General features: G+C 38.2%; 1 protein-coding gene across 1 annotated transcript; it reads left to right on the top strand.

Moving 5' to 3' along the window:
- The first annotated feature begins 57,269 nt into the window (after positions 1–57,269).
- ETNK1 (ethanolamine kinase 1) lies at positions 57,270–112,032 on the top strand. The gene is made up of 8 exons (XM_002687736.6): positions 57,270–57,687; positions 70,973–71,232; positions 82,734–82,874; positions 87,792–87,934; positions 96,739–96,822; positions 98,627–98,787; positions 105,955–106,028; positions 106,341–112,032. Exons 1-8 carry the CDS (start codon positions 57,532–57,534, stop codon positions 106,411–106,413), a joined length of 1,092 nt encoding a protein of 363 aa, XP_002687782.2. The 5' UTR covers positions 57,270–57,531; the 3' UTR covers positions 106,414–112,032.
- Positions 112,033–144,179: the final 32,147 nt, after the last annotated feature.

Here is a 144,179-nt window from a genome sequence, read left to right as displayed (position 1 = left end):
GAAGAATTGATGCTTTTGAACTGTGGTGTTGGAGAAGACTCTTGAGAGTCCCTTGGACTGCAAGGAGATCCAACCAGTCCATATTGAAGGAGATCAGCCCTGGGATTTCTTTGGAAGGAATGATGCTAAAGCTGAAACTCCAGTACTTTGGCTACCTCATGCGAAGAGTTGACTCATTGGAAAAGACTCTGATGCTGGGAGGGATTGGGGGCAGGAGGAGAAGGGGACGACAGAGGATGAGATGGCTGGATGGCATCACTGACTCAATGGACATGAGTCTGAGTGAACTCCAGGAGTTGGTGATGGACAGGGAGGCCTGGTGTGCTGCGATTCATGGGGTCGCAAAGAGTCGGACGCGACTGAGTGACTGAACTGAACTAAACTGAACTGAATGCATGAAAGTGAAAAGTCAAAGTGAAGTCGCTCGACCGTGTCCAACTCTTAGCGACCCCATGGACTGCAGCCTACCAGGCTCCTCCATCCATGGGATTTTCCAGGCAAGAGTACTGGAGTGGGGTGCCATTGCCTAATTCTATAATCCATCGCAATTTGGTAATGATCACCCCCTTTGAGAATCTGCATACTAACATTACATCATGAAGCTAGAGGATAACAAAGATTTATGACAAAAGGAAAATAGGAATAAATAAATTGCCATGTGGCCCTGACTCATGTTGAAATCATATTCAGAGGTAACAAGCCCAGCCCAGCCACATTCAATTCATTATTGTCATAAATAAAAATGTCCTGTCTCAGGCACATAGGTCACGTCTAAGCATGTGTCTTACTATGTAAGAAACTTAGAAACACCTGTTAAACCTCAAATTACTTAATAATTTCACTTCCTCTTGCTTTGATGCTTCATTTGTTTCCCTGCACAAAGCAGATTTCTCGTAGTTGTCAAGGCAACCACCGCCTCCATCTGTATTCATGGGGTATTTAGGAAAAAGTCCACTTCTTGCCTGTTTAATTTTTATCTTTTTTTCTGGCTAGGAATACAAATTTAGCTGAATTGTAAACTTAATAGCCATGACACATGATTTTAGTATGACCATCAGTTCAGTTCAGTTCAGTCGCTCAGTCATGTCTGACTCTTTGCGACCCCATGAACCGCAGCACGCCAGGCCTCCCTGTCCAACACCAACTCTCAGAGTCCACCCAAACCCATGTCCATTGTGTCGGTGATGCCATCCAACCATCTGATCCTCTGTTGTCCCCTTCTCCTCCTGCCCTCAATCTTTCCCAGCATCAGGGTCTTTTCAAATGAGTCAGCTCTTCGCATCAGGTGGCCAAAGCATTGGAGTTCCAACTTCAACATCAGGCCCTCCAATGAACACCTAGGACTGGTTGGATCTCCTTGCAGTCCAAGGGACTCTCAAGAGTCTTCTCCAACACCACAGTTCAAAAGCATCAATTCTTCGGTGCTCAGCTTGCTTTATAGTCCAACTCTCACATCCATACATGATTACTGGAAAAACCATAGCCTTGACTAGACGAACCTTTGTTGGCAAAGTAATGTCTCTGCTTTTGAATATGCTATCTAGGTTGGTCATAACTTTCCTTCCAAGGAGGAAGCGTCTTTTAATTTCATGGCTGCAATCACCATCTGCAGTGATTTTGGAGCTCAGAAAAATAAAGTCTGACACTGTTTCCCCATCTATTTGCCATGAAGTGATGGGACTGGATGCCATGATCTTAGTTTTCTGAATGTTGAGCTTTCAGCCAACTTTTTCACTCTCCTCTTTCACTTTCATCAATAGGCTCTTTAGTTCTTCTTCACTCTGCCATAAGGGTGGTGTCATCTGCATATCTGAGGTTATTGATATTTCTCCCAGCAATCTTGATTCTAGCTTGTGCTTCTTCCAGCCCAGTGTTTCTCATGATGTACTCTGTATATAAGTTAAATAAGCATGGTGACAATATACAGCCTTGATGTACTCCTTTTCCTACTTGGGACTAGTCTGCTGTTCCATGTGCAGTTCTAACTGTTGCTTCCTGACCTGCATATAGGTTTCTCCAGAGGCAGGACAGGTGGTCTGGTATTCCCATGTCTTTCAGAATTTTCCACAGTTTATTGTGATCCACACAGTCAAAGGCTTTGGCATAGTCAATAAAGCAGAAATAGATGTTTTTCTGGAACTCTCTTGCTTTTTCCATGATCCAGCAGATGTTGGCAATTTGATCTCTGGTTCCTCTGCCTTTTCTAAAACCAGCTTGAACATCAGGAATTCACGGTTCACGTATTGCTGAAGCCTGACTTGGAGAATTTTGAGCATTACTTTACTAGCGTGTGAGATGAGTGCAATTGTGCGGTACTTTGAGCATTCTTTGGCATTGCCTTTCTTTGGGATTGGAATGAAAACTGACCTTTTCCTGGCCTGTGGCCACTGCTGAGTTTTCCAAATTTGCTGGCATATTGAGTGCAATACTTTCACAGCATCATCTTTCAGGATTTGAAAGAGCTCAACTGGAATTCCATCACCTCCATTAGCTTTATTTGTAGTGATGCTTCCTAAGGCCCACTTGACTTCACATTCCAGGATGTCCGGCTCTAGGTGAGTGTGAGTGATCACACCATTGTGATTATCTGGGTTGTGAAGATCTTTTTTGTAGAGTTCTTCTGTGTATTCTTGCCACCTCTTCTTAATATCTTCCTCTTCTGTTAGGTCCATACCATTTCTGTCTTTTATTGAGCCCATCTTTGCATGAAACGTTCCCTTGGTATCTCTAATTTTCTTGAAGAGATCTCTAGTCTTTAGATTGGTTCCAAATAGGGAAAGGAGTACATCGAGGCTGTATATTATCACCCTGCTTATTTAACTTATAAACAGAGTACATCATGAGAAACGCTGGGCTGGGTGAAGCACAAGCTGGAATCAAGATTGCCAGGAGATATATCAGTAACTTTAGATATGCAGATGACACCAGCTTATGGCAGAAAGCAAAGAGGAACTAAGAACCTCTCAATGAAAGTGAAAGAGGAAAGCAAAAAAGCTGCCTTAAAACTCAACATTCAGAAAACTAAGATCATGGCATCTGGGCCTATCACTTCATGGCAAATAGATCAGGAAACAATAGAAACAGTGAGAGATTTTATTGGCGGGGGGGGGGGGGGGAGGCTCCAAAATCACTGCAGATGGTGACTGCAGCCATGAAATTAAAAGATACTTGTTCCTTGGAAACTTTCTCTGTCCCTTTTCACTTTAATAAAACTCTGCTATACAAAACTCTTGAGTGATTAAGCCTGGTGTCTGGCCCCACAGCTAAATCTTCTTCAGAGATCATGAATCCAACACCATTCACCATAAGCTATCATCTTGGGGGCTCCTCCAGGATCTTCAGGACAAGGTAAGAACACTCAAGAGCTCTAGCCTCTCTGCTCTCTCAGTGTAAACATTTTCTGCTCTACTTCACTAACTCTATGGTGTGCTTGTGTGAATGAATGATATGCCCTGTATGAAGCAAGTGATGAGCCCTGCTCTGTGGTTTTGCAGTGCCTTGTAATGACTGAAGGCAGTCCCCAAAAGGGGAACCTTGGCTGGGGTTTATACCTACCTGCCAATGCCAAGAGACACTCAACGTCCCTGTGAAGAGAATGGCCAGAAATGGGCGAAGTGTGTAGACCAAACTTTCTTTTCTAGGTCAACTTTTCCTGGTCCCTTTGGCTACTTCATGATTACATGGGGAATTAGAACTACTAACCTAATCTGTCAGATTATAGACTTTCAAGGGACTTGTGATCCATGCTGTTGCTGTGTACTTTTACTTAGACCCCATGTATGGAAGCATTTAGGCTTGCTAGGAGCTAAAAGTTACAGGAGCATGTTTGGGAAGGAAGTGGAACTCTAGCTTCAGCAACGTCTCTCTTGGTTGCCTGCCTCAGGGGCCAATGACCTGAAAGCGAATCTTTGTCATGGCTGTGCCTCTGATCTATGTGGATAGAAGCACTGCTGAAGATCGTGAGGTTTTTGAGGACACAGATCAGGAATTGCAGGATCTGGTTAGATTGCAAGTGCAATGGGCCTCTTCCTTTGGTCGTGCTAGCTCTTAGAAGACCAGAGAAAGCTCTCCAGTGGCTTCTGTTTCAACTCCTTAGATATTCTTTTTGTGGAATCTGTGGACAAGAACTGGAAGGATTGGCCCTAATAGCTTGAGGACAAAAACCACTTTTTCCTCGCTGGCCGACCCTTTTGCTCTCACATATGCTGGCATGGTGACACTCAGAAGGGACATCTTGGTTGTTTTTCATCCCTTTATGACTCACCATTTCTACTGCAGTCAGGACTGTACTCAGGAATGTGCACAGGCAGAGGGAAGATGGATGCTTCCCCTAGTCATCTTAGCTTGGGAAACATTACAAAAGACTACTCTGATCCACTCTGGGTGGCATCAGAGGAGGAGAAGAAATCAAACAAAGGTCTTGGTGGTAAGGAACAAAGTCAATCTGGGATGCCATCAGGTCTACCCCTGGTGCATCTCCACCCCACATCTGTGGTAGAACCAGGGGGGATGAATAAGGTACCTGCATCCATAAGGGACAGACTAAGTCTGACCAGGGAAGGAAAGCTTCAGTGGAAAGTCTGTCTACACCCCCATCTAGAGTGGAGAGGGACGCCTCTGGTGGAAAGAAACCACAGCTGTGGATGCACTTTTTTCCCTCTTACAGATGGGAGCTAGCAGTTCTTTTATAATTTTTTTTTTTTTTAAAGGAACAAGTTTGACCCAAAGTTTAAAAAAGACACACCTGATCTTCTTCTGTGATACTGAATGTCACAGTATCCTTTAGAAGATGTGGAATGCTAGCCTGTTGAAGTGTCTCTTAATTACAATACTGTTTTATAACTAGACCAGTTCCGTAGAAAACAAGAGAAATGGGTAGAAGTACCATATATGCTGCTCTTTATTTCTCTGCGGGACATGCCAGACTTCTGTCCTAAAGGTGCAGATTTGGGTGTGAAACCTTTGGCTCCCTGCTGTCCTCTTACTTTGCCCCTGTATCTGAGGCTCCCAACTGAACAGGCTGAGAAGGCTGAACAGGGCACCCTTCCAGGAGGGGTTGCCTCAGTCTTGGTAAAAATTCAAACAGTCCCAATTGTGGTTGAACTATTTAGAGGATCCAAAAGGTACACAGAAGGCTTTACAGAACTAACTTTACTTTATAATGTTACTTGGAGAGATGTAACGCATGTCTTTATTGGGACAGACACTGACTCCTGACTCAAAAACTTGAGTTTTGGGGAAATCAATTACTTTTGGAGATAAATGGCTTGAACGTGAGATAAGGGGAAAGAGGGAACACGAAATAGCCCTCCTTCCTACTGGGAGCCAAGTGGTTCCAATAACAGAGTTGCTTTGCCAGATGTATACTTGAGGGACTTAAGCAAGTGCACACTAAGATTTTAAACTATATTAAGTTGGCTGACATAGAACGAGGAGAGAAGAAAACTCCTGGTAAATTCCTCGATAGACTACAGAAGTCTCTCCACAAGTTTACTGATGTTCATTCCAAAAGTTCAGAGGAGGAGTAATATTAAACAATAGATTTCTCACTCAGTCGGCTCCAGATATCCGCCATAAGTTATGAAAATAGGCTTTTGGACCAAATCAGTCTTTAGAAAAACTGTTACAGATGGCTCAGACAGATATTATGGTAGAGAATATGAGGAGGAAAATAGGAAAAAAAAAATCAGGCAAAAGACTGAAGCACCAACAATGGCTGTTAAACCTGCTCTGAAACAGCCTGAGAAAAATACCCAGAGGGACCCAGGTGAAAAGGGATGGACTTGTTATTACTGTGGAAAGAAAGGGCATCTCAAGCAGGAATGCCCTCAGGCATCTAAGCTGCCCCCAGCTCCATGTCCGGTCTGCAAAGGACCATACTGGAGAAGAGACTGCCCTCTGAGGTGTAGGCCCCAGGGGTCAGACTCTCAAGACAATCAGGACCGAAGATGCCTGGGGGTCCCCACACAAGCCCCCATCCTAATAATACCCGAGGAACCCCGGGTATTAATAACTTTGGGGGGCCAATCAGTCGATTCCTTTTGGACCACAAGGAAACTTTCTCTGTGCTCACTGAAGCCCCGGTCCACTTTTCTCCCAGTCCACTACTGTAATGGGACTGTCAGGACGAGCCAAAGGCTATTATTTCAGTCATCCTTTAAGCTGCAATTGGGACTCTGTGCTGTTTTCTCATGAGTTTCTGATCTTGCCAGAGTTTCACTCACCCCTTCTAGCAAAGGATATACTGAACAAGGTCCAGGCCTCTGTTTTCATGAATATAGAGCTTACTCTTTCTCTCATTAATTGAACAAAATGTAAATTCTAGAGTGTAGACTGATGGGAAAACTATGAGTTGAGCACAAAATACTGTTCCTGTCATTATCAAGCTCAATGACCCTGACCTATTTTCACATCAAAAGCAGTATCCACTAAAGCCCAAGGTTAATTGAATGGGCAAAATCTTACTGTACTAACTTCTCATGATGTAAGTGGGCTCTTAAACTCTGAAGTTCAGAGCAACAGTGCTCTACCTTTAAAGGTGCTGTAACTCGAGGGGTGTCAAAAACTTGAGGAACAGAATATCACTTACCGTGTTCTTAGAGACCCCAATGTCAGAAAAACTGAAAAGGCTAATGACATTATTAAGAGACATCTGTGTAAGCTAACTCAGGAAACACAAGACAGTTGGTTTAAAGCTTGACCCATAGTTTTAATGAGGGCTTAACTGCCCCTAAGAAGAAGGGATTATCTCAATGACAGTTTTTGTGCACAGATATTGTCATAGATCCTGAAGCCTTAGAATTAACTATGTGACTCAGCTTTCAGCTTTTCAGCCTCCTCATCAATTGAAGGCTTCCCAGGGTGGGTTTCTCCACTTCCAAGAAAGGACTTTCCTCAACTGTGCGATGACATCTAACAATCCTAAGATAAACTGATGTAACTATGGACATAATGTGACTCTTAATTTTGATTATATTTTAACTTGGTTTAATGACTATTTTGCTTCACATAAGAACTTCAGGTCCTCCTTTTTGCCTGGCCAGGCACTGATTGGGACTGGATCCCTCAGTCATGCTGGCTTGCTCTAAAATGGACCTACTGTATACGTGGCTCTTACCTATGGGTGTGGCTTCCCCCTGGCTGGACAGGGAGATGCACCCTAGGTGCAGCTTTTACTCATGGCTTCATATTTTCAGAGTTTCCAGAGAAGCCTGCTAATCTGCCACACCTTAAAACTCATTGGGCAAGGTCTGTATTTCACTGGTATGATTATCTCTCTGGGAACTATAGATGTTATACTACAAGTTGATGTTCTGACTAACTTTACTCAACAGGCTTTACAAGATTCTCAAAAAGCTACTTCAGCCCTTCAGTTCAGTTCAGTTGCTCAGTCGTGTCCGACTCTTTGTGACCCCATTAACTACAGCACCCCAGGCCTCCCTGTCCATCACCAACTCCTGGAGTTCACTCAAACTCATGTCTATCGAGCAGGGATGCCATCCAGGCATCTCATCCTCTGACGTCCCCTTTCCCTCCTGCCCCCAATCCTTTCCAGCATCAGAGTCTTTTCCAATGAGTCAACTCTTCGCATGAGATGGCCAAAGTACTGGAGTTTCAGCTTTAGCATCATTCCTTCCAAAGAACACCCAGGACTGATCTCCTTCAGAATGGACTGGTTGGATCTCCTTGCAGTCCAGGGGACTCTCAAGAGTCTTCTCCAACACCACAGTTCAAAAGCATCAATTCTTCAGCACTCAGCTTTCTTCACAGTCCAACTCTAACTCCATACATGACTACTGGAAAAACCATAGCCTTGACTAGACAGACCTTTGTTGGCAAAGTAATGTTTCTGCTTTTGAATATGCTATCTAGGTTGATCATAACTTTCCTTCCAAGGAGTAAGCGTCTTCTAATTTCATGGCTGCAGTCACCATCTGCAGTGATTTTGGAGCCCAAAAAAATAAAGTCTGACACTGTTTCCACTGTTTCCCCATCTATTTCCCATGAAGTGATGGGACCAGATGCCATGATCTTCGTTTTCTGAATGTTGAGCTTTAAGCCAACTTTTTCACTCTCCTCTTTCACTTTCATCAAGAGGTTTTTTAGTTCCTCTTCACTTTCTGCCATAAGGGTGGTGACATCTGCATATCTGAGGTTACTGATATTTCGCCCAGCAATCTTGATTCCAGTTTGTGCTTCTTCCAGCCCAGCATTTCTCATGATGTACTCTGCATAGAAGTTAAATAAGCAGGGTGACAATATACAGCCTTGAAGTACTCCTTTTCCTATTTGGAACCAGTCTGTTGTTCCATGTCCAGTTCTAACTGTTGCTTCCGGACCTGCATACAGGTTTCTCAAGAGGTGTAGGTCAGGTGGTCTGCTATTCCCATCTCTTTCAGAATTTTCCACAGTTTATTGTGATCCATACAGTCAAAGGCTTTGGCATAAGCAATAAAGCAGAAATAGATGTTTTTCTGGAACGCTCTTGCTTTTTCCATGATCCAGTGGGTGTTGGCAATTCCATCTCTGGTTCCTCTGCCTTTTCTAAAACTAGCTTGAACATCTGGAAGTTCATGGTTCATGTATTGCTGAAGCCTGACTTGGAGAATTTTGAGCATTACTTCACTAGCGTGTGAGATGAGTGCAATTGTGCGGTACTTTGAGCATTCTTTGGCATTGCCTTTCTTTGGGATTGGAATGAAAACTGACCTTTTCCAGTCCTGTGGCCACTGCTGAGTTTTCCAAATTTGCTGGCATATTGAGTGTAGCACTTTCACAGCATCATCTTTCAGGATTTGGAATAGCCCCACTGGAATTCCATCACCTCCACTAGCTTTGTTTGTAGTGATGCTTTCTAAGGCCCACTTGACTTCACATTCCAGGATGTCTGGCTCTAGGTCAGTGATCACACCTTCATGATTATCTGGGTCGTGAAGATTTTTTTTGTACAGTTCTTCTGTGTATTCTTGCCACCTCTTCTTAATATCTTCTGCTTCTGTTAGGTCCATACCATTTCTGTCCTTTATTGAGCCCATCTTTGCATGAAATATTCCCTTAGTATCTCTAATTTTCTTGAAGAGATCTCTAGTCTTTCCCATTCTGTTGTTTTCCTCTATTTCTTTGCATTGATTGCTGAAGAAGGCTTTCTTATCTCTTCTTGCTATTCTTTGGAACTCTGCATTCAGATGCTTATATCTTTCCTTTTCTCCTTTGCTTTTCACTTCTCTTCTTTTCACAGCTATTTGAAAGGCCTCCCCAGACAGCCATTTTGCTTTTTTGCATTTGGACCATTTTAAAGTCTTTACTGAATTTTTTACAATATTGCTTCTATTTTATGTTTTGATTTTCTGACCAAGAGGCACATGGGATTACATCTCCCTGACCAGGGATCGAACTGGCACCCTCTGTGTTGGAAGGTAAAGTCTCAACCACTGGACCACCAGGGAAGTCATTTTAGCCCTTAATGCTGAACAAATACAAATTAGAAAGGTGATTTTACAAATCAGATTGGCCTTAGATACTCTAACGGCTGCACAAGGAGGAACTTGTGCTATTATTCATACCCAATGTTGTACATATATACCAGATATGAGTACTAATGTTACTCACTTTATTAAACACATGAACAACATTTTCAGGCTATGGATTCTCCTGAAGCTTCAGTCACCTCACTTTGGGAAATGTTAACTAGCTCCTCATGGTGAAAAACTATCCTAATTGTAATTATTCTAATTGTTCTGTTTTTACTTTTTGCTCCCTGCATCTGTAACTGTAACTGGATTTGTTTCTAACCGTCTGAAAGCTTTTAGGTTACAAATGGTTGTTCGAGCTCCTATGAGTGCCACAACTTCCTCCAACTATTACCTGGGGCCCCTCGATCAGAGACCCTCAGTATGAGAGTTAGGAGAATATGATGCCTTAATAGTTTAGGGACAATGCCTCTCAACAGCAGGAAGTAGTTATGGAATGAAAATGATGCCCCTTTCCCTTGGCAACATAATTCTGAAAGAAAAGGGGAGAAAGAGAGAGTCAATTCCTAGGCAGGTTGATAAGAAGTCCAGGATTCCCGAGAAGGAGAAAGGGACCTGGGGCTCTCGAAGAGGAGATAGGGGTCTGGAATTCTCAAGGAGGAGGAAAGGACAAGCTTTTTCTCCTACATTCCTTAGTAAGGATTATGTAAAAACAATGTATCCTGCTTGAGGACAGTTTCTCCTTGAAAACCTTCTGACTAATCCTGTTAACTTAAAATGTATATTATGGGAGTGGGCCTGGTAAGATCTTTACAACCTTGAGGCATTCTTTTGATTTATTGTAATAACCAATTAAAAAAGTATATAACTCCCTTGCTTAGACTAGCGAGGGGGCACTCTCCATCCCCCTTCTGATGTCTATGTCAGAAGCTTTCTCTGTCCCTTTTCACTTTAATAAAACTCTGCTATAAAAAAAAAAAAGAGACATTACTTTGCCAACTAAAGTCCATCTAGTCAAAGCTATGGTTTTTCCAGTAGTCATGTATGGATATGAGAGTTGGACCATAAAGAAAGCTGAGCACTGAAGAATTGATGCTTTTGAACTGTGGTGTTGGAGAAGACTCTTGAGGAGATCCAACCAGTCCATCCTAATGGAGATCAGTCCTAAATATTCATTGGAAGGACTGATGCTGAAGCTGAAGCTCCAATATTTTGGCCACCTGACATGAAGAACTCACTCACTGAAAAAGACCTTGATCCTGGGAAAGATTGAAGGCAAGAGGAGAAGGGGACAACAGAGGGTGAGATGGTTGGATGGCATCACAGATGGTTGATGGTCATCAGTTTGAGCAAACTCTGGGAGTGATGATGGACAGGGAAGCCTGGCTTGCTGCAGTCCATGGGGTTGCAAAGAGTAAGACACGACTGAGCGACTGAACTGAACTGAACTGACGGTGACAGTCAAAGCTTCTTCCTGAATCTTCTGGGCCTTGATTGATTTCAGCTCAAAATAATCCACTTACCAAAGAGATATTTGGGAGTGACAAGTCTTGGTCCTAGCCCAGAAATGCAATGCAGTAAGGCAGGTACTATGAGGAAGGCAAGGTCAGGAAAAGGAGGCAACATTGAAGAGGAACACTGAACTCAGTTTGGGGGCATCAAAAAAAGGTTTTCTCAGCAAGTGTGCCCTATTGCTGCTTTAACAAATTGCCACACAAATGTTAGTAACTTAGTACCTTAATACCTTAAAGCAGCACGCATTTGTACAACATGGTAACTATAGTTAATAACACAGTATTGCATATTTGATAATTGTTTAGAAAGTAGATCTCGGGCTTACTGGAGTTTTAGTGGTAAAGAATCCACCTACCAATTCAGGAGATGCAAGACACATGGATTTGATCGCTGGGTTGGGAAGATCCCTGGAGAAGGAAATGGCAACCCGCTCCAGTATTCCTGTCTGGAAAATCCTGCCGGGGTCCAGCCCCAGCTGATCCAGGGTATTCGAAGGAGAGACGGCGTCGGCAAGGATCAGGAAACAACTGCTTAATTAAACGTTAATTAAGGATATAAAGAGTAATAGAATGAGGATAGCTCAGTGAGGAAATTCAGTGGAGAAAAGAGGCTGAAATAAGGATAGCTCAGTAGGAAAATTCAGTGAAGAAAAGAGGCTGAATAAAATTCCAAAGCAGGGAATTAATGTCACCTATGAAGGCCGCAGGCGTCCTCCCGTTCTCCCGAAGGAGAGGAGATACTAAGGCCTCCCCGGTCAGATCTTAGAAGCCCAGGCAAAATTAGTAGGCTTGACGAGCTTCCCCGCCTCAGAGGAAAAATTCAGCCAGAAGGTGAAAGAAAGAACGACATGGGGAGACCAAATTTCAGTGAACAAAAAGGGGCGTACTTTATTTTCCAAAGTAGTTTTATACCTTAAGTTGTGCATAGAGGATAATGGGGGAAGGGGTGGAGTCATGCAAGGACAGCAGTTCCTGATCCTAATCGAAGCCAGGCTTTCAAATTTATCATATGCAAAAGTTCAGGTGATTTACATCATCTTCTGGCCAGGAGGCCTGTTAACATTTTAAGAAACTTATCTTTCTCTAAAGGTGATTATTCTAAAGTCAGGCACCAGCCTCCAAAAAGCATTGGATAGAGTTGCATTCCTATAGGGCAAAGGTGAGGTGGGCTCAATCAAGAAAAGAATTAACTCAAGTGTCCAAGGTTACAAACATTGAGGCTACTACTTACATTTCTATACACCCATTATATCAATCAATACACTGCCAAGGACACAGTAGGTAAGGGGTGTGGAGCCTTAGCAGCAAACATTGGCCCAATAAGTGAAAAACCCTTCACCAATACAATTTCTAATCAATCTTTTAACTACTCAAAAGAATCTGTGTTTAGACAGTTCAGAACATCTCCTGCCTCTCACAGTTGGGAGGCTCTGAACAATCACATGTGGCCGGAAAAACCTATTCAGGCAGGCTAGAGGACTTCCAAAGGAGTTTGTAGGTTGAAACACTGTCACACCCAGGAATTATTAACTGGAGCTGTAAGCTAACTCTTTTTTCAGAGAGGTAGTGGGGGACAGCCCCCCGTAAAGTCAGAGGTGTAGGTGAAAGCACAAAGCAGAAAGTATGCAGACTCTGGTTTTGGGGGTAGATGCTCGAGAATTTCCAGGGGGACTCCTGAGGCTCGATCCTGCCTTTGTGTATGCCAAGCCTCTTTCCTCATGACCTTTGTCATGGATGGAGCTCCTCACGCTGGCTCCCGGCAGTGATAGAATTCTAGTTGAGCTATTCCAGATCCTGAAAGATGATGCTGTGGAAAGTGCTGCACTCAATATGCAATATGCCGGCTCCCAGCAAAATCCCATGGACAGAAAGGCCTGGTGGGCTATAATCTATGGGGTGGCAAAGAGTCACATGTGACTGAGGATGCACAGAAGGTGGGAAAAGGATGAAGTGAGTGAAGCACTTGCTTTGTGAGTACCACTTAAGGAGGCCCCCAGAGACTTAGTAAATAAGATAAATGGTATTCAAAAATAAAAATGTAAAAAATCCATGATGAAAAACTTATGAAAATTTTAAATAAAGGCCAGGTTTTTAGGGAAATCATTAAAAAGATGTGATGAGAACCTAATGCAGAAGAGGAGCACTGGGTCTTAACACAGTTGGATGGATTAAGAAAAACAAAGAAAAGAGTTGTGGCAGGGAAGGGTTGATGATGTCTTTCAGTAGTACAGTATACTCAAGAGGAGGCAAATGTTTAGATGGGGGAGGTGGGAGAGTGCCTCAAGGAGAAAATCAAGTTCTATTTGGGCATGCTGAGTTTAAGAAGCCTGTGATATTTTCAACTGGAGAGCCAGTAGGCAACTTAAATATATGAATATAATGAAGCAAAAAAAAAAAAAAAAAAGTGACCCAGCTTTCCTTCTCCCTCACCTATTATCTTCTAAGTGTCTTTACTACTGTTTCTCTGCCAGACTGGTTCTTGGAAAGAAAAGAAAAGGATCTTAAAGGACCTAATTCCTTGGGATGTAAGAACAAAAGGTTGGTAGCTAATTTTTGGAAGGGAGATGGTTAGAGACTGTTTGGTGTATGTTAGAGCAATTGATAGATCTCCCCTCTGGTCCTGAACCATTTTCAAATCATTATACTTTCATCCTCACTGTTCCTATATGATTCATGTCATCAGCTATATCAACTTCTTTTTTTTTTTTTTTTTTTTTATCAACTTCCAACCTTTGTTAGTGCAGTCGCTTATCGACAACTTGGTCTTTCTTTCTTTCTCATCACAGACTTTGACCCCTGAATGAGAAACACACACTGTCATCATCTGAAAACATTTCACTCTAAAATCACACCACTCTAGGACTTTCATCTTCCTTCCAACTCTTCCCCTCGCTATTCCTATTACATCAGATCCTTGGGTTCATCAACACTTAATGGCCCTTGACCCACTTGTCTGGATGTCTATCAGCCCCTTTCTACCTCCACTTCCATTCCTATCCAGCTTACACTGCAGTGGCTCATAACTTCAGCCATTTTTCTGCCAATATTCTCAATTCCTGTGCTTTTCTTCCTGCTGTCATATCATGTGATAGACTTTAATTCTGTGAGGACCCTTACATACATAGGTGCTTGTTGTGTACTGCAGAAGTGCATCCTACAAATGGAAGGCAACCCCGGCTCTACTCAGAGTTCTGGGGTAGTTCTTCTTCAAGGGTGTAACTTTTTTCTGATCTGTCACATTGTCTAGTGTAGAGGCTCACAAGTTTTGGTCCCCACAGACCAAAGCCACTTGTTGCCTGTAAATATTTATGTGTAGAATTTAAAGCAGTTGGAAAAAAAGTCAAAAGAAGTATAATAATTTGTGATATATAAAAATAAATATATATAAACAGAAAAACTGTATTAAATTCAAATTTCAATTTCCATAAATAAAGTCTTATTGGAATACAGTGATTCTTTTTCATTTTTATATTGCCTATGACAGATTTCACACTACAAAAACAGAGCTGAATAACTGTGATGTCCTTATGACCCAAAACTCCTAAAATAGGTACTATCACGCTGTTTGCGGAAAAAGTTTACCTGTCGCTGGTCCAGCAGTTCTGCTGTCTGTCTTCTCTGTCCCAACAGCTGGGATGTTAAATATTTGTCAGAGAAAAAAATCCTTCAGTTACATCAACTGGTAAATTGGATGATATATTCATGATCTCTAACCCCACCTGGAAACATCACCTGCTTAGCCGTCTCATTTCTCTAGTCTGCTCTCTCTCTTCGCCTTTCACTTTTTCTACTCTTCTAAGCCTCCAAACATGTTACATCTTTATCTTAACAATGCCTCACTTCCAACTACTAGGTGAAAACAGAAGCCATCACATTGGCACCCCCTGAGTTTCCTGTTCCTGTACCTACAAATTTGCCTGTAGGTGCCCTCATCCTTCACTCACTGCCTCTTGTTTCAGGTTGAAGTGGGAACTTGTCACTCATTTATGGCAAATTCTTCAACCATTGCTTCAGATGTCATCACCTTCCTCAGCGTTCTAACACAAATGATTAGCCCTCCTCTCCCCTGAAGCTCCATGTCTATTGGGTCCTTATCATTAGCAATTTGACAATTCTGTATTAGTTGGCACATTTAACCTGACCCTCCTCCTTGAAACAATTTCTTCATTTGGCTTCCAGGACATCACATTTCTGGTTTCCTCCTTCCTCATGAGCTGGTCTTCTTCTGTCTCATTTTCTGATTCTGTCCCATGTTCCCAACTTCTAAACCAGTAGTTTAGTCAAATATTTTGGACTCCCTTTATACTCTTAGAAATTATTGAGAATCTCAAAGAGCTTTGGTTATGTGGCTTATATCTGTTGATATTTACTCCACTAAAAATTTAGCTTCCCTGGTGGCTCAGATGGTAAAGAATCTCCTGCAATGCCAGGAGACCCAGGTTTCATCCCTGGATCAGGAAGATCCCCTGGAGAAGGGAATTGCTATCCATTCCAGTATTCTTGCCTGGAGAATTCCATGGATAGAGGAGCCTGGCAGGCTACAGTCCTTAGTATCAAAAAGAGTCAGACATGACTGAATGACTAACACATGTAAAAACTCTACCCACTCATGTAAAAATAATAATTATAAGCTCATTACATGTTGACATAAATACTTAAAGTTGTTTTCATTAAAATTTTATTGATGTATAATTGACATAAAACATGTATTAGTTTCAAATGTACAATGTAATGATTTAATATTTGTACATATTGTAAAATGAGCACCACAGTATGACTGGTTACTAGGTATGTAACCTCACACACTTAACAAAAATTCTTTTCTTGTGAAGAGAACTTTTAAGATCCACTGTCTTAGCAACTTTGAAATATGCAATACCATTAACTATAGTTGCCGTGCTGTACATTACATCCCCATGACATTTATTTTAATGACTCATTTCACTAACTTCCATACCCTGCCTCTGGCAACCACCAATCTATTTTCTGTATCTATGACTCATTGTTTTTTTTTAATTCCACATACATGTGAAATTATATGGTATCTGTCTTTCTTTGTCTGACTTATTCCACTTAACATAATGCCCTCAAGGGCAATTCATGCTGGTGAGATCTCCTTTCTTATGGTTGAATCATATTTCTTTGTGTGTGTGAGTTTCTCTATATATAGGCACATCTTCACATCTTGATGATTCATTTGTCCATCAGTGGAACTTAGATAGTTTCCATGTCTTGGCTATTATAAATAATGTGGCAGTGAACATGGTGATAATATGGCCTTCAAGCTAATGTTTACATTTTCTTCAGATAAATACCCGGAAGTGGTGTTGCTGGATCACATCATACTGTTTCCCATAGTGACTTCACCAATTCATAATCCCATCAACAGTGGATCAGGGCTTCCCTGATAGCTCAGTTGGTAAAGAATCCACCTGCAATGCAGGAGACCCTGGTTCAATTCCTGGATCAGGAAGATCCTCTGGAGAAGGGATAGGCTACCCACTCCAGTATTCTTGGGCTTCCCTTGTGGCTCAGCTGGTAAAGAATCTGCCTGCAATTCGGGAGACCTGGGTTTGATCCCTGGGTTGGGAAGATCCCCTGGAGAAGGGAAAGGCTACCCACTCCAGTATTCTGGCCTGGAGACACGACTGAGCGACTTTCAACAGTGGATGAGGGTACTTTTTAGGAGAACAAACAAACAAAAACTTTATTCTTCAAAACAAATTAATGAGAAAACTGACATTGTTTTACAGTTTTGAAAATCTCTTTACTATCTAGTTTAGAGGTCCAGAAGTCCACAAATTATGGCCTACAGATCAAATTTAGCCCACTGCCTATTTTTGTAAATACAAATTTATTGGTACATAGCCATGCTTATTCACTTTCATACTGTTTATGGCAGTTTTCCCACTACAGTGAAGAATTGTATTTTTGTGAAAGAGACCGTATGGCCTGCAAATCCTAAAATATTAACTATCTGGACTTTTATAGAAAAAGTTTGCCTATTCCTGGTCAAATTGGTCTCATTTAATAGAAACAAGCTGGATTATGATTTCTGCTTCTTACTCAGTCTATTGGAATTATGTTGTTTTGGTTGAAGAGTTACCAAGTCTAAGCTCATACTGTTCACCACACAACAGGCCAATGAATTAGAGACTAGTTGTTGGGTCAAAGAATAGCGACTTTATTAAGAAAGCCAGAAAATTGAGGAGATGGTGAACTAGTGTTCCAAAGAACTATCTTACCTGACTTAGAATTCAAGCTTCTTTTATACCAAAAAAGCAGGGGATGTGACTGGTTGTTGCAAATTTCTTGGTGCCAGAATCTTTTGTTTTTGCAGTTGTCCTCATAAGGTTGATCACAATGTTCTTACAAACCTCCAGCAAGACAAATACTATTCTTTGTTCTGTGTCTTTTCATCTCTATATGGATGGAAAATTCTTATACCTTTAAAGGTCAGAACCTTGACAATGAACTATCCTGTATATTTCAGTCTATAAGCAACATTCTTTTACAAAAGGTGTAGAGTCAGCATAACCATGCTAAGTCACTTCAGTTGTGTCCAACTCTGTGTGATTCTGTAAGCCTCCAGGCTCCTCTGTCCATGGGATTCTCCAGGCCAGAATACTGGATTGTGTTGCTATGTTCTTCTCCAGGAGATCTTCCCCACCCAGTGATTGAACCCATGTCTCTTATGTCTCCTGCATTAGCAGGTAGATTCTTTGCCACTAGCACCGCCTGGGAACCCCCAGCATGACTAAGCACAGGCAACGAAGCACAAGGTTTAGAGCTCAAACAATAGGTTCAATATGGAGTCAGGTTTGTTCTTCTCTGTTACGTCATGAATTTATAAATCATTTAAATGCTCACAAGTACTAAATTTTAATCTGCAGCCTGAATCATTTTCCTACAGATTGGATGTGCATTGGTATTTCAAACTTAACCTTCTGAAATAGAATTCCTGATCTTACTGGTAAGTCTTCCCCTAAATTCCTATCTTCATTCTTCCCTATCTCATTAATTGTTCTCATCATATCAACTGTCTGAGGCAAAAAACCTTTGAGCCATCCTTGACTTCCCCTTTTCTTTTTTTTTGCCACACCATGCAGCAGATGGGGTCTTAGTTCCCCAACCAAGGATCTTAGTTCCCAAGGCAGGGATCAAACCTGTGCCCCCTGGATTGGAAGGGCAGTCTTAACCTCTGGACCATCAGGGAGGTTCTCCTTCCTCTTTCTTTTGTACCTCACATTTTTTAGCAAATTTTGTTTGTGGCTTCTGAAACCAGATTCTTATCATTTCTCACTTTATGTTTAACTACTATCTAAGTGGTTCAAACCATCATCACATCTCATGTATATTATTATTTCACCAACTTTCTAACTGGTCTTCCTGTTTCTTCCCTTAGCTACCCATGGTTGTCTAGGTTTTCTCAACACAGCAGCCAGAATAATTCCTATGAAGAATTACATTATGTCACTCTTTGACTCAGAAGCTTCTACTGACCTCTTGTATGTTTTAGCTTAGGCAATCTTAACAAAATGTTATAGACTGGGTGGCTTAAACAACATAAATTTATTTTTTCATGGTTCAGAAGACTAGAAGTCCAAGATCGCAGTGCCAATATAACTGGGTTCTGGTGAGAGCTCGTTGGTGACAGCTACCTCTCATTGTGTCCCCACATGTTGGAGAGAGAGTATGCATGCTCTCTGACTCCTCTTCTTACAAGGATACTAATTTTATTGGATCAGAACCCCACCCTTTTGCTCTCATTGATCTCAAGATTTTATAGCTCTGTAAAGTCCCTGTCTCCAATACAGTCACCAGAGGGATTCAGTTCAGTCGCTCAGTCGTGTCCGACTCTTTGTGACCCCATGAATCGCAGCACACCAGGCCTCCCTGTCCATCAACAACTCCCGGAGTTCACCCAGACTCACGTCCATCGAGTCAGTGATGCCATCCAGCCGATTAGGACTTAGCAATATATGAAATATATTAATACATTAAAGGGAAACGCAGCGCAATTTAATCCATAACGTGTGTTTAGTGAAAAATTAAGCACTGTGTTTCCATTTATTAAGAATATTGGTGATAGAAGTATTACTTGCACAATATATTTGCTACTATTTAAATCCACCATGGGGATAACAGTAATGGCTACTAAATGACTGCTAAAAATCCAGAAAAGAAAAATTAGTCGAAGAAGTGATATATACTTCAAAAGTAAGCACTTCTTTGAAAAAGACTATGCCCCAAAACCAAAAATTTAACGTGTGCAGTTGTAGAAAGCCTTAACATACCACATTGTGATGCATTGATCAAATGATGGTTTCAATTAATTTTACTCATTTTTTATTGAATGTTTTTTGCACTCATGAAAAGTGGAGCAAGGGCTGTTAATGTGTTGGGTCCATTAGCAGAACAAGTTGTTTGTAAATAGTTAAAATGGTGCCTGCTTTTATATCAGTGTTATCAGATCTTCAAATAAAAAATCAGTTCATTTCAGTAGTTTTTAATACAATTCATGGAATCAAAATTAAGTTTTTGAAAGGTCATTCTAAGGTAAAACATGTAACATTATTGTGAAGGTTACTGTAAATTTCATTTAAAGATATCAGCATTGAAACCTAATTTTTGCAAAGTTTATTCAAATACAAAATACTGATGAATCACAGTATTATGATAAAAACAATGATCTAACGAGAAATCTGGAACAAAAATTAGTTTTGATGCAACAATATTCATCAGTTCAGTTTTGCCACTCAGTCGTATCCAATTCTTTGTGACCCCACGGACTGTGGCACACCAGGCTTCCCTACCCATCACCAACTCCCAGAGCTTGTTCAAACTCATGTCTATCAAGTTGGTGATGCCATCCAGTCATCTCATCCTCTCTCATCCCCTTCTCCTCCTGCCTTCAGTCTTTCCCAGCATCAGGGTCTTTTCCAATGAGTCAGTTCTTTGGATCAGGTGGCCGAAGTATTGGAAGTTTAATATTCATAACTGTATGGAAATGTATACTTCACAAGAAGACCTAGAGATGTCAGATGAGTACATGAAAAGAGGTTCAACATCACTAATCACTCAGGAAATGCAAATTAAAACCATATGAGATTCCACTATATACTTGTAGTAGTCTGTGCTAGCCACCATAAGAGAATACCTCTGACTGGGTGACTTAACTGACAGAAATTCATCTTCTCACAGTTCTAGAGGCTGGAAGTCAGAGATCAAGGTGTTGGCAGGGTAAGTTCCTGGCTTGTAGATTGCTGCCATATTGCTGTGTCCTCATTTGGCCTTTTTCCCGTGCTTGTGTACCTCTGGTGTCTCTTCCTCTTCTTATAAGGACACCAGTCCTGTTGAATTAAGCCTCCACTCTATAACTTCATTTAGCTTTAAAGACTCTGTCTCCAAATACAGTTATACTCAGAGGTTAGGGTTTCAACATAGAATTGGGGGAGGACACAATTCAATCCATAATATTAGAAACATTAATATTTTTAATGATAGTACCAAATGCTGGCTAGGATGCAGAACAACTGGGACTATCATACATTGCTCGTGGGAATTCAATTTGTGCAGCCATTGTAGAAACATGTTGATAGATTTTTGTAAACTGAAACATGCATTTTGGGGGGCCTGAATCACACAATTTGCAGGATCTTAGTTCCCCGACCAGGGATCAAGCCTGTATCCTCTGCTTTGGGAGTTCAGAGTCCCAACCATCAGACCACCAGGGAATTCCCAAAATATACCTTTAGCATACAGTATAGCAATTCCACTCTTAGGCGTTTACCCAGAAGAAATAAAACCTGAAGTCTATAGAAACACTTATACCTAAATATTTATAACCCTAAATTAGAAACAACCCATGTCCATCAGCTAGTGAATAAAAAAAAAAAAAAAAAATAGCCCACCCATAAAATCCAATATTACTTAGTAATAAAAGGAGATATTCTTGCTTATTCATTAACCACATTTGGATTGAATTCAGTTTTGTGCTATTATGCATAAAGTTGCTCATAATATTTAGGATCAAGTCTTTATGGAGACATATATTTTCATTCTCTAGGAATAAATATTGAAGAGTGGAATTTCTGGACTGTGTTTTAATTGTATGTTTAACTTTATAGGAAAGTGCCAAATTGCCAAATTGCTTTCCAGCATGGCTGCACAATTTGGATTTCCCTCAGCAGCCAGTTGCTTCATATTCTCCAACACTTGGCATTGTCAGTCTTTTAAATTTTAACCACTCTAGTGGATGGGGAGTGGTGTCTTATTATGGTTTTAATTTGTATTTCTGTAATTCCACATTGAACATTTTTTTAGTGCTCAGTTTTTTCTAGTGTAATTTTTTAAAAAGCAGTTTTAGGCTCACAGCCTTTCCTGGACTCTCAGCCTCCTTTCCTGAATCTCTTACATATTGAATCTCAGAGCCTCTGCCATAAGCTGACTTCTCTCTAAAATCTCTTCAGATCAAGCTCTTTTACTCTTAGGACTTCGGATACTGTCTAGATGATAATGATTTTATGGTGTTTAATGGTAATGACTATGAATATTTAATAAGCAGAATGTTTTATCTCTACTATTACATTATGATATTCCTAGAAACAAGAAGAATGATCACCTTGGAGTCCCCACACAGCCTAGCAAAAACTACGTAGACATCTGCTCAGACTGTGAATACTTTTGGATACTATCCCCTTCCTACTTCCAATATGTGACATTACACTCCATTATAAAAATACAATCGCAAATTTCCTGATGGTCCAGTCGTTAGGACTCAGCACTTTCACCACATGGCTTCAATCCCTGCTCGGGGGATTAAGATTCTGCAAGTCTCACAGTGTAACCAAATTAAATAAAATAACAACTGATCCAAGTAAATAACAAAACGTATGAGCCAAATAATTCTATGATCAGTAAAAGCTTTAAGACTAAAGAAGACTTCAGATGAGGCTGAACATTTCCATGAAAGCGCTAGGAGGTGATAGCTATTGAACATGGACTTAAAGGTACATACCTGTTCAGAACACGAAGAGGGGAAAGTTGTGTCTTCTAAGCACTGGGAAGCTGTGTGCTCAGGAATATGGAGCAGTGCTAAGTGCTGGGTGTGGTAGCGCCTCTTTCCTGAATTTTCAAGAACCTTTCACATCCACTTAGCTAAAGAACATAACTATCATGTTGGCAGAGTAAGCTGTAAGTTCTCTGCTTTATATATGATCTCTAGTGAAGTCACATTGCAGAAAAAAGGCAGAGCCAGGACCAAAACAATTCATCACTTGGGAGCATTTGTAGACACCGAAGTTCATATACTTAGATGGTTTCTTTCCAGCTCAAGATAGATCTTCTCTTGAAGATCTTGGATTTACTACAAAGGCAAATTATCTGCATAGATGAAAATGGGTTATATGGTGCAACAACACATAATTTACAGCAATATCCATTTTTATTCCTAAAATATTTTTCACATCTGTTGCAATTTGCTCATAGGAATGACCATTTCTAATTTAATTATTACAAGTGTCTTTCTAAGTTTTCTTCCATTCTGCTTGCATGTAATTGTGACTGTAAGGGTATATCTTACACTTCCTTTGTATTTGAGCAGGATAAAATTTCTAATTAATTTCTTCCATTGGTGCATGTGAAAGAGATGTAAAGTAATAGCACTGAATCAGCATACAAACAGCAGAACTTAAGAAGAGGGTCAAAGTGAATTCTGCAGTGTCATAAGATATGCTTAAGGAAGAAGATTTATTGGGGAAACAAAACTGAAAGTTTAGCAAATGGAGACGATAAATTTCAAGCTCCACAAATCCAAGATTCAACCCTTTCTGGAGCTCTTTCAATCCGTGAAAAATTGTAATCCTGGTAGGTAGAAGAAGCCACCAGCTGGTGGATAGCTGAGTTCAAAGGCAGCCCCTCCCCCTGAGAGACAGCTGCTTATTGTCTGGGAAACCTGCAGTAAATTCTCTAGGCCATTTTTGAACAAAGCTGCTCCTTAGAGAACAGTCCTCAAAAAAAAAGAAAAAGAAAAAGGAAAAAAATGTCTTTCTTAGCAGTTTACTATTGGAAATATTTAAACATTCAAACTAAGTTTTAGAAATGTAAATTTTAGCTATTAAACAAATAGAGGAACAAAGCAGGAGAATGCACACACATGGTAGCATTTATTCCTTTTCACCAAAAGCTGCACCTAACATTGATGAACCCTTAATCTACGTTATTTAAATGAGAATATTTGGGTGTCCTTGACAATGTCTTGGGAAAAGATTACTTGAGGTTATTAAATTAATGTTTGATTTATTAAAGTTATAAGTTAAAAAGCTCATTTCTTCTTAAGCTTTTAACTTCACTTATCAATCAAATTATTAATTTAAAATCTGAAAAGATTTAACAATTACTTTTAAGAGGCTTTTGATTAAAACTGTCTGATCAGCAAAACTTCCCAAGTATTTGAATAACTCCTAAATCTAGAAAATTAAATATGTAAATGTATTTATGTTGAATCTCAAGCTATTTTAAAAGTTATAATATTATTTATAAAACCTAATAACACTGTCTTATGTCTTTCAACTTAAAATTGCAAACATAAATTGACATAACTTTTTATATTGAAAAATGAGAATATCATGAGGATAATCTGTAAAATATTAAATATGTCAAGTACTTAAAGCACCAAACCATAAAACATTAAAATGGCAAATGGCTAATTCCCAAATCTACCATGAAAATATTAATACTGTAATTTTGGTTTCCTTCATCACTTTAATATGCATTTCTTAAATGGGATTCTTCTTTCTCAATGTGGAAGGCCCATAATTTATATATATATATATATGTGATGTTCTAGTAAACCTTAGTACACCTATCAGAATTGACCCATGGCCTATCGTTATTGCAAGATACTATGGATATCAAGGCTGTTGGGAATGGGGGTGGAGGGCACTAGAGAAATAGCCCAGTCTATCTTTGTTAGAAGCTACCAGTACGTACAAAAATATTCTGAAAATCGTTAACTAGCTAAGAGATTTTGAAACATTTACATTTTCTTTCAACCCCTAGCAGAATGCCTGAAACATGATAGGTTATTAGTAAATACTTGTTCAACCAATCAGTGCTTAAATTGTTTTATAAATATATACTCCTATTTTATTCTTCTTTTGTTGTTTAGTCGCTAAGTCATGTCTGACTGGCAGCCCCATGGACTGTAGCCTGCCAAGCTCCTCATTCCATGGGATTTTTCAGGCAAGGATACTGGACTGGGTTGCCATTTCCTTCTCCTTACTCTTCTTTGTGTGTGCTTAGTCACTCAATCCTGAGAAAGCAATAGCAACCCACTCCAGTACTCTTGCCTGGAAAATCCCATGGACGGAGGAGCCTGGTAGGCTGCAGTCCATGGGGTCACTGAGGGTTGGACACGATTGAGCGACTTCACTTTCACTTTTCACTTTCATGCATTGGAGAAGGAAATGGCAACTCACTCCAGTGTTCTTGCCTGGAGAATCCCAGGGATGGGGGAGCCTGGTGAGCTGCCGTCTATGGGGTCGCACAGAATTGGACACGACTGAAGCGACCTAGCAGCAGCAGCAGCAGCAGTCATTCAGTCGTGCCCTACTCTTTGTGACTCCATGGACTGTAGCCCTCCAGTCCATGGGGATTCTCCAGGCAAGAATAATGGAGTGAGTTGCATGCCCTCTTCCAGGGGATCTTCCCAACCCAGGGACTGAACCCAGGTCTCCTGATTTTTCTAGTAGTCATGTATGGATGTGAGAGTTGGACTATAAAGAAAACTGAATGCCAAAGAATTGATGCTTTTGAACTGTGGTGTTGGAGAAGACCACTCTTGAGAGTCTCTTGGACTGCAAGGAGATCAAACCAGTCCATCCTAAAGGATATCAGTCCTGAATATTCATTGGAAGGACTGATGCTGAAGCTGAAACTCCAACACTGTGGCCACCTAATGTGAAGAACTGACTCATTTGAAAAGACCCTGATGGTGGGAAAGATTGAAGGTGAGAGAAGAAGGGGACGACAGAGGATGAGATGGTTGGATGGCATCACCAACTCAATGGACATGAGTTTGAGTAAACTTTGGAAGTTGGTGATGGACAGGAGGCCTGGTGTACTGCAGTCCAGGGGGTCACCGGGAGTCGGACACGACTGAGAGACTGAACTGAACTGAACTCCTACATTGCAGGCAGATTCTTTACCATCTGAGCCACCAGATAATATTCTTACTCTTTAAGGTGTTATAGATTTGACAGCAGAATATTTAAATTTGTATTTTCCACTCTGATCTCAAATTCAACATATTTAAATCCCTAATTATCTGTTTCCATAAATGTGTTCCACCATCCCCCCCAAAATGGTCTCAAGCACCTTGTTTTAGTTATTTATTGTTGCATAACAAACCAGCCCAATAATTTAGTGGCTTTTAAAAACGATTATTTATTTGTTCATGATTCTGCAGTTTGAGCAGGGGTCAGTGGCATGGCTTATCTCTGTCTGATGTGGTGCTATCTGAAGTTGTGGAAAGTTGTGCATCTAAGAGCTAATGCATGGAAATGTCCAAGATCATTTCCTTCCTAAGTCTAAGGCCTTAGCAGGGAGTACAGGAAGCCGGAGTTTTTTCTTTGCAAGTCTATGGTCTCTCCACTATTCAAAAGTCTCCTGACCCAAGGATTGAACTCAGGTCTCCCGCATTGCAGGCAGATTCTTTACTATCTGAGTCACCAGGGAAGCCCTATTCAATGGTCTAGTCCAAGTTTATTTATACTACTGCTGGATCTCCAAAAGAAGAAACCTCTTAAGGCCTGTGTTTGAATGTTCTAGTGTAAAATCGAAGTACAAAAAACTGAATTACAATATTGAATTACAATATTCTGTAGTTTCAGGTATACAGCAAAGTGATTATATACACATATATGTTTTTTCGGGCTTCCCTTGTAGCTCAGCTGATAAAGAATCTGTCTGCAATGCAGGAGACCCGGGTTCTATTCCTGGGAAGGGAAGATCCCCTGGAGAAAGGATACTGCCTACTTCAATATTCTTGGGCTTCCCTGGTGGCTCAAACAATAAAGAATCCACTTGTAATGCAGGAGACCTGGGTTCGATCCCTGGGTTGGGAAGATCCCCTGAAGGTGGGTATGGCAACCACTCCAGTATTCTTGCCTGGAGAATCCCATAGACAGAGGAGCCTGGCAGGCTACAGTCCATGGAGTCACAAACAGTTGGACATGACTGAGCGACTAAGCACAACACAGAAACCTTGGTACTAAAATTAATTGTGAGTGAACTCTGGGAGTTGGTGATGGACAGGGAGGCCTGGCATGCTGCGATTCATGGGGTCGCAAAGAGTTGGACACGACTGAGCGACTGATGTGATCTGATCTGATAGGAAAATAACATCATAGACAAACCTCAGTTGTGAATGTAGAGCCAAAGATCATATATAAAATGTGCTTCGAATCTAGTAACTGAAAAAAGTTATGACCAAATAAGGTTTATTCCATGAATATAAGCATGGTCCAAAGGCAGAAAATCTATAACAATTTATCATGTTAACATTTTTTTCATGTTCAAATGTTTATACTAAAGAGATTCTCACATATGTCATCATGTAAAAGTTTTTCACAGTGACTTTTTTTGGTGTAATTTCCCCCCAAATTGGAGATTATAATTTTAATGCTTTTCCATAAGAAAATATGTATGTAAACAAATCGTATGCTATTCACTCTGGAATCCAATGCAGCAATTAAAATGAATTCATTACATATATCTGCATGCAACAATCTTAAATGCAAGTATCCCTCACTTTCCAAATGTTTGCTTTATGTCACTTCCCCTTCTATCAAAGACCTACACTAGTGTGTGTTTTTGTTAACCAAATGAAATCTGGTTAGCAAATCTGAGAGCTTGTGTGCTTAGGAAAATGGCAAAAAGTAAAATAGCCTTCAGCATTGTTTTTGCAGAATTCCCTGATAGCTCAGTGGTAAAGAATCCACCTGGAGAAACAAGAGATGGCAGGTTCAATCCCTGGATTGGGAAGGAGGAAATGACCACCCACTCCAGTACCCTTGCTTGGAAATTTCCATGGACCCCTGGTGAGCTAAAGTCGACAATGACCACATTTGTTTTTCAGCCCATGATTATAGAGGCCGTGTGTGCCAGAGAGAGAGGCAACACCTGGGATTTACACTCAAGCCGCCATAGCTTTGAATTCCAAGCACCTGTGCTTTATCTCGACTTATTTAGCAGGATCTGTGCTTTATCTCGACATCCTTTTAGCAGGATGTGCCCTAAAGGATGGAGAAGGAAATGGCACCACACTCCAGTACTCTTGCCTGGAAAATCCCATGGACAGAGGAGCCTGGTAGGCTGCAGTCCATGGGGTTGCTAGAGTTGGACACAACTGAACGACTTAGCTTTCACTTTTCACTTTCATGCATTGGAGAAGGAAATGGCAACCCACTCCAGTGTTCTTGCCTGGAGAATCCCAGGGACGGTGGAGCCTGGTGGGCTGCCGTCTATGGGGTCATACAGAGTCGGACACAACTGAAGCAACTTAGCAGCAGCAGCAGCCCTAAAGGAAATTGTTTCTTTGCTCTCCACAACTTTGGCTTAGGAAAATACCATAGGAATGCTCCATGAACTTTCAGATTGCAGGAGAAACCTGTGAATAATTTTTAATATAAAAAGCAGTTTGCCGTTTGCAGCAACATGGTGGGCCTAGAGATTGTCATGCTTAGTGAATTAAGTCAGACAGAGAAGAACCAATATTATATGATATCGCTTATATGTAGAATAAAAAAAAATCATACTAATGAACCTATTTACAGAACAGAAATAGAGTCACGGATGTAGAGAACAAACTTATGATTACCAAGGGGTGTGAGGTGAGATAAATTGGAACATGGGATTGACATATACACACCGCTACATATATGATAGATAAGTAATAAAAATCTATTGAGTAGCACAGGGAATTCTACCAATACTCTGTAATGACATATGGGAATAGAATATGAAAAAGAGTGGATATATTGGGGCAGTCAGAAAGTTCATTTGGATTTTTCTTTATGATGTTAAGAAAAAAAACTGAAGGAACTTTTTAGCCAATTCAATATGTATATGCATAACAGATCCACTTTGCTCTACAGCAGAAACTAACGCAATGTTGTAAATCAACCATAGTCTCATAAAAATTAACTTTATAAAAGCAGTTTGCAAGGGGATGAGTGAGTGCTCAGTCCTGTCTGACTCTTTGTGACCCTAGGGACTGCAGCCCACCAGACTTCTCTGTCCTTGAAATTTTCCAGGCAGCGGGATCTTTCTGACCCAGGGATTGAACCCCCATCTCTTGCATCTCCTGCTTTGGCAGACAGGTTCTTTGCTAGCTGAGCCATCAGGGAAGCTCACATATAGTGTAACATTTGTAAACATACAGAATAATACTACATAGTATATAGTGAATATAAATAATACATACGCTAAAAATATAAAAACATGCATGAGAATATACATATCAACTTCAGGATAGCTGTTCTTCTGGGGAAAGAGAAAAGAAAACGAGGTAAGAGGGATTCTACTCAGTAATTTTTTATTTCACAGGAAAAATGAATGCTCATATTTGCTAAATCTCACTTATATGAATATGGCTATCTGTAATATTGTTGTTACTACTCTTCCATATGTCCTCATTTCATTTTTAAAAAGTTAGACCTATTTGCTTGATGTGACTGAAATAAAATGCTTGATTATAGAAAGGGCAATAATGACTCCTTCTGTGACCATAAAGCCACAGTTAATTATATAGTAATTCTAATATTGACATACGATTTCAGTTTGTATGGAACTGCACTCTATTTTAGGACTCCCTCCTTTGTTTCATTCATTACCATATCAAAAGGGTCTGTCTTCAGAGTTTGTATCCTTGGGAACCCTCCTGGTTGCTAGGTAAACCAGTAACAGCCCCAAGATTCACATTCAGTTGTCCATGACGGTTACTAAGCTGAAAGGAACCAAAGAGAGGTAAGGGAAAGACGCGTGTGCTCTGACCAAAGCAGAGTTTTAGTTCAATGTTCAGCCTACAAATAAAACATCACATTCAGCCCCTTAAGAGTCCAGAGACATCTAGAAAAGAGTCACTGCTCTTAAATGAGTTCCATTTTAGTTCATATACTTACATGTAACAATAGAGAAGAGCCTGAACATGAATAGTAAATATGATAGGAATTCAGAGGAATTCAGAAACACAGCTTTGTGAAGCCAGATGCTTGGTGAAATTTCAAGGCAAAAATGGGGCTTGCAGTGGGAAATCAATCCTGCTTCCTCCTCTAAAACTGACTCTAAGTTATTTTTAATTTTAAAATATAAACAACACTATTTTATGAAAAGGTGATTTTCCAAAGAAAGTAGAGGAATGTTGCTAAAAAAATAATTGAAAGCTATTTCCAGAAGTACAAAGGCAAGGAGAGGAGCGATGTGGGAGGTGGCAGAGAGCTGGTGAAGAATCTTGGTTGAAGAAGCAATTGGATTTTCTACTCGTGACAAGAAATGCGAGTTGGTGTTACTTTTAATGTCAAAATGTCTTAAATCTGATATTTATTGTTTACATATGTTTCTGTCATCCTTGGCTATTTAGAACACTTTTTATATCAGAAATTTTTAATACTATTCTGCACAAATCAAGATGTAACCAAAAAAACTTCATTGGTGGAACGTGAAACTTTATTCTTTAAAGCTAAGAGCTAGAAATTGCCTTCAATGTAACTACTGATTTTAATCGTATTATAAAAAATTGCAAACACTCACAAAGGTGGAGAGACTAGTAGTATAATGAACCCTAATACACGCAACTCAGAGATTTAAACGTTTATTAGTATTAGCCATACTGGCTTCATCTACCCTCTTTTTCTTTCTTTTTATTACTAAAGTATTTTAAAGTAGGTGGTGCGAGTGGTAAAGAATCCACCTGCCAATGCAGGAGACCTAAGAGACGTGGGTTCAATCCCTGAGTCGGGAAGATCACGTGGAGGAGGGCACAGTAACCCACTCTAGCATTCTTGCTGGAGAATCCCATGGACAGAGGAGCCTGGCGGGCTACAGTCCATGGGGTCGCAGACAGCAGGACACAACTGAAGCAACTTAGCACAGCAGAGCAGAGCACAGCAGAGCACAGCACAATCCATGCAGCTCAGAGATTTAAAGGCTTATCAGCATTAGCCATACTGGCTGCATCTACCTTCCTTTTTTTTCTTATTACTAAAGTATTTGAAAGAAAATCCAAGACCTCATGAAACTTCATCCCATCTACTTATAAGTCTTCTGAGTTTTAATTGAACTATTGATTAAGTAGTTAAGAGAAAACAGGATATTACAGGAAGTATCTACTGAGCTGCAAAGTACAGCAATTAATCTTTTCTCATTTAATCAAAGAGAGCAGCAGGGCTCTAGTAATATCAATTATGTTTAGAAATGGAAATTTTAAAAAAAAATCAAAAACAAGGAAGCAATTTTAAATATTTTTCAGCCCTCACTTCTGCTTTACTTCCTCTTGATATATTCCCTGTTAACAACTGGCTACTTCTGAGGGCTCTGACCTCTCAGGGTAAACAAAGGTTATATGTAAATCTTATTTATGTGGCTCAGCAAGGGGTTGGCAGGATCCTAGAACATAATTCCAATAAAAGTTTCTATTCTGTACCGCAAAACCCTTGCCCTTCTGACTGAGAGACCTTTCCAGTGCTTTATATTTTAGCTCTTCTGTTGATGTTACTATTGTTGTTACTGTGTATTTATCAGTATTTTAAAATAAATTTTCCTAGATTCACATGAAAAAACACACAAAGAAGTAAAATATCTAATGTTGATAAAGGTTTATATGATGAATTTCTGGTGGGAGTATTTACAAGTTGTCACACTTAAACCAAAAAAAAGCCAGTTTGATAATCATACTTGAATAGCAAGTTTTAATATTTGGTATCTTAAACTCTGTTAGCCTCTTCATAACTGAGCAGGATAAAAAATTCTTAATGTGGAAATGACGCTTCCTCCGCTGAAAGAGATAATGCTGACTTTCTATTTTGTTTTATTCCAGCATCCCATCTTTTCCTCCAGAGAAAAGGTCCCTCTGCCAGGATGGATTGAGGGACTTTTGAGATGTACGGTTCCAAATTAGGAAGCAGTGGGAAGAAGAGAAAAATTAATAGACTGTAAAATCTATTAATTTAAAAATAAGTAATGAAGAGGGGTGGACAGAAGGGGGAAAGAGTTGAGAAAATATTAGAGTGTGGCTTATAATAAAGAGGCTCCTGCCAGGCTCCTCTGTGCATGAAATTTTCTACATGAGTACTGGAGTGGGTTGCCATTTGCTACTCTAGGGGATCATCTCTATCCAGGGATCGAACCCCTATCTCTTGTGTCTCCTGCATTGGCAGGCAGATTCTTTACCACTGAGCTACCTGGGAAACCCCTTGTAACTAAGAGGCTCCAGAGTAATATGAGTTTATAGAAAATTGAAAAGGAGAGAAAAGAGATGTAGGAAGTGTTACTGGAGTGTTAACAGCTTTAGAGGAGAGCCAAGTTCAGTTAAGCTCAGTCACTCAGTCTTGCCTGATTCTTTGGGACCCCATGGACTGCAGCATGCCAGGCTTCCCTGTCTATCACCAACTCTCAGAGCTTGCTCACACTCATGTCCATTGAGTCCGTGATGCCATCCAACCATCTCATCCTCTGTTGTCCCTTTCTCCTCCTGCCTTCAATCTCTCCCAGCATCAAGGTCTTTTCTAATAAGTCAGTTCTTCACATCAGGTGGCCAAAATATTGGAGCTTCAGCTTCAGCATCAATCCTTCCAATGAATATTCAGGATTGATTTCCTTTAAGATCCTTTAGGATCTCCTTGCCATCTATAGGACTCTCAAGAGTCTTCTCTAATACCACAGTTCAAAAGAATCAGTTCTTCGGTGCTCAGCTTTCATTATGGTTCATCTCTCACATCCATACATGACTACCGGAAAAACCATAGCTTTGACTAGACGGACCTTTGTTGTCAAAGTAATGTCTTTCCTTTTTAATATGTTGTCGAGGTTGGTCATAGCTTTTCTTCCAGAGCAAGTGTCTTTTAATTTCATGGCTGCAGTCACCATCTGCAGTGATTTTGGAGCCCAGGAAAATAAAGTCTGTCACTGGTTCCATGGTTTCCCCATCTACTTGCCATGAAGTGATGGGACTAGGTGCCATAATCTTAGTTTTCTGAATGTTGAGTTTGAAGCCAACTTTTTCACTGTCCTTTTTCACTTTCATCAAGAGGCTCTTTAATTCTTTGCTTTCTGCCATAACGGTGGTGTCATCTGCATATGTGAGGTTATTGATATTTCTCCCAGCAATCTTGATTCCAGCTTGTGCTTCTTCCAGCCCAGCATTTCTCATGATGTACTCTGTATAGAAGTTAAATAAGCAGGGTGACAATATACAGCCTTGATATACTCCTTTCCCTATTTGGAACCAGTCTGTTGTCCCATGTCCAGTTCTAACTGTTGCTTCTTGACCTGCATACAGATTTCTCAGTAGGAAATCAGGTGGTCTGGTATTCCCATCTCTTTCAGAATTTTCCATGGTTTATTGTGACCTACACAGTTAAAGGCTTTAGTGTAGTCAGTAAAGAAGAAGTAGATGTTTTTCTCAAACTCTTGCTTTTTTGATGATCCAACAGATGTTGGCAATTTGATCTCTGATTTCTCTACATTTTCTAAATCCAGCTTGAACATCTGGAAGTTCTCGGTTCAAGTACTGTTGAAGCCTTGCTTGGAGAATTTTGAGCATTACTTAGCTAGCATGTGAGATGAGTGCAGTTGTTCAGTAGTTTGAACATTTTTTGGCATTGCCTTTCTTTGAGATTGAAATAAAAACCTATCTTTTCCAGTCCTGTGGCCACTGCTGAGTTTTCCAAACTTGCTGGCATATTGAGTGCAGCACTTTCACAGCATCATCTTTTAGGATTTGATATAGCTCAACTGGAATTCCATCACCTCCACTAGCTTTGTTCATAGTGATGCTCCCTAAGGCCCATTTGACTTTGCACTCTAGGATGTCTGGCTCTAGGTGAGTGATCACACCACTGTGATTATCTGGGTTATTAAGATCTTTTTTGTATAGTTCTTCTGTGTATTCTTGCCACCTCTTCTTAATATCTTCTGCTTCTGTTAAGTCTGTACTGTTTCTGTCTTTTATTGTGCCTATCTTTGCATAAAATATTCCCTTGGTATCTCATTTTCTTGAAGAGATCTCTAGTCTTTCCTTTTCTACTGTTTTTCTCTACTTCTTTGCACTGATCACTGAGGAAGACTTTCTTATCTCTCCTTGCTATTCTTTGGAGCTCTGCACTCAGATGGTATCTTTCCTTTTCTCCTTTGCCTTTAGCTTCTCTTCTTTTCTCAGCTATTTTAAGGCCTCCTCAGACAACTGTTTTGCCTTTTTGCATTTCTTTGTCTTGGGGATGGTCTTGATCACCGCCTCCTGTACAATTCACGAAACTCCATCCATGGTTTTTCAGGCACTTTGTCTATCAGATATAATCCCTTGAATCTATTTGTCACTTCCACTGTATAATCATAAGGGATTTGATTCAGGTCATACCTGAATGGTCTAGTAGTTTTCCCTACTTTCATCAATTAAAGTTTGAATTTTGCAATAAAGAGTTCATGATATGAGCTACAGTCAGCTGCCAGTAGTTTTTACTGACTGTATAGGAGAGCCATGTAAATTATTAGAATTCCTTAATGGGACTTGCCTGGTGATCCAGTAGCTAAGACTGCACACTTTCAGTGCAAGGCCCCTGGATTCAATCCCCGGTCAGGGCTTTAGATTCCACATGCCACAAAAAAATCCTGCCTGCTGTAATGAAGATTGATGATCCTGCTTGCCAAAACTAAGACCCAGTGCAGCCAAATAAATTTTTTAAGAAAGAATTCCTTAAAAATATCTGAACAATATTTCTTTGAGAGTGTTTCCATTTATCAAAAGTGTTCTCTTTTGTTGATGAATGGAACATCTATACTAGTACACATTATTTGAAACAAATTTTTGATGATAGCATAAGGCTCTGTCCAGTGAAAATACTGTGGTTAATGTGTCATTCCTTTGTAATTGGATTTATATTATTTCTATTTTTCTACTATTTAAAAACCACTGGGGTGAATATATTTTTACTCATTGCTTTGAGTCCCCCTAAAACAGCTCTCTTGCTAAGTTTATGACTAACCTCTCTGTTCAAAACTTTATTCCCTTTCTTGTCATGTATCTGTTCCCCTAAGAGCTCATGTCTCATCATGGTTCTCTTTCATAGTGTTTGTGAAGGTTAATGATATTCACAGTGTGCAGACCCCCGGCTGGCGTAGAGTAATGGTCAATGAATGTTAGTTCTATGTTAGTGACCACCATATTACATTAGCTCCCAGGAAGCACAGATATAATCAACCTAGATTTTCTGTTCATGTTTATCCATACTCATTAGAAGAGTATTATTTGAGTGGCAGAAACCAACACAATTTTGTAAAGCAGTTACCCTTTGATTAAAAATTAAAGAAATTTAAAATAAAAAAACAAATGAGCTAATATACAAGAAAGACTATTATTCTTTTGTCTTTATTTTGATGGCATTATGAATTAGCAACAATCCTATAAAAGTTTGATCTGCATTCAGTTCAGTGAAACTAACAGTTTCCTTGCTCAAGACACCCATCTTTGTGTGAAAAACAGTCATATATCAAAAAGAAAGAAAATTATTTAACTGCATCTAAGTTGGGGCATCTAAGTTGGGCTTTCCTGGTGGCTCAGATGGTAAACAATTTGGCTGTAGTACTGGAGACCCAGGTTCAATCCTTGGGTTGGGAAGATCTCGTAGAGAAGGAAATGGCAACCCACTCCAGTATTCTTTCCTAGAGGATCCCATGGACAGAGGAGCCTGGCAGGGTACAGTCCATGGGCTTGCAGAGTCGGACATCACCTAGCGACTAACACCCAGACTTTAAGTACTCTTAAAATATAAAATAATAATTAGGTTTCTGTAGGGGATTTTTTTTTGCCAGGAAAACAAATGATGAACAAGACAGGCATAAATGCCTTAATTGTTGCTTAGCTCAGTTTTCACTTAGTACTACTTCTGAAAATATTTCTCTTTTATTTTAGGAAATTTTATATTTCCACTATACATGTTACTGGAGTCAACAGATATGAGGATACCTGTAACCAGACTTGTAAAACTGAGATAATAGCCACATTAATACCAATGTCACTTTTAGTTAGAATCTAAAAGATATACAACCATGTATAAGAATCTGCACAAAACAATATTAAATTAGCTTTAAAAAAAATAGGATTTTTTTTCAAATCATCACTGTGTCACCGTGTGTATTTCTTTGAAAATTATCTCTCTGCACATATTTGAGTATGTGCCAAGTTGGAATTTCCTTGTTATGAGAAATGAGTCACAAAACAAAGTTCAAAGGAAGTGTTCACAACCCTAACTGCACCACGTTTGAAGTTGGGATAGTTAAACATACAATAAAAAATTTGAGGGAATGTCTCAGTGAATCAAAGACAACTCACAAGCTGTATAGCCCTAGAACACTGCAAAAATGTAAAGGATTTCCCATTTCCAGAAATGTTTATCAGTCTGCTTAGTTCTTTCAGCATCATCATGCCCTTTCTATTTGCAATTCAAATAGTTAATGAGTTACTGAAGAAGTTAAACACTAGTGTAGAATTGCAAACCTTAGGTCATATTCCACCATCCAGCTCACTCTCATGTTACTGGGAAATTAAGATCTCTTAGAGCTGTTCATTGACTTAAAAGTTCATCAGAGCCTGAAGTAAACAAAGTGATCTTTACAACGCCAACAAAACTTAGATGCTTTTCATAATTTTAAGAGCTGTGTTAGTGTCGGCAGTTGGGTGATGATAAAGTCAATTATCAGCTCTGTTAGGTAAATCTCCTGTAATCTTAAGAAAAAAGGTTTAATGACCTAGCACATTCAGCACTTCATGATCATGAATATCTGTGACTTTTCCAAAATGTGCTAGTTATCCGAAACTTACTTCAGTTTTTCAATTCTGAGAAATACATGTGAGTTAATTCAGTAATTACCTCAGTGATTTATTAAATGCCTACTATTTGAAGCACGATGCTAGGTAGGGAATAAAAAGCAAATAAAATGTAGTTTCTGCGTGCTGCAGTCCATGGGGTCAAAGGAGTCAGACACGACTGAGCGACTGAACTGAACTGATCCTTAAGAACAGGCTTACCTGGTAGCTCAGCTGGTGAAGAATCTGCCTGCAATGCAGGAGACCCCTGTTCAGTTCCTGGGTTGGGAAGATCCCCCTGGAGAATGAATAAGCTACCCACTTCAGTATTCTTGGGCTTCCCTGGTAGCTCAGATCTATCACCTCACATAGTTACCAATTTTCCTTGTGTGATGTAGGTTTCACGTTAAGCAACTGTATAAAATACAGTATTCTTCACTATACTCACCAAGCTGTACATTAGATCCTCAGAATTTATTCATCTTATCAATATAACTGGAAGTTTGTACTCTTTGTCTTCACTCATTCCTTTCTCTCATCAATCCCCCATGACCAATCTCCTGTTTCTGTGAGGTGTTTTTTTTTTAGATTCCACATTTAAGTGAGATTATACAATATGTCTTTGTCTTATCTCACATTTCATAATGTCCTCTAGGTCCATCTGTGTTGTAGCAAATGGCATGATTTCTTTCTTTTTTATGATATACGAGATATGTATAATAAGTTTTCTTTATACATGCATCCTATAGTAAGCAATGCTACAGTAAACATTAAGTGAAGTGAAGTGAAAGTCACTCAGTCGTGTCCTACTCTTAGGGTCCATGGAATTCTCTGGGCCAGAATACTGGATTGGGTAGACTTTCCCTTCTCCAGGGCATCTTCCTAACCCAGGGATCAAATCCAGGTCTCCCACATTGCAGGCAGATTCTTTTATCAGCTGAGCCACAAGGGAAGACCAAGAATACTGGAGTGGGTAGCCTATCCCTTCTCCAGGGGCATCTTCCCTACCCAGGAATCAAACCGGGGTCTCCTGCATTGCAGATAGATTCTTTACCAACTGAGCTATCAGGGAAGCCACAATAAACATGGGGATGCATATATATTTTCAACTTAGTGTTTTCATTTTTTTTCAGATAAATACACAGATGTGGTATTACTGGATTATATGGTAGTTTTATTTTTAATTTTTGAGGACCCTCCATACTGTTTTCCATAGTAGCTGCACTAATTCACATTTCTGCCACCAAGGCACAAATGTTCCCCTTTCTCCACACCTTCACTTGCATTTATTGTCACTTGTCTTTTTGATAATAGCCATTCTAAGAGGTGTGAGGTGATAGCTCAATGTGGCTTTGATTTGCATTTTTCTGATGATTAATGATGTTAAGTACTTCTACTTATACCATTGACTATGTGTATGTCTTCTTTGGAAAAATATATATTTATGTCCTTTGCCTGTTTTAAAATCAGATATTTTCTTGTTTTACTTTTGTGTTGTATGAGTTCCTTACATATTTTGGATATTAATCATTTATAAGATATTGGTTTGCAAATATTTTCTCCCATTGTATAACTTACCTTTTCATTTTGTTGATCTATACTGGTCTTGAAATATAAGCAGAAGCTTTTCCAGGCATGGACTGGAAGGACATACTTCAGGTATCCTACTATTGCTTTTTCTCCCCCCAAATGGGCTATTTATTTGCTCTCAATAAATCTATTGATGATGATTAAGAAATCAATGTGGCCTGAGGTGGGCGAATAGCTCTCAGGGAGGGAAAGCTATACTATTTTTATTATAAATCATTAATCACAATTCACAAGTGATATTTCTAGTACAATAAAATTAAGTGAAACAAATAATGTTACAGTTTTAGTATACTACTTATTTGTTACTAATGCTAATATCAGATGATTCATATATATTATCAATTATTTCTTAAGTAGCTTAAGGTTTCTTAAACTCTAAAGGTTCAAAGTTTTTCAAGGTCCTTTTATCCAAAAAACATGCATAACTACTTTTCAGCAGTCTCCCTTCAACATAACATAAACATAAAGCTTAGAGTTTTCTAAATGACTTCAACTCTTCTATCAAATTCCCCTGACTCATCTCTTAAGGACAACCCAGTCAGACCCCAGAGCTTTCCAATCAGCTTTAAATCAGCTTTAAAATCCAGTCTCGTTTGACCAATTTCTGCTCACCTAAGTGCCCCTCTTCCCCTACACTGGCTAGTCTGTCACCTGAGGGATTGAAATAGAAAGTAAAGCTCAGTTCTTTTATTCGTTATCAGACATCTTGCCAGACAAGTATGGGAGGATCTTCAGCACAACACTAATGAAATATAGACGGCGGACTTGACTGTTTGTTTACAGGAAGGCAATAAACCCATTAACATTTTTATTATCTACCATCATATAATATATCAACATTTCACAGTTTGAAGCATATGGTTGCCTCTTTATAGCTTTACAACCCTGTTCTTTCAGGAAATATTTATTGATTACCCACTTTGGGTCAAATACTGTTCTACAGGTCAGACCATAGCGCAGACAGAGGAGCCTGGCAGGTTACAGTCCATGGGGTCACAAGAGTCGGACGTGATTTAGTGACTAAACCTATAGTTGCTTTACAATGTTGTGTTAGCTTCTACTGTAGGGATATACTATATGTTTTTAAGATGTCTTCCTAGGTAGTCCAAATAGATATTTTCTTTTTTATTGATGCAAATTCTAAGTTGTTTCTAAGTATTTCAAGGTCCCCATCATGACTGATAGTTCAGGTTGGTTTAAAGTGACCAACACATACCACAATAGCACACATATATTGAGTATATTGAGTAGGTATTATGTGCTACTGTCTTAAGTGATTCAAATGTTTTATTTAACCTAGGTACTAATCAAGTATATGACTAGTCAGTCATATTATTCTCATTCTACAATGAGAAAACTGAGTGTGAGTGGCTATTAAACTGGCCCGATTTTACTGCTAAGTAAGCCTTGCACTCTGATTGAAAAACAAGCTGAACTTGTCCAGCTGTCTGACTAGAGCCGTGACAAGAATTTAGGCTCCACCCCTTGTAAGTTATTTCACCTTTCTGTGTTTGTTTTCTCATCTGTAAGATGGAAATAACCACTGTATCTTTATCATAAGTTTTATAAGATAAGTTAACATAGAGCACTTAGTATAATCTGCACAGTGTTGTTGTTCATCGTTTAGTCACTAAGTTGTCCAACTCTTTTGCCACCCCGTGGACTTTTGCCTGCCAAGTTCCCCTGTCCCTTCTCCAGGGGATCGTTCCCACCCAGGGATTGAAATTTCCTTTCCTGCATTGGCAGGCGGATTATTTACCTCCGAGCCACGAAGCATACTATATATATATATATATAAATCCTAACTATCACAAGTCTGTAATACTTTACCAGAAATTCATGAGGTTTGATACACTTTATAATTCAGAATCAGTCAGATTTTAGAAAAGTAAATGAGACCCTTCACCAAAATTTGTATAACATTTTCAGCAGTCTGGATACCTCCCCATAAGCAAAGAAATAAATATATCTGATTTAAATTTATTGCTTCACATGGAGTGGAACAAATGAGGACTTTAAGTAGTTTGATTTCACTTCAAGTCTGAATTTGTTACCCAATGAGTTTAGGGCAAATGTAAAACAATATTTTTGGGTTTTAGAACCTTTGGGATTTGAGAATTTTGGTAAAGGGCCTATTATTAACAACTAAGTTATACTGCCTACCCCATAATAATTAGAATCATCTTTACTTCAGGTTCTAGAATTTCAAATGGGATTCAAAGGAATATTTTTCATGTAAATCTTCCCTTCCAGTTACTTGGCAAAATTTAACACTCAGTGATATTGTTTGACATAACCAATTTCATTTCATCTGCTTCACAAAAAGTCTCTTGAGTTTCCATTTCAGAATTCCCAAAAGACATTTGAAATCTTTATAAAATTTCTGCTAGCTCTCCAACACAAAGCTTCTGATTCACATTTAGATTTTATCTTCTGCCATAAAGTTTCAAAACCATGTAAAAGCTTAATCATTTTGGTGCTGTAATCAGAAAACTTTGTAAATCATAGCAATATTTAGGATACACTGGGTTTTATTGCAGTTAACATACAGTCCAGGTTTCGCTGGTGGCAAAATGGTAAATAATCTGCCTGCCAAAGCAGGAGACACAGGTTCTATCCCTAGGTCGGGAAGATCCCCTGGAGTAGGAAATGGCAACGTACTCCAGTATTTCTGCCTGGGAAATCCCAAGGAGTGAGGAGCCTGGCAGGTTATAGTCCATGGGGTTACAAAAAAATTGGATGTGACTTGGTGAGTAAACAACAACATCCAGTTCCTCAAATCTCCATGGCTTAAACAATATAGGCGGATGAACATGTACTTAACTTATAGAAATGTACTTTGAAAAAGACTTTTGGGAAAGCAATCATTAATCAAATCTTAAATATAGTTATAGCCTTTGACACAGTCATCTTTATTTTTTTAATCTATCATAAAAAGTAATCCAAAATTAAAGAAAAGATACATGCAGAAAGATACTACTCAAAATGTTCATTACAACAAGGCATCTGGAAAAAAAAAACTACTGAAATAGAATGAATAAATAAATTATGACAGAATGCTGAAACAAGTTAGACATAAATAAACCAAAATATACCCTGCCTTCATGAATTGGAAGAATGAATAGGGTTAAAATGTCCATATTACCCAAAGCAAGCTACAGATTCAGTGCAGTCCCTATCAAAATGTCAATGGCTATATCAAATCATCATGTTGTACCCTAATAAACAGCTTATAATTTTACTTTTCATTTATATTTCAATAGAAATTAATTAAAAAATTTTTGCTACAGGTTTAGTGGTGTGAGAAAATTACACAAAATAGCATATGCTGTAATTATATTTTGTTTCTGTCATTTAAGGTGACCTAAAAAGTCCTTCCTTTCAGACTCAACAAATTCAATTTATTTAGCAAAATTGAAAAAAATCTTGAAATTCACATGGAAACATAAAGGACTCTAAATTGCCAAAAACAATCTTGATAAAGAAGAACAAAGCTGGAGACCCCACATTTCATTTCAAAACATATTATAAAGCTATTAATATTAATACAATACTCGAAATAGCATGGTATTGGCATAAAGACAGGCATATAGACCAGTTGAATAGAATAGAGAACCCAGAAATAAACTCATGTATTTACATTGAAATCAACTCTGACAGAAGTGCCAAGACATATTGTACATAATGGGGAAAAGATAGTCTATTCAAAAAATGATGAGAAAACTGGATATGGACATGTAAAAAATTGAAACTGGACCCTTACTTTACACCCACCAAGATCAATACAAAATGGGTTAAAGACAAACATAAGACTTGAAAAGAAATAAAATTGCTGGAAGAAAACTTAGGGGGGAAACTTTCTAACACTGGTCTTGGCAATGATTTCTTGGATATGTCACTAAAAGCACAGAAAACAAAAGCAAAAACAGACAAATGGGAGCACATCAAAATAGAAAGCTTTTGTGCTGCAAGCAATCAACAGAGTGAAAAGTAACCTATGGACTGAGAGAAAATATTTGCAAACCACATATCTGAAAAGGAAATGATATCCAAAATATAAGAAGAACTCCTACATGTCAATAACAAAACCCCAAATAACCCAACTTAAAAATGGGTTAAGGCCTTAATAAATAGATATTTCTCCAGGGAATACATAAAAATGGTCTATGAGTGGATAAAAGTATGTTCATCATCACTAATCTTCAAGGAAATGCCATCAAAACTACAATGAGATGTCACCTCACACTTGTTAGTATGGCCGTTATAAAAAAAAATGTTGGTAAAGATGTGAGGAAATTGGAATATTTGTACACTGTTGGTGGGAATGTAAAATGGTGGAATCACTATGGAAAACGGCATGGATGCCCCTCAAAACATTTTAAGTAGAACTACAATATGATTCAGAAATCTTATCTGGGGATTTATTCAAAAGAATTGAAAACAGGATCTCATATAGATATTTGTGCCACTATGTTCATTGCAGTATTATTCACAAATAGTGAAGAAACAGAAAAAAACCTAAAAGTCCACAGATGAATGAATGGGTAAAGAAAATGATGTATATCCAAACAATGGAATATTATTGTCTTAAAAAGAAGGAAATTCTGGAGACTTCTCTGGTGTTCTGGTTGTTAAGACTTACCTTTCTTTCAATGCAGGGGATGTAGTTCAGATCCCTGATCAGGCTGCTAAGATCCCACATGCCAAAACATGAAAGCAATATTGTAACAAATTCAATAAAGACTTAGAAAAAAAAAAAAAAGGAAATTCTGTCATACGCTACAACACATGAATTTTGAGGACATCACGTTGAGTGAAATAAGCCAATCCCTAAATTAGGACAAATACTTGGATTCACTTATATAAAGTATCTAAAGCAGTCAGATTCATAGAAGCAAAAAGTAGGGTGACAGGAGTTGATGAGGGTAAGGGGACAATGAGAGGTTTCTGTTCAACAGAATCCCAGTCATGAAAGATGAAAAAACTCTAGAGATATGCTGTACAGCAATGTGCACACAGCGAACAGTACAGCACCAGATAGTTAAACATTTATCCAGGGGCTCTGTGTGTGTGCTCAGTCTCTCAGTCATGTTAGACTCTTTGTGACCCCATGGACTATGGCTGGCCAGGCTCCTCTGTCCATGGACTTCTCCAGGCAAGAATACTGGAGGGGGTTGCCACTTCCTTCTCCAGTGGATCTTCCAGACCCAGGGATCAAACCTGAACCTCTTGCATTGGCAAGATCACTGTGCCGCCTGGGAAGCCTGTTAAGGCAACAGCTTCTTCCTAATTCCTTTTCTGCTCCTGCAAAGACACACACACACCCAATTCTTTACCTTGAAAACACATTATATACATTACATTTTGTCTTTCATTCCCAAATGTAAATTTAAAAAATTATTTTAATTAATTTATTTACTTGGCTGTGCTGAGTCTTAGTGGTGGCATGTGGAATCTAGATCCTGACAAGGGATTGACCCTGGGTCTCCTGGAAGTGTGGCGTCTTAGCCACTAGACCACCAAGGAAGTCCCTCAAAATGTAAAATTTTGAAACTACATTTTAATTTATGATTGCATAAATTTATGCTACACAGGCATATTCAAACAAGTTTTGAATATTTAGGTTACTTTCCAACTTCATTATTTTAAATAGCTCAGAGTAGTATAATTAGCAGTAAATACTTGGGAAGAAAAGCAAAAATAATCTGAAAAAATTCTGAAACAGGCAAAAATTTTAAGAGATGTATGAATGTATGAAGAAATTGTGAAACAGGGCATCATGTGTGTGAAATTTAAGGTTACTGGAAATATGTTTTGACCACTTTGTCATTCTGTTCAGTTGCTGTTTTGTTTTCTTTGGTTTGGTTTTGTGACTTGTGGGATCTTAGTTCCCCAACCAGAGATTGAGCCTGGGTCTTTGGTAGTGGAAGTGTTTAGTCCTAAGTACTGGACCCCTGGAAAATCCCTCAATTGCCATGTTGATTAAATTACTTTTAACCAAAAATCTGGAGCTATTGTTATTAGAGTTAATGCTATCTGATTATGTTATTGATAATTACTGCAGATGTTTTTCTCTTACTGAGAAAAAAAAATACTGGATTTTTCTTTATACATGTTAATATTTTATAGTTTAAAAAAGTAAGTATGCACTATAGGAAAAGCTTTCTTACACATCTTTATTCCTGGATAATTTATCCTTTTGTCTGACTTGCCAATACAATTTAAACATTTTTTTTCCTCCCAAACTAGTTATTGGATGTACCTAAGAATCCCATTTTGGAGAAGGCAGTGGCAACCCACTCCAGTACTCTTGCCTGGAAAATCCCATGGACGGAGGAGCCTGGTAGGCTGCAGTCCATGGGGTTGCTAAGAGTCAGATATGACTGAGCGACTTCCCTTTCACTTTTCACTTTCACGCATTGGAGAAGGAAATGGCAACCCACTCCAGTGTTCTTGCCTGGAGAATCCCAGGACTGGGGAGCCTGGTGGGCTGCCATCTATGGGGTCGCACAGAGTCGGACACGACTGAAGCGACTTAGCAGCAGCAGCAGTAAGAATCCCATTTATATTTGCATATTCTATTACAGCTAAGAAAGCCTTGGCTGAGCTGAAAGAGAGGTTGATTTTATGGGATGTGTGCCCACCCCTCCTCTTCCCCTCCTTGGGGTATTTTTTAAATGAAAACTACAGTGCTTATTTTCTCTTTTTTAATTTTGATGATAAAACACAAAATCATAAATTAATTTACAAGTCCGAGTTCTGATTTAGCAGAGGTCTATCTTGCAACACTGTTTTCATATCAATTATTTCCCAAATTGTTACTGTATTTTTAAGTTCCTTTTTGACTTAGTTTTCGTTTGGAAGACTATTCATTTGCCTCTTAATGTTGGGCCCTTCTTTTTAATCTCAGGCTAATAATTTTGATTTTGTATTATTTGGCATGCATCCTATTTTAATGTTTATTATTTTGTAAACGACTCAAGATATAATTAATATTGAAAAATAATTTGGGACTTTCCTGGTGGTACAGTGGATAGGAATCTGCCTGCCAGTGCTGGGGACTGGGGTTCAATTCCTGGTCCTGGAAGATGCACATGCCTCAAAGCAACTAAGCCCATGCACTGCAACTGCTGAGACCACTCTGCAACAAGAGAAGCCGCTACAGCTAGAGCGTAGCCCCCACTCGCTGCAAATGGAGAAAGCCTGAACACAACAGTGAGGACCCAGCACAGCCAAACAATAAATATTTTTTAAAACTTTTTTCTTTTTTTAGTTTGTACCTAAATAAATATATATTTCATATCCTTGTCATGTCCAATTAGAACACTTTACATTATTTACACATTTTAAAAAATACATTTTGCTCCTTCCTCTTTTCTCCCTAACCCAAATTTTTATTTCTTCTGTATGAATGTCTGTGTATTAGCCACCTCTAATATATTTGTACCTTATTGTAGTCGTTGTTTCAGTTGCTAATTTGCTACCTCATGGACAGTAGCCCTGCCAGGCTCCTTTGCCCATGGGATTTCTCATACTGGAGTGGGTTGCCATTTCCTTCTCCAGGTGATCTTCCCGACCCAGGGATTGACCCTGTGTCTCCTGCATTGGCAGGCACATTCTTTACCACTGAGCCATCAGGGAAGCCCCATTTGTACCTTGGTTTGGGTATTATTATCACTGAGCACTAACTCAAGGGTATGGGAGTGGGTAGAAATTCCTACTGGTTTTCTACAATACTTGTCATATGTAAGTGTATTTAAAAAAAAAAACCACAAGACTCTAGACATGATCCTCAAGTAGCCTACCTGGCACATTTCACCATCCGTGATAGTTTTAACCACTTGGATAAGATTTTCAGTCAAATTTCTTTCTAATTTATAATACTGAATTTAAAGGACTGGATCTATATAATCCTAACGTGTTGATAAGAAGAAAGAACCACATCTTCCCAAATTCCAAATAGGTGAAATTCAGTGTTTCCTCATTATGGCCTGACACCATTATGAAAGTTAATTAATTAGTACAGTAGGCTATGTTCTCTTTGAGCCATCAGAATTTTGCCTTTCCTATTAAGGCTCTTCCAGATGTCTATTTTTGGATGGCTTAAGAATCTGTTATTTAGTAGTCACCTAGGACTCCTGGTTTATCTCACTAGTTTACCATTAATAGGGTGACATTCTGCCCACCTTCCTTAAAAAGGCTTGTTCGTCACTTTTCAGCAGTCTTCAGAATTTTCATTACCCATCAGTTCAGTTCAGTTCAGTCGCTCAGTCGTGTCCAACTCCCTGCGACCCCATGAACCAAAGCACGCCAGGCCTCCCTGTCCATCACCAACTCCCGGAGTTTACCCAAACTCATGTCCATTGAATCGGTGATGCCATCTAACCATCTCATCCTCTGTCGTTACCTTTCAGTCCTGCAAAATAATGGCCCCATTGCTCCGCTCAGGTCGTAGGAGCCTGGCAGATGTTATCAGTGAGCCGCCAGTTACTGCATCACTCCTCATTCCCGGCTATTGTACTCCCTTTCCGGGTCCTGTTACTCAGAGCAGCTTTAAAATATACAAAGGGAAGAAAAGGCGAGTAACCTGAGCAGCCTAGTGGATTACAAAGGGCCAGAGAAAGTAGGTCCTTGATACTCTCCTTACCCTTCCCCCAGAATATTCTCTTCTAGTGCCTCAATGGCACCCCACTCCAGTACTCTTGCCTGGAAAATCCCACGGATGGAGGAGCCTGGTAGCCTGCAGTCCACGGGGTCGCTAAGAGTTGGACATGACTGAACGACTTCACTTTCACTTTTCACTTTCATGCATTGGAGAAGGAAATGGCAACCCACTCCAGTGTTCTTGCCTGGAGAATCCAAGGGACAGGGGAGCCTGATGGGCTGCCGTCTATGGGGTCGCATAGAGTCGGACAGGACTGAAGCGACTTAGCAGCAGCAGCAGCAGCACCTGATACACCTCTCCCAAGGAAAGAAAAAAGATTTCATTAGTTTAGGCAGACCTCCAAACCATAACTTAGTTATAGATTTTGAAATCCCTTTACTGAACTAAGGTTTAAGCATTGTGATAATGTTCCTGGATTAAGCTAAGAAGGTCGTTTATCTTTTATAGTCAAATAATAATAGCACCATCTCATTTAATAATAGCTAATTAGGGGGAAGGAGGAAAAGGGGACTACATAGGATATTGGCCGGATGGCATCACCGACTCGATGGACGTGACTTTGAGTGAACTCCAGGAGTTGGTGATGGACAGGGAGGCCTAGAGTGCTGTGATTCATGGGGTCGCCGGACACGACTGAGCGACTGAACTGAACTGACTGAATTATTATGTTGTTGTTGTATAGTCGCTAAGTTGTGTGTGACTCTTTGCAATCCCATGGACTGCAGCATACCAGGTTTCCCTCCCAGAGTTTGCTCAACCTGATGTCCACTGAGTCTTCATTTAATCCAGATAAAAAACTTAAATAAGGGCTCAACACATATTTGAGCCCTTACTGGGACCAGGCATTATCTTGAAGATTGGATAATCATCTATTTACATCTTTTTGGCATCTCTGTTATTATCACTGTTTTGCAGATGGGAAAACTGAGGTTAAAGGAGATTAAGTACATTGCTCAAATTCGGCAGTAGTATCATCTAGCTGCAAAGCTCAAATCCTTTCAGCCCCTTCGATATGTCTCCAGTATCTGTATAATATGCTTTAAGAGCTAGAAAGCAAAGTTTCATCCTTTGGAACAAGATAGAGTAGAGTCTGAACTTGGAGAGACTGGTTCTTACTTGCTGTATTTTTCAAATGCTGTAGGCCCACAAGTAGTAGACATTAGACCTTTGTAGAGTATTCATTCGGAGAAGGCAATGGCACCCCACTCTAGTACTCTTGCCTGGAAAATCCCATGGACGGAGGAGCCTGGTAGGCTGCAGTCCATGAGGTCGCTAAGAGTTGGACACAACCGAGTGACTTCACTTTCATGCACTGGAGAAGGAAATGGCAACCCACTCCAGTGTTCTTGCCTGGAGAAACCCAGGGACAGGGGAGCCTGGTAGGAGGCCGTCTATGGGGTCCCACAGAGCTGGACACAACTAAAGCGACTTAGCAGCAGCAGCAGCAGGGTATTCATTGGAAAGACTGACGTTGAAGCTGAAACTCCAATACTTTGGCCACATGATGCAAAGAGCTGACTCATTTGAAAAGACCCTGATGCTGGGAAAGATTGAGGGCAGGAGGAGAAGGGGACAACAGAGGATGAAATGGTTGGATGGCATCACCGATTTGATGGACATGGGTTTGGGTGGACTCAGGGAGTTGGTGATGGACAGGGAGGCCTGGCGTGCTGCAGTTCATGGGGTTGCAGAGTCGGACACGACTGAGCGACTGAACTGAACTGAACTGAGTTTGTGTGCATAACATGATTGCTCTGAAATCCTGATTTCCAACTATTAAAACACAGTTTCAAACACTTCTTATAAGGACTGAATAAGCATGAAAATAGAGATATTAAATGTTTAATTTGGGAATTGGTATTTAAACTCTTGGGTGCATTTGGGAGAAAGTTGGAATGGTACTAAAAACAACATAGAGTGATTCAGTGTACCTTAGGGGTCTGAAAAAATTGTTTTAAACTATAATGCAGAACATATTTAGCCTGTCACCATTTTATTATTCAAGAAATAATTAAGTGACTGTTAAATGGCAATCATCAGCAAAGTCCTGGAAAAATGGATTAATAAAAACACAGGATTTAATTAAGCTAAATATGTTTCTCCCTTTTTTTGGGTCTCATCACGTGGCTTGTGGGATCTTACAGTTCCCTGATTGGTCCAACAGCAGCGAAACTCTGGCCCCCCAGGGAATTCCCTGTTTCTTCATTTTTAAAATGATGTTCTTGGCTGTGATTTATATAGAATTAAAGATGAAAGGGAAGCCTGGTGCGCTGCAGTCCACGGGGGTCACAAAGAGTCGGACACTACTTGGTGACTGAACAACAGCAACAAAAGATGAAATATTGATCAGGACTTATGAACTTTTAATTAATATCACTTAAATAACAATAATAGGGAATTCCCTGGCTGTCCAGTGGTTAGGGCTCCATGCTTTCACTGTCAGGGGCCCAGGTTCAAGGCCTGGTGGGGCAGCTAAAATCCTGCAAGCCACACTGCATGGCCAAAAAAATCCAAAAGGAAATAAATAAATAAAAATAATAAACGCAGAATTTTAACAAATTCTGTGAGAAATATGATCTCAACATTATTTTTTAATTAATTTGCCTTCTCCCACTGATTTAAACTATTAAAGTTTATTACATCTAAATACCCATTTACACATGGATTTTTCTTTTTGGGATCTGTATATTCCAGTGCCAGCCTCACAACTTATAGCTTTATAATATGATTCAATATTTGGTAAGGTACATTCCCTCTCATTACCCATATATCTTTAACAACATTTTCCCCGCTTACATATTTTAGATTCTTATAATTCAGAATCATTTGAAATATTTCTCTGTTCTACTAAATCCACAATTGTAATTTACAGTATGCAAGACACTCTTGACACCATCGAGGCTATTAAGAGGAAAATGATAGAATTCTTGCTATTAAGGAATTAACCTATTATATGAAATAGTTATAATCCGATTCTAGGAACAGGAGAAAGAAGCAAGCTAGAACAAGCACCAATAGACATGTTTTATAGAGTTAAATATTTATTAGCTTTTAAAACTGAGCACACATGTGATTGTTGCAGTGGTTTTATAGATGGCCAGCTCCCTTAGGCTATCTTAAAGTTGTAAAGTGAAGAACAGGGGCAGCTTCATTTTTATGCAGCATCTGAAAATCCAAACACCTAGAGGGTCTTGTTTTTCTCTCTCTCTCTTTTTTTTTTTTTTTTTAAGAGAAGGAGCAGGTGTGTGGAGCATGCCTGTCCTTGAATATGAAAGAGGGGTCACAGATGTTTTGAATTTCTAAATTTTCAGTTCAGTCTATGATAGCATTAATGAATCCTGATTCTCTGGTAGGTGTACAAGAGTGATTTCTTCTTAAACACGTGTTGAATCTGGTGGATGATCTAGCGATTAGATATGCCCACATGATCTTGTTTCACAGAATATTTTCTTCTGTGAATTCTTTGCGTTATTACTCTGGTGAAGTGAAGTTGCTCAGTTGTGTCCGACTCTGCAGTCCCATGGACTGTAGCCTACCAGGCTCCTCCGTTCATGGGATTTTCCAGGCAAGAGTACTGGAATGGGTTGCCATTTCCTTCTTCAGGAAGATCTTTCCAAGCCTGGGATTGAACCCATTACTCTGGTAACTAAGGTTAACTCCACTGTAATTAAAATATTTATGACTAGAGCCTCTGGATGTATATTCAGTAGTCCTTTTATTCCCTCATATAAAATGTTTATTATGTAGCAAGTTATAAATATTTTACTAGTCTTTTATGTGTTGCATAATCTTTATGACTTAAGTCTACAATACAGGTGGCACAAGGCAGAATTTTTAAAGTGTTCTAGTAGATGCTGGTGTGCTGTGATTCATGGGGTCACAAAGAGTCAGACACGACTGAGTGACTGAACTGAACTGAACTGAATGGATGCATAAAAGGGATAAAAGTAAAATTAGATTGGGAAAATCTAGCTAAACTCTGTGAAGATGGTTGCTGGAGGTTAAGCTCTGAAGAATGAATCCGATTTCAAGAAGCAGAGATAGAAGACAGATCTTCACAAGTATTGGAAGGCCACAACGTAATGCTAAATACTGGAGGGGGACTAAAGTTTGTTGGAATGTTATATTGCTGTTATACCTTCACTTCTATTTTACAAGCTGAACAATTTTAATGATGCCCTGAAGCTAAGGAATTTTTCCAAAGCCAAAGATAATTTATGGGCTGGCCTATGACCTAGGAAGAGGACAGAGACAGGAAAGTTCAGCGTGATCAGTTCAGTTCAGTTCAGTTGCTCAGCTGTGTCCGACTCTTTGCGACCCCATGGATTGCAGCACACCAGGCCTCCCTATCCATCACCAACTTCTGGAGTTTACTCAAACTCATATCCATTGAGTCGGTGATGCCATCCAATCATCTCATCCTCTGTTGTCCCCTTCTCCTCTCTCCTTCAATATTTCCCAGCATCAGGGTCTTTTCCAATGAGTCACTTCTTCACATCAGGTGGCCAAAGTGTTGGAGTTTCAGCTTCAACATCAGTTCTTCCAATGAATATTCAGGACTGATTTCCTTTAGGATGGACTTGTTAGATCTCCTTGCAGTCCAAGGGACTCTCAAGAGTCTTCTCCAACGCCACAGTTCAAAAGCATCAATTCTTTGACACTCAGCTTTCTTTATAATCCAACTCTCACATCCATACATGACTACTGGAAAAAACATAGATCCATAGCTCAGCATGATCAGAGTACTCTATGAGTTCAGTTCAGTTGCTCAGTCGTGCCTGATTCTTTGCAACCCCATGAACTTCAGCACAGCCAGGCTTCTGTGTCCATCACCAACTCCAGCTAATTAAGCCCCTGGCTAATGCTATTCTTATCTGTGACTGGGTGTTTCAGGAGCTAATGAGGTGAACTCAAGCATTTGTTCATTAAGTACCTTTTATTTTCTAGGCACTATTCTACGTAGTGGAAGGGGCAGTAGACAAGAGAGACTGTGGATTTGCTCTTTTAGGGCTAACACTGTGCTACCAAGGTAGCTACTAAAAAAGTTAATACATTGATTTTGAGATAACTTACATAGTGACAAGTTATATATAAAAAAATCAAACAGGTTATTATGATAAAGGAAGCAATGGAAAGACCTTTTTGGGAACAACTGTTGAGTAAGCTCTGAGTGATAGGGAACCCATGGAAAGAAACCAGTAGGGAGAAATCACAAGAAAGCAAAAACAGACAATTAGAAGCAGACTAGAGATAAAAACAGGGGAAGAGAGGAGACAGAGAAGGCAGCTATTTGCAAACTATCCAGAGGCACTGTTGCTATTGGGTCCTTAAAGCTACAGCTTGACCTCTGACTTCTATGGACATTGTTGTCTCCTAATGTATGTATAAGTAGATGGATGTATTCCACCTGCTGTCATGATTCTGCTGTAGGATATTTCTACTTGTCTATTTATCCATCTATCTATCATTTATCCAAGTACATGTTGACTGAGGGACAGCTTGGAGGAGGGGATGGCAACCCACTCCAGTATTCCTGCCTGGAGAATCTCATGGACAGAGGAACCTGGCAGGCTACAGCCCATGGAGTCACAGAGTCAGACACAACTAAAACGACTTGGCATACTTGCATGTACATTCTTTACACACTTTCTCATGTACATATGTGAGATTTTTGTATATATCTGGAATTGAAGTTGGTGGATGGCAAAGAACGCTTATATTCATCTTAATAAATACTGCAAAATTGCTCTCCATAGGTTTTTTTTTTCATTTTTATTTTTTTAATATTTCACCTTCCTACCAGTAATGTACACTTGGCACTGTAAGAATTTAAAATTTTTCCCAGTCTAATGGATGGAAATAAAATGATGTCTCGTTGTTTCAACTTGCATTGCTTATTAGTTATAGAAGTATATTTTGATGTTTATTTCCTGTTTGGATTTTCTCTTCTGAAAATTAATATTCTTCATTCATTTTCTCTTGGGTGACGACTTTCTTATTGATTAGTGATATTCAGAATATTAGCCCTTTTTTGAGGATATATGTCACAATTATCTTTTATCTTTTTTATGTGTTGTCAATTAATATGTCTTTTTATGACTAGCCAATTAATTTCATAAAGTTTTAAATTTTAATATTTTCAATTCTTTTCCTTTATGGTATGCGCTTTATGAAACTTCTTTAGGAAATCTTTCCTTAACTTGCAAAATTGATCCTCTGTTTCCTTCTACAATTTTTCCATGCATTCATTTACATTGTTAAAATAAATACTGCCTTGCCAAAGACATAAATATGAACTAAAGTCCCTAGTTTATATTAGGGTTCAGTCTTTGTGTTGTACAGTTCTACAGGTTTTGAAAAGTTCAAGTCTTGTAGCCACATTACAGTATCATACATACAGAATAGTTTCACTGCTCTGAAACTTCCTGCGAGCCATCTATTCATCCTTCCTTTCCTCTGGCTGAACACTTGGTCACCATTGATCTTTATACTGTCTCTACTATTGTTTTGCTTTTTCCAGAATGGCATATAATTAGAATCATTTTATAGCCTTTTCAAATCGGCAGACTTGACTTAGCAATATGCATTAAAGTTTCTTTCATTTTTTTTTTTTTGGTGGATCTATCCCTCATTTATTATTGCTGAATAATATTCCATTGGATACATGTCCTGGTGGTTTTTGTTGTTGTTGCTGTTGTTGTTATTTTTATACCTATTCAGTTCAGTTCAGTCGCTCAGTTGTGTCCAGCTCTTTGTGACCCATGGACTGCAGCACGCCAGGCCTCCCTGTCCATTGCTAACTACCAGAGTTTACTCAAACTCATGTCCATTGAGTTGGTGATGCCATCCAACCATTTGATCCTCTGTCGTCCCCTTCTCCTCCTGCCTTCAATTTTTCCCAGCATCAGGGTTTTTCAAATGAGTCAGCTCTTCACATCAGGTGGCCAAAGTATTGGAGTTTCAGCTTCAACATCAGTCCTTCCAATGAGTATTCAGGACTGACCTCCTTTAGGATGGACTGGTTGGATCTCCTTGCAGTCCAAAGGACTCTCGAGAGTCTTCTCCAACACCACAGTTCAAAAGCATCAATTCTTCAGTGCTCAGCTTTCTTTATAGTCCAACTCTCACATCCATACATGACTACTGGAAAAACCATAGCCTTGACCAGATGGACCTTTGTTGGCAAAGTAATGCCTCCGCTTTTTAATATGTTGTCTAGGTTGGTCATAACTTTCCTTCCAAGGAGTAAGCATCTTTTAATTTCATAGCTGCAGTCACCATCTGCAGTTATTTTGGAGCCCCCCAAAATAAAGTCTGCCACTGTTTCCATTATTTCCCCATCTATTTGCCATGAAGTGATGGGACTGGATGCCATCTATTCATCTATTAAATCTATTCACCTGTTCACTGATATCTTGGTTGTTTCCAAGTTTTGGGAATTATGAATAAAAATGCTATAAATGAATAAAAATTCTATAAATATTCTTATGCAGGTTTTTTTGTGTGAATGTATGTTTTCAACTCATTTCAGTAAAGATCAAGGAGCATGATTACTGATTTTATGGTAAGACAATGTTTACCTTTGTAAGAACCTCCTCAACTCTCTTCCAAAGTGACTATACCATTATCATTGTCAGTATTAAGAGTTCCTGTTTCTCTATATCTTCAACACCATTTTTTGTATTTTGTATTTCAGCTATTTTAATAAATGTGTAGTCATATCACATTGTTGTATAAAGTTGCAGTTTCCTAATGATCTGATGTTAAATGTTTTCATATGCTTGTTTGCTGTCTGTGTATGGAATTGGGGTTAGGTCACTGTTCTGATCCTTTGCCCATTTTTAAATTGGATTGTTTGTTTTCCATTAGTAAGTTTTAAAAGTTATTTGCACATTTTGGATACAAATCTTTTATTAGATATATGTTGTGCAAATATTTTCTCCCAGTCTGTGTCTTGGACTTGCATTCTCTTAAATACAGAGATGTTTTTCACAGAGCAGAAATTTTTAATTTTAATTAAGCCTGTAAGCAGATAGTATAGAGGGTCTCCAGAGAAAGAAAACCAGGCATGGCTTTCTGGACATAAGAGAAGCCATTTTTGGCCTAAGCCATTTTGTGATGTAACTAATGATCTCAAGGGAACAAAGGTGTTTAGAAACAGAAGAAAAGCAATCAAGAAACAACAGTTAAGCTATAAAGTAGTCCTAGTTCTTTCTCAAGGTGTATCTGTATATCTATCTATATAATTTGACACAAATCTTTGAGCTATTCTACAGACGCTTAAGTCCCCTCACCCAGATGGAAGACCCAGACTGGTCACAACCTAAGGAAGGAAGACGCTGACCTTTTCTGACCCTCATGACTTCCATTAGCTAAAGCTTGGACTCTGCTGACCTTTGCCCCAGTAATATGCTGAATTATCCTCTATTCAGCTGGGAAACACTGGGCTGGAAGAAGCACAAGCTGGAATCAAGATTGCTGGGAGAAATATCAATAACCTCAGATATGCAGATGACACCACCCTTATGGCAGAAAGTGAAGAGGAACTAAAAAGCCTCTTGATGAAAGTGAAAGTGGAGAGTGAAAAAGTTGGCTTAAAGCTCAACATTCAGAAAATGAAGATCATGGCATCTGGTCCCATCACTTCATGGCAAATAGATGGGGAAACAGTGGAAACAGTGTCAGACTTTATTTTTCTGGGCTCCAAAATCCCTACAGATGGTGACTGCAGCCATGAAATTAAAAGACGCTTACTCCTTGGAAGGAAAGTTATGACTAACCTAGATAGCATATTCAAAAGCAGAGACATTACTTTGCCAACAAAGGTTTGTCTAGTCAAGGCTATGGTTTTTCCAGTAGTCATGTATGGATGTGAGAGTTGGACTGTGAAGAAAGCTGAGCGCCGAAGAGTTGATGCTTTTGAACTGTGGTGTTGGAGAAGACTCTTGAGAGTCCCTGGGACTACAAGAAGATCCAACCAGTCCATTCTGAAGATCAGCCGTGGGATTTCTTTGGAAGGAATGATGCTAAAGCTGAAACTCCAGCACTTTGGCCACCTCATGCGAAGAGTTGACTCATTAGAAAAGACTCTGATGCTGAGAGGGATTGGGGGCAGGAGGAGAAGGGGACGACAGAGGATGAGATGGCTGGATGGCATCACTGACTGGATGGACGTGAGTCTGAGTGAACTGCGGGAGTTGGTGATGGACAGGGAGGCCTGGTGTGCTGCGATTCATGGGGCCGCAAAGAGTTGGACACAACTGAGCCACTGAACTGAACTGAAAACCGTTATATAATAAATCTTGGTAGGATGCGTTCTCCCAACTTATTCTCCAATCTCCCTCTCCCACAAAGAATCATAGCAGCTTTTGTTTGACCTTAAGTTCTGGTGTGAATTTAATGTCACTTTAACAAGTTTTGTGAAAAACTCAGTTGAGATTTTAATTGTAATTGCACTATATTTATTGATTAGTTCAGTGAAAACTGAGGTCTTTATAATAACTATGTTTTCTTATTCATGGATGTGGTTCATTTCTCCATTAGTATAATTTCACCCATAAAGTATTACACATATTTTGTTAGTTTTATTCTTAGGCACCTAATAGTTTTTTTTTGGGGGGGGGTCTAATTATTAACAGATATTTCTTTAAAATTACAAACTTGTGTAATTCCAGAAATAATTTTTAAAATCATTTCACAATTCAGAATAGTTTCAAAATTCTTAAAATTCCAACTGTTTAATACAAGTACAAATTATACAAAAATAAAATAGATTCTACCTGAAATGTGAAATTATTAGTATATTATTTCCACACAAACAAGAAGAACATGTAATTTAGCATTTCTTGCAATATACGATTTAAAAAAGACTAAGTTTGGAATATACTGAATCAACTTTCTTGCTATCTATAAAACTCTCTTTTCCTTGTTTTCAGTTTATGAAGTTTGGCACGCGCACAGGCCCCCTCCACCCCCGCCCCCGCCGGCCTCCCCTTATTGAAAGTAAGCTATTTTGTGATTTACAAAGGTAAGTAGGTTCTGAACAATCGGAATGTAAACTGATGTTAATCAGATAATTAAACATTTTGACTGTTAAGCTGAGTTGTTAGTGATGTAATTCACCACTAACAAGTATATTCACCATTTACCAAGTGTTGCAGAGAAGACAGATTAAGAGGTCAAATCTAAAACCAATTTCCTCACATTATAAGGAAAATTAGGAAGTCCCAGTAAATTACTTGTGGATTACCCAGTTTCCAGTATTCTCTTAGCAGTGGTATTAGCTGATACAAGACCAAAAGCCCACCCGGCACCTCCATCGCTGAGACTCAGAATTACTTCCCTTCCATCTTCATAGACTATAACCTGTTCCTCCTGACTCTAAATAATTCTCAGTACGGTCAAATAACCGACCTTTAAAAATACATCTTGAAGTGCAGTCTCCGTTTTACCCAATTATCTTAACTGTCCCAGTATACCATGAGCTCAGTATACTGCTGATGATAATTTAGTTGTCAACCCAACTATGTGGACCTCAGTACACAGCAGTTCCGAGATCAAGGCGACCCAGTTAATTTAGATTGCCCAGACTCAGGCCAAACTCAGAGGCTGACCCTGGGGTTATTTCAGGACGCGTCCCTGGCATTCCAGAAAAAGTCAGCCCTACCTCAAACCCAGATCCCAAGACCCACCCCTTCCTCCAAAAAGGTGAGCTAAAGCTTCAGTGCCTTTCGTTCGGGGCTTGGCAGGGCTCAACCTCATTCCAGAAGGCGAGCCCCGCGTGTTTCCGACTAACACCACGCCAGGAAGAGTCTGATAAAGGCCAAGAAACCGAGCTCTGGGAACCAGGCCCATTGTGCCCCGGAGCTAGACACGCGGCCTTGAGCCTGACGCAGCCGAGGCCCCGCCCCACGCGTGACGCCAGCGTCAGGCCAGTCCCGGCATGCTCCGCGCCCGCCGGCGGCCGAGCGCAGACGAGAGGAATTTTTTTCCCGTGAGCATTCCCCGCTCAGTTCAGCCGCTGTCCAGACCCGGGTCGGCGAGAGTGCCGCCTCCACCGGTTCTCCTACCGCTCGGCCGTCAGTCTGAACGCCCCCAGCCCTCCCGCGAGGGCGCCCCGGGACGGAAGGATCCAGCAGCCTGTCGGCGCCCGCCGTTCTCGTGGTCGCCGTCGCCGTCGTCGTTGTGGTAGTCTCTGCCGTCGCCTGGGCCATGGCCAATTATATCCACGTCCCGCCCGGCTCCCCGGAGGTCCCCAAGCTGGACGTCACGGTGCAAGATCAGGAGGAGCAGCGCTGCCGGGAGGGGGCCTTGAGCCTCCTGCAACATCTGCGGCCGCACTGGGACCCTCAGGAGGTGACCCTGCAGGTAACGCCCACACCTTAGCCCCGGGTCTCTCCCGACCTTGACGCGGCCCAGGGGGAAGGGAGTGGGGGGTTTTCACCTCACCGTCCTTTATGGTCCCCGGGGCCCCAGGAGGATCTCCGGGAACGTCTTTTCGCTCCGTTCTTTGGGAAGTGACCCTGTGTTTCCTCCGTCACACCTAGGAAGGTCACTCCCCCTTCTTTCATCTTTGCTTACTAAGGTTGTCCTGAGGGCAGATTTCCTTTTTCCCGAAGCGGCTACGTTAGTGACGCACCCCTTCCACCTCAGGAAGGTTCTTGTTGTTACTTGCCCCTCCTCCCCCTCCCCTTTCCTAGAAGACTGCGGAATGAACCCTTTCCACTCCCCTTGCAAGGGGTCCTCGCTCGTCGGCCTAAGCCACTGTCGCCTTTCCTTTCACGAATAATGCAGTAATTAATTTTCTCTGATCTTTTCCTTTCCCTTTCCAACCCTCCCCCCGTCGGTGTAACCCACTGATGCTCACCCTGCGTTTTATCTTCTCAAATCCTGGGATTGGCGACAGCCCTGTATCCCAAAGTAATGACCATGGTCATCATGCATTATCAGATTGGGTTCTTAGGTGGCCCTGCACACGTTATTTTATTTGTATCAGTATTTCTGTAAAGGTTTTAATCATGTGAGTGAAACTAACAATATCTGGTGTTAGAACGATAGGTGGCTTGTGAATATTTCTTTTTCCGGAGCCACTGTATTCATAGACAGAAATTGGGAGAAAAAGTCCTGGAGAACCTATGCGTTTTTGAATAGCTTATTTTCAATAAGTTATGATGCAGCATACAGGAAATGTATTTTGAGCACTTATTTCTTTTTAACTTTTGCAGTTTTAGGTACTATATACGAAAATGAACCTCCTTTTCCGTTGCAAACACAGAGTAATTTTAAAGGCTGGCGTATTTGAGGTTTGTTTCAAATCTGAGCAATAATGTAAGAGCCAGATCATCTGCCTTATTTTGTTGACTGTTTCAGCAAAGTTAACTGACTCAACAGTATCTCAGGTGCTTTGCTAAAGTAGTCACCTATATAAAAATGAATAAAACATGAATAGTGCCCTAGGGCCCAGAACAGTCCTTGACACTTGAGTTTCATAAATGTTGGCTTCAATTCTTACTGTCTGGAAGAGTTTTGAGCAGATTAAAAGGACCCATATGTTTTGGAAAAAAGTTATGAGACAAAAATTTTGAAAATTTAAGGGAGTGTTTGTTAGCCAGATATGTAGGACATTGTGAATCAAAAGTGATTTTCATGTGTAATTTAAAAAAAAAATAGTAGAGTTGGACCATAAAGAAGGATGAGCACCGGAGAATTGATGCTTTTGAATTGCGGTGTTGGAGAAGACTCCTGAGAGTCCCTTGGACTGAAAGGAGATCAAACCAGTCAATCCTCGAAGGAAATCAGTCCTGAATATTCTTTGGAAGGACTTATGCTGAAGTTCCAATACTTAGGCCACCTGATTTGAAAAACTGACTCATTGGAAAAGACCCTGATGCTGGGAAAGATTGATGGCAAAAGGAGAAGGAGGGAGTGGGACACAGAGGATGAGACGGTTAGATAGCATTGCCGACTCAAGGGACATGAATTTAAGCAAACTGGGAGATAGTGAAGAACAGGGAAGCCTGGCGTGCCGCAGTCCATGGGTTGCAGAGTCCAACACAACTTAGTGACTGAACAATAACAGCGTATTTTCTTTAAGGAAAATTAGTTTAATTGAAACTTCCAAGTTGAAACTCCACACTTCTTTAGTTTATTATTTATTAACTTATTCTGGTTTTTTACATTTATTTAAATAAGTTATGTTCCGGCCATCAGTTATTAATTAAACATATTAATTAAAGACATTGCCGTTTTCTGGTAAACTCTGGTTCTGATAAGATGTATTACTTTTTAAGCAGAGACTTAAGAGTTTGAAGCTTTGATGACTGGAATTTTAGAGGTGCATTAGGTGTTTTTTTAAATCGTTTAATCCCTCAGACAACCATTTTAGATGGGTACTATCATTTTTTTAGATATAACTCAGTGAAGTAAAGCCAGGATATAGGTTGAAAAAAAAGATAAAATGTGTTAACATTCAGACTGTTTCTGGTTGTTGAAAGTACTTGAGATTGAGCCTTACCTGAAACCCGAGTACCAGCTTTTGACTTTAAGACCTTTGTACTCATTATCCAAACTTCCAGTGTGCTTATTTGTAAATGAAGGTAAATACTACCATTTGTTTTGCTCTTATGATGACTGTTATTTAGAAATCTAATCCCTCCATGTGCAAGCAAAGCTTTTGATCCAGAAGCTGGGACAACTGCTAAGCTGAGTTGATGGTTATTCATCTCTCAATTTAGTAGATCTGACTCCCACATTCTAGGTCATTATAAACTCTGCTTTTATGATGCTTCAGAATTTCTTTAGTAAATATGGACAGGAATATTTTCTTTTGAGATTTGCTTTTATCTCCTTTGAAGTATAAAGATAAAAGTCATACCTCACATGTAGTCAAAAGACTAAAACAAGTATCAGTAATAATGGCACATATTTTTAAAAGATTTTTTCTCAAATTCTTTTGTGATATAAAATATTATTTAAACATACCTTAGAGTGGGCGACTTCACTTTCACTTTTCACTTAGGTGCATTGGAGAAGGAAATGGCAGCCCATTCCAGTGTTCTTGCCTGGAGAATCCCAGGGACGGGGGAGCCTGGTAGGCTACCGTCTATGGGGTCACACAGAGTCGGACACGACTGAAGTGACTTAGCATAGCATAGCATAGAAGCTTAATCTAATAATACTTATTTACCTGGCACTTACTCTTGCCAGCTGAACTTTGAGAGCACATTACAAAATCCAGAAGCAAACAAAAAAAGATGTTAGTACATTCAAAATGATAGAGGGTCCCGTCTTTGCTCACAACTTATGGACATATGGGATAATATATCTTAGTTTAGATAGAGCTTTAAAAAGTTGAGTTATTTTTTCCCTATCTCTGCCAAATTAAAAGACTACAATATAAAAGTAGTGGTGAGCTTTGTGGAGTGTAGTATGTTAGAATAGGGAGAGTAGGTCTAAAATAATACATCAGAGTGTTTTTTATTTAATATTTTACTGTTTATAAAGAAAGCACTTTGGCATACACTCTCCCAACAATCCTGTGAGATAGATGTAAACTGTTAATATGTATTTTATAGTTAAATGATACTGAACTTGAAGTTAGTAATGGCAGATCTGGGATGAGAACTCATAAATTATTGCTCTTTGATAAAAGTTTATGTTTGTTCAGTTCAGTTGCTCAGTCGGGTCCAACTCCTTGTGACCCCGTGGACTGCAGTTTGTATATTATGATTAAGACAGGGAAGCCATTTCTCTGCAAAGTTCATAGAAAGATTTTGTCTTAAGTTCCTTACAAATATAATTTCATTACTTTTTCCACACGTGACAATATTTTGGAAAAGGGATTCACTTCTGCTTTCTTTTAAAATCATTACTATCTAATAGGAAAGTATTTGAGTGGGAGATAACACCTAAGAGTATTTTAACTATGACAAAGAGAGATGGGATGTTTAATAGGCTCCTGTGAAGGATGTGTAATGTTTGATAGGCTCCCGTGTGTTTTGATAATGTGTGACCACAAAGTCAGGGGTCTAATGTGCTAGTTCACTTTCAGGTATTAATAGCTATATGTCTTGGGCTGAGCAACCATTTCATCACTTTTTGAGGCCTCAGCATAGTGTAGTAGAAAGAGGATGGTTTCAAATCCTGATGTCAGCCATTTGTCACCTTTGGCAAGTTTAAAAATCTCTATAAAAAGAAATTACTATCTACCTTGGAAAATAGTAGCATAGTCCAAAACAGAATTTAACTACTATCAGTTCAGTTCAGTCACTCAGTCATGTTGCACCCCATGGACTGAAGCTTGCCAGGCCTTCCTGTCCATCACCAACTCCCAGAGTTTACTCAGACTCATGTCTGTTGAGTCGGTGATACCTCCAACCATCTCATCCTCTGTCGTCCCCTTCTCCTCCCGCCTTCAGTCTTTCCCAGCATCAGGGTCTTTTCCAATAAATCAGTTCTTCTCATCAGGTGGCCAAAGTTTTGGAATTTCAGCTTCAGCATCAGTGCTTCCAATGAATATTCAGGACTGATTTCCTTTAGGATGGACTTGTTGGATCTCCTTGCAGTCCAAGAGACTCTCAAGAGTCTTCTCCAACACCACAGTTCAAAAGCATCGCTTCTTCAGTGCTCAGCTTTCTTTATAGTTCAACTCTCACATCCATAGATGACTGCTGGAAAAACCATAGCTTTGACTAGATGGACCCTTGTTGGCAAAGTAACGTCTGCTTTTTAATATGTTGTCTAGGTTGGCCATAACTTTCTTTCAAGGAACAAGTGTCTTTTAATTTCATGGCTGCAATCACCATCTGCAGTGATTTTGGAGCCCCTCAAAATAAAGTCTGTCACTGTTTCCATTGTTTCCCCATCTATTTGCCATGAAGTGATGGGACCAGATGCCTTGATCTTAGTTTTCTAATGTTTAGTTTTAAGCCAACTTTTTCACTCTCCTCTTACACTACTACAAATAGTAATTTTATTACTATTCTTTTACTACTTTACTACTAAGAGTAGAGTATCAGGAGAATTAAATGAAATAGGTAAAAATTATGCACAGTATGTTTAATTACTTCACCCTGCCCCCCATCCCTGGCTCACCACCCCCCCAGCCTTTGTAAGTAGAAAGTTGTTCTAAAAGAATTGTAAGCTCCTAAAATTTTGACATGTATTTTTTTGTACTGGCATAATGCTAATTTTCAGCAGCATTTCTTGTAGCAGAAGGTAGGCATGGGAGAATGGAGAAGGAAAGGCTTCACAGAAAGGCTTCAAGGGGTACCTTGAATTGAGTTTGGAAGGAAAGATAGGAGATGGAATGGGGAAGTATTTCTGGGCAAAGAAAAACCACTTGCGTAAACTATGAGTGTTTCATGGAGTATGAGTGTGGTGTACAAAGTGATTTCCAAATAAGGGAGAGGTTAAATATGAAGTATTTATGCTTCATTAGGAGGTGGTATTTTATTATCTAGGACATAATGGGAAGTTGGTGAATGTTTTTAAGGAGGTATGTTACATATTTTTTAGAGAAATGGCAGATTACTATTTAGGCAGCATCCATTGAAGAAAATGTTTTGAATTGGGAAGTGAGTGATTACTTATAACGGAGAAGGCAATGGAACCCAACTCCAGTACCTTTGCCTGGAAAATCCCATGGACGGAGGAGCCTGGTAGGCTGCAGTCCATGGGGTCGATAGAGTCCGACACGACTGATCGATTTCACTTTCACTTTTCACTTTCATGCATTGGAGAAGGAAATGGCAACCCACTCCAGTGTTCTTGCCTGGAGAATCCCAGGGACAGGGGAGCCTGGTGGGCTGCCGTCTCTGGGGTCGCACAGAGTTGGACACGGCTGAAGCGACTTAGCAGCAGCAGCAGATCACTTAAAAAGGACATTATTTTTGAAACTCTTGGTTGCTGCTTACTAAGAGGATGCTAAATTAGTATAGTGGATTGAAACCACTACAGTTTAAAAAGATGAGTTAAGATGTGATAGGATAGATCAGAGAGCATTGCAAGTAATACGGTTGAATATTTCTTGTGAAGCTTTCTTTAGTTTTACATAAAACTATATATGTGTTGAATTAAACCATAAATACGTTTTTTTCCCCAGTGTATTGCGTTAAAAAATGTTTGTGAAAGACAACTGAGGAGAGACTGTTATGTTAGTATAGATAAGCGGTGCTGGGATCCAAATTAGGACAGTGGCCTTGAAGCTGGAAATAAGGGATAGATTTGACATTTCAGAAAATAAATGTGCAGGACTTGTTAATTGCTTGCAGGTCTGGGAGGAAGTGGGAAGCTTAAGGGCTTTGTTTTGTTTCTTGTTTCTTTTTGTGGCTGACAAAGATAGGGCAGTAATGAAAGGCCTTTATGTAAGGAATCAAGTTGTATTTTTCAGGATTCTGTCATTGTTTTTTATCTTTTGGCCTTGCCACGTGACAGGTGGGATCTTAGTTCCTTGGCCAGGGATTGAACTTGAACCCTCTGCAGTGGAAGCACAGAATCTTACTTGGGACTACCAGGGAAGTCCCCCGAATTTTTTCTTAGAAGTTCTTTTACTCTGATACATCTTATGGGCTATAGATAAATTTTGTCACCCTTTTAAAAATTGTGAGATACAACAAGCCTACAGAAAAAAATGAAACATAAATTGTTGTAGAACAAATACCTTTGTAGCCCTAGCTCAGGGAAAGAGAGAAAATATTAACCAGTAACCCAGAATATCTCCCACTTCCCTTTCTGCTCCTACCTTTTCCCTCCCTCTAGTGGTAATCACAGTAACAGTTTAAAAAAAAGTTAACAGAACAATATTTTTGAATTGAATTAGTCATTTTTTCTAGTACTCTGAGAAAATATACTGTATGTGTAAATTTTTTAAATAAAGAACTATATAATCATGAAGTAATTTAGTTTTACTGAAAAGATGTAACACAATATTAAAACTTTGAGTAGCAAAAAACCCCCACTTCCTGTTCATATTTTATTAAACAATCAACCGTTCTATTTTGTTTATTACAGTCTACTTCTCCCTTAAATATTTTACATAGTTGTTTTATTGAATCTTATGTACACTTCTGTATTCCTGTTCTTCACATCAGTTCAGTTCAGTTGCTCGATCGTGTCCGACTCTTTGTGACCCCATGGACTGCAGGCTTCTCCGTCCATCACCACCTCCTGGAGCTTGCTCAAACTCATGTCCGTTGTAAATATTTTCATGTTTTTATGGTATTGACCACAATTTTTGATAGCTAGAAACATAATATTTGATCATGTTAAAGATCATGTGACTTAATTACTTTAAAGTGAGGTTTTAAAAAGAATTCTAAAGAGTATAAAGAGCAATATTAGAAAGGCTCAGCAGATAAAGAATCTGCCTGCGTTGCAGGAGACACAGGAGACAGCTTGATCTCTTGGTTGGGAAGATCCCCTGGAGGAGGAAATAACAACCCGCTGCAGTATTCTTGCCTGGAGAATTCCATGGATGGAGGAGCCTGGCGAACCACAGTCCATAGGGTTGCAAAGAGCTGGACATGACTTGAGCGACTACACACACACATAGGCATGTCACATTCATAAAAGAACACTATCTAACCCTGTTGATTTTGTTTAATAGATACATATGGTTCATGCTCTTAATAAAATATTTAAAACATAAATAAGACTATAAAATGGAAAGTAAAAAAAAAAAAACAACACCTAAATCCCTCAATACCAAGTCCTTCTCCTCAAAGGTAATTTTTTGAACAGTTTTTTTTGACTTATAAAAAATTGTCAGATTATTTACCAGCATAAATAATTTATGTATGGGTTTACCAGCATACATTATCTACTTACATTTATAAATATAGTAAATATAATTAAATTATTCTATATTGTGCTTTTAAAATAATATATCTTCGATATCTCCATATCAGTGTATGTAATCTTTTTTTAAATTTTGTTTTTATTTTTTAGATATTAAAATCAGTATTGCAGTGAACTACTTTTATGCATATATTTTGGGTAACTTCTTTTAAGTATATCCATAGAGTAAATTCTTAGTGAAATTAAATTTAAAGGAAAAAATATACAAACACATATACATGTGTGTGTGTGTATATATATATATATATATATATATATATATATATGATCTACTTCAAGGAACTGGCTCACACAGTTGTAGAGGTTGGTAAACCTGAAATTTGTATGGCATTGTCTGGTAAGCTGGAAACTCTTAAGACAGGAATTGATGCTGTAGCCTTAAGGCAGAGTATCTTCAGGAAAACCTAAGTTTTGCTTTAGTAGCTCTTCACCTGGTCGAATGAGGCTCACTTAAGGGGATTAATCTTTACCTGAAGTTATCTGGTTAATAAGTCTGCGAAATACCTACAGAGCTGCATCTAAATTAATGTTTGATTGAATAATTGGGCCTTATAGCCAGTCCAAGTTGACATAAAACTGTCATGCTATTTCTCACTTTATGTAATTTTTTATTCCTCAAAACAGTATTGTAAAGTATCTTTTTCTGTATACCTTCTCCAATCTCTGATATTAAAAAATTTTTTGCCAGTTAGATACATGAAAATGGTATTTTGTTTTCTTTTTACATTGCTTTTCATTCTGTCATTTTGGAAGGTGGTGGAATCACAATGGTTTCTTCCACAAAACAATTAACTGACACAAATTAATTCCATCTTTCTAAATTCCTGGTCTTGTCTAGTAGTCATTGTCTTAAAGAATAATTGAAACTTGTCTTTCCCATTATCTTGGCCTGTGGAAGCTTATTTATTTGAATTTAGTAGTTAATTGGTCATTTTAAACCATAAATAAATATCAAAACTCTGCTTGGTTTCTTAATCATCTTAGGGACTAAAGAAATTTCGTGGTAGCTAAGATATAGAGTTTGTCATTGCAGGATAGTGTCATGTACTGAAAGGAGGCATTGGATTATGTTTTGGGGGTCTCAAGAAGGTCTTCAGGTTCACTGATAGTCACTTTAACTTCTAAGGTGTCATTAAATTATAATTTCTTTTCGCCAACCAGAGTTTCTGTGTTACTTCAAATGGCAACCTGTACAGGTTTGGGCAGTGCAGCACACAGAGTCTAGGGCTAATCTGTAACATAGATCTTGTCATAATTATTAACTTTTATGAGCTCATTATGAATCATTTTGCTGTCTTGTGTTGAAATTTAAATATGTAGTTATCTGCATACTTGATAAGAGCTTATTTTGTGTCAGAAACTGTTGTATGTGCTTCTGTATATGTTAAGTCATTAATTCTCATGAGTGAAAGTCGTTCGGTCGTGTCCAGCTCTTTGCGACCCCATGGACTACACAGTCCACAGAATTCTCCAGGCTAGAATACTGGAGTGGGTAGCATTTTCCTTCTCCAGGGGATCGTCCCAACCCAGGGATTGAACCCGTATTGCAGGCGGATTCTTTATCAGCTGAGCCACAAGGGAAGCTATTAATTCTCATAAAAACATATTAAGTGAAAAAATAAAAACTAAAACTATAAAGTAGATTCTAATTGCTTATATTAAACATGAGATGAATAAAGCACATACAAGTTAAGTGGCTTGCCTAAGAATAGACTAACACACCTAGAATTTACAGTCAGGTGGAGCAGTCTTGCTCTGAGCTCATTCTCTGAACTAGTACTATCTTACATACTTGACAAACAGTGTAGGATAAGCCCTGTGAAAAGGAGCTCCATGAGATTTCTATTGTTTTTGTACCCCCTCCAATGAGGTGGAATTTTACATTTCTAGTGTATATCTGATATAATACTCATACCTAGCATATACCTAGTATATTTTTGTCTGTTTTGGAAAGCTGAAGTACCTTGAATTAATTATTGATTTATGCATGAGGTAGGAACCATCCAAGAGCGAAAAAGCATTATCCATACATCTTTAAATTCAGAAATCTCCATCAAGAGGTCATTTGAATAGCTGAACAAATTAGATTTATTACTCCTTGCAGTTACGGAAGACTTATTCCATGAGTAATGGTGGGTATTAGAAAGGACTTAGTATAAAAATTTAGGAGAGGGTTCAGGGAAGCTTCCCTGATAGCTCAGTTGGTAAAGAATCCACCTGCAAATCAGGAGACCCTTGTTGATTCCTGGGTCAGGCAGATCCCCTGGAGAAGGGATAGGCTACCCACTCCAGTATTCTTGGGCTTTCCTTGTGGCTCAGCTGGTAAAGAATCCACCTGCAACCTAGGAGACCTGGGTTCAATCCCTGGGTTGGGAAGATCCCCTGAAGAAGGGAAAGGCTACCCACTCCAGTATTCTGGCCTGGAGAATTCCATGGACTGTATAGTCCATGGGATCACAAAGAGTCAGACATGAGGCTTTCCTGTGGATTGGGTGCTGTCAGAAAGGAAGTGGAGCAAGTCTGTGACTGTGGGTAACTTACGTTACCTAGAGGACTGGAGGAATGAAGCAGGGACAGAGCTGTGACTTGAAAAGGAACAGCAGTTCCTCATATTAGCCAGAGCAGGGGGATGTTTGGTGATTTTTGTGGTTTGGAAAAAATTCATGGTTTTATCTGTGTTCACACATGATTACGGAGTGGCTTTGTTTTTGTCTTGATGCGTTATGGACACAGAGTGGTCTCATCTGATATTGATGTTCTGTGAAATTACTTATGTTCAACTGAATCTCCAGGCCTTGCTGTATGTACTGGGTCTGTTCCTAGCTATTGGGCTCCTTTTGTTTTTCTCACTAATTTAATTTTTTCACATTTAAACTGGATTGATTGTGGAAGAAAAAAAAAAGAAAACATGCATAAGCCAAAAGAAAAAAGTTTAAAACAGGGAAACAGGAGACAGGATTTAAACTACCTAATATTTCTGTTGGATATTTTTGTAGACATTTCTATCCTTATTTATACATAAATATAAATTAAGTGATACTTTACATAAAATATTCTTATGAAGTGAAATAAAAGTCGCTTAGTCGTGTCTGACTCTTTGTGACCTCATGGACTATATACAGTTCATGAAATTCTCTAGGCCAGAATATTGGAGTGGGTAGCCGTTCCCTTCTCCAGGAAAACTTCCCAACCCAGCGATTGAACCCAGGTCTCCCACATTGCAGGTGGATTCCTTACCAGCTGAGCCAATCAGGGAAGCAAAATACTCTTATAAATGAAGTAATATTTTTTTGCCCCAGAAATTTATTGTGACTATCATTTTATTGTAAATTTTTAGCTATTTTGTATAGTAGAGTATGTTAGGGTTAGTGTCATTGGAGTTGTGACTCAATGTCATCCTTATAAATGTGTGTATATTATTCAATAATCTTATCCAGTAATGTTATCCACTTCTAGCCCTTTTAAGTGCATATATCTTAAATGTGTGTTTCTGTGTGTACACATAAATATACAATATAGCATGCACAATTAAAGAAATTTATTATAGGCAAGAGTGAAAGAATAAATTTGTTATAAGTTATATCAATAAGACAAGCTAGTATTTAAAGTGAAAGTGAAGTCGCTCAGTCGTGTCCGACTCTTTGCGACCCCGTGGACTGTAGCCCACCAGGCTCCTCCGTCCATGGGATTCTCCAGGCGTGAGTACTGGAGTGGGGTGCCATTTCCTTCTCCAGGGGATCTTCCTGACTCAGGGATTGAACCCAGGTCTCCCGCGTTGCAGGCAGAAGCTTTAACCTGTGAGCCACCAGGGAAGCCAGTATTTAAGTCCTTACTAAATATTTGTTGAGGGGATGTAGAAAACATAGATTTTACTCCTTTGAGAAGTGTGGAGTGTCATTCATCATAAGCATTTCAGAACATTAATTTCTCAAACTTTATTTCAATAATTGAAATATTTTATTTCTACATGACATTTGGAGGAGTTACAGAGTAATATGTGTGAGTTGATATTTTAATAAGAACAAACTTGCAGCATAGTTTTTAAGAAAATGATGATTGGAATTTAGTATAAGGGCATATGCTTCTTGTCATTGTCTCCCTACCTACTAGCTTTTTGAAATCTAGGTGGAAAGCAGAGTTTGTATGTCTCTGCATACCCCCAAAACATAGATATTCAAAATAAATCTTTTCACATTAGCTCATTAAATTTACCTACATTAGGTAAATAAGGATAAGTAAACACTTCTTTTAAATTTCACCTGAAGATCTAAAGCCTTTTCAGGTATCATTTATCATTACAACAGTCTTATCAAAATAAAAATGATTACCCTCTTTCTCAGGCATTAGTTACATGTGTATACATTTAAAACTTATCCTTTGTTCATTATTCTTGTTCTTTCCCATTTGTCTTGGGAAAAATGTCCTTAACACTTGCTTTCACTTTTATCCCTTTATTCTACCCAAGAGCCTCCAAAAGCTCTGAGTTACAATTGGGTAAATAGAAAGTTTTAATGTCAATTTTAGGAGAAGGGGATGACAGAGGGTGAGATGGTTGGATGGCATCACTGACTCGATGGACATAAGTTTGAGTAAACTCTGGGAGTTGGTGATGGACAGGGAGGCCTGGCGTGCTGCAGTCCATGGGGTTGCAGAGAGTCGGACACGACTGAGCAACTGAACTGAACTGAGTGTCAAATTAATGTAGAGGAAGACAAAAGTTGCAGTTTTTGAATAGACTTAGAGAACTAATATTGCTAATCATCTGTTTGCTTTTTCATATAATATTATATGCAAATCTGAAAAAGGACCTTAAAACTCCTGAGGGGACTTCCCTGGTGGGCTGTTGGTTAAGACTCTGCCCTTCCACTGCAGGGGACATGGGTTCAGTCCCTGGTTGGGGAACTAAGATCCCTCATGCCTCAGGGTGCAGCAAAAAAAATCTTGAAAAGTCCTCAAACTCCCTTTTAGAAAATATCTGTGAAATCTCTAGTTACTTCTCTATCTTCATCTAATTAAGATTGTGCTGCTGCTGCTTATTTAGCTGTAGCATTCAAGTTTAAATTATTATAACCTGAATACTTAGAAGAATTTCTAGTGTATATTATGTTAAGTAATCTTTGAAAATAACATTTAAAATTAAGTTTTTTTATAAATTGGAGATTTACCATAATAAAAATTATGGTACATTATGTTTGTAGTTTTAAACTTGTGAACATTATTAAAGACTTTTTTATAACATATATTATGCTAGGAAGAAAGCCACTTTCCCTATCTTCAGAGATTTTCCAATCTGTTAGACATAGGCGAGAGAAAGAATGTGTGTGTTGTACTACACAACATATTAAATAGCAGCATTCCATTTTGTTTACATCTGGAATTAAAGTTATAGACATGTTAGGCAATGGCACCCCACTCCGGTATTCTTGCCTGGAAAATCCCATGGACGGAGGAGCCTGGTAGGCTTCAGACCATGGGGTCGTGAAGAGTCCGACACGACTGAGCGACTTCACTTTCACTTTTCCCTTTCATGCATTGGAGAAGGAAATGGCTGCCCACTCCAGTGTTCTTGCCTGGAGAATCCCAGGGATGGGGGAGCCTGGTGGGCTGCCGTCTATGGGGTCGCACAGAGTCGGACACGACTGAATCGACATAGCAGCAGCAGCAACAGGCAAAATTATATTCAAAAATTAAGTAGATTTTTTTTCAATTAGTGTTTAATGTTTTTCAAGTTATCTCCTAATTCTTCCTTAAAAGTGAATAATTGTTTTTCCTTTTTTTTTCTTTTTTTGGGGGGCAGCTTTTCACTGATGGAATCACAAATAAACTTATTGGCTGTTATGTGGGTAATACAATGGAGGATGTCGTCCTGGTGCGAATTTATGGCAATAAGACTGAGTTGTTAGTCGACCGTGATGAGGAAGTGAAGAGTTTCCGAGTGTTGCAGGCTCATGGCTGCGCACCACAGCTCTACTGTACCTTCAATAATGGACTGTGCTATGAATTTATACAGGGAGAAGCGTTGGATCCAAAGCATGTCTGCAACCCTGCCATTTTCAGGTACATTTCTTTTCCTAAGTAATTTATCCTTTTGAAAAGTTAAGTGCACTAAGGAAATGTTTTTTGAAACTGCCTTTTCTTTCTTTAAGCAACTATTTAGTAAATTTAGAAACTTTCTCTTGTTTGGGTTTTGTTTTGTTTTTGCTAAAGAAAAAGCATTCCTTTTTATCTGAATTCTCATAGTTTACTCTGCAAAAGAAATATAAGTGATAGGTTTTAGATTAGCTTGCTATAGAAGGTCAAGGTTTCTCCTTAATTTTTTAAAATAGTGCTTGAATCAAAGCATTACACATTTCTTATTAAGTTTTGTCACTCAGTTGCTCATAGTTTCAGAGTTATTGCTCACTAAGATCCTTTTAATACTGTTAACACTTCTTTGTTACTCTTTAAACTTCTATTATTTAATTCAGTATATTGTGTTTTTATAAGGAAATGCTCTAAAAATTTTCTAAAATTGATAAAATTTTCTTTTCTGCTCTTGAAAACAGTAATAAGTGGGCTTGATTTGAAAACCGCAAGTTCGTTTATAGTTTAGATCTAAACTTCTCAGTTTGGTCCTAAGACTCTTTTAAAACTTTTAAAGTTTACTGAGGACCTAAAGAGCTTTTGTTATTGTGAATTATATTTATCAGTATTTACTATGTTAGACCATTCAGGTATGACCTAAATCAAATCCCTTATGACTATACAGTGGAAGTGAGAAACAGATTTAAGGGACTAGATCTGATAGATAGAGTGCCTGATGAACTATGGATGGAGGTTCGTGACAAGGTACAGGAGACAGGAATCAAGACCATCCCCAAGAAAAACAAATGCAGAAAAGCAAAATGGTTGTCTGAGGAGGCCTTACAAATAGCTGTGACAAGAAGGCAAGCGAAAAGCAAAGGAGAAAATGAACGATAAAAGCATTTGAATGCAGTGTTCCAAAGAATAGCAAGGAGAGATAAGAAAGCCTTCCTCAGTGATCAATGCAAAGAAATAGAGGAAAACAACAGAATGGGAAAGATTAGAGATCTCTTCAAGAAAATTAGACATACCAAGGGAACATTTCATGCAAAGATGGGCTCAATAAAGGACAGAAATGGTATGGACCTAACAGAAGCAGAAGATATTAAGAAAAGGTGGCAAGAATACACAGAAGAACTGTACAACAAAGATCTTCACGACCCAGATAATCCCAATGGTGTGATCACTCACACTCACATAGAGCCAGACATCCTGGAATGTGAAGTCAAGTGGGCCTTAGGAAGCATCACTATGAACAAAGCTAGTGGAGGTGATGGAATTCCAGTTGAGCTATTTCAAATCCTGAAAGATGATGCTGTGAAAGTGCTGCCCTCAATATGCCAGCAAATTTGGAAAACTCAGCAGTGACCACAGGACTGGAAAAGGTCAGTTTTCATTCCAATCCCAAAGAAAGGCAATGCCAAAGAATGCTCAAACTACTGCACAATTGCACTCATCTCACACGCTAGTAAAGTAATGCTCAAAATTCTCCAAGCCAGGCTTCAGCTATATGTGAACCATAAACTTCCAGATGTTCAAGCTGATTTTAGAAAAGGCAGAGGAACCAGAGATCAAATTGCCAACGTTCGTTGGAGTTCCAGAAAAACATCTATTTCTACTTTGTTTATTACGCCAAAGCCTTTGACTGTGTGGATCTGTGGAAAATTCTGAAAGAGATGGAAATACCAGACCACCTGACCTGCCTCTGGAGAAACCTGTATGCAGGTCAGGAAGCAACAGTTAGAATTGGACATGGAACAACAGACTGGTTCCAAATAGGAAAAGGAGTATGTCAAGGCTGTATATTGTCACCCTGCTTATTTAACTTATATGCAGAATACATCATGAGAAACGCTAGGCTGGAAGAAGCACAAGCTGGAATCAAGATTGCCGGGAGAAATATCAGTAATCTCAGATATGCAGATGACACCACCCTTATGGCAGAAAGTGAAGAAGAAACTAAGAGCCTCTTGATGAAAGGGAAAGAAGAGAGTGAAAAAGTTGATTTAAAGCTCAACATTCAGAAAACCAAGATCATGGCATCTGGTCCCATTACTTCAGGGGAAATAGATGGGGAAACAGTGGTAACAGTGGCTGACTTTATTTTTCTGGGCTCCAAAATCACTGCAGATGGTTACTGCAGCCATGAAATTAAAAGATGCTTACTCCTTGGAAGGAAAGTTATGACCAACCTAGATAGCATATTCAAAAGCAGAGACATTACTTTGCCAACAAAGGTTCGTCTAGTCAAGGCTATGGTTTTTCCTGTGGTCATGTATGGATGTGAGAGTTGGACTGTGAAGAAGGCTGAGTGCGGAAGAATTGATGCTTTTGAACTGTGGTGTTGGAGAAGACTCTTGAGAGTCCCCTGGACTGCAAGGAGATCCAACCAGTCCATTCGAAAGGAGATCAGCCCTGGGATTTCTTTGGAAGGAATGATGCTAAAGCTGAAACTCCAGTACTTTGGCCACCTCATGCAAAGAGTTGACTCCTTGGAAAAGACTCTGATGGTGGGAGGGATTGGGGGCAGGAGGAGAAGGGGACGACAGAGGATGAGATGGCTGGATGGCATCACTGACTGGATGGACGTGAGTCTGAGTGAACTGCGGGAGTTGGTGATGGACAGGGAGGCCTGGTGTGCTGCAATTCATGGGGTCGCAAAGAGTCTGGCACAACTGAGTGACTGATCTGAGGGGAGGAAAAGTAATTCAAACAGTCAGCTGGTCTACTAGTAAGTAATACAGTCTGTGATAGACAGTAGCCTTGGGGGGAAAATAAGCTAAATAGTATACATAGAGGAGTAGAAAAGGTTTTAAAAAAAGTACAACTATTTTTCTGTGGTATAGTTGGGAAATAAGCAGTGTTTAACTAAGACGATATTTGAATTGGACCTTAAAGGTGATGCAGAACATGGAGGAGTCTGAGGGAGATGACAGGTAAAGATGAATTACATCATGCTAATACTTAACTAGTAATTCAGCCTATGCAAGTTTATCATGAACTTTTTTATTTGAATTTCTCTACAGCAGTCAAGTATTACAGAAACCTTTAATTATTATTATATTTTTTGTTAAATTCTAAGGTGTTTAGGAATTTTCTTACCTGGTATTTCTCTAAAATTTGCCTCTTGCTGGAAATATTGGCTGAAGTGTAATTAAAACCGCTCAGCAACAGACATACAGGGAGAAGTGCAGTTTAAAATGAGTTATTGCACATTTATCAATAAACATAACTAAAAAATGCCAGCTTCCAGTGCTGAGCATATTATAGTGGAACTGGTAAACTATGGGTTGCAAATAGAATTGGTAATGTTCTCTTTTGGAAATCAGTAGGGCAATATATAGTAAGTTATAAAAGAAAGTCATATGGCTTGGTTGTGTGATAACAACTCATATTTGAATATAACAAAGGTACATTAGCACAAATAAATGTTATGTTATTATTGAATGTTGTCTAAAACATACAAAATGTCTGATGTAGGACTAAGAAAAAATCAGCTTATTTGTTGGGGGCCAGAGTGAGGTACTCCACCCGTGACAAAGGTCATGAGGAAGGAGGCTCGACATACGCAAAGGCGGGATCGAGCCTCAGGAGTCCCCCTGGAACTCCTCGAGCATCTACCCCCATAACCAGAGCCTGCCTACTTTACTACTTTGTGCTCTCACCTACATTGCCCCGGCTCTTATTGAACTGTGGCTGCAATCAGGCAGTAATTTGTTTATGTAAAAAACTGAAAGGAGTGTTTAAAAAATCTGTTGGGAAGGTAGGATTTGGGATCTTTTATTTCAATTTCAAAAAATGCCTGTTATAGTTACAGTTTTTAAAAAGCTTCCAAGAAAGGAGCAACTAGTGAGTATTAGTGGGTATTTGAAGAAATTCTCTGCAGCCTTGAGGTTTTCAAACATTTGGCTTTATTGAATATGGAATTTAAAGTAGCATTTGCCTTGATGTTAGTGCAGTAAAACCTTATCTTATTGAGACTACATAGAAGAAGGACCATCTGTGATAGTGAAAATAAGAAATCTTATTTTTATTACCTAATTGTTTTTCCTGTTGTATATAAAATTAGCTAATAGAAAATAATTGAATTGTTCTAATCAAGTCTTTTTAAGAACTGTATTCTTTTTTATGACCATTTATATTATTTAACATTTTTATTTTTAATTGTAATAAAATACATGTAACATAATTTGCCATCTTAATTTTAAGTATGCAGTTGCATAGTGTTAAGTACATTCACATTGTTTTGCAAACACTCTCCACAATTCTTTCCTCTTGCAAAACTAAAATTGTATATACAAAAGCAACAACTTCCCATTCTCCCCTCCCGCCCCCTTGGCAGCCATACTACTTTTTGTCTGTATGAATTTGACTGCTCTGGATACCTTATATTAGTGTTACTTCTGTTTTTTTGTGACTGGCTTATTTCACTTAGCTTAATGTCTTGATCCATGTTGTAGCATGTATCAGAGTTTCCTTCCATTTTTTAAAGGCTGAATAATATTCCATTGTACGTGTAGACTATGTTTTGTTTACTCACTAATTCATGGATGAACATTTGGGTATTACTACTTTTTTTGCTGTTATGTATAATGTTCTTACGAACGTGGGTGAGCAAATGCTTTTTTAGACCCTGTTTTCAGTTCTTTAGGGTATATTATCAGAAGTAGAATTGCTCGATCATACAGTCATTCTATTTTTAATTTTTTTTGAAACTGCCATACTGTTTTCCATAGCACCTATACCAATTTACATTCTCACCAGCAGTGCACAGGGTCCAGTTTTTCCAAGTCCTTGCTGACATTATTATTATTATTTTTTGATAGTAGCCATCCTGATTATAAGGAGATGGTATCTCATTGTGATTTTGATCTCTTTTTCCCTAATAGTTAGTCACATTTAGCATCTTTTCTTATGCCTGTTGGCCATTTGTGTATCTTCTTGGGGGAAATGTCAATTCAGGTCCTCCTCCAGTTTTCTAATTGGATTATTTTTTGTTGTCAAGATGTAAGAGTACTTATATATTGAATATTAACTCCATGTCATATATATAACTTACAAATACTTTATTTAATTCTATGGGTTGCCTTTTCACTCTGTTGATTTTGCCCTTTAATGCACAGTTTTAAATTTTGATGTACATGGATTGTTTTGTTGATCACTAACAACCTCTGCAGTTGTTGGAAGAGATCATCAAGGAGATGTGAGCATCAGTTGACCGGGGCTGTACTCACACAGTAGGAGGTTCCTCACACCCCCACCCTTGGAATGTGTTCTCTGCTCACTGTCCCCCCAGTGGAAGCTATGTTCGAGGATAGAGCCTTGAGAGAATGGGGTGGTGTTGAGACTATCTGGATGGCATACATTACCGAACCCCGTTAAGACTTCTATATAAACTTCTAAGATTCTGGCAGGCAGGTAGATCTATTTCTCCTGCAGCTACCCAAGACAAGCCTTATATGTAAGTTCTCTTGCTTATTTAACCTGCCACCTACCTACCCATCTGGGGAAAAAAGAAAAAATCGATATATGTAGTCAGTTTGTTTGCTTTTACTTTTGTCATCTGTGCTATTGGTGTCATATCCAGGAAGTTTTTAGCAAGTCCAGTGTCATGAAGATTTTCCCCTGTATTTTCTTCTAAAAGTTTTATAGTTTTAGTTCTTACATTTAGATTTTTGACAGGTTAATTTTTATGATGATTTAAGGAAAGGATTAAGGAATTTCTGTCTTTTACATGTGGATATTCTGTTTTTCTAGCACCATCTGTTGAGAAAACTGTCCTTTGCCATTGAATAGTCTTGGCATCCTTATTGAAAATCATTTGCTCATAAACTGGGGGGTTTATTTTGGGGCTCTATTCCATTGGTCTGTGTGTGTGGTGATATGCCAGTACCACTCTGTTTTGATAACTATAGCTTTGTAATAAGTTTTGAAATCAGGAAATGTGAGACCTCTAACTTTATTCTTTTTTTCTTTAACTTGTTTTTATCTGTCTGGGTTTCCTTAAAATTACATTTGAATTTTAGGTTTTTTTTTTTTCTGTTTAATGTAAAAAATGCTATTAGGATTTTGGTAGTGATAGTATTGAATTTATAGATCATTTTGGCTAGTATTGACATTTTAGCAATTTTAAGTCTTCCAGTCCACAAACAGGGGATATATTTCCATTTAATTCTGTATTTAATTTTTTTCAGCAACGTTTTGTATAGAAATTTTTTTACCTTCGATAAATTTATTTTTAAGCATTTTATTCTTTTTGATGCTATTGTAAATGTAGTTGTTTTACTTAATCTCCTTTTTGAGGAGAATTTTGTTCATTGATAATGTAGAATTGCAACATATTTTATGTGTTGATTTTGTGTTCTGCAACTGTGTTGAATTCAGTTACAAGTGAAAAACCAAAAATTTTCCTAACAAAGCCATCCTTCACAAATTACATGTTGTTTTTTTTCAAGACCAATTTATCGAAAATTTCAGATGAGTATGGAACTTGTAAGTAGACTTATTTAATTTTTAAAATCTCTTAGCAAAGCCTGGTTTTTAAGTATGTAGTTGCTGTGCTTGCAGTTTAACTATATTTGTTATTTCCATGAGGATATTTGTATAATAGATTTTCTTCCTTTCCTTGTTAATTTTGCTGCAGAGAAGATAGACCAGTAGTTCTAAGCCCTGTAGAAATTAGCTTGAATTCTAAATTTTGAGGGAAAAAAAAGACTTATTATACAAGTTATGTCTTGTCAAAGAACAGGCAGTGTTTCAAATGGATGGTCACTTTGTCTTTCTGTAGCTCTGCATTAATTTTGGCACAACTGGTATTATATGAGATTAAAAAAAAATCCAGGATAGATTTTAATCCACCTGAGAATAACTCCAATAGTGGTAGAATCCTGTGGTAAGTTTCTAAATGTACCCTGAATCTGTTACCAAGATGATGATTCTTATTCATCAAGTATCTATCAAGTACCTCCTCTTAGTGCTGAATGCTAAGAGAGAAGAATAAGGCATGGTGTTTGCCTCTTGTAGGATAACCTAGTGATAGTATTGATCAGTAGCATTAATAAAGCAATCTCAACTATACTATTATTATTTGCTGCTATTTTTAAAAAATTACATAGGAAAATGCTATAAAACATTTAAATAATATTCTGAATATATTTTTACCTGTTATATAAGCATGATATTATCATTTAATATTAACATTATCCCTTATGTTATCAAATACTATTTTGACAATGCACCTTTAGAAAGGACAAATACATCTATAATTTACTTTAGAAGATACTAATCATTAGCTCTTAAGTTTTGATATAGCTTTGTTTGAAAATACTAATTTTGCTCTTGTAGGTTGGTAATTAATAGTTTGTTTTCCATTTGAGTAGATATGTATCTCATTATGTAACAGTATTTTTAAAATTTCATATAAAATAATTTTTATAATTTCACTTGTAATTTCAGAAATTTACTCAAAGATGAAAATAGTTGCTGATTTTTGATAAAAATCAGTATCATTTGGAAAACTTTGCCTCTTTTAGTCCATAGATCATGTATATTTAATATTTCTATTATGACTAGTAGGAAATTGTTATGAGATGGGAAGTTAGTTTACAGGAGCCTTGTATATGAATATGAATGTGAAATTCCTATTGTCATTATTGAACTTAAATCTCTAAACTGAGTGGACGTTTATGTAAATTTTTTTCTTTTATTCACAGACATCCCCTCTTAGATTTGAAGGAGAGATTTTAAGATTACACGAGTAATTTGGCTTTCCTTCTAAGAACCCAGAGACTCAGAGAAATGCATTGATTTGCTAATTCCATGCAGTGTTAGTGCAGTATACTGTAGTGGAAAGACCTTGGACTTTGCATCACATAATCAGTTCAAATCCTGGCCCAGCTCCAGTTAGCCGTCTTTCTGCCCCAAAAGTCAAGATTCTCACAATTAGTAGGTGCTTTTTCTCGTAGCAGCTGTTCAACAGATTCTGTTAACATGTAAGAGCCCTTTGGAGTTATGACCATTCTATTTACCGTAGAATTGTCATTTCAGTCACTCGTAGCTGAATAACTTGTATTTGGAGAACTTCTGAAACTACATTCTGTGGTTTTCAAATCAGAGTCTCATATAAACTCTGGGGTAAAACAATGAAAAATGACATTATTATTTATTTTTAAAACAGCAAATAAAAATTTGTTGGTATTAAGTATCTATTCTAATATGTGACCCTTCTCTGGAATCATTGGTCTCATTTGTTGGGTAAACAGTTTTAGGTCATAATGTTGTGTTGATGTAGATTTCTCCTTTTTTATGTAACATGGATTACTTTTCTTCAGACCTCTTGTCCCAACTCCCTCTCTTAAAGTTTAAAACCAGTTTACGTATACATGTATGCACGTGGATATAAATATATATGTGTGTTTATTTGCACTTTTTTTTAACTATCACTTGGTTTTTTAATGAAGTTTCTTAGTGCTTAAAGTGCTATATGTTTATTTATAGCACTTTTATGGGCCTAGCTTTTTAATGCAAATACTGTATGAGAGATTGATAATAAAAATAGATTTTTTATTCTGTATTCTTATAGAATATGTGGTCTTAAGATCATTCAGGCAATAATTATTGATAAAAAATGATTACTTGGTAATTTGAGAGGTATGAACCAAAACACACATACCTAAAAAGATCACGGATTTTAATATTTTGGTAATGCATTAGGATTCTTTTTTTTTTTTTTTTTCATCAAAATACGATTTATTCTTCTCATGGTTGCATACTTAGTTTTATTCTCAAATCAGCAAAGTTTTCCATCTTAGACAAGAATGCAGTGCCTTAAAGGCAAAAGATATTCTCAGATAAGATACCTTTTGCCTCTCCTTTTAAATAACTTCAGCATCCGTAGATAGAATTGTAACTTAATCATCAAGATAAAGGCCAAAATCAAGTATTACTCAGTTACAGTGAAACCTCATCATACTTATTTTTCAGAATAGAAAACAGTAGAAGGAGAAAAATATTGAATGTCTCACAAGAAGAAAAATATTGAATGTGTCAGACATGACACTTGCAACGTCTTTAGGCCGAGGAACTGGCTGGATGTGATCTACATGTAATCTTTAAGCTTCAGAGTAACAATATTAGGAAGTTTCTCTTTAAAAATTTAGGTAGGTTAAAGAACAGCATTACAAATACTTTTTTACTCATTTTTAATTCGATAGTAAAATCCAGTAGTGCTCTGAAGACAAGAGAAACTGACCAATTTCTGTATCTGGGTACAGGAGAGAATCAATAGGGAAACAGTGAATTCAGTTACAGCATTGTGCATCAAAGACAGATCTGTGAGGGCTATGTCCCATAGACCTCATTTTGTTGCTTCAAGTGCTGTCAGACCAGTTACAATTTTCTGCTTCTTACAAGCATTGAGCATTACCCCCACTGTGAAATATTTTTCAGATCATCGAATATCAAAATAGATGTGATCAGCTGAATTATAATCATCTAAATGGAAAGATGAAGAATATAAGTCAATTGCTTGGTTCTTTAAAGCTATGTTCTTTCAAACAAAGCATTGAATATTTCTTGTAGTAAAACTGGAACTCACTTGCAGTAATGTCTAAACACTTCCGAGCTGCATCAGGACTCTTATTGAGGATAATAATATGAAAATTCAGACTGGCTCAAAGAAGAAGGAATTTGTTGGTGTCTATATCTGAGAATACTAAGTTCAAGCATGGGTGGATCCAGGGGCTCTAATAGTGTCTGTCATGAGGAGTGTTGCTATCTATTTTACTGTATGCTAGCTTTTTTTTTCTGGCAAACTTTTCTGAAGAGTGACAGTTACAATTACTTGCCGTTGCAGACTTATCTAATCAATTTGCACAGTGCACGTGTGTGTGTGTGTGTGTGAGGGTGTGTTCCTCTTTTTCTGATGGCTTCACCCAAAGTCAGTAGCTTCCGTAGAAGTCTTGGGATCAAATCCTTTTAGCCTGGGCTTGGGTAATATACCCTGAACAAATCACTCTGGCATGCAGAATGGAGTGCTCTGGGCAAGTCTGTGTCATCTCTTCACTCCTGAAGTTAGTGGTGCAGCTGGGATAGGGGGTTAGGATGGAGATCAGCTCTGAAGGAACCACATGAACTAAAAGTGAGAGGGATGGAAGTTTTTCCAAAGGAAAATCAGGAATCTTATTAAAAACTAAGTAGATAAGAATATTCATTGTAGTATAAAAACATAATAAAACTGTGTTATTTTATCACAGATTGGTGAGCTATAACTACAGTACTAGATTCCGTGTGTGTTTAAAGTGATTTTTGCGTATTCACGGCATCTGAGAAGCTTCTAAAATACCTTGATGCCGTGGCTGCACCCCAAACCATTTAATTTCTGGGGTAATACCCAGGCTTTTTTTTTTTTTTCTTTTTTTTTTAAGTTTCCAAAGATCCATTTTAGTACATAGGCCAGCTAATGTTTGTTAACATAAGATATAGAAATTAAGTCGTAGAACCTGTTAATCTGCCCACTTACCTCTTTACCTTAGTCTCTTTTGCCCTTTAACCTCAGTGACTTCAAAAGCAGAATTGGAACATTAAGTCAGTACTTCTCAAATTACACAGTGAATTGGAATCACCTGGAAATCTTGTTTAAAATGCAGAGTGCTAGGGTGTACCCCTAGAGTTTGTGATTCAGTAGATGCAGGGTAGAACTTCAGAAATTCCTTGGTGGTGCTGTATTGTAAGTCCTAGGACTTTACTTTGAGGGATGTTACATTAGATTGTAATGTTGAAGATTTGCCAGTTTTAAGTTCTTTTTTTGTAGATTATTGTTGTCACTTTTCTATCTACTGTTCTATGGACTGAATGTTAATTTAGTTCTTATTTCTATGTAGTATGCTTATTCTTCCATTAGCATTTGCTGTACTAGGTTCTACAGATAAAAAGATAGTGTGGACATAAATACACACAGCTTCAAATTATTTTGTCATTATATCAAGATTGATTGACATCATAAAATCCTAACATTTGTTCAGAGAATTTGTTAACACCCCCCTTCAGAAATTAACTCATAAAACCTTTTTATCTGCCCATTTACCTTTTAGTCCTCTTTGCCCTTTAACTTCAGTGACTTCAAAGGCTCAAAATTAAAATGACTCATTGTAATTTAAATGTATTGGTAATTAATGTCTAATATGTGCCTTGAAATCATTTATAGTTGTGTATTCTTCTGCTGGTTGCTGACATTGTATAATCAAAATAGGCTGCCACTCAATCCCTTTGGACTATAATTGCTTTATTAATTTTAGGTATTTCTTCCTACTTATGTATTAAATGTTTACCTTTTCTAATGAGAGTTGACTTGCCATATTATTTTGAATCTTATGTAAGGTAAAAAGAAATCATGTTACATGATAAAAGCATCCTAATTATTTTAGTTTACCTTTGAGTAAATATGAACTGTATGGTGCATAACACTTTCCTTTTTATGCTGTTTTGTTTTTAAACAGGCTAATAGCTCGTCAGCTTGCTAAAATCCATGCTATTCATGCACACAATGGCTGGATTCCCAAATCTAACCTGTGGCTAAAGATGGGAAAATATTTCTCTCTCATTCCCACAGGATTTGCAGATGAAGACATTAATAAAAGGTAGAATTACTTTTTTCATTTGAAATTATGTTTTACATTGTTTTGCTACATATATAGGGTTTCGAAGATAACTGTAAGGTGTGTAAAATCTGATTTTGTTTATCTCTTTGTATTTAAGTAAAATAAACATTAATTCATTTGACTCTGAGAAGGCACTACAGAAATCTGCTTTCTTCCCTAGTCAGCTCAAAAAAAAAAAAAAAAAAAAAAAAATCAGTGCCTATAAAAGTGGGGAAGTGGGGAGCCAAGAAACAAATATAGAACATTTATTTGGCAGTAAACATAATATAAAGGTTACTGTTATTGGGTATATTTTTTATAGTGTGAATTGACCATAGAGACCTTTTTAAAGCAATTCTTTCTGTTCCAAGGAAGGCTGCTTTGAATGGGCCTAGAGATCTACACTGGGGCAGTGTAGTCATATTGAAGTGTGAAAAGGTTTGGGTTGTCTTAGTTTATTGTGACTTTTAAAGTTTCATATAATGAGATTGAAAATTCTTTTACTGGAGTCTCAGATTTTGTAGGACTTCAGGTTCAGAGTAACTAAGATATTTCATTTCCTATAAAGATAAATGTGTAAATCAGAATTTAGAATCTAAATTATATAAACAAGTTTTTTCCTTCCAGTTTTATTGAGATATAATTGACACACAGCACTGAATAAGTTTTAAGATATACAGCATAATGATTTGACTTATATATGTTATGAAATTATTACTGCAATAAGTTTAGTGAACATCTGTCATAATAAAGACATAGAAAAAAAATTTTTTTCCTTGTGGTGAGAACTCTTAGGTTTACTCTCTTAACAACTTCCGTGTATAACGTACAGCAATGTTAAGCGGGCCAGGCTGGCTCTCTGGTGGGCAGAACTGGGTCTGGGGTCGGTGGTTGTGGGGCTACAGATCCTCAGTCTAGTGTGGGCCTCTGGTGGACAGGGCGCAGATCCTGGAACTTCCTGGGCCTAGAGCTGGTCTGCTGTGGGGTGGAGTCAGGTCCCAGGGTCTCTGGCTACAGGACCCTGAGGTTCCTCAGAGTAGGTGTCAGGACCTCCAGTGGGCAGGGCTGGTTCAAGCACAGCTGGCTTTGGGGTCCAGGGTGTCCTGGAAGCTGGTATCAGCTTGCTGGTGGGTGGGGCAAGATCCCTGGATGGCTGCGGTAGGGGCCCAAGGTGTCCTAAAACTTTAGCAGCTAGAGTGGGGCTGGGTCCTGGTGCCAGTGAGCTAGAGGGAGGATTCCATAGTGGGGCTTGCCAGGACCAGTGTCTTCTTGGTAGAATGAGCTCCCAGAATGGCTGCTGCTAGTGCCTGTGAGTCCAGGGAGAGCTTCATTTGCTTCTTGCCTCTCCAGGAGGCTCTTGAAGATCAGCAGGTGGGTGTGACCCAGGCTCCTTTCAGATTACTGCTTCTGCCCTGGATCCCAGAGTATGTGGGATATTGTATGTGCCCTTTAAGAGTGGAATCTCTGTTTCCCACAGCCCTCTGGTTCTCCTGAAAGTGTGCCCTTAAAAAGCCAAATGTTCTAGGAGCCAGCCTTCCCAGTGTAGGATTCCTGGGCTAGGGAGCCAGGTATGGAGCTTGTCTTCTCTCCATGTGGAGAACCTCTGCAATTGTAATTATTATCCTCCCATTTGTGGGTTGCCCACCCAGGGTTGTGGGTCTTCACTGTGCTGCATCTCTGCCCCTTCTACTTGTCTTACTGTGGCTTCTCCATTCTACCTTTGAAAAATCTTTTGTGCTAGTCTTCTGGTCTTTGTCCTCATTAGTAGCTCTGTCGGTAGTTGTAATTTTGATGTGCCTGCTGGAGCAGGTGAGCTCAGTCTTCCTACTTAACCATCTTGAATGCTCCTAACAAAGAGAGCGCAGTCCTGCTGGGACCCTCTGAAACAGTCTGTGACACATGCCTCAGAAACTACACCGAGCATGTTTTTCCATAATGTTATTAATACTAGTACAGAAATTGCAAATCTTGCTTTGTCTTTATATCTAGAATGTACATGAAGACTTCCGCTTTTGTATTCAGGAAGTCTTTAAGAATGACAGAGGTAAGCAGGACCTGTGGATTTTTTTTTCTTGTTCTATTTTTTATAATTCATTAGGAAAAAATTAAAGTTGATTATTTTGAAAGATTAGTTTGACTCACTGTGTGTGTGCTTTGTTTGCGCACAGTTTGTCAGACTCTGAAAGGACAGGGATATGATACCCTGTAAACTGGGGTAGACAGACCTCTGAAAGTGTGTCCATGGTGCTGGATACTCAGACAGTGATCACATAAAAACAAAAAGAATCCACCTTCGAAATAACAGTTTTATTGAAAGGTTTCAGGAAAAAAATCACTTTAAAATAATGAAGCTGGCAGTGGTTCAGTGTTGAGAGGCAGTATGATATTGTATGGATTAAGAGTACAAGGCTCTGGAGCCAGACTACCTGGGATCAAATCTCAGTTCTGCTGTGTAACCCTGGACAAAGTACCTGTTTCCTTTTCTGTAAAATGGAAATAACAAGGGTAAGATGTTTACGTTTTAGGGATTTTGTGAGGATTGAGTCAGTATATACACATATCTTAGAACAGTGCTTGTACATTTAAGTGCTAAATAAATGTTAGCTGCTATTTTAAAAATTATTATTCAGAGGTTACTTTAAATTCTTGAGGTTAGTGATAAATCTGGAGATGCCCTATGGTAGATAACAAAAGATCCTTGCCCCAGTAGAAAATACACAACTAAAGTATTAAAAATAGTTAATATTAAAAATATTTTTCATATTTCCTTTCATTCCTTTTTGTCTGTACATGATTGTGATTATGTTAATAATCCTTTGAGTCCTATTTTTCCATTCAACTCGGTACTTTTAAAATAAATTCTTGAATAATTACACCATTTTAAAAAGCGCATATACGGATCTCTGTTGGAAGCTATGTGTAGAAGAGAATGCAGCAGTTGGGAGAACAGTGAATAGGCAGATTCATTAAAGTAAACTGTGATACAGACTGTTTATTGTATTGTAAAATGAAAGGGGTAATCTGAGAGACTGTATAGAGAAAGAATGAAGAGAACTTGTCTTGAAGTTTTAGGGAAGAAGAGGAGGAACAGCAATTTTGTAAGCCTGATGGTGCTATTGAGGAATTAATAGCAGCACACTATTTTTGTTCCATTGTATTTTTATTATTACAAATATGGCACAATAAATAGTACAGAAAAGAGTACAGAATAAAAAGCCATAATCGCCAATCCTTCTTGTCAAACTAACTCTCATCCTTCCAGTCTAACTACTGAGGCAATTCTCTGTAAAGATGAATATTCTATGATATTGTTATCATATGATAGTATCATAATGTTTATATGATTGATGATTATCATATAATAATGAGTTGATTTGTCAGCAATAGATAATATCTGCATGCATGTGTGCAAAGTCACTTCAGTCATGTCTCTCTCTGCGACCCCGTAGACTGTAGCCTTCTCTATCCATGGGATTCTCCAGGCAAGAATACTGGAGTGGGTTGCCATTTCTTCCTCCAGGAGATCTTCCCAAGTCTCCTGCAGCTCTTGCACTGCAGGTGGATTCTTTACTGCTGAGCCACCTGGAAGCCCAAATATATCTGTTGACTTTCAAATGTGACTTTAACTAATTTATTCTACATTCACCCTTCCAAGCTTGAGATAGATGTTTTAGTTCTTTAATAGGCTGTCTTTGTGACTTTAAATACTTAAACTTCTTTTTATTAAACTATGTGTCTTGGTTTCTCCCATCTGTAAAATGGAGATAAATATAAAACATTGAGAAGAATAGTGTTAGTAAATGTCAGCTGTTAGACATGTATATTCTTCCCTCGCCCTGTTTTGTACTGATACACTTTTTACTTTTATGCTGTGCATTTAAGGTGTCTTGTTCAGTTGCTTTTTATTCATACTAAAGTTGTTTATCATGGATTTTCTTTATTCTAATCTTAGAATAATTGGCCTGTTTTAATTCAGAAGTCTACATTTAAATGGAAAGAACTTATTAAAAATAGATTTTTTGTTACGTATTGAAATACCGAATTACTATGTTGTACACCAGGAAGTAACAATATTGTAGGTCATTTATATTTCAAAAACAAACAAACTAACTCAGACAAAAAGAGATCAGATCTGTGATTACCAAAGGTGGGATGTGGGGAAGGGGGAATTGGATGAAAGTAGGCAAAAATTTCAAACTTCCAGATATGAAATAAATAAGCACTGCTGCTGCTAAGTCGCTTCAGTTGTGTCCGACTCTGTGTGACCCCATAGACGGCAGCCCACCAGGCTCCCCTGTCCCTGGGATTCTCCAGGCAAGAACACTGGAGTGGGTTGCCATTTCCTTCTCCAGTGCGTGAAAGTGGAAAGTGAAAGTGAAGTCGCTCAGTCATGTCCGACTCTATCGACCGCATGGACTGCAGCCCACCAGGCTCCTCCATCCATGGGATTTTCCAGGCAAGAGTACTAGAGTGGGGTGCCATTGCCTTCTCTGAAATAAGCACTAGGGATGTAATATACAACATGGTAAAGTAACATTGCTGTGTTACATATGAAAGTTGTTATATTGTTATAACAACTTTTGTTATATTGTTGCATTGTTATTTATGAAAGTTGTTAAGAACATGAGTTCCTTAAGAGAAAAATATTTCTTTTTATTTTATATCTGTATGAGATGATGGATACTTAACTAACCTTATTGTAGTAATCATTTCATTATGTATGTAAGTCAAATTTAATTTTGTACACCTTGTATAATGCTGTGTGTGTCAGTTATATCTTAAAACTGAAAGGAAAAAATTCAAGTTATATATGACCAAAAAGAAAAAAAAAGGTTTTATTCCTTAGGGAAACTTAAAAAAACATGTTGTCATTAATATAAACAAGATGTAACTTTTTTTTTTTTTTTTAACTGAAAGGTTCTTAAGTGATATCCCAAGCTCTCAGATTCTTCAGGAAGAAATGACTTGGATGAAGAAGATTCTTTCCAACCTGGGCTCACCTGTTGTGCTTTGCCATAATGACCTGTTGTGTAAGAATATAATCTACAATGAGAAACAAGGTAGGTATCTGACTTTAGCAGTAAGTAAAGTTTTTTTTTCTTTGTGTTTATAACAGTCCTTTGATCTTTGTATCAATCAATATAATTCAAATGTAAGGGTTAAAAACATGTATGAAGACTGAAGTGTTTCCTTTTGGTTACAAAGTCACGGTAACTGTGCTATATTAGGAATATTCTGCATAGTTGTATAAAATATGTTTCTTAGAATTGGTTTATTAGAAATAGTTTTTGGTTTCTGTTAGAGTTTTAAGTGAAAAATGATGACATGACTGTTTATAAATTTAATTGTAAATATTTGATAATTCGTGGTTTGAAAATGCACCTGCTTGTAATGAGGGTTATTGAAAAACCAACTTGACATTGCACTGTTTTATAAATATAGAAATATTCTGAGTGTTGGGGGGGGACAGAGTATTAAACACAAATGTATCCAGGTTTCCTATTACCTGTTTATTTTACTGACTTGTTAGATATTTTGATGCTAAGGAAATAAGCCACAGATGGAGGAAATTTTATTTTGTAGTTGCTGAAATTTTATCTACTGAAGTAATAATCAAGACACTTTAGTAAATTGTCTTAACATTTTTTGAGGAGGACAGAGATACTTTTTGGTGAAATGTTTTTGGGGATTGTTTTTATCTTGTTGTATTCAAATTCTCTAATGTTTTCATATTTAAGAAACACATGATTGTATAATATTATTGGATAAAGTGGTTTGAGGTTTGGTTGCTAAAATGGTAGATGCCCTTCAAGACACAATTTTGTGTTAAAAGACACAATTTTGGTTGAAAGATTAGTGTTAATTCAAAAAGTCTGTCTGAAACTTTGAAGCTATTGCATTTTGTAGGAAACCAGTTTTGAAGATAAATATTACAGTTGGAAGATTATTTTGAATTACAAGTGTGCTTTTTGAAGATACTGAAGCCAAAGAATTCTGATTAAGTGGTCATATTATGTCAAATTATTATTTATGACCATTCTTATCAAATTATAAGTTGAGACTGTTCTAATGCAAAAGCTTGTAATATTTATAACTGACTTCAACTTGAAAAACAAAGAACACTGTCAAGAATGGTAGACTGAAGCACATATTTTCAAAAACATGCTTAAGTCCCTTTTATATTTGATATTTTAATCTAGATTAGAGAGTCTAAAAAAGTTTTGAGCTAACATCTCTATTTTGAATGTCTTGAAGTCTGTGGAATAATTTTTTTAAAAACTTCCAGTGTATCCTACAACATTAAGTACTTGACAGTGTCCTTTAATTTATTGTTATCCATTTATTACCTATAGATGTTACAGTATATATGTACTACATTGTATAATAGTAACCAAATCTCAATGCCATTTGTGAAACAAGAATATTAGTTATTCATTAAAGTGATGTATTATCTTTTAAGTTCAGTGCAAGACCTAATAACACATTATATTATATAATGGAATTTCAAGTAAGGGCCTTCATCTTACATTTGAAGTGGACACTCAGCTTTATTTTTAACTGCAAGTTAATTAAGAGAATCTGTTATTTCCTTTGGAATATAATTTTAACTTTTTACATTTTTATTTTATAAGTTTCTTTTGCATATTCATTTCACCAAACAAACGTAATTTATATCTAAAATAAAAGGGACCAAAAAAATCAGATTACTATGTTTTAGGTATAAAACATGAATTTTTGCTTTTTTATTTAACTAGTTGGCTATCTGAACTGCTGATTAGTGATATGAAAAGTTCTCCTATTTTCAAATAAAATATTTATGCTTCATCCTGGCTTTAAAAGTTCAAACTTCTTGTCATTCTTTGTTTTACCAGGAGTTACCTAAATCATACTTTTGTGTCTAATTTTTCTTCCTGACATTGAAGAATAAAACTCGCAGTTTAACAAGTGTAAATATGTTGATACAGTTTTAGAGTTTGCCCTTCGTCATAGGAGTCTATTATGTACTATTTGTTTCTTCTTGTCTTTGTGGTTATGTTTGTGTGTTAGTTATGAAAATATTATGTTATATTTTCTTACAATGTTTTTTTTTTTTCTTCTTACCAATGGTTTTATACTATTCATTAGGAAGGCTACTTTGGACTTTGCGGCAGCCATTAAAAAAATCAATTTCTATGTGATTAGTTGATACATAAGCATTAAGAAAACATGTTTGGAATGTTGTTCAGGTAAAATCTGAAACTCATGAAAATGTGGCAAGAAGCTTGTTTTTATTTTTTATTATCTTATCCTGCTATTATCTTACTTGTTTTGAATTAGGAGCTAATGGTTTTGAAGTAATGTGGTTATGACATATTGTCTTTAGTTATAAGGAGAAGTAACTTGCCTCATACTTTTAAAAAAGGTAAACTATATAAATTTAGTGAATTTAATAAGCAAAGAATATATGTATTTGAGCTGTAGCATAGCATTAGTACTTACAATGGTACTCTCAGGAGGTTCATTGAAATTAGAAACATACACTGCAGAGTTCTTTAACTTACTGCTTTGTAGCATCTGAAATCCCAAGTTTTAAGTCTTTCAGAGTTAAAATGGTTTCTACATAGAATAAATGATTAAATTACATATTATGTTCACAAATGTGTTTGATTTGTTATCACTTGTTAAGTCGTTCATGTGATTTGAGCTCAGGGCTTCACCATTTTGTACCCACCTATTGGTATATATAAAGTAATAAGATATAGTGTATTTCAGACCCTTAATTTCTTGAAAGTACAAATTTTAAACTTCATGAATGTATATTGGATCATCTTGGTCTCTGCATGTACTTTTCAGCTATAATAACTTAGATTTGTATATAGTATAACTAGATTAAAAATCTCTTAAGTAACTCTTATCAGGAGATATATTACTCTTAAAAGAGTAATCAGACTCTTAAGTAACTTTAAAGAGAAGTCAAAAGGAATATAGATTTTGGAACCAAACACTCTTGTGTGCAGATCCCTGCTCAATCACATATGGAAGTAGGTGGTATTAAAGAAGTTGTTTTTATCTCTTAATTAAGTGTTTATATTTAATCCTTTACTGTCTGCACCAGAATCACTTAGGGTACTTGGGGAAAATGTAGGTATCTGGGCTCCATCCAAGACCATCTGAACAAAAATTTTTATGGATGGGCTTAAGACGCTAGGAAGTGCTGCTTATACTGTTGATAGTCTAGAACTTTGATTTGCTCTGTTTGAGACTAGAGTTAATATCTACTCCAGATGGTTCCTGACAAGATTTTAGATGAGGCATATAACACATATTGCACCAGGCTAGGTACTTAACAGCTCTCAGTTGTAGCTATTATACTGTGATAAGAGTTGGCAAACTGTAAGGAGCTTTCTGTAAGGAGCTATGTAGTACATACTTTAGACTTTTCATCCCATATTAAAGTCTCTGTTTCCACTATTAAGCTCTGTGTTGTGGCACAAACACAGCCATATATTGTTAGGCACTGGGTTGAATTTGGCTCGAGAACACATTGTTTGCCAACCCCTGTATTATGTTCATAGGAGATGTATTATACAAAGTGTATCTGATTCTGAAAAAGTAAAAATGGTAACTGTAAGCCAGAAGGATTTATGGCTTAGTAGTATGAGATGACAATTCAGATCGTCTTTAAATGCAATTTACAGATTTTATCTTAACTATAATTTGAGTGATTAATTTAAAGTTAAAAATGTATATATGTATGTGTGCTGTACTTATTCATACGCACACAAACACAGACAGACTATGAGCACTCTGCAGTTTGTAGGCATTTTCACCTGTGAATGTTACAGGAACTGGTAGGCATCACAGAAGAAATCCTGCCTCTACTTGTTTTCATCATGTCAGTTGACAGGACTCAGGAATATGGGAGAAGAGTAAGCTTCCTTTCTGAAGTCGATGGTAGTTGTCAAGATTTTTGAAATGTTAGTCAGTGCCAGGAATTAGGTGGTTGGTAAGACAGCGTCCCATTCCTTGGCTTCAGTGAAATGACATCTTAAAAAGGTAAGAAAAGTATACTTGATGATATGATGATGGAATTTGCTATATAATGATAAAACCAAAAGCAGTGACTCTTGCTCCAGAACTGTATGATAAGACTTATCAGTCTTCTTTTAAGTTAATCAGCAATTAATTAAAAAGAATTTATACTGAGTGGAACAAATTTCAATATTGCTTATTAACTGACTTCAAATCTCGTATTTTAATTTCAACTAATCCTTTAGCTGCTGACAGTTAGAAGTAATCGCTAAAGCTTTTGAGTTTGTCGTCTCATGTCTTGATCCTCTGTCAGAATGTTTACTGGTGGCTGTTTTGTTTCTTCTTTTCCCCAATTCATAAAGTGAATTTTGCTCAGTCGTGTCTGACTCTTTGGGACATGAAATTCTTCATGAACATGAAGTCGTGTCTGACTCTTTGGGACATGAAATTCTTTGCCATGAAATTCTTCAGGCAAGAATACTGGAGTGGGTAGCCTTTCCTTTATCCAGGGGATCTTCCCAACCCAGGGATCAAACACAGGTCTCCTGCATTCCAGGTGGATTCTTTACTAGCTGAACCACCAGGGAAGCCCCCCGTTGATAAAAACTTCATAAAAAGCTTAAGACCTAATATGTAACTTTAAATGGCTGCCACTGATTATTTTTTTCTGTCAGCAAATGCAGGAAGCTAATGTATAACTAAGGAAACAAAGCTTTTTTGGGCAATTACAGAGTAAGCTAGGTTTTTCTTCAGAGTTTTAAACAATATAATTAGAAAATGGGTGAGTCACCATTCGTAGTCTTTTGATTGACTCTAAATCTTACTCACTTTATTATTATTCATGAAAGAGCACCGTTGTTACTTTATTGATTTTTAACAAGAGTTTTTTTTGGTTAGTTTTATTTTTAAATTAAAATTTGTTATCGTATTTGTTAGAGTATATTTTCCAGGGTAGAATTATTATGAAGGATAGTCTTAACTTTGTTTTACCTTGTAGTCTAAATCACTATTTAGCATAAAATAAAATATCCCTAAATCACATAATAAAACACTTAAATGGACTGTAAAAACTTGAACTATTAAGGAAGAGCTACCTAAAATAGTTACTAGTTTAGAATTTTTTCTTGACTCATACATTCACTTCCACTGTATATTCAACCATATACTTGAATAAGAATGTCAGAAATGCCATACTTTGTTCCTTAGTGTTTCATACTTATCTCCCCTGCTCCCATTTAAACATGTGTTACCACTGTGTCTGAGCATTCTCTGCAAAACTTCCATTTATTACTATTTCACTAGCATTTGACTACTTCCTGTGTGCTAGGGTTTGCTCTGTGGATTGCATGAAGAAAGGTGGAAGGGACCTGCTGCCCCTCCTACTGCCCCTCCAGGAAACGATGGAGGAGTCAGATAAGAAAACGGATGTTTACATTCACAACGATGAGTGCTGTGGTGAAGGTGTACATGTCCAGGGTAAAGTCACTGGACTCCAGAGAAAGAGATGAAAGGAAACTTTCCCAGAATTGAATACTTCCTTTTTCTGCCTAAGAGAGAAAACATTTTGCCAACTTGAGTGTAATTGTGGTTACTTTTTCTCTCTTCTCTTCCTGTCTTACATAACTCTGTAGAGCAAGTAGGGTGAATTGGAACCATTTTCAGGTTCTCATATTGGTTATTTTGCTTTTAATCCTTTCTTCCTTAACAACAAGTAAAGGAGTCCAAATGAATGCATCATGTGAATTATATAGCCTTAGTTAATTAACTTTTTTTGGTTTTAAAGTACTTTAAATATTGTTTAAACTGTACTGAGATTTAAATGATTTAACTCAGTAAGAGTGGACTTCATTACTGTGAAGATAAAGAAACAGTAATAAAAGAAAAAGTAGCTTTTGAGAAAATAAGATAGTCATGCCATATGAGCTGTTAGTTTTTAATAGTGATGTGGATGTTTCTCTAAATTGGAAATTTTAGAATTCAGAAGTTAAATTTGTAGAGGAAAAAAGTTCAGGATATTTTTTTTTTTCTTGTAGGAAAGCATTTTCCAGTAATTTGATTTTTCTGGCACCCAAAATAAGGAAAGCAGGCCTCTTTAATTGTACTTTGTTGCAGAAGATTAAATTTAAGGTTGAGTTCCACTTTGTTTGCAGTAGTTTGAAAAGAATAGTTAATGCAGATTAAAAAAAATTTTTTTTTCCTTTTAAGCTTTGTGTCTTGTAAAATGTGAGTTTGCCAAATTTTCTTCATCTGCTACAGATTAGGTATGCCATTGTTGCTGCCATGTGGCGGCGCACCCGTGCTTCTTAAACGCACTGACTGGAGGTTTATCGCATCACTTGTTCACATGCACGGAGCCTGGTAACAGCCTCATCTGTATCTTGTTAGCTTCATTTTCTTATTTTTAAAATTTCATTATTTATAAACTCAACATAGCATTTAAAAATAAAGGCTAGTTTTAATGAATTAATGCTACTACAAAAAGTCATTGCTAAAATTTTCATACTGAAACAGATTTTAACTTTTGTTAAAATGATCTATGCTTTATTTAAATTGTGTATACTCTATAAGCAGGCATGTTTTACCTGCTGTTTTATTTATATTTGCCAAATTCTAAATATGATTTTGAAAATTGAAATTGAAGCTTTTGTTTATGTGGCTAAAGTAAGCTTCAGGACTGGGCTGTGTATTTTTATTGGCATGTAACAGTTTGTATGAGCTCTACAAGAATTTATATTTAAAGAGCTAAAACAATCAACAGCTGTAATTTGAAAAATTGTTTATTAAAATTGTTTGGTTGACTCAGTAAGACAACTTGGTAAATCCTCTGGAATCCTCATATTTTGAAGTCTGGGTGGGTAGATAGGTATTTCCCAAATCATTATCTTTAGTCTCTTTCATCCTAATCTTTTTAAACTATCATTTTTTTTCTCCTTAAAATAATGTTTATTGTAAAGAATTAAGGAAAAAAGGTCACTTGTCTACCATCTGAAATGAAACCAATAAAAATGTTTTGGTTTATTTCCACCATCTTTTTCCCCCTATGTATTATGTTTCTTTTTTTTTCCTTCTCTCTTCAGGCATATTTTAATAATTTGGATCACTGTGTTTACTATTTTGTATCTTTTGTCATATAACATTTGTAATTCTCCTGGCCATTAAATAACTTTTGAAAATGAAATTTTTATCATGGCTGCAAAGTATTTTGTCATCATGGTGGTCTTTACCCTGTCATTCCCAAGGGTACCTAGAAGAAAATTTTAAAATATATTCTGACCTTTCATTTTGCAACTTATTGGTGAAGTGATTTGGTTAAAGCTTGTTCTGTCCTCCTGTTCTGCAGGTTAGTGAAGTGCTTTGGTTAACTTTAAGACTTTCTGCGGGATAGTTTTTGTTTTTCCAAGAATATAAATTGGTTGAGTTGCAATGGTTTATGTAGTCACCAGCTCTTAGAAACCTTATTTTGTCAATATGCATATAGATTTTGGTAACTGGACTTTTATACTTTGATGATCTCACTTTTTTACTCTAGATGACTATTATGAAAGTTTTGAATTATATATTAAATGCAATTATATTAATTTTTTTTTGCTTTTGTGTAAAATACTCCACTTGCTATTACATTTTTTTGGTCGTATAATACTCTTTTTCTGAGTTGGAATATGATCAACATACAGTCCAAGATTAAACATATAAATTTATAGCAACACATGATAGTTAAAAGGCTCTTTCATCTGGGAAAAGCCAGTGTGTTTAAACCAGAAGTTTATTACCTCAGCTTGATGTTTTAAAAGATAGTGTAACTAGACATATGCTCTGTATTTTCTCAATATCAGCAGCTTAGAAACTGTTCTTACAGCCTTACATCTGTGTTCATGTATCCATTTTAACTGTTGAGCCTTTTGAGTTTGTGATCTCCTGGTGTAGACAGTGACCCATTTTGATGTTTTTTTCTTAATGTTTCTCTTTGTCTCTCCCTCCCTCCCTCTCTTTTCCTCATCTGTCTTTTAAAAAATAGGACCTATATCTGTGTTGAGCCAAATCTTCTAACTAATGCTCAGTATTCACAGATGAAGCTTCTTAAGCAGGAATTTGTCCCTTGGGTGAATGGAACAGGATAGTCTGAAGAATTAATAATAAAATTTGCATATATATCTATATAAAGCACTAATTTAGAATAGGAATTTTTTTAGTTTATATAAAAATTTCTCAAAAAGAAAAAATAGCTTACCTTTGTTCCTTTAAATGATAAAATGACCACCTTAATGCTGCTCAAGTAAGCTATTGGAAACCTTAATTATGTAGCATTTCAAGAATATTTAAGAGTTTGATAGCAACTATCTTACCTTAAAGAGATTCTGTTAATCAGCAAGTGTTATAGCTTAAGTGCAGGACTCGCAGAATTCAAACCTTTGAAAGTCTATGTATTTTTTCCATCGGTAAACTCACTGTTGGAATATATATTAATTTTTTTAGAAGATTGCATAAATTATTGTTTCCAAAGGTAGTTTTCATTTCTAACTAAACTTGAATTTTTAAGTAACTGATGCCCCCATGTGGTTAAATACATATTTGCTTTTGTTTGAATGTGGAGAATGACTGTAGTTTTTGACTTTTATTTAGTATAGTGGACATTGATGTCCGCAAAGAAGCTGTTGACATATGTATGTAATTTGAATTTTGTAAAGCTCATTGCCATAAAATTCACAGCCTTACCCTGTATTGTCTCAGAAGTGCATGTAACCAAGCACGTACAATGAGACAGAATATTGGAAGCTATTTAATTATAAAGAGCATAGGGATTTTCTTATCCTATATGTGATTTCTTATGTCTTTGTTTTTGTGTCTCACATAGGTGATGTACAGTTCATTGATTATGAATATTCTGGATACAACTACCTGGCATATGATATTGGAAATCATTTCAATGAATTTGCAGGTAAAATCCAGCAGAGAATGTGTTCCTCTAGCAGGGTAGCATATATAACTTTGAAAGGATGCTTTTAGAATTTTTTCTTTACAGAAGATCAACTTGGGGGTAGGGGCAACACTTTTTATGTTCTTCATGACCATTTTGGTTTTTCTTTATTATTAGAGAAAAGAGATGATGACCTCTTCCTTAATTTCTTAAGGAAAATAAGAGAAAAATAATGATTGTGGCTTTTAACTTTTTTTTTAAGAATTGACATAGTTGCTTTATAAATCCCATCTAATTTTTTCTATACACAATCCATGTTCTCAATTTACAAATGAGTAAAGTAAAAGTAATTCACCAAGGTCACGGTAAAATGCAGAGAACTAAGATTTGAAGCCAACTTTTTTTTTTTTTTTTTATCATTAAAGGCCTTTGCTGTTTCCATTATGTGTGAGTGAAAGTCACTCAGTTGTGTCCAACTCTTTGCAAGTCCGTGGACTATACAGTCCATGGAATTCTCCAGGCCAGAATACTGGAGTGGGTAGCTGTTCCCTTCTCCAGGGGATCTTCCCAACCTAGGGATCAAACATAGGTCTCCTGCATTGCAGGCGGATTCTTTACCAGCTGAACCACCAGGGAAGCCCTAGTGGAGAATTCCATGGTCAGAGGAGCCTGGCAGGCTACAGTCCATGGGGTCCTAAACAGTTGGACATAGCTGAGTGACTTTGACTTTCCATTGTATACCTGGGCTTTTCAAATGTCATCTAACTAAAAAGCTCAAGAATTTATTTCTTTATCTATAGGAAGGGAGAGTAGCTGTGCATAAAAAGAGTTATCACCATGAATATGCTTAACTGGTGAGGATACGAAGCTTCAGTGATCTTAATATGATTTTGTGTAGAAAAAAAATTGAGAAAGGTAGAATTTGGATATGCAAATAGAAAGGAGGGCACTGCAAGAAGAAGGAAGAAATCTTCAAGGTGAATACACCTATTCCTGTAGGATATAAAATCCATGAAGGAGAATAGAGTGTCATAAGACCAGAGAAGAAAGTTTGGATCAACTTAGGATCAACTTGAATGCTAGGTAAAATACTAGGAACTAAATTAGTATTTTTCAAACTGCACATTATGAGATCAGATGTGTAGAGGAATTAATTAAAGCAAAGAATGCAAAAGAAATAGAAAATATCAGAATTGGAAGGTGTAGTTAGGGTAAATATTGTTTCATGAAATATAGTATCAGGTGCATGTGTAAGGCTTCAATATAAAAATGTATTTATGGTTTTCACTAGTGGTCTAGTAGTTAGGACTCCCTGTTTCCAATGTAGGGGGTGCAGGTTCACTGCTTGGTTGGGGAACTAAGAGCCCACATGCTGCGTGACCAGAAAACAAAAAATAGGTCTATCCACTTAAATGTATTTGTTACTTTGGGAGTAATGGTTAAAGATGCTTTAAAGCCATAGTTCTAGAAAATACTCTAGATGCTAGTGTGCATGAGAATCGTAAGAATCTCCTGAGGTACTGAGGTAAATGAAGATTTGTGACACCTAATGGTAGTTGGTTCAGGCTTCACATTTTGAGGAAAAATTGAGGCAGTGAAAATTGATTATGGTGATCAACTGTATTGTGTATTAGAATTTAATTAGGAATACGTTATGATTGGTTTATTTAGTAAATGGTATTTACTTAATATCTAGTGTTTCAGCAAAAAATGGAGACATTTAATAATTTTTTTCTGAAAAAATAGGTAGATGGTGCACATTATTAAAGTAGACAGAAGATATGTCATGTGTTTTAAAAAATCTCAGTGTACTTTTCTATTTTAGGTGTGAGTGATGTAGACTATAGTCTTTATCCAGGTAGAGAACTACAGGGCCAGTGGCTGCGTTCTTACCTTGAAGCCTACAAAGAATATAAGGGTTTTGGGACTGAAGTTACTGAAAAGGAAGTGGAAATACTCTTCATTCAAGTCAATCAGTTTGCTTTGGTAAGTTTAAATTTAAGTAATTAATGAAAGGTTCTTGATACAGTGTTAATAGCTTAAAAAAAGTTTTCCATCATTTTTTTAAGCAGTTCCCATTTTGAGTTTTTTGAACTTGTTAATTGTTTAAAATAATGACAAAACAAGAGTGTTTACAATTCCTCCACTGTAAAGCTTTTGAGGACAAAGATTTTATTTCATTCACTACTGTATCCTCAGGCCCTAGAACAGCAATGCCAAACTACAGGTTAAGTGCTCAATAAAATTATTTGTTCAGTGAATGGATTTGAGTTACAGTTAGGATTAAAGTGTGAAGCACTTTTTTAAAATACCAAATTCTCTTTATGTTATAAAAAACATAATCAAGGATAGATGTATGAGAAGTGAGGTTATTTCCAGAATACATGTAATCATCACATGAACTTATCATGTTAACATGATTAAAAGTAAATTGGAAGAACCAGTAGAATTGTGTTCATAACTGTGCAGTATTTTGTCTTCATGACCTTTTGATAAGCAGTTATTTCCCACATCTTTGGTATTTTAATGCTCTGTTATTTTCAAGACCCACCTCTCTTTACTCTAAATGCATCTACTTTTTCAAAATTTAATTCATTTAAATTATCTTTTGAGAATGACATGCTGCCATTAGAATGAGCTTTCATTTCGATTCATTTCAATGTTTGGCAAAACTAATACAATATTGTAAAGTTTAAAAATAAAAAAAATAAAAAAAAGAATGAGCTTTCAGCTAAGGTATTGAGACAAATTGAATATTGGGTTGCAGTTCTTTTACCTACTATGTCTTTTTAGTTTTAATACAATTCTCTACAATTGACAGGGGAATTATTTGCTATGTAGTCTGTACAAATAGACCCTAATGGTGGCTCATGGGCGTACTGTTTTCATAGTATTAAAAGTAGCATTTCTCCAGAGCCATTCAGAATACATCTTAAGAGGATGTGCTGAAATGTGACTTCTTTGTCTACTGTTCTGATGACTTTAGAACATTAATGACATGCTCTCCATTTGGTCCTAGGATGCCTGCTGTTTCTATTTATTCTTTTTTAAGCATGATCTTAGAGATTATAGGGTTTTCTTAACAATAATGGCATAATTGCTAAATCCAGTTAAAACTCTTAAGTCTTATCTTACTTTGTCTGTCCATAGCATTTGATGGTATATTTTCCCATTGATTCCAGTTTTTTATTTGTTAATTTTTGTGGTACCATTTTTCCTTGGTTTTCCTCTTTTGTGCTCTCCTGCTTGTCTGCTTCTCTGGCTATTCTTTCTTCTTACTCTTCCTCTCATTCTCTTGCATTCTAGTGTTTCCTAGTGTTCAGATTTTGGGCTCTGCCCCCCCCCCGCCCCCCTTTTTTTTTTGGCAGTGCCATACAGCTTGTGGGATCTTAGTTCCCTGACCAGGGATTGAACCTGGACCCTTAGCAGTGAGAGTGCCTAGTCCTAGTCACTGGACTACCAGGGAATTCCCTACTTTATATACAGTTCCCTGGCTTTTACTGCCCTTTCTTTTAATGATCCCAAGTTGAGTTTCCTCCCACTGTCAAGCTCCAGATCTGGACTGTATCTCTCCAGGGTCCCGTTAGTATTTGACCACAATGTGTCCAAACTTGAATTTTATTTTCAGCATCCTGTCCTGTTTCCCATTATTTATTCTTTACTGTACTGTTTTGACTTAATTAAAATGATGTGTACTCTGTTGTTGTATTCTGAAACCAGGAAAGAAGGAATTATCTTTCAAGTGTTCCTCTTCTCACACTTTTCTATTTTCAGGTTCTTTTTTTTTTTTTTTGGTTCCTGAAATTCTGTGAATTGCACCCCTTTTCTCCTTAATTGCATGACCTATGATTAAGGACTTAATCTCTCACCTATGTTAGTCTTTACTTGTCTCTTCACCTTTAGGTTTTTTCTGTCTGTAATTCATACTGTACGTTTTAAAAGTGATCTTTCTAATAACTAGAATCTAATTTATGAATCTCATTGTGTCATTTTTCTACTTTATGGCTCCCCGTGGTTTACAGAGTGACATACAAATGATAGCATCTACAGATTTTCTTATTTCCCACTGTATTTCTCACATCCCACTTCCTCCTCTAGCAGAGTCATCATGTTTTATAAACACTCCAAGGTGTTTTAAGCTTGTATGCTTTTGTATAGATTATTTCTTTCTACCTAGGATGCCCTTTTCCCAGTATTTTCTGGCAAGTCCCTCTTATTCCTTATGGATGTGTCTTAAAAACTCTTTCCTCCTCCTCCCTTGATCACTTGTCATGAAGAAGATAGCACTGACATACATTATAAGGCTGTTTTGATAAGGGAGGAAAAGAGGTTTGAGTAATAAGATCAAGGTGTAGATGATTTAAATAAATAAATGGTTATGTGAAAGTCACTCAATCATGTCTGATTCTTTGCAACCCCATGGACTATAGAGTCCATGAAATTCTCCAGGCCAGAATATTGCAGTTGGTAGCCTTTCCCTTCTTCCCAACCCAGGGATCAAACCCAGGTCTCCTGCGTTACAGGCAGATCCTTTACCAGCTAAGCCACCAGAGAAGCTCCAAAATAAATGGTTGGTAAATGTTTATTCCTCAGGGCATGGTCAGACTCTTAAATATTAAAAGACTTCACTTGTTATTGATTGTTTACTATAATTAATTAATGTTTCTGCTAAGTCACTTCAGTCGTGTGTGACTCTGTGACGGCAGCCCACCAGGCTCCTCTGTCCCTGGGATTCTCCAGGCAAGAATACTGGAGTGGGCTGCCATTTCCTTCTCCAATGCAGGAAAGTGAAAAGTGAAAGTGAAGTCGCTCAGTCTGCCCAACTCTTAGCGACCCCATGGACTGCAGCCTACCAGGCTCCTCCGTCCATGGGATTTTCCAGGCAAGAGTACTGGAGTGGGTTGCCATTGCCTTCTCCAATTAATGTTGAGATGATGACAAACAAAAGTAGGTATTTACATTATAAAACCAAATAGATAATGCATGGGTTTTTTAAGCTCTGACGAGTTTTTAGACACGTTGTTGGCAGACTTCAGATTCTTTGTAAGTAAAGTTATATTGTATAATTATATATTTATAAACATATAAATATGTATTATTTATAATATATTAAAATTATATATGAGGTTTTCAGAAAAGAGTTTGAGAATTTATTTTAAGTCGTTTATTCACTATATAAAGCTTCTAATTTTTCTTGGCAACATATGTGGGTGGCCTAGGAATTAAAATGCCCTTTGATAGACTTACATATCTGTAACTTCGAAATCTGAGAGAAATAGTATTAGTAAATCATAGAATCACAGATTATTATATTAGTTGTACTTCAGTATTCTCACTTTTTCATTTTTGAGAATGCAAATAATAAATGGACTGTTCCCTCACTTTCCTTTTTATTCATATAGGAGTCTAATATAAATATAATTTTTTCATTTTCAGCCTGTAAAAGGTGTTAACCTACCAAAATAAGTGAGGTTCTATGTATAATGCTTCTCTAGTAGAGAATCCGGAGAGGGCAATGGCAACCCATTCCAGTACTCTTGCCTGGAAAATCCCATGGATGGAGGGGCCTGGTGGGCTGCAGGCCATGGGGTCGCTAAGAGTCGGACACGACTGAGTGACTTCACTTTCACTTTTCACTTTCATGCATTGGAGAAGGAAATAGCAACCCACTCCAGTGTTCTTGTCTGGAGAATCCCAGGGACGGGGGAGCCTGGTGGGCTGCCATCTATGGGGTCCCACAGAGTTGGACACGACTGAAGCGACTAAGCAGCAGCAGCAGCAGTAGAGAATCATTTAGTTATTTTACATTACTGTATGAATAAAAATTGAGAAATACGGTTGATAACAGTGCTTGAAACACTGGGGAGAGCTGTTTTGATGTTATTTTTAGGTGTAGAATTTCCCCTGATTTTAGTTTTCCTACTACAGAACCAGACTAATAGAAAGAGATACTATTTGCAGATGATTTTTTATATTATTAGGGTTCTCAAACATTTTGGTCTCATTACCCTCTTTTATACTTCAAAAAAATTTTTGAAGACTTCTATGAGATCTTGTTTATATGGTTTAGTTATCAATATTTACCATCTTGGATATTAAATTTAAAATATTTACTAAATATATATATTTTTAAAAAGCTCAGATTAACATAAACAGCTTTTTAAAAATTAAAAATAACTATTTTCCAAAGCAAAAAACACTTCAGTGAGAAGAAAGACATAATTTTATACTTCTACAAATTTCTCTGATGTCTAGCTTAACAAAAGTTAGATTCTCATATTTGCTTCTGCATTTCATCTCATATAATGTGTTGTTTTCTCTCAAGTGTGTGAAGATAGTCCTGTTTCACACACATATGTTGTTGGGAAAGAGAAGTATTTTGCCTTTTCAGAGAACTGTGGATATTTTTTTCTGATGCTTCACCAAAATTCAATAAGTAATAGTTTCTTAAAGGTTAGTAGTAATGTTTAATCTGAGCATATCAGTTAACTTTTGTACTCTATTACATTAAACTTCCTTAGTTTATCTTACACTTTGAATACCTCTTATACCAGTGTGTGATTTTGTAATTTTAATGTCATTCATTACTTATTTGGAAAATATGCATTTATTAAGTTGTATAATCATCTCAAAGTTGATACATCTCATTATATATTGAAAAATTACACTTATTTATGTCACTGCCAATATCAGAAAAATATTAAATACTTAATTGAGAAGCTGATAATCTCACAGAGTTGAACACAGATTTTCCAGCGTTCTAATTTAGGTTGAATAGTCTTAAGTCTGTCATTGGCAACAAATACTGTCAGTTATTTTCATTGAAATGACAAGTTCTCTTTTTTTATATTTGAGAAATGTCTGCCAAATACACAAGTCTAATAACTAGTTCATATGTCAGTTGTTCTTTCAAGTAAAAATGATATTCCATTAAAATTGTGCAAGTTTAGGTCACACAACTCAATCATATGTGTGTTACCTTGAGACAGCCTTCATACTTTGGGTAGGCATCAGCCGTGCTTTATGTGTATTTCCAGTGTCATCTCACAGAATGTCAGAATATCATGTATTCAAGGGTGGAGATGTAATAAGATTAATAGTTTTAATGGCTTCATAAAGTACATTCTTTAGTGAGACTGGATTTGTACTGTGAGTGTGTGGTGGTAAAGAGTAAGACCATTATACTAGTACAGTTTAGTGTACCACTGCCTTGGCTTATGTTAAGGAACCAGGAGCTTCACCCATTATTGCTTTTCCATTACTGGAAATGTAAACAGAGTCATAAAGACAAGTAACATATTAGTATTGTAATGAAAATAGCTTGGGGCCTCAGAATCTTCCATGGATTCATGGACCACTTTGAGAACCGCTGACTTAGACTTACAAAAGAAGGAGAGCATTTCATAATTCACCTTTCAATACCTGAGACATATCCTTAGATAGAAAGAAGACCATTTTTTAAAGTCTTCCTCATTTTTGTCATTCTGGTTTTGTGTAATTATAATAATTAACATTTTATTGGATGTTTGTTGTATGCCAGGTGTAAATACTAATGTTAGTTGCTCTGAGGTGGTTCTCTCCTTCCCCCGCCCCCAACACACACACACACTAAGCAGTTCTCCAGTTCTCAGCAGGCAGTGATTGGGTGTCTTACATATTCTACTCAAGTCTGATGCTTTTCCACCTGGAGATAGTGTCAGATTCTATAAGGTCAGGGTTCAGTCCCACAAGACTCTGCCCTCACCCCTTTAGATGCTACTTGCAAGTTTGGGGTGCTATTGGTACTTCTTACCAACTGGCTATAAATGGGAGGTTTCCACAACTCCCTCCTTGGGGCCTATTAATTTGCCAAAGTGGCTCACAGACCTTAGAGAAATGTTTGCATATGTTCACCAGTTTATCATTAAGGATATTACAAGGATACAGAAGAAAGTTCGATGAAGAAGTATGGTAGAGTGAGGTCTGGAAGTGTCCTGGGTTCAGGAACTTCTCTTCCGTGGAGTGTAGGGTAGAACACACCCCTCCCCTCCCCAGCATGTGCACAGGTTGTGGTTCGTGAAATCAGGAAACTCGCCAGACCCCTTCCTTTTGGGTTTTAATGGATGCTTCATTACAGAGGCAAGATTGATTAAATCATTGGCCATTGATTTATCTCAGTCTTCAAGCTCCTCTTCCCTCCCCTGAGGTGTGGAGGTGATGGGGTTGAAAGTTCCAACCATCTAATCACCTGGTTGGTTCCCCCTGGCAACCAGCCCTCAAGTTTAGCATCTTTTCAAAAAGACACCTCAGTAACATGTGGTTGAAAGGGACTTGTTAAGAATAACCAGGCATTCTTTTCAATTTTATGGCTTTGGAACTGTTTTAGGAACCAACGACAAAAGACCAGATATTATATAAAAAATGCTCCCAGTTGCTTTATGCTTAGGAAAGTCCAAGGAGCCATGAGCCAGAAACAGTGAATGTAGATCAGATGTTTATTTCTTATTATAAATGATCACACCTGCATTTTACAGATGAGGAAACAAAGATGCAGAGGGGTTAATTAAGTTGCTTACAGCCACACAGCTAGTAATTTTTTTCTAGTTATAGTACTTCTGGTTACAATAGAATATTTCCTGGGAAGTGAATTCTTATATTCACTAAGTGAATAGTGAAATCGATTTTAGTAAAGCATACATACAAAATTATTGTGCAGCTTCTGATTATACCGTAAAAGGCAGTGTCACCCCACTCCAGTACTCTTGCCTGAAAAATCCCTTGGATGGAGGAGCCTGGTAGGCTGCAGTCCATGGGGTCTCTAAGAGTCGGACACGGCTGAGTGACTTCCCTTTCACTTTTCACTTTCATGCCTTGGAGAAGGAAATGGCAACCCACTCCAGTGTTCTTGCCTGGAGAATCCCAGGGATGGGGGAGCCTGGTGGGCTGCCGTCTATGGGGTTGCACAGAGTCGGACACGACTGAAGCGACTTAGCAGCAGCAACAGCAACAGAGAATTGTGCACTTCAGTATTACCTGTGATGTAGATACTTTGTGTTAAAAAGGCATCAAGAAAATATGCATGGAGTTGATGAAAGAGGAAAAACTTACAATTTGATATTTGTTTTGAAAAGAAATCAATTATCATAATTCTTGATATTTCTTTCCTTCTTTTAGGCTTCTCATTTCTTTTGGGGATTGTGGGCTTTGATTCAAGCCAAATACTCCACTATTGATTTTGATTTCCTTGGGTAAGTTTAATTTTATTGTATGCATTACATTTGTCTCTATTCATTTTGGATTCATTTTAGAATCCATAAGGGACATGTAGTTATTGTTTTTAGTCAGATGTTACAAAAGTTGTATGCATTTAATAGTTGGTTTGCAAGGAAATCTGGTTTAATCTGTTAAATGTTCTCAGTATTAGAAAAGTGTCCAGTAGGTGGTGCAATAAACTAAAAATATGTCCTTTTAAATTTTAAAACTTAACTTAGAAGGGTGAGTGAAAATGAAGGATTAAGGTTTTTAGCTCTAATTCTGTTGTTACTCTCTTTTCTTGATAGGTATGCAGTTGTTCGTTTTAACCAGTACTTTAAAATGAAGCCTGAGGTTACTGCATTGAAAGTGCCTGAGTAAAGAAGACTTTAATTATTCTTAAGTAGCTGAACAGTGCTTGTGGATCTTTAAGAAATTCCAAAAAGTCAATATTTGTTAAAATTCTTTTAATTTGGTTTTCTTGCTTTACAAATTATGCCTCTTAACAACCAATTTATTTTTAAAATAGTCTGAATGATGTCAAGAAATATACCTACTGCTTTCAGTATGTGGTGGGTTAGAAGTTTGTTAAATCGGCAAAAAGATACAAAGATGTCAGTTTAATCCTTTTATAATTTAATCTATGTTATATGTGAATTATTTATTATAAATTTAACATGAATTTTGTGACCGCTTTCATCTGTTTCATCTGTTTGTTGAGTGTAAGCAGTGAAAAATTTCCAGAGAAAATATTGTTTTTGTTATGTTTAAAGTAAGATTAATTTCAGTAAACATTTTTGGTTTTTAGTGTAACCTTTCTGACACACTGTAAGTAAAATGAATCATTTACTCTTGAAATGCCAGACGCTGGTTTAGATAACTTAAAATGTTCATAGAAAAATACCTGTGTAGGAGAATGAAATACATTCACTGTCTATGATAGTGGTACATCTTTCTGAAGTATTGGAAAGCATTTTGGAGGGGGGAATATCTTAGAATTTAAATTTCCCTCTTCTTACATAGTCTGGCAGAATAAATATTAATATTTACCATATAATCCTGGAATAGATATATGATAGTTTTGTTACCAAAATCCGCATTAAATAATGTTTTCATGTACTATATATGGTCATTTAAGGTACAGTTTGTTTTTAAAATTTTACTGTATCAATTTGTTTCTAACCAAAAATTTTGTTTCACTTATTGGGATATTCTGTATTTTGTTTGTTATTAAATAGTAGCTAGTACAGCAGTACTAATTTTTGAAACAAAGGTAGAATGCTTATAATATTTGGGAACAAGAAAATGTTGTTTAGATTAATTCTTTTTTACTTCTCCAGATTCATTCCTTACACTGTGGCTTTATGTTTTAGTTTGGCTTCTGTGTCTTTAGAATGATAGCATTCATTCAGCATTCATTCTACTACTTGATAACACGTAGTTTCAGAGAAATAAGTTGAGGTGGTTAAAAGAATTAAATAAGGAACATTTAGAACATCCTGTACACTTAAAATCTAATATAACAGTGTGAATTAAGCAAAAATACTCATGGTAGGAGGGCTTCTGTTTGTTTTGATTTCTTTTGATTTTGTTTTTGTCTGTTTGTGAGAGGATGACAGTTATTATTTGGAAGGAACTTGGGTCTTTGGGATAGATAAGCAAACTTCAAGTTTTGAAGACTGCTGTGTGGAGTTGAGCAGTCATGGTTAACTTTGCTTAGAAAATTAGTCTGAGAAGCTTTGCACACTTTGGTCACATAAGTGCCCATGTACAAGGTTGGCTTAATGGATCTGCATATTCAGAATATGCAACTGCAAATTTATCCTCTGAGAAATCTTATGGAGTGTCTGATGTATTATTCCAAATGACTTATACTCTCAGATAAGTGCTTTAAAATAACTTGGATTAGCTCAAGATGTTTAAAACTGGTAAAGTAAGTAGAAACACAGGCATTTAAAATGGTAAATTCTAGTTCCATGAGTAGAATCTTAAAATCTGTTTGAATCTGTAACAGTGTTAGCCACGATTTGTTTCCTACCTCCCCAACATTGCAAATGTTCCTTTCTGTTTTTATAAACCGTATTACCATTGGATCAGTAGAATTTTACCTAATTAACTAAAGGAAAGGAACCAATTAAACAGTTAATAGCTTTTTATAGAATGTTAAGAGTGAACTTGAGAAATTGTTTTTGGTGGAATTTTCATCTGTGGCTGGAACGTTTTCTTAGGACAACGAAGAATATGTAGGACTGGAGGGTTTTTTTGCTTTCTGACTTCCTAAAAGGGCAACAGTATACATCTTGGAGAGGGTGGGAGGAGAGGAGATCATTTTTCTATCTTCCTCCGTGTTCTTCAGACTATTTTGAATAGATTCACTGAGCCATTCCTGGTAGACTGTGCATGGCTGCTCGCTGTGACACCGTTGTAAGTGGTTCAAAGAGATTCAGGAAGTGAATGTAAAGGGGAATAAAGACTCTCACTTTAGCCCTAGGCAGTGGATCTTGGGAACAAAATAAGATACTTAAGATATTTCTCCCACTCTTTGGGGTATCATGATGTTCTCACTTCCTTTGCAGGTTTTGGGGATCATACTTCAGCCTAATAATAGAGTTCACAATTGCTTCCCTTTGAATTGACCATTTAAGGGATTCTCAAGGGAAAGCATCCCTCTAAAATTTGTCCTGTGGCTTGCTGAGATGTCTTTTGCCTTTTTATGTTAAGGAACTTGAATGCCTTACCTAATAACTGATAGTAAGCTCATTTTGTAAATATGAAAATGGTTGTTAGAGAAGTGGCATTCATGTATACTCATTGTTAGTCAGTAGACCATAGTGGCCTGGATGCTTAAACAAGCAGAATTCCACAATTCTTTTCCCCTTTGTTCCGTACCTACTTGTGTGATCTTACCTGACCAGTAATACTTGACATTTTTCCCTCCAGACCCCATGCTACCACCACTTTCTGGGAATTAAAGAGATGTGGTAGTAAATCATACTGTTCACGTGATCATTTGAGATCAATATGAGCACAAAACTCATCAACTAGGTCTGCCTGGAATGTATATACAACAGTGTAAATAAAAGTTTGTAAATTAGTGTGAATTGTATCTTGCATATGAGATTGTGTATTGTTTTTTGCATTCTCTTCCCTTTTGTAGACATTTTTCTGTAAGGGAATGATCCAGCTCTTTGGTTTAGACTGGAAATAACCAACAGATGGGGCGGTACAGTGGGATAACAAGAGGAACTGGAAATAGGGTTATCCATTTTTGTTAACGTCAGTACTTAGTTGTTTAGCCTATCAGTGCCTAATATGACTTTTTTTCATTCTTTATTCGGCCGTTAGTTTTTGGAGGTTAGATTCTTGCAAGCATTAAATTAATACCCTGTAAGAATTCCATTCTTTGAGTCATGATTCTAAACTAAAGCAAATTAAAAATGCAATTTTATGATTGCAAACTGAAGTATTACCCTTTTCTATTTTCAAGGCTGTTAACTTTTTCCTACCAAAAAAACACTTTCAATTTTTATATATCTCAATATGATTCTTAAGTCCCATATGTACAAGGGAGATGATAAATAATAGCTTCTAGTTCAACTTAAGCATATCTCAGTTGGCTTCTCTAAGTATGAAATTGTTCATTAGGGGATTGTAAAATACAGAAAAAGATAGAACTGTTCTTTTAATGACTGCTAATTCCATTTTTGTTGAACTAGGAATATTTAACTTCATAAACATATTATGAAAGCTTCCAGATTTAAAGGAAAAATTCCCCCTAAACACTCTGAATTAAAAGTTAAAAACCTCCACTTTTAAAGTTATATAGGTATTTCTTTCTTACATTTTCAAAATCCTTCATAATGTAAATGAGAAAACTATCATTTTGCTTTTCTGCTTTACATTGCTTTTAATAAGCATTTTATACTGCGTTCCAAAGTGATATAGACAAACTTTTAATATTAGTCAGTATTTCAGTTAATAGAGTTAACAATGCTTTATGCTAGGAGGAAAGTTTTGTTATTGACGGCAACTTGCATCACTCAACACAAAAGGCAAATGCTAGTAACTATTATGTACCAAGGAAAGTGAATTATAAGGATGTCCTAAAGCAACCTTAATCTTTATTTCAAAATTGATTTGCTCTGAATTTTCTAATATGGTTTGTTAGATTTTAGAATGTGTTTGACTGGAGACTTAGTTACATATTAAGGCCATTTGTTTTTGTTTCTTTTTTTAACAAAAGATATTAGTTATAGGGAACCACCTTTTTTTTTTTTTCTGTTACATACCATTTGTGTGATTACAGTGTTTTGTCTTGGGTTTGGTGTCTTCAGACAGAAAAATGTAGCAATTATTTTAAATGAATTTCCCCCCATCTTTGAAGTTTAGTGTGTAAATGTATTGCTCTAAAGGAAAATGCTTGAGTTTGCATTACTTGAGTACTTGAAAAACTGAAATTAATAAGATATATTACATGATGAATTGGATTTTTTTGAACAGGTTTTACACTAAAATTTTCCTTTCTGGATTATAATTTGAAATGGACAGATTTCAACCATTTGAATAGAAAAAATAATGGTAGTGCTTGTAGAAAATACCTTTTTGAGTTTGAGGCATTCAGAACTCAAGTTTTTAGTAGGGTTCTATCCTGCAATCTGCTTTCTCTTCTTTTTCCTGTACTTACTGATGTTATCAAACAGCCAGTTAAAATCTGTGTTCATTATGTATCCTATGACTTTTCTAGTTATGAAAAAAGTTGCTCTGTAAAATACTCTTAATCCCTAAATGTAGACATATTTTTGTTTACATCTTGCCCATTAATGGTATTAATACCATTAATCATTTTGACAAAACACAAGGTGTTTATAAAAACTGAAAACATTATGTATTATATTTGAACTAGTTAATGAAGAGTAAGAAAAAGCTGGCTGATTTGAATTGTTCCATTAGTTAAATTTCAAAACTCTTAAGGAAGGGACTTTAAGAGAGAGACCAAGATCTGATGATATCCATGAATACTAGATCCTATGAACTGGAAAAGGACCACCCCCCCAAAAAAAGCAGTGGCGGAAATAAGAGCACTTGCATGGTTGTGGTGTGCTGCTACCTAATTTATGTAGTGACACACTGACATTTTTATTGTTCAATAATCTGAGGAAGTTTTCTGTTACTTCCGTGTACTAAAGTAATTGTAAATTGGTGGAATTTGCAAAGAGGAGAGTTTTAAACTCTATTCTCTTTAGGAAGCTTTATAGCTGGGTGAAGTTTCCATGATTTGAAGTATTTGGATTTTAAAATATACTATTATTTTAAGAAAGAAGACCTGGCATTATTCCATGTTCTTAAATGATAATGTCCTTATCATTTTCAGAAGAAAAAAACTAAATTAATAACTGTCATTGCATTAGCTGTATGTTGAATTGGGAAATTGTGGCATAAAGGTTAAATTTGTGTTTATCAAATGTGAAACATAGTAGTATAATGCTGCTCTGTAAATACTGTAAGTGCTACAAATAGTCTCAGCACTGAAAATGTATTGATACCTCTCAAATGAATGCAACGTTTGAGGTAGGTGTATTTGATATGCCTCAGAAAGTATCTGAGTGTCTGAGAACTTGTAATCTGTTTGGTAATGAAGATACTTCCTGTTTTTTGTTGTTTATTTTCATGTTTCAAATTTAATTTTTACATTTTTACTGCTGTTAATTTAAGTAAAATTTGTTCTGTGGTTAAAATGGGGTTGCCAGTGAATAAAATTAAAAACAGCCTCATTCATGTAAACTGCTTAAATAAAAATGCATTTTTTGCTATATGTTCACAAACTTTTCATGAATCTGTATTTCTGTTAAATATAAGTGATGTTTAGGCTTTATTTCCGTTTAATAAGGCCTTTTACCATTGATTAAATGAAGGAATGTATCTTTTTGAAGAGATTTATATTCTGTAAATAAAAATTGGTTGTAACAATAAAGTTGAGTTCTAACTGCTTGTATCCATAAACTTGTGACTTCAACTTATTTTTGTAGTTTTCCTTTTGTAGAAAAAGCTTTTCAGTGTTCGTGTATTCTGTTTGTATATTTGAAGTTGTTCAGTTGCTCAGTTGTGTCTTAACTCTTTGTAACCCCATGGACCACAGCACTCCAGTCCCCGATGTCCTTGAAAGAGTTTGCTCAAACTCAGGTCCATTGAATCGATGATGCTCTCCAGCCTTCTCATCCTCTGTTGCCCGCTTCTGCTGCCCTCAGTCTTCCTCAGAGTCTTTTCCAATGAGTCGGCTCTTCACATCAGATGGCCAAAATATTGGAGCTCCAACTTAGCATCAGTCCTTCCAGTGAATATTCAGGGTTAATTTCCTTTAGGATTGAGTCCATACTGATAGCTCCAATATCTGATTCAACTTTCTAGAGTTCTTCCTTGCCTCTCCAAACAAATATTTCTTATTTGTTTTTCTTACTTCCTTACTCTGAAAATATAGATATGAATTTTTGTTAAGAATACCATGGTAATGTATCCTTTTTGGTATATCTTATGAGATTGTTGTTATAGTCGCTCAGTCATATCTGACTCTTTTGCCACCCCATGGACTGTAGCCTGCCAGGCTCCTCTGTCCATGGGATTTCCCAGGCAAGAATATTGGAGAGGGTTGCCACTTCCTTCTCCAGGGAATCTTCCCAATCCTGGGTTCGAACCTGGGTCTCTTGCTTCGGCAGACGGATTCTTTACCGCTGAGTCTCCTGGGAAGTTATGTGAGGTATAATATATTGATATGTATGTTACTAGTGGTTTTAATCTTAGTTACTTGATTAAAATGTCTCCCAGGTTTTTGAAGCTCTGCAGGATTTTTTGCTTTTTTTGCTATTAACTTTAGCGTCCATGGGCAGTTTTTGCCCTGAGACAGTATTATGACGTTTGCATGATCTTGCTTTTCTGTTGCCCTCTTTCCTTCTACATTCATAAATTAGAATTTTACTCTTAAGGAAAAGCTGTACCTTTGTTTATTTACTTTTATTTATCCAACCAGTAGGGACGCAAGGATGTTTTGTGAGCTGTAATTTTTTTTTGTTCTAGTGCTCAATTAGTTTCAACTTGGTGATTGAGAGCTCCTTCACTGTATTGGCTGCTGTGTTCTTTCAACACTGTCCACATCATTTCTAGAGCACTTCCTTTTATGGCAAAATAAGGTGTTCCAGGCTAGATTTGTACTTTCCCTGCCCCAACCCTCAGTTCAAATACTTACGGAGCCTTAACATTTTTTTAATTTTTAGAGAATATTTAGAAATTAAGGCCTTAACCATTTTGGGGCATTACTACTTCTAAGTTCCATCAGTGGACAGAATTAGGAAATACTAGCAAAGTCACAGTGCTTTCCCTGTGGCTCAGATGGTAAAGAAACTGCCTATAGTGCAGGAGACCTGGGTTCAATATCTGGGTTGGGAAGATCCCCTGGAAAAGGGAGTGACAACCCACTCCAGTATTCTTCCCTGGAGATTTCCGTGGACAGAGGAGCCTGGCAGGCTACAGTCATGGCATCACAAAGAGTCGGACACGACTGAGCAACACTTTTTTCAGAAAAGTCACAAGGATTGTTTAGTGTACTCTCATACATCCTTCCCAGAGTTCCCCTGTTAATATTTTAACTTCCTTTGCTGTACCCTTTTCTGTGTATTTCTTTTTGTGAATTAGTTGAGTAATTTGCACACATAAATCTTTGCGTGTGTGTGTGTGTGTTCAGTCGCTCATTCATGTCCTACTCTTTGCGACTCCATGGACTGTAGCCTGCCAGGCTCCATTCTCCATGGGCTTCTCCAGGCAAGTATACTGGAGTGAATTGCCTTGCCTTCCTCCAGAGTATCTTCCCAACCCAGGGATTGAACCCATGTCTCAACGTCTCCTGCATTGGCAGGTGGGTTATTTACTACTAGTGCCACCTGAGAAGTCCCGTAAATCTTTACCCCTCAATGTTTCAGTACTTGTATTTCCTAAGAACACTCATTTTACCTCTGATGAGTTAGTGATCATTGAAATGAATGAAGAAAAAGTACATTTCTTTTTTGTTTTTTGGCTGCTTTCAAGACCTTTCAGCCCTGGGATTTCTTTGGAAGGAATGATGCTAAAGCTGAAACTCCAGTACTTTGGCCACCTCATGCCAAGAGTTGACTTATTGGAAAAGACCCTGATGCTGGGAGGGATTGGGGGCAGGAGGAGAAGGGGACGACAGAGGATGAGATGGCTGGATGGCATCACTGACTCGATGGGCGTGAGTCTGAGTGAACTCCGGGAGTTGGTGATGGACAGGGAGGCCTGGCGTGCTGCGATTCATGGGGTCGCAAAGAGTCAGACACGACTGAGCGACTGAACTGAACTGAACTAAAGACCTCTTTTTAATTGGTTTTCAGCAATTTGATTGTAATGCATTTTGATGTGATTTCCTTTCTATTTATCATCCTGCTTGGGTTTCGACCATTTTGAATCTGTAAATTTATGTCTTTCACCAAATTTGGGGAAGTTTCAGCCATTATTTCTTTGAGTATTAGTTCAGACCTGTTCTATCTTCTCTTTATGGGTCCCTGATTACACGTGATTAGACTGTTTGAAGTTGTTCAGTAGAATACTGGAGTGGGTTGCTATTCCCTTCTCTAGGGGATCTTCCCAATCCAGGGGTTGAACCCAGGTCTCCTGCATTGCAGGTAGATTCTTTATCGTCTGAGCCACCAGGGTGGGAAATGTTCTTGAAGAGGGTATTGATATATTCTCTATTGTCAGTGTGTGGTGTTAAACAGAGTTATATATATTTATGTGTATATATGTGTGTGTGTGTGCATACAATTTATCCTCATTATTCCAGGATTCCATATTGGCAAATTTGCCTACTTGTTAAAATTTGTTTATATGCCCAAAGTCAATTCTTGGGCTGCTCTTATCTTCTGTGGACATGTGCAAAGTAATGCAAAGTTTGAGTTCCCCCAACACATGAATTCCCAGCTGAGGTAGAATAAGCTGATAACTCTGCCTTTTGTTTCAGCTCTCATACTGTTAATGTTCTTTCGTCACGTGGTTAGTGCCACATTTTTCACATTTTTTGTGCATTTCGTTGACAATTTCACTGTTTAAAATGGCTCTCCAAACAGTGCTGAAGACTTCCTTGGTTTGGTCTCAGCTCTTCAGCTCAGATTCGTCTCACCTCTTGCCTTATACTTTTAGAGCATCACCCATCTGCTCATAGTTCTGGGACATAACAGTCTTATGAAAAACCCCTGAATTTTTCCCCGTGCTGCTTGTCCACTTACCAGGTTAATGCTTGGCTTTGTTAAAGCTTTTAAAAAACTCTTTGCAGACTACTTTGGAAGTATCGCTTCCAGAAAGCCACCTCTATGCTTGTGCAATCATTCCTTCTAGCCCTTTTGCCCACCTCACTGCAGTGTCCAGTAATACCTCTTATTAGTGAATGTATCCATAATTGTCTGGTTATGTATTTGCCTTCCTGAGTATATTTAATGAGCCTTCACAACATGAGCCTTATTTATCTTTATGGTATAACCGTCTTTCCCAGCATCAGAGTCTTTTCCAATGAGTCTGCTCTTTGCGTCAGTTGGCCAAATTATCGAAGCTTTAGCTACAGCATCAGTCCTTGCAGTGAATATTCAGGGTTGATTTCCTTTAGAATTGACTGGTTTGATCTTGCTGTCCGAGGGACTCCAGGAGTCTTCCACAGCACTACGGTTCAAAAGCATCAATTCTTTGGTACTCAGCCTTTATGGTCTGACTTTCATGTCTACATGGCTACTGGAAAAACCATAGCTTTGACTATATGGACCTTTCAATTTATATTTGTTGAATGAATGAATCAAAGTATTGAATAATTAGGAAGTATTTCTAAGCAAAAAATACTAAGTGAAATAAAAAGTCAGTATTTGATTTTGGAGAGAGGTTAGCCATGGAAATGGCTCTCCAGAATAGCTTTTCCTCAGTTGATGTGATACCAGAAAAACAATTTCATTAGGGAAGCTGTGCTTCACTCCTTTGGAAGTTAGAAATCCATTTTTTTTTTTTTTTTAAATATATACTTCTTCAGGGCTTGGTTTTAATTTTTTATTTAGTTGAGTCCCAATTTGGAGAAATATTTTGTTAATGATTGTGATTTTCCTACAGATGACCAGAATTCAGTGTTCTTAGAATCTAGCATCCCACCAGCTGTTTAAGCCCCCTCACCCAGTATGTATTTTTAAAAATGTATGTCCAATAACATTAAAACAAGCAGTGAAAGATCTTTTCCCACTCTAAATGAGTTTCAGTCAGAATCTGTATTTTTCTCGTAAAATCACATAAATGTCGGTAAAACATTGACTTACACCAGAACCTTATTTTTTTAAAGCATCCATCATTCATAATTTGTTATGTGGGGAACCATCTACTTTTTTCTAAAGATTTGGCAGTTGCTTTGGATTGTCTGCTCTGCCTTCTTAGCACAACCAGAATATCACAAAAGAAGAATGAACCTAAAACTACACTGATGTATCAGGTATCTTTACTGTATTACTTTAACACATGATCATGAATCATACATCCAGATTTCGACTACAGTTTCTCTCACTGGTCTTTCTCAGCTCTTTATATTGTGAATCTTTATAATAACTGAAAATTACTTAGTCTTTTATATAAACTATATGTATTTAGTATCTAGTTAATAAGAATTGCCTTTTTAAATTTCTCACAACATTTCAAGAATCTAACTCAAACTGTTGTCTTTTTCCCTCTTTGTAACACTTTGAAAAGAACTTAAAATTTGATTGTGCTTCTTGCAGTTTTTTTTTTTTTTTTCTCACATAGAAGCAGAAGGCTGTGTAGGTGCCTTGTAAAAGGCTGTCTGTGACATCCCTAACAACTTAAAGCAATCCTGCTAAAAAAGATTTCTGAGTTCCAGCTTTGAAATAGTCTCAAAAGAAAAAGTCAACAAGAAAGAAAACAACCACTTGGCTACATTAGCCAGTGAGTTTCCTTCTTGATTAGAGGAGCTGAGTTTTTTTTTTTCTTTCTTTGTCTTCATGTTACCTGAGATTGTGTTGACCACAACAGCTCATTTATCTTTTGCCATTAAAAACCTTAGTGGGTGTTGCTTACTGGGTGTTGCTAATAGTGCCAGTCTTTGGATACGTTGAGTGGAGTTTATTGTTCATTTTCCTTGTCAACTCAGAGTATCTTTTTTTTTGGAGACAACTAGAAACTAGAGGGCAAATATTTCATGGTGGAAAGATCCTGTTCGGGTGGCAGAAATTCCCAGTAATGACCAGAAATTTTATGGGCTTCATTTTCTCATTTTTCTCAGATTAAATAAGATTACCTCTAGAGTCTCTTTTAGTTCTAAACTACTGGAATGCAATAACCAAAATACTTTTGTAAAGATTTTGTTATTCAGTTGCTTAGTCGTGTCCAACTCTTTGTGACCCCCTGGACTGCAGCATTAGGATTAATGTTTTGAAAAGCTTACATAGAAGAATTGGGACTCTCCGGTATTCTTCTGCACTCCGGCACATCCCTGCTCTTCCTGTGCTGTGCTCCCTGCTTGAACTGCAGCTGGTACAGGGTCATCTTAGCTAAACACTGGCTACTGAAGGAGGTACCTTGTCTTTGGAGGTCTCAGGCTTTGAGTGTCACTTCGAGTCTTTTCTTTCTGAAATATATAGGTTCTTGCCAAATAAGTCATTTTTTCTAGCGTTTGAATGGTTTTACAGACTGAATGCCTTTCCCCAAATTCACATGTTGAAATCCTAACCCCCCTCATGGAAATAGAGCTGCAAAAGAAGTAGCTAAGGTTAAATGAATTCACAGGGCTGGGGCCCTCATCCGAGAGGATTAGCTTCCATATAGGAAGAGACACTAGAGAAGTTGCTTACTCTTTTCATGCGTTGAGGAAAGGGTTTGTGAGCACACAACATTTACTATCCAGGAAGAGACCTCTCATTAGAAACCTAATCAACTGGCACCTTGATCATGGTCTAGAGTTGTGGAAAAATAAGCCACTTGAATGTATCCAAGTTTAGTATTTTGTCGTGGTAGCCTGAGCTGATTAGTACAGATGGCAGGAATTTAGAATATCTTAGGGCTTTAATGTTGTAAGTGGGTAAGGCAAGTAGGTATTAATGCGTGTGGGTATGTTGGGGTGGGTTTTAGAAAAAGTATATGAAAACGTTCACTGTGGCACAAGGTATCTGAGGATACCACTTACAGTCCCCACAGCAAAGGTTGCTCATTCTCTCATGAATCCATGTGGCTAGGGCCCTGAACCTCCCACTACTGTTTCTTTCCAGCAAACACTTGCCTTATGTGAAGTTCATAAACTATGCCATACTCACTTTCTCCGTCATTTTCTATTCTTCTGGCCACACCCTCATGTTCACGAAGGGGCTTCAGGATCTCAGTCACAGTCTTTTCTCTCATCTCCACTGCTGTCATCACCAGGTACAACTTAGCTATACCCGAGAATGTCACCCGAGCAACCCAGGCTGAACATTCTCTAGCCTTTTCAAATTTTAACATTTCCTTTTCATATCAGCATCCTATCTGGAAGGTCATGGGCTGTGCCTAATTTGTCATTTGAAAATGCACTTTCTTATTTATCTAGCTTTTTTCATTTCCTTTTTTTCCACTTTACTTTTTCTCTTCCTTCATTAAAACCTCCAGAACTTGCACCTCTTCCTTTTGTGTCCAAATGTCCTTCTTCTGGCCTGTTGCTTTTATCTAGCTTAGACTCTGGCATGTCACCTCAGGCCCTCCAACCAGCATCCTCACCTACTGGCCACCTCTGTTTTTCTCCCACCATCATCCAGCCAATCCTTAGGCTTCAATATATCCAGTCATATGTCTCATCCACTCCTGCCTCTGGGGCTGGCCCTGTTGGGGGATACAATTTTGCTGGTTAATGCTCCTACAGTCTCATAGTCTCCAATGTAGCTTGGCCTTTAAGAGCAGTTTAATAACTAGCTAACTCATCAGAAAGCCCTGAAGTGTTTGCCAATTCCCGTGGTATAAATACACTCTCCACGGTCAATTTTAGGTTACTAACATAATGTTGGCAATGGCACCCCACTCCAGTACTTTTGCCTGGAAAATCCCATGGACGGAGGAGGCTGGTAGGCTGCAGTCCATGGGGTCGCTAAGAGTCGGACACGACTGAGCGACTTCACTTTCACTTTTCACTTTCATACATTGGAGAAGGAAATAGCAACCCACTCCAGTGTTCTTGCCTGGAGAATCCCAGGGACAGCGGGGCCTGGTGGGCTGCCATCTATGGGGTCGCACAGAGTCGGACACGACTGAAGCGACTTAGCAGCAGCAGCAGCAACATGATGTCACTAAGTGTAGAGCTGGGAAGAGAGGCTAACAGTTGACTCTCTGGTATCAGTCAGATGCAGCACACCAATGGATCATTCAAGACCACTGCCTGAATAGGTCTGACATTCTGGTTTTGAAATGACTGTTACTTGAGTATGACCAGAATGAGTTTAGGGTTCTGGGTTACCAGTGGTCTACTACTGACTCCTGGGATTGAGCATGAGGAATTATGCATTGATTTGCTATATGTTTTAACCATGGTACTGGCTCTGGTCTACAGTACCCCAGGACAGTGAGCATGTTTTTAAACATCCTTTACTCTGCGTATTCTTCTTCCACTGGTACCCAGAGTGGTTACTCCATTTCTTAGGCTCAGGTAGTTCTCCTAGTTCTCCTGACTGCACTGTACCTCTTCTTTGAAGGCTTTCAAGACCATTGCTCTGTGATGCAAATAAGTACTTCTATTGAAGTCCCCTTTTGCTTCTGATTAACATGAATCACATTAAATCATGTCAGATGAAGAACAGACATCTCTCGTGCAGATAAAAAAAAGCCAATTTTCCATACTCTACCCATTTTTGTTGTTGTTTAGTCGGTAAGTCCTATCTGACTGTTTGTGACCCCATGGACTGTAACCCACCAGGCTCCTTTGTCCATGGGATTTGCCAGGCAAGAATACCGGAGTGAGTTGGCATTTCCTTCTTCACCCATGGGTCTCTCATCTATTCTCCCAGCTGGTGGTAGGGTGTGAAAGGCAGTAGTGTGGTCAACATTAAAAGAACCCATATTCTTGGAATCCAGCCTAAAGAATTCAAGAGAGGACACAGTTGAAGGTATGTTATTTTACATTTTGGCTATAAAACTCCAAATGATAAATTTAACTTTAACAAATGATATTTTCTTGTATTCAATGAGCAAGATGTGCATTTGTGGTTATCATCAAAAAGCACAGGAGGGACTTCCCTGGTGGTCCAGTGGCTAAGATTCCATGCTCCCATTGCAGGGATCTGGAGTTCAATCCCTGGGCGGGATTGAACATTGCAGATTGCACATGCTGCAACTATGACTCTACATGCCACAGCTAAGACCCAGCACAGCCAGATAAATAAATAAATAAGTAAAAAAGGCACAGGAACAACTTTGAGAGAGTCACTGGAAGCCACTGTTTATGGAAACTATAAAGGATGATGCAAGATCATCATCAGTATGTATGTACCATAAATAGTATTTAATGTAACATCATTTAAAAATGGTCTAGAGGAACTGCAGGCAGAGGCAAGAAGATCTTTTTGGTTCCCAAGCAATCTGAAGAGCTACATTTTTCTTGTCATGGGAGATATGAAATTAGCCAGTAGTGGTGCATTTGACAATAAAGAATATTAAGAGGTGGCTACTGGACCTAAAGGCAAGGAGGATGTTTATGGATGCCACAAAGAATCATTACATGTGCTGATTGGACAGAAAAATAATATGTAATTACCTCTTCTCTATGCATTATTCTAAATTTTCATTAATATCACTGTACTTCACATGGGCCCGTAAATTTTGTAATAACCTTGGAACCAAGCTTCCCCAGTGGCTCAGTGGTAAAGAATCTGCCAGTGCAGGAGACGAAGGAGATGTGGGTTTGATCCCTGGGTTGGGAAGATCTCCTGGAGTAGGAAATGGCAACCCATTCCAGTATTATTGCCTGGGAAATCCCATGGACAGAGAAGCCTGGTGGGCTACTGTCCATGGGGTCACAAAAGAGTCAGACACGACTTAGTGACTAAACAACAACAACGATTTATGTAGACAGGGGTCCTCAAAAAACATTTGCTCAGAGGCCTGAACATATAAGGGATTGGCCCTGGTGGAGATGGTTAATAGGAAACAGCATCCCTCAGGGCAAAAGAGATTAGCAAGCTATATGTAAATAAAAGCAAAGTCGGATGGACAGAAGGGTGATGGCAGTCAGGATAATAAAACTCCTGCCCAATTTTTAGTCAGCCACTTTTTAAATCTGAATTCTGTTTACAAAAGGGTTGGTCAAGGCCTCAGGGAGAAGGTCACTATAACACCATAGTAAGTAGATGATTAATACTGATGATTCTCCAATCCTTATTCAAAGGGAATGACAGCCCTTGAGACTGTATTCAGGAGTAGGAATACCTGGAATGTCTGTTGGACATAGGGTCTACCTTGGCACTGATAGATAGAGACAAGCATTATTTTGAGCCCTCCGATAGAGTGGGATCTAGAGGTTTGGGAGTAAAATCTTGCCCTGTGCAGCAGAGAATTAATTGCCTTTTGATAATAGCTGTTAGTGAGCTACTGGTCCTCAGTAGAGATGGAATAGTTGAACATGGGACCCCAGGGAACCATGCATCTCAAAACAGCCGTCATGATGTGGATCCTGTTGGTCATGCTGCTGCTGCTGCAGCTAAGTCGCTTCAGTCGTGTCCAACTCTGTGCGACTCCAGAGACGGCAGCCCACCAGGCTCCCCCGTCCCTGGGATTCTCCAGGCAATAACACTGGAGTAGGTTGCCATTTCCTTCTCCAGTGCATGAAAATGAAAAGTGAAAGTGAAGTCGCTCAGTCGTGCCTGACTCTTAGAGACCCCATGGACTTCAGCCTACCAGGCTCCTCCATCCATGGGATTTTCAAGGTAAGAGTACTGGAGTGGATTGCCATTTCCTTCTCCAGAGGATCTTCCTGACCCAGGGATTGAACCTATCTCTCCTGAGTTTCCTGTGTTGGTAGGTAGATTCTTTACCATGTTAGCCACCTGGGAAACTCATTATAGAAGTAAGTACAAAAAAATATGTTTAACATAGACATGTCATTAAACGCAGAATTCCACATGTAGGAACTGAAATTGACAATATGCACAAAAATTTCAACAGAAGAATGTTTGTCACAGCAGTTTGGATATAGTCTAAAAGTATCTGGAAACCCAAAATGGCCAGAATAGGAAGTTAACAAAGCAAATTGTGGTATAACCATGTGATGGAATTTTAGGCAGTTGTTAAAAGATATTTAGCATGAAATTTAAAATTATTCTCTTGAAAAGAAAAATACTTGTTATGAAATGACTCTGGTCAGAGTTCTCCAGAGAAACAGAACCAATGGCTGAGAAGTCCTATGATCTGCTATCTATGATCTGGAGACCCAGGAAAGCTGATGGTGTAGTTCAAAGGCCTGAGAGGGAGAGTCCGTGATGAAGTTTCCATCTAGGGTCTGGAGGTCTGAGAACCAGGATAGCTAACTGCAGAAAGATCAGAGCTTTAGCTGAAATGATCAAACTGAGAACACAACTTCCCTTCCTTTGCCTCCCTCAACAAATCGGGTGGGGCCCATTCACATAGGGAAGGGCCATCTGTTGTACTCAGCCCGAGCATTCACATGCTAATCTCTTCTGGAAACACTCTCATAGACACACCTGGAAATAATGTTTAACCAGCTATCTGGGAATCCCTTGGCATAATCAGGTTAACACACAGATTTAACTATCACAAACTTCAACTTCCTGTTTCATCTAGTATGATTTTAATTTTTTTTTTAAGAAACTAAAGAGTTTTCAAAATGAACGTGTGTGCATGCTAAGTTGCTTCAGTCATGTCCAACACTTTGCAACCTTATGGACCATAGCCCACCAGACTTCTCTGTCTGTGGGCATTCTTCAGATAAGTATACTGGAGTGGGTTGCCGCGCCTTTCTCCAGGGGGCCTTCCCAAGCCAGGGATAGAACCCAGGTCTCTTTTGTCTCCTCCATTGTCAGGTGGGTTCTTTACCACTAATGCCACCTGGGAAGCCATTCAAAATGAATACTTGGTATCCAGTCTAACAAGGCAGGAGATTTTCTCTATTGGTTTTCTATGTAAATCAAACAGTGCGAACTTTTTGATGAAACCTAAGTTTTGAACTGTGGTGTTGGAGAAGACTCTTGTGAGTCCCTTGGACTGCAAGGAGATCCAACCAGTTCATTCTAAAGGAAATCAGCCCTGGGATTTCTTTGGAAGGAATGATGCTAAAGCTGAAACTCCAGTACTTTGGCTACCTCATGCAAAGAGTTGACTCATTGGAAAAGACTCTGATGCTGGGAGGGATTGGGGGCAGGAGGAGAAGGGGACGACAGAGGATGAGATGGCTGGATGGCATCACCGACTCGATGGACGTGAGTTTGAGTGAACTCCAGGAGATGGTGATGGACAGGGAGGCCTGGTGTGCTGCGATTAATGGGGTCTCAAAGAGTTGGACACGACTGAGTGACTGAACTGAACTGAACTGAACTGAAGTTTAAATAAATTTCCAAGCACTGAACTGTGTCCACTGAGCTCTGGGTTAGGGGTGAGAGGCCCAAGTCTAGGGTGAAGCAACTCTGAGTAGACTGGGCAGGCATATGGTCTAGATATTCTTGATTCGCTGCTTCCACCGATATCCTGCCTGTTCTCCATGAGTAAAAGAAGTTTCTAGTATTCTCCAAGTCTCTGTGTTAAGGATGGAGGCAGAGTGGAGAGGCGGGCCGGGACAAGCAAGGAAAGAAGGGTTAGGTGAATAATCTGACCCAGAATATTGACAGATATCACCTCCTCTTTCCAGTTCCCTCCTCTTCCAGTTATTTCCATTCATTGACACTGACCTCAAGTACATATTGATCTAAGTACTTGACACTAAGGCACATATGACCAATTGGCTTAACCTTCTGTAAAATTCCAGAGGTCTATGTGTTATTAAGATTCAGATGCTCTTTTACATTCAGGTCAGCTTCCTTAGTTCTTCTCTTGATGGCCTCAGGGACTCAGTTGCCTTTCCTTTCCGCTTCCTCTTCTCTTAAAAAGAAAACCAACTTTATATTTCCCTCGTATTATTATAATGGATACCTGTTCAGTGGAGAAAAATCAGAAAGTACAGAGAAGCCAACTACATTATTTATAAACCTATTTTCATTTTGGTTATATATATTTTCCAAACTTTGACTCTGCATGGCTATCTTATGTTTGTGTATAAATGTATGTATGTACAATGTCTATTGCATTAGGTGACTCAGTGGTAAAGAATCTGTCTGCCAATGCAGGAGACAAAGGAGATGCGGGTTTGATCCCTGGGTTGGGAAGATACCCTGCAGGAAGGCATGGCAACCCGTTCCGGTATTCTTGCCTGGAGAAGCACATGAAAAGAGGAGACTGGTGGGCTACAGTCCATGGTATCGCAAAGAGTCGGACGCGACTGAGCGATGACTGATGATGAATAATGATAGAAACAAACATATGCACACACACACAAATGTACACACACACACACACATGCACTATAAAATTGACTACAGTTGTCTTATAACCAGCATTTTTTATTTTTGCTTTTCAAGAGTAAATTTCATATTATATAATTTTTAAGCACTGCCTAGAGTTCCATCATATGGTTATACCACAGTTTGCTCTGTTAAGCTTCTATTTTTGACATTTTCGATTCTCAGATTTTTTTAGACTATATCAATACTGTTGAGACAAACATTCTTGTATGGAGTTTTGTGTGCATATTGTCAATTTCAGTTCCTGCATGTGGCATTCTGAGTTTAATGATATGCACGAGTTTAATATATTTTGTTATATTTACTTCTACAAGGCTTGAACAAATTTTTTTACTTCCTAGCTGAACTTTAAGAGAATCTTTACTAACACTGGCTAATTATCATTAAAAAATACCCAATCTGATAAGTCCCCAGTGGTATCTCTTTTCTATATTAAAGCTCTGGCCACCCACTCTGTATTCAGAGATCAGATTCCCACAGAGAGCTGCAGAGGAGAAGGCAGCCAAACTTTATTGCATACCCACGCCTTGCGGGGCACTGTGCTAAGTTCTAAGAGAGCTTATATTAATGCAGCACAGTTCCAGTTACCTTCCTCTTGAGTCTAACGAGACTGGAGGCAGGGCTGTAGAGAGACCAATAAACACATCACCATCACCACACAATGAGTTAAGTAGAATCGTATGAAGATGCTACAGGGGCACTCAGTTGGGAAGTGAGGTCAGCCGTGTGAGGTCTGAGTCTCAATTCAGTGTCTGTGTGTGTGCGTGCGTGTGCTTGATCGCATCCGACTCTTTGTGACCCCATGGATTGTAGCCCACCAGGCTCCTTTATCCATGAGATTCTCCAGGCAAGAATACAGGAGTGGGTTGCCATTTCTTCCTCCAGGGGATCTTCCTGACCCAGGGATTGAACCCACATCTCCTGCACTGGCAGGCAGATTCTTTATTGCTGAGCCACCTGGGAAGCCCAATTCAGTGTCTAAGTGAAGACAAATCAAGATTAGGAATTAACCAGGCATAAAAATGGATTATCAGACAAGGATAACAATCAGTGCCAAGACAGGGGGTGTCACATATACAGTGGCCTTGTCGGGAACAGCCAGCAATCTGGAATGAATGGGGCAGTGTATGTGCCTTGAGGGCACTGCAGTGGATGAGATTAGAAACAGCATGGCTGTCTGAGTTTAGGATTCTTTTCTCGTGGATGTTAGGAAATAGTGGAAGGTATTAAGCAGAGAGTCCAGGATTAACCTGTATTTTGGGGAAGTCCCTGGAGGCAGTGTGGAAGGTCAGGAGGGGCTAGTGGAAGTAAGGAGGTTGGCTTGGACGCTGGCAGAGTCCATGCCAGGGAGATCAGCAGGAGCTCACACAGGAGGAATGTGGATGGAGAGGAGGAAAAAATTTAAAACATAATACCATGTGATAGTAATAGCATTGGGGCTATTTGGCTATTGTTTATGAGATGGACCGTTCTTCCTTGGGTCAAATAGGTGTATAATGGGGCCATTTTAGCTATAGAATCCCTTTGCTTCCACATTTTCCAATCCTTTCCTTTGTCTGTGGGGCTGCTCCCACACAATGACTACATTGTGCTGTTCTGTCACATACTGCAAGAAAAACAACTTCTGTGGAGTTGGAAAAGGGAAGAGAAAGGTGAGTATGATGCTCAAGGAGATGGAGGCATTAGAAAGTATGATTAAGGGACTTCTCTGGTGGTTCAGTGGCTAAGAATTCGTTTTCCAATGCAAGGGACACGGGTTTGATCCCTGGTTGGGGAAATAGGATCACTCACACTGTAGAGCAACTAGCCCATGTTCCACCGTTAAGGAGCCCATCTCCTTCTGGAGCCCTCGGAGCAGCCAAATAAATAAATACTAAAAAACAAAAACAAAAAAGATTGTGTTACTATATATTGAAAAAAAAAAAGTAAGATTAGGCTGGAGTTAGAGTAGCAAATAGATGATGTAATAAACAGAGGTGATGATTATGTTTCACCTTGATTGTCATGATGGTTTATACATCTCTCCAAACTCATCAAATTATATATGTTAATTATGTCCAATTTTTTGGATATCAATTATGATCTCGATAAAGCTGTTTTTAACAAAAACAAACCACAGAGGGTTTGGATAGGTGAACAAAGATTTATTTACAAAGTCCTGAAATACCAAATCAGGAGCTAACCCTGAATAAATAAAGTGGGAAACTTAGGACAATAAAACGTAACGAATGTGGGAACCTTGTGATAAAAAGTCAGGTATGGTCTGAAAATATTAGGAGAGTCAACAAAATTTGGTCACAAATAAGAAACCTCCAGACCAAAGCTTAGGCATGGCTGTTACCTCCGTTTCACCTGGTCCAAGTGTAGGTGTGACATCCCCACAAATGCCTACAAGTGTGAAAAAACATCATGGCTGGAGTCGCTAGGAGCAATATCCTAAAAGACCACAAGGTGGTAATGTCATTTCACAAGTCTGTCTTTTGCTTGGTTGCTTCCTCTTTTTCTGTTTGTATTTATGCCTCCATGTCTCTGTGTTCCAGTCCTTTTCATCTTTTGGTCTTTTTCTGACTTGTGTATCCTCCCCTTAAAAATTGTTTCCTCTCTTTCATTATCTCCCTAACTGACCATCATCAGAAGCAATGCAATTTTTCCATTACTCATTGAATAGAATCTTGTTTTGTCCTTAAACAAAATTTGTTATAAAGAACCTGAAACTTACACGAAAATGCACAGAATAGTATAATGAATCCCTATGTACCTATCATATAGCTGCAAAGTTATCAATTCATAGCCAGTCTTACTCTACCCATATCCCCACCCACACTCCCACTTCCCAAGTTACTTTGAAGCAAGCTCTAGTCTCGTACCAGATTTTTCCATATGTCTGTATCCGTCTCTCAAACCTGAGGATGCTTAACCAAAACCACAGTGCCAATATCACTCCCCAAATGTTAATTCCTTATATTACAAAATCTAGTTAATGCTCACATTTCCATTGCTCCCATGCCAATTTTAAAATATTATTTTATAATTTGTCTGTTGGAATCAGTAACCAAATAAATCGCCACATTGTCATGGCTGCTTTTTCTCTTCATACTTTTTCACTGTATAGATTCCTGCTTTATTTCTCTCTCTCTTTTTCAACTCATGATTTATTTGTTGGGGGAACTTAAGTTATTTTTCCTATACCTTCCTGTAGTCTAGACTTTTGTGATCGCTTTCAATTTTTAAAATAAAATTACATACAAGAATTACAAATGTGTAATTGGTGGAGTTAGTATGCGACCTCAGGTGAATTATCAATACAGATCAGATCACTTTTTTTTTTTTTTTTTTTTGCCTCTAACAAGTTTTCTTTGCATTTCAAGCCTTCACCATCATCCTTAAACTCTAAGGTGGATTCTTTCCATCTTCTGCCTTGTTCTTCACTATTTTTCTGTTATCAAAAATTGATTCTCTTGGTCTTTGCATTCCAATCTCACTATCCTGAAATACTTTCTTACCTAATTCCTAGCAAGGACCACCTCATGGTGCTGAGTATGTTCTGTCCTACACAAAGATCCTCCACTCAAGGGGAAAGGTTGTTATGCCTGCCAGTCCATGTGCTCTGGTGGAAGTTTTAAACCTTTTTTAATCTATCCATTTTTGGCCGAGCTGGGTCTTTGTTGCTGAGCTTGTGGTGATGGGGGCTACTCTTTTCCCTGCGGTGGCTTCTCCTGTTGCGGAGCATGGGCTGTAGGAATGCAGGCTTCAGCAGTTGTGGTGAACCGCTTAGTTACTTTGTAGCGTATGGGATCTTCCCAGACCAGGGATGGAACCCATGGATATCCTTCATCATGTTTATGGCTTGAATGTCACTCCTCTGGGGAAGCTTTCTTCAATCTTCTAGCCTAAGCTGGCTCTTCCATTCTCCATGCTGGATCACCATTCTGTTCTTAGGTTTGTAATAGATTTTGACATGTTTTTCTTGGACTTTAAGCCCCAGGTGGAGGTGGGGCAGAAATACTGTCTTCAGCATCCATGTAACTCATCCATCCAATATGACTCTAGGACCTACTTCAGAGCTTCACTCAGGGTGAAAGGGAAGGCAGTCAGTAAGTACAGCCTGGGCTCTGGGACTCCTGATCTAACCACTCTCGATTTGAGTAACTTTGGACACATTACAGACACTCCCTGTGCCTCAGTCTCCGACAAAATCATTGTCAAGATTGGTAGAAATAATGCATATAAATTGCTTCACACAGTGTATGGTTACCATACATACTCGGTACTGCTAGGTATTCTATAAGTTTATAAAATGAATGACTTTAGCATAACCTGTATGATCCCCATTTAAATGATTACCGTGTAAGTTTGTAGCTCCCCAGGGAAAAGGAAAAGATCGCTTGCCACTGTTTTGGGGGATTCAAAGGGAACAACTCCATAAAGTGTAATTAAGGGAATCTGGGACTACTTTGATAGGATACATACTGTTTTATACCTCCATCTGGGTCTAACCTGTACCCTTTCGTGGGAAACGAAGTCTCTGTGGTACTTTATTTAGGGTGTTCTCAGACCTATTATGAACTGAGCCATAGTTTGTTTTGAGGACTAAAGGAGGTAGAGGATCTGAGGGAACCATTAATAAGCCCAGCTGCCATTTCACATGTAAGTAGGAGCAGGTTCACAGCACACGCCTCCCAGGGAGGGGAGGGAAAATGTCACGGATTGTACTGGGAAGGTGTCGGAACATTTTGTGCAAATGTGGATATTTGGATGAAATGCCTTTAAGGCCCCAAGATAGCACCATGGGCTGTAAACACACGAGGAAGAAAGGAGACGGAAGAGGAGTGTGCTTCTCCATGGCGAATATACAGGCTGTATGCAACTTGGATGGTCCAGGGGTCAGTGAGATACAAATGTTAGCTAATGACCTTAAAAACAAACAGCAGCATCACAGAGAAGCTGCGACTTCTGGAAGCTGATTCACTCTGGATTGGACTTTCATTCTGCGGCTGCTACTGTTGCTTCTGGAGTGATTGAACGAGACTGAGTTAATGAATTCTGTTTTACAGCCTTGAGGAGGTCTGATACACTTGTAAAAACCTCTGGTACTAATGCAAAACAGAACTCCTATGGATATTCTAAATATTAATTGGATGTGTTCCATTAGTACGGAGAGTTTCAGGGTGTGTGTTTTCATAGGTTGATTAGGAGATGACTTATGCTGTCATATGAGGGAAATGGCTGTCAGCAACTCCCCTGGATCTTAGAAAGCTCCTATTAATCACTTGCCTTGATGTTACCCACTGGTGTTCAGTCTGGAAGGATCTGCAAAAGGTTAATCTTTTATAGTTTCTTGGGATTTGGAGGGCAACATTCCGAAAACCTAGTTTTAATTTTGATAAATGAATTTAGCAAGTAGTTAATCCCTGAAAAGGACTGAGATTTACAAGTCAGTCAAGAGATGAGGCTGGCAATTTATCATACACGTGGGTTGCTCCAATCACAAAATAAGCCCTTTGACACATTGACCGAGAAGTGATCGAATGCCACAGATGGAGATAAATTTATGACCAGGATATGCCCCTTCTCTCTGAAGAGCCATATTCTCTCCTCCCTTCATCAAGAGATGTTTTTCGGCAAGCTCACCTGTGCATTGGTCACGTCTCTGTTTTGACCTCTCCCAACGCTTGGTGTATTACTTAAAAAAACAAAGGATGGGGGGAGGGGAAGTTTCAATTAATGTTGCCATCAGTCATATTCCTTCTTCTCCTGAACAATTTATCCTGTGAACACAATGACTTTTGTAACTGGCTAAGTTTTCTGTATCCCTTTGACTTCAAGGACATGTAAGGATGAAATTTTACCCTTCCTGGAAACAGTAGATGAAGATACAGTATGGATTGCAATGTGCTTCTCCCCTAAAGGTTGTTTTTTTGTATTTTGACTTTCCTGTCTCTCAGCTATTTTTTCAAAAATCACATTGTGTATATTTGTGGTAGGTTAGAGGAGGAAGGGCATGTGACTTTTTTTCTGGTTATAATAAATTTTTTTTTCCAAATTAAAGCATTTCTGAGACCATGCATTTCATTTTAGTTTCTAGAGTTATTTTTGCCACAAAACAAATACTTGCTCAAATGAAGTGTTCTCTTTATCATTCTTACTGGGCTTCCCTGAAAGCTCAGCAGGTAAAGAATCTACCTGCAATGCAGGACACCCCAGTTTGATTCCTGGGTCAGAAAGATCCCCTGGAGAAGGGATAGTCTACCCACTCCAGTATTCTTGGGCTTCTCTGGTGGCTCAGATGGTAAAGAATCTACCTGCAGTGCGGGAGACCTGGGTTCGATCCCTGGGTTGGAAAGATCCCCTGGAGGAGGGCTTGACAACCCATTCCAGTATTCTTGCCTGGAGAATCCCCATGGATAAAGGAGTCTGCCAGGCTACAGTCCATAGGGTCCCAAAGAGTCGGACACGACACTAAGCACATCATTATTACTGCCCCCTAAAGCCATTCTTCTAAACTGCAGATCTGATCAGTCAATATTTTTGCTCCTAAAAACCCTCACTATTTCAAGGTTTCTAACTGTTGCTAAGATAAGGACCACATTCCATAATTGGTTTAAAATGTCTTAAGTGATTTAACTTTTTTCTCTCATTTTATCCCACTCAATGCCGCCTGTCATTCTATGCTTCAGACATCTTAAACAACTTGTGGTTTCCAGCTGTAATTAACGTCCCCAGTCAGTTGAATTTGTATTAAACAAAAGAGAGATTATCCCAGGAGGGCCTGGCTCAATCAGGTGTGCCCTTAAAAGAAGTTAGATTTGAAGCATGAGAGAGATATCTCCTGCTGGCTTTGAAAAGTAAGCTGTAAGTTGTAGGAATGCCGTGTAGCTAGGACCAGAGGGCAGCCTCTAGAAACTGAGATGACCATGAGCCAGAACTTAGCAAGAATACTGAGACCTCAGTGCTATAACCACAGGAGCTGAATTCTGCCAACAATCTGAATGTGTATGGAGGAGGACTCAGTCACAGATGACAACACAGCTCTTGTCACACTTTGCTTTTTTGGCCTGGCAAGACTCTGAGCAGAGGACCCAGTTGGCCTGTGACTAAGTTCTTGACCCAAAACTGTGAAATAATAAACTTGTTTTAAGCTTCTGTGGGGTTTTTCTTTTTGTAATTTAATATATAGTATTAGGAAACCAAAACTAATACAGAAGTAGAGAGAAAGGATGGAAGGAAGCAGGGAGGGATGGATATTTGGTCATAATTTCCACTCCCTTGCTCTTCTAAGGCAGGAAAGACATACTTAGCTACAATTTGTAAACTTTGAGAAGGCTAATAAAAAAGAACTTCATGAAGTCATGTGTGGTTTTTACACCTCTAGATTATATTTCATGGATGCTTTACCAAATTTACTAAAGTATAAGCCAGCGTCACCCTTATTTTGGCTTATTTCCTTTAAAGTTGAGAGACATGAAAATCTTAGGATTTTAAGAGTTTACTGATCCCTTTCTATTTTGACTAGCTTTTTTAGATTTTTACTTTCCTATTAGACCTTTTGGGCTTCCCTGGTAGCTCAGATGGTAAAAGAATCCTCCTGCAATGCAGGAGACTTGGGTTCAATCCCTGGGTTGGGAAGATCCCCTGGAGGAGAGAGGGCATGGCAACCCATTACAATATTCTTGCCTAGAGAATCTCCACGGACACTAGAGCCAGGTGGGCTGCAGTCCACAGGGTTGCAAAGAGTCGGACAGGACTGAGCGACTAAGCACAGCACGCATTAGGCTTTTTAGCATTCTGCATTTGACCTAAAATCTTTAATTTGCATATTGTATCATGTATAAAACAGTATGTGTCCAGTTTTATAAATATAAAGAAATATTCATATATCAGTTCAGTTGCTCGGTCGTGTCCGACTCTTTGTGACCCCATGGACTGCAGCATGCCAGGCTTCCCTGTCTATCACCAACTCCCAGAGCTTGCTCAAACTCATGTCCACTGAGTTGGTGATGCCATCCAACCATCTCATCCTCTGTCATCCCTTTATCCTCCTGCCTTCAAGCTTTCCCAGCATCAGGGTCTTTTCCAATGAGTCAATTCTTTGCATCAGAAGGCCAAAGTATTAGAATACATATATTCGTATATATCACCCAATTAAAAAAAATAGATCATTACCACGACATCTGTGGCTTTTGATATGCTCATTCCAAATTTCATCTTCATCTCTCCACTCCATATACTTTTTTAAAACATAAATTTCCCCACAAGGAGAACTTTGTTGACGACACTATTTTCCTCCCCAAAGATCAAAGCCACCAAATGAAGTGAGCATAACCTCAATAGTTTTTGTCTCTATAATAAAACAAAAGATAGAGCTTAGATCTGGATCACTTGGGCCATTCCTCTTATCTCCTCCCACTTCAAAAATCTTGCATCTGTGAATACCCAGCATTCTTTTATTTTTTTAAGTTTTTTTTTTTTTTTTTTGATGTGGGCCATTTTAAAAGTCTTTATTGAATTTGTTACAATATTGTTCATGTTTGGTTTTTTGGCTCCGAGTAATGTGGGATCTTAGCTCCCAAACCAAGGATGGAACCTGTCCCCCTGTATTGGAAGGTGAAGTCTTAACCATGGACAGCCAAAAAGTCCCCTAGCATTCTTTTAGATCTGCATTGGGCTCAACACATTTAAGCCTTAGCAAAATCTTCTTTGTAGTTTTAGCCTTTTTCCAGAAAAACAGCTTAGTTTGCTTACCATAGCCACTCTGATTCCTGTTATAAGGCTGCTTTCCCCAGGCATACAGAGGATCTTTGCCCTTCTTGTACTGCGTCATTTTGTGAGATTGGTGTTGCCACACTTCTTACAGAAAGTCCAGTGGATTTCAAAAATGTTCACCATGTTCACAAGAGAGCTACTGGCATAGAAAGAAAAACATTTCATAAATTTTATACATTTAATATTGGAAGGACTGAAGCTAAAGCTGAAACTCCAATATTTTGGACACCTGATGTAAAGAGCTGACTCACTGGAAAAGATCCTTGTTCTGGGAAAGATTGAAGGCAGGAGGAGAAGGGGGCAATGGAAGATAAGATGGCTGGATGGTATCACCAACTCAATGGACATGAGTTTGAGCAAACTCCGGGAGATGGTGAAGGACAGGGATGCCTGGTGTGCTGCAGTCCATGGGGTTGCAAAGAGTCTGACATGACTTGGCAACTGAACAATAACAGTAATGTTTTGCTTATCCTTTTAGTATCCTTTATATATATATATATATATGTATATATATATATATATACATATTATATATATTTTTTAACATTGTCTGTTTTAAATCTTTTCTGCAAATGGTTTTATTATATATCTTTTTTTGCCTTCACTAATTTAAAGATATTTAAAGATATTCTCTTTACTTTTTCCTAAAAGTTTTAAAGTTTTGTTGTTAACATTTAAATTATTTTCTATATGCTTACCAATTTTTCTTGTACCATTTAACGAATGACCCACCCTTTCCCCAGTGATCTATAAGGTCAGATCTGAAATAAATTAGGTTTTCATAAATGCCTGATTTCTATTCTATTCTAGTGATTTGTTTTTCTATTTCCACACCAATGTCATAATCTCTTAATTATTATAATTTCTACTTGAACTTTTCCTATGTGCATTCCTGGTTCTTCCTTTTCAGGAGTCTCTGGGCTAGTCTTACCTGTTGATATTTACATATGATTTTCCCCCAACATTTTATTATGAAAAGTTCCAAAAATGAAAAGAAGTTGAAAGAGCTTTGTAGCGAACACTCATAAACACACTGCTTCAGTTCAGTTCAGTTCAGTCACTCATTCGTGTCCAACTCTTTGTGACCCCAGCAACTACAGCATGCCCGGCCTCTCTGTCCGTCACCAACTCCCAGAGCCTACTCAAACTCATGTCCATTGAGTTGGTGATGCCATCCAACCATCTCATCCTCTGTCATCCCCTTCTCTTCCCACCTTCAATCTTTCTCAGCATCAGGGTCTTTTCCAATGAGTCAGTTCTTTGCATCAGGTGGCCAAAGTATTGGAGTTCAGCTTCAGCATCAGTCGTTCCAATGACTATTCAGGACTGATTTCATTTAGGATGGACTGGTTGGATCTCCTTGCAGCTCAAGGGACTATACACTGCTTAGATTCTATAATAACTTTTTGCTATATCGCTTTGTTAAATAACTGTTCATCTCTCTATCTACCCATCAATCTACATATGAGTAAAAATTAGCTTTTAATGTTCCATAAAACCTATTGAACTATGATTAGAATGAAATTGAATATACAGAATAAGTTAAGGATAACTGATACAGTATATTTATGTTCATGTATCCCATGGACATGGTATAGCTCTCATAAGTCATCTTTCATGTAAAGTATTATATTTTTCTTCTTGGAGACTGTGCAAAGATTTTGTTAAATTTATTTATACAACTTTTCTTAACTGTTGATTTTTAAGTGATATCTTTTAAAGTTATACATTGTAAATGTCTATTGCTGGTGTGTAAAAGTACAATTGACTTTTTAATATGGATTTAAAAACTAATAATCCTATATCCAGCTACTTTGTTAAAAATCTCTTAATATTTATAGCAGTTTAGCTATATAATTTTTTTTGAGTTTTCTATGTATACAAGTGCTGGGCTTCCCAAGTGGCTCAGGGTAAAAGATCTCCTGACTGCACCTGGGTTCGGAAGATCCCCTGGAGAAGGACATGGCAACCTATTCAGTATTCTTGCCTGGAGAAGTTCATGGACAGAGGAGCAGGTTATAGTCCATGGGGTTGCAAAAGAGTCAGACACAACTTAGCAACAAAACAACAGCAACAACAAATGTATATAAGCATATACTGGCTGTTGATTTTCCCTGTTCAGTTCTCATGTTTTTTACATCTTTTCTCTTTATTCTTTTACTGGTTCAGATATCCTGTGTAATGTGAACAGAACTGGTGATATCAGGAATTTTGCCTTTTTTCTAATTTTTAAGTTAATGCTTTACAGTTTTCATTATTGTGTTGATGTTTGCTATGGGTTTTATTTGGGGGTGGGATAACTGTTTTTGTTTGTTAGCAAATCTGAAATTTATTTATTAAAAAAAAACTTTACGGAGGATGTGAATCTTTTTAATTATTTTATTTTTGCTTGTTCTGGGTCTCTGTTGTCGCATGTGAGCTTTTCTTTAGTTGGGCGAGCAGGGGCTACTTTTCACTGTGCTGTGAGTTTCTTGTGGTGGTGGCTTCTCTTTAGTTGTGGAGACGTTGGAACACACGGGCACATGGCATTAGTTGCCCTGTGGCATGAGGAATTTTCCCAGATCAGGGATTGAACCCATGTCCCTTACATTGTCAGGTAGATTCTTAACCACTAGACCATGAGGGAAGTCTTGAAATTTATTTTTGAAACAAAATATGGCTTTACATGCAGTTCTGAATGTCTTTGGATTTGAAGCAATGATTTGAACCTGTAAGAATTACTTTTTAATGAGGATAAAATGTCTCAAGGGAAGATCTCTCTCATACTTTTATTCTTAACCACTCCATAAGCACCCACTCCCCACTGCCATCTTCGCCCTAAGCTTAATATTGCATGAACAGTCAATAAACACCCATTGAATAATGCCAAGAATTTATATGCTTCAAGTCCTGGGATTTGATGGTTCATTTTGCATGAAAAACTTTTGCCAATTTGCGTTAGCTTTGTTCATTTTAAGCTGATATGCTTATTGCTTGAGTCAAACCTGTAGTTGTCCTTTTGTTTGTCTTTGTCTCACGCAGACCAAAAATAAAAGCAGAAAAGGGAGGTGGAAAATTTTTAGTTCTCTTAGCAATTCAGAATTGCTGTTTCTTTTTTAAAAATAATTTTTATGTTTAATATTTATTTTTATTTATTTATTTTGGCTGTGCCAAGTCTAAGTTGCAGCACATGGGATCTAGCTCCCTGACTCAGGATCATACCTAGGCCCCCTGCATTGGAAGGCGAAGTCTTAACCAGGGAAGTCCCTATTGTTATTATTTATGTAAAACAAGGCAATCAAACTGTTGATCTTCAGAATAGTTGATACATCTAAATTTTTGCTTTCCAATTACTACTTAAGTTTTCTCTTTTTCCCCTCACTTTGTCCCTCTGTTCTTTTCCTATTATAATAGAAATAATCAGTTTATATTTTTAGATTTTGTCTTTGGTCAATAAATCTCTTCGGTATCCTTAGGATTCTAGTCTTGTATTGTTTAATACTCTCAGAATCTCTATGTGCCATGAAGTTCAGTTTTGTGTCTGGCTGAGGAAACACTGGCTGTTTGTTTACTCTTCTGTGTCTGCACTGGTTGAGTGTTATCTTGCACAGATAACTGCTTTTGATTCAAAGAGGCAACATGATTTCAGACCTAATTACTACAGAAGTAATTGCTCCTTGGCAAATGGGACCTGCCAGTCTGCCCAGACTTCAAATGTCAAAGAGCCAACTGAATGCAGGGCATGTTCAGATCCTCTATTGGAAATCCATTGCCCTTCTCAGTTTTGCAGTCTAAAAGACTAAGATTTAAGCTGCCCAAATGTAAAAGGGGACTCTGTAAATGGCTGTTTCATCTGAGGATTCAAGACAATAGAAGTACTGCATGCCAAGGAGGAGGTGCAGGGTCACTTAAACACATTTTGGACTGTTGAGAGTCCCTTGGACAGCAAGGAGATCAAACCAATCAATCCTAAAGGAAATCAACCCTGAATATTCATTGGAAGGACTGATGCTGAAGCTGAGGCTTCAATATTTTGGCCGCCTGAGGCGAAGGGCTGAGTCATTGGCAAAGACCCTGATGCTGAGAAAGATTGCAGGCAGGAGGGGAAGGGGGCAACAGAGGATGAGATGGTTGGATGGCATCACTGACTCAATAGACATGAGTTTGAGCAAACTCCGGGAGGTGTTAAGAACAGGGAAGCCTGGGTTCAGCAATCCATGGGGTTGCAAAGAGTCGGACATGACTTTGCAACTGAATAACAACAATAGACTGATTTTGTAGATCATCTACCTTGGGTTATGGGAGAAGCTGGAGAGACTGAGAGGAGTTGGTTAGAGAGATAAGAGGATTTTTAGAGGGGATTTTAGTATTCTTCCCATCTTCTTTCCTCATGCAGATGAAGTAGAAGGAAGGCTTCTTTGCTTTATGTCAAGCAAAATGCACTTCAAAGGAATACATTATTTTCCTGTTGCTGGAGGAACATGGTTGACTGATGTCCGATACGTGCTTGAAGCACCTAAAAGCAAAGTTCTTGGTTCGATATTCCTGCTTTGATGGTGGGACAGCGAATGACACAGGAGTCTTTTCAGTGGATCAGATGTGGGCCACGTGTGAGAAAGAAAGCTAGCCTTGAACTGCCTTGAATCCTGCCCAAGCTCTGAGGGGCAGGGAGAGCAAGAGAGCTCTTCAAGAAAGGCTGTAATCATTTACAGTATCCAAGACACGAAAAAACTTAAGTGTCCATTGGTGGATGCATGGATAAAGAATCTGTGGCTTAAACATACAATGGGATATTATTCAGTCATAGAAAGGAGGAAAATCTGCATTTGTGACAGTTTAGATGGACCTTGAGGGTATTACCTTGGACATAAGCCAGACAGGAAAGATAAATATTGTGTGCTCTGGCTTGTATGGGGAATCTAAATAAACAAACAAACAAGAAAAAAAAAAAACCAAACCAACTTCTTAGAAAGAGATTTGCAGTTAGCAGAGGCAGGGCGGGAGAAGGCAATGGCACCCCACTCCAGTACCCCTGCCTGGAAAATCCCATGGGCAGAGGAGCCTGGTCGGCTGCAGTCCATGGGGTCGCTAAGAGTTGGACACGACTGAGCGACTTCACTTTCACTTTTCACTTTTCACTTTCATGCATTGGAGGAGGAAATGGCAACCCATTCCAGTGTTCTTGCCTGGAGAATCCCAGGGACGGCGGGGCCTGGTGGGCTGTCGTCTATGGGGTCGCACAGAGTTGGACACGACTGAAGCAACTTAGCAGCAGCAGCAGAGGCAGGGCTGGGTAAAGGAACTGGATGAAGGTCAAAAGACACAAACTTCCAGTTACAAGGTAAACCAGTTCTGTGGCTATAATGTATTGAACAACACGACAGCTATAGTTAACACTGCTTTATGAATGTGTTAGTTGCTCAGTCATGTCCAACTCTTTGTGACCCCATGGACTGGAACCCACCAGGCTCCTCTGTCCATTGGGATTCTCCAGGCAAGAATACTGAGGTGAGCAGCCATTTCCTCCTCCAGCGGATCTTCCCGACCCAGGGATTGAACCCAGATCTCACACATTGCAGGCAGATTCTTTACCGTCTGAGTCACCAGGCAAGCCCCAACACTGCTTTATGGGTATATTTGAAAGTTGTTAAGAGAATAGATCCTAAGACTTTTCATCAAGAGGAAAAAACATATTCATTTTTGGGCATATATATGAGATGATAAATGTTAAATCAACTTATTATGGTAATCGATCAAAAAACAAAAGATCATCAGCTAAAAAAAAAAGAAAGGCTTTAATTGTGCAGAGGAAGTCAGGAACTGACAGAGGAGGACCTGTGAGCCGTGAGCCAGACAGAACGAATCTGTTCGGTGCGAGTTCTCAATGATGGCAGGAGCTCCACAAAGACCCTTCACGCTTTCCACAGCAGCCAGCAGAGGGAGCCAGTGGCAGGTGGTATGGTTTTAGTCAGGCAAAACTTTGTAGAGTCCTTCCTTCTCCCTTCTCTCTTCTGACCCCAGCTCCACCTGCTGTCTTGCCTGGGCAGAGGAAGCTGAATGAGTGAGGTGGAGGAAGGGGAGAAACTAGAGAGGATATTGAGAAAAGTTTGAATGTGCAGACCTCATTTGGGAGTACCAGTACAAGTTGGGGAGGAGTAACATTGTAGCTTTGAATTACGCACTTTTGACTTAACTTTTTTATTTTTTGATGTGGGCATCTTTAAAGTCTTTTTTGAACTTGTTACAATATTGCTTCTGTTTTCTATTTTGGTTTTTTGGTCCCGAGGCATGTGGAATCTCAGCTTCCCAACCAGGAATCAAACCGGAACCCAGTGCATTGGAAGACTAAGTCTTAACCACTGTACCACCTAGGAAGTCCTCTTGACTTAACTTATAATTAAAAGATGAGACTCTTTCACACAAAATGGTTTTCTTATCTGAGGATGCCTGGAAAAATGAATTTCATCTTCCCAGAATTTCTTTCAGGAGTAGATGAAGCATTAACTCAATGGAATGAACCAAACTTGAAGGTGGTGGTGAAGAAAACAGTGGTTTTATTAACTGAGTCCTACTAGAGTTACATGTTCACATGTTAAGAGAGGAAGCTTTTTTATTTTTCCTCCAGGCAGTTCCATGACTATTCTAAAAATCACTGGTTCTCAGGGAACACACTCACCATGGGTACTTCGCTCTCCGTCCACTAGGAGGCGCCAAGAAACCCGGAGGTAGGAGCAGAGGCTGTCTGAACTGAAAATCCACCCAACTGATTAGTTCCCTGGCCAGCAGCCTGAGTTAAAAGTTTCTCCCACAGGTAGACCTCAGACATCTCAAAGTGGTTCCCTATCATCTGGAAAGATTTTTTGAAATTACAGATTCTTATGTTCCATCGTAGACCCACTGACTCAGAATCTCTGGAGGCATTTTGAAGAGTGTTACAAGTCTTTTAAGTGACTGTGGTCCTTTGGGTCATAAGGTTTGGCATTTGGGAGGATGGGTGAGAATGCTGGAGTCTGCAATGAATGTATTGCTCTTAAAAAAAACCAACAACGCACAAGTATTCTGGTGAAAGGAGTGAAGCTTCAAGGGTTTCTGTTATGTATTCTTTTTTAAAAACTTTATCTTTAAACATGAAGATTGCTAATTGCAACTAGATAAATGTCAGGGTGTTTATTGGGTTGGTCTTTTCCCACTATATTGGAACATTACTTCTATTATAGTGGCTTCTTAGCCATCTGGTAATTCTGTTGATGGGAGCAAAAATGGAAAACAGAGGGCACTATTAGCCCACAACTGCAAAACATAACAGTTGTCTGATTTTCCACCCATCTTGCCAGAACTAGGCCAATGACAATATTGTTTCTAACCCACATGTCTCCCTCAGGCCAATTTGGAAATGCATCTCTTGTGGCAGAACAAGTCTGTCACTGATGGAAAAGAATCAGTAGGTTAAAAAATAAAGATCAGGTCCAGGAGTTTTGCCAGCATCAAGAATGTGCTTCATCAGTAGAACAGGGTATGGGATAATAATCATTCTAATTTTCTTTGTCTTTTGCTTTGGAACTCTTTGCCATTGTTGAATAAGGACCAAATGCAATGCAATGCACTGTTTTATTAGTGTTCTCTTAGCCAGTGTATTAATAATTTTTCCTGACAAATGTCTGAGAGGAGGGGTGTTGCAGCCTGATTTATGGCTACTTCACTTTGCAAGTCATATGTTCAGGATAGCACAAATAGAAGAATGTTTTAAGAGCCAAAAATATGAAATGTTAAACTTTATTTCTGAGGGATTTTATTTTTGTTCTCGATTTAGAAGCATTAGTATATTTTCTTGACAACTGAACAGCGAGGGAGATGTTTTGGCTGGTGTAAATACCTATAGGCTGAAGAAGAATGCATTAATTTGTTCACTGAGTTTTGAGCACATTGTTGAGTTGAGAAATTTCAGAGAAGGCACCTTCTTTATCTAATCAAACATTGGAGGATGGTAAGACTGGGGAATGGCATTTTATTGCTCTTGGGTCACAGAGAAGGAGCACTTTGTCTGAAAGATGAGGGAAAGAATGTGATAATTATTCTCAAATGGATGAAGAGTTATCATAGGGAAGAATTCTGTGATGCTCCAAGGGGCAGAATTAGAGCCCACTCCTTCAATCCCCATATCTGGTTGGTTGGAAAGTACTGATGATGATTTTATCTCTGAATTCTGTTGGTTCATCCCTTCCTCACTTGTAGCACCTTGGTTTAGACATATTTACTATTTCAGGAGAAAGGAACAGAGAGAGGGTTGGAGAGAGAAAGAGAGGAAACACATCGTGTACAGGTCTCTCTACTTACGTTTTCTCCTTTCTCAGATTGCTCCTCTGCCCATGGAATTCTCCAGGCAAGAATACTGGCTGCTACTGCTGCTAAGTCGCTTCAGTCGTGTCTGACTCTGTGCGACCCCACAAACGGCAGCCCACCAGGCTCCTCCGTCCCTGGGATTCTCCAGGCAAGAACACTGGAGTGGGTTGCCATTTCCTTCTCCAATGCGTGGAAGTGAAAAATGAAAGTGAAGTTGCTCAGTCGTGTCCGACTCTTTGTGACCCCATGGACTGCAGCCTACCAGGCTCCTCCACCCATGGGATTTTCCAGGCAAGAGTACTGGAGTGGGGTGCCCTTGCCTTTTCTGAAGAATACTGGAGTGGGAAGCTATTCCCTTCTCCAGGGGATTTTCCTGGACTCGGGAATCGAACCCAGGTCTCCTGCATTGTGAGCAGATTCTTTACCATTTGAGCCATCAAGGAAGCCCAATACTTTTTCTCTATTCTTATGTTTTCTCCTTTCTCAGATTCATCCTGTACTTCAGAGTAATTGTTCAAATCAGAAAAAAAAAACTTATGGATATCAAAAGGAAAAGGTATGGGAGAGGGATAAATTAGGAGTTTGGGATCAACATATACACCCTACTATATTTAAAAAAGATAAACCACAAAGGAACCTACTGTATAGCACAGGGAACTCTACTTGATATTCTGTAATAACCTAAATGGGAAAATAATTTGAGCAAGAATAGATATATGTATAACTGAATCACTTTGCTGTATACCTGAAACTAACACAATACTGTAAATCAACTATACTCCAATATACAATAAAAACTAAAAGAAAAATTCTAGGATGTTATATACCATATCTGCTTAAAATAAAGCTTATTAATAAAACTTCAGAAAGAAAAATGAAAGCCAATCATGTTACTTCCTTATTTAACATTCTTTTTTTATTATTCAATTTATTTATTTTAATTGGAGGATAATTACTTTACAATATTGTGGTGGTTTTTGCCATACATCATCATGAATTGGCCATAGGTATACATGGTCCCCTCCCTCCTGAACGTCCCTCCCACCTCCCTCCCCACCTCATCCCTCCAGGTTGTCACAGACCTCATTCAACATTCTTTACTGATTCCCCCAAAGCCTGGAATTCAAACTTCTTATCATGAAGAACAAGTGTTTTCCTGACTTGCTTCTTACCAACTTTTGTCGGTCCTATCTTCTGCTCCACAGACTTTTATTCTGGACTTACTGAGCCACTTTAAGTTTCTCAAATAAGTCATGCTTTTTTAGGCTTCCATGCTTGTATTCATACTCTTCCTCGAACGAGATGTTTTTTCTCTTTTGAGTCCCGTTCACCCTTTTCTGATACCATGCTTTCTCTGGAGTCTTCTGAGCACTCTCAGCAGAAGTAGTGGCTTTTGCATCTGGCTTCTCAGAGCACTTTGTAAATCTGTGTTGTTGTTTAGTTACTCAGTCGTGTCCAACTCTTTGGTGACTCCACAGACTGTAGCCCACCAGGCTCCTTTGTCCATGGGATGTCCCAGGCAAGAATACTGGACTGGATTGCCATTTCCTTCTCCAGGGGATCTTTCTGACCCAGGGATCGAACCCAGATCTCCTGCACTGGCAGGCAGATTCTTTACAGCTGAGACACCTGAGAACCCCCATATAGCTCAGTGTTTATTATTCCATTGTCAGACCCCGAACCCCTGGCCGCATGACATTTTGAGCTTCCTGGAGGCAGTTGTGTGTCTCTCTCCAACCTCCAGCAGAGTGTGTTTCTTCTCCGGAGCTGTGTTGAAGCTCTTTACAGGAGGATTTCCTCTCAGTATGAGTTAGAACTTTAAAACAATTAAAACTGTTCAAAAATTGAAGAGGCTGCATGGTACAGAGTAGGTGCTTCACAAATAAGTGGAATATTGAGCGAGCTGTGAACACTTGAATCTCCTGTCACCAGGAAGTATTCAAGTTGTTTGACAGGCTGTTTCAAGCATCATAAGAAGTGCTTTGTGATGAATCATTGAAAAATTTCCATCAAGTTATTGACAGTATTTCACTATATTTTGGGAAGTTATCTATCTATCTATCTATCTTTATATCTATCTTCCTATCACCTACCTACCTAAATGATTAAAATAATACTAAATTTTTTCCACATCATAATTCTTTTTTTCCTGCTTGAAGATTTGATAAACAGTCAAGTGTGAATATTATCTAAAGAGTTTTTCTTTTACTTTTAGCAACTAGGGCTATTCATACCTTCTCAATTCTTTCCAACAAGTCTTCAGGATAATTCTTGCTGTTACTGATGACTAAAGTACCTACATGATAGGAATGGATTGAAAAAAAGTTAATACTTTGAAGGGAAAGGATAAACCTCATAGTTCCTCATCAAAGTTAGAGAAAAAGCGAAGAAATTATGCAAAAAGGAAAATGCATGTTAAATTTTTAAGATTAACTTGAATATGAT

Source organism: Bos taurus, chromosome 5 (assembly GCF_002263795.3).
Source record: "Bos taurus isolate L1 Dominette 01449 registration number 42190680 breed Hereford chromosome 5, ARS-UCD2.0, whole genome shotgun sequence".
NCBI classification, from domain to species: Eukaryota; Metazoa; Chordata; class Mammalia; order Artiodactyla; family Bovidae; genus Bos; species Bos taurus.
This window is presented reverse-complemented; position numbering and strand designations above follow the sequence as displayed.

Bases quoted from the DNA above. Each gene is read 5' to 3' on its own strand.
- ETNK1 (XM_002687736.6), top strand. From the start codon at position 57,532: ATGGCCAATTATATCCACGTCCCGCCCGGCTCCCCGGAGGTCCCCAAG. The intron at 57,688-70,972 runs GTAACGCCCACA...TTTGGGGGGCAG, and splicing joins CTCAGGAGGTGACCCTGCAG to CTTTTCACTGATGGAATCAC. The intron at 96,823-98,626 runs GTAAAATCCAGC...TTTCTATTTTAG, and splicing joins TCATTTCAATGAATTTGCAG to GTGTGAGTGATGTAGACTAT.